This window comes from Anas platyrhynchos, chromosome 16 (assembly GCF_047663525.1).
Source record: "Anas platyrhynchos isolate ZD024472 breed Pekin duck chromosome 16, IASCAAS_PekinDuck_T2T, whole genome shotgun sequence".
Taxonomy (NCBI): Eukaryota; Metazoa; Chordata; class Aves; order Anseriformes; family Anatidae; genus Anas; species Anas platyrhynchos.
Genome location: NC_092602.1, coordinates 4,604,710 through 4,748,888, shown reverse-complemented (window position 1 = coordinate 4,748,888; position 144,179 = coordinate 4,604,710). Strand labels below are relative to the sequence as shown.

Here is a 144,179-nt window from a genome sequence, read left to right as displayed (position 1 = left end):
GGTCAGTTGCCCAAATAGTGCCAAGATAAACTAGGCAATGAGTACGAAGAGATTCATCACAAAAAGAAGATTAAATATATTTTACAGGGGAACAAACATTTCCTATCCTTTTTCTCTTCTGCAGAATATGCAGACTTGTTTGACAGTTGGGCTGTGCTGGTTGTGACTCTGATGAAAGTTGACACATTTCACCCCCCACATTAGGGATGTAGTCAGGAACACGCACCAGGCAAGGCTGGAGTCATCCAAACTGTGATTGTGCAGGAGGCTTCACCCAAGGGTATGGCAGGATGAGACTGAAGTGTCTAGAACAGTGAGTGTGAAGGAACAGTGCAGCCTATGGTGCAGGAGAGTGGACAGTGCAGGACTTCTTAACCTTAATGGGGTAAGCACCCCATTTCCTTAAAGTTTAATTATTAAAATGGTATCAGAGGTCTAGCTGCTCAGAGAGGAAGCTGATGAAAACAAAGCAGAGCACTCTCCATAGCACCTGCGTAGTTTAGGACCATACAACTTTTTTTTTTTTTTTTTTTTTTTTTTTTTCCAGAAGGGACTTAATATCCAATTTTTAATGGTACTAGGACCTACAGAGTTTCAGTGAGTGTGTAAACACTTTTTGAAAAAGACTCACTCACCTGCATCAGAGAATCAGAGAAAACAGAGCTATCGCACATCTGAAGAAATCACCTCTTCCAGCTACCTGGCCCAAGAAAAGCTCTGTGGCATTCAGGAAAGCTGTCTGTAGAGATGAACCTGTCCTAGAAGCCTCCAGCATCGGAATCTTCACAAGAAACCCAGGAAAAATATATAGCAGTGCTTAACTCTCCTTATGTTAAAAGATTTTTCTTAATAACTAACCTGAATTTCCCTAACTGTGATTTAATTACCTGATCTCCTAACCAGAATGAACATGTAGAACAAATTATTCTCTTCCTCTTTGCAGAAAACTTTTATGTAACTACAGACTATTATGTTTCTCCTAAGCATTCTCTAGACTAAATAACTTCAATTACTTCAGCCTTTCTTTGCAGGTTACCTCTAATAATTCTCATTCTCACTGCTCAGCTTCCTCATTCATCCTTCTTGAACTGCAACACTCTAGAACAGATGCCATATGCCTCTGGAGGCTCTGCTGTCAACACAGCCAGAACAGTATTCACATCTTTTTGCATTAGCATGTTCAGCTCGTGACACTCAAGTCCTTTTCCGCAGTACTGTGTAGCCAGACATTCCCTATTCTGGCATGGTGCAGTTGTGCATCTAAATGCAACCTCTTTATTTGTCTTTATTGAATTGTGTGTAGTGTTTTCCAGATAATGCCTCTGATTTTTCAGGATCCTCCAGAATTTCAGCTCTGTCCTCCAAAGAGCCGTTGGTCCTTTCCTATATGAGGTGTGATCTAAGCTCGTACACCCTAAGGTATGTGGGAAGTCTCTGGTATCAAGTCAGTTCATGCTGCTGCTTCTGGGGAAGAGGTAGAAGAAGATGAATGGTCAGGAAGAGGTTTTCAGTTTGTTTTTATTTCTCACTGCTCCAGTCTATTATCAATAAGCAATGAATAACATTAATCTCCCTTAGTCTATGTCCATTTTGCCTATGATGGTAATTGTTGAGTGATCTCCCCATTCTTTTCTCAAATCGTGAAGTTTCCTTCCGTCTTACTTCTCCCCCAGTTTTGTTGAGAAGGGAGAGTGAGAGAGTAGCATGGTGGTGCTGAGCTGCCCATCAGTGTTAAACTATCACAATCAGTTTGCTCATAGCCCTGTTCAACCATATCCTCTAAGAGGAAAAAAACTGGAGAAATCCTTGCAAATCCTGAAGCAGTCCAGAAAATAAGAGGTGAGGAAATTAGATAGAACCAACAGACCCCACTGTGGAAAGATGCACCAGCCAATACAGTCTCCAGAGCCAGACATAGCAAGTTCCCATCTCCATGCAGAAAAACAGTAGGATTGTCCTGTGGCGATATCATACTACAGGGTCTAAAGAGGCTGGGAAGATTCACAACTCAGGTATGAAAAAGCTGAGGTTTCCAGACTTCTGGGTTTTCAGTGCACATGCAAGGCATTTTATACCAGAGTTAGGGACCCATGAAACACTTTGCACTTAGTCATTCAAACAAACATTCATGGAGTTTCACAATACACAACTCAAGATACTGCAGCACAGCACTGCCATGGAGCAGGTAACCTGAAAACCTTAGGCTATCAGCTCTCTCTGCATACTGGAAAGATACACTTGCTGAGCTGGCACTGAGGGTATATCTTATTTTGAAAGGGATTTTTTTTTTTCTTTTTAAAACATTTTCACAATACTTCTGACTCATAGGAATTGAAAAACAAACAAACAAACAACATTGCTTGTTTCATTGCTTTGTTTCACAAAGTCCACTTTCAAAACAGAAATATTAAGCTAACAATTCTGGCAAACTGGAAACCCTGCTTGCCAAAGATTGCAGGAGTAAATATGTTTTTTTCAGAAGTCATGTAAACTATTCAAAACATTTTTTTCTTCTTCTGCAATAATGAATTCCAAGAACACAATAATTGAGAAAGAAACCCAAGTATTCTTCAGTTTGTGACATTTTAGGAATGAGCTGAAGACTTTTTTATATTCCCCACATCCTTTGTCGTGATAGAAAGAGAAGGTTTAATTCCAGAATAGCAGTTGGAAAGGGCAGGGAAAGGGAAGGTCTTGGGATCTTATTTCTAAAAGCAGCAATGGCTTAGTGATGACAAAAAAAGGATTCTGACTTGCTAATTAGTTTTGCATAATGATGACTAAACTTGATAACAGCATGAACCAGTCAAATGTCTTTGTAGCACATAGGCTTATTGTGCACTCCAATTAAAAGGGTTAGATTTGTATATGGCTCACAAGGTGTTTCCTGGAGACTAAATAACTCAAAAAAGGGTGCTCCAAGCTTTGTTGTTTCAATTGGCTGCTGCAGCAAATTAACTTCTGAGAAGGAATTTGATAGCATCTATTTTATCATACATCCAAAAGCACGTCACTGATTCTCTATGAGCTTTTGCTCATTTTTTCCTTCCTAAAAAGCTAAACAAATGGAGAATAAAGCCTTCATTATCTGTTCATCAGTTGCCACCTCTGCCAGCAACTGCAGATGCTCTCTACCTGCTATTTTTCTCTATTAAGAAGAGCTGAGAGAAAATCTGGCCATAAAGCATCCCTTACTCTATGTGTGGAGGAGGAAAACAGCCACACAGAACACAATCCTGAAATGCCTGCTGCTCACTGCTCCCCCAAGTGAAGGATGCTGTCGCAGTGTGTCACCCATTTCTTCCTGTAGCTTGAAATCAACATGCAGGGATGTTCTGCAGGACTGGCATTTCTGTTCCAAAATAACCTGGGGACAATGACAGTGAATTAAAGCTAGTAAGCAATGGTTCTTTTAGCACGAAGTTAGTTGAACTATCAATGCTGATAGCAGATGCTGCTTGCTTCTCATCGCTCTCCTGTTTGCAAAATGCTGGAGAGTTCAGCATTGCCGATGCACAGCTTCAACCTGCAACATGAACAGAAAATGCCACTAGGCTGGGAGGCTTTACAGTTACTTTTTATAGGCAATTCCTCAGCTTCCCAAGGGCATACAGTCTAGCACAATGCTCCTGAACCATGTCTCTGGTAGAGGAGGAGAATCTTGGATCCCAATTGTTCCTGTTCCTAAATGAGGATTCCTGCAGCTAGCTAGCATGCACAAAATGGGCTCTGCATCTTTCTTCTTTTGGAATGTAGCAGAGAGCAAGGTCACCCAGCTACTTAAGTATCCTATAGACATGTGAGAACAGAAGCTAGTTTCCAGGTTGGAGACAAATGCTGCAGACAGCCCAGCTCATCATTACTCAAGACCCAGGTGAGAAAAAGATTTTTCAAAACTGAGCCCTCACTTAGTGCTCCCTTCTGCCATGGTTATCCCATAGCAGCTGTGAATCCCAGATGCAACTCTTCCCACACATCTACACACCAGTTGTGCATCATAGTGACACGATGACAACTGAGTATCTAGATGAGCCAGGAATTTTTATTTTTGTAATGTAATGTAATACAATGATGTTATGTTATGTTATGTTATGTTATGTTATGTTATGTTATGTTATGTTATGTTATGTTATGTTATGTTACTGATTTTGTCACTGAGCAGTACATAAGTCCCCTGGTTACTTGCCCTTGTCACTAGCAGTGCCCTATGTCTGCTCTAAGCCAAAACCACCTTTTCTTCTGCTACAAGAATGGGTTACAACACTTCTACCATTCATACATCATGAAACAGAAATGGACACTATTTTTCCCAACACACAGGGGAATTTCCTATAACCTACAAGTCTCTTCTGTCAGATTTGGCAAGAGGAAGAGATGGAAAACTACAGACTAGTCAGCTTGACTTTGATGTCCCAAAAATACTGGAAGAAATTATTAAACAATCAATTTATAAGCACTTAGAGGATAAAAGACAGTAAGAAACAGTCAACATGGACTTGTCAAGAACAAATCATGTCAAACTAATCTAATCTCTTTCTTTAATGGGGTCATTGGCCTATGGACACAAAAAAAGTGATAGATATGATATACCTTGACTTTCATAAGGCTTTTGACACAGTCTGACATGAGTCTCCTACAAGCAGGGAAATAGGACTGAAAGCAAATCGCAGAGGGGACCATTTAAAAAAATATATATACTTTGAATTTAATATCAGGAATCTGTTCTGAGACAGAATAAATGATTTAAGTCTCTCAGGCATCTGTCCTGGTCTCCGTACATTCCAAAAAATTCTGACAATTCAGGCAAGTTAAAACAGAAAGTCAGACCACAACCCACACAGAGAATATACAAGAATTTTGTGGAACTGATGCCAAGACTGCTTTACAGATAGCAAATATACAAAAATCCATACCAAGAAAGAATCACATTCTCTGTCTCATTCAAATATATACCTATATTTGCATATATAAGATACCATTTTATTTTTAATGAATAATAAAATTAATCATTGCTATTGTAAAAATGAGGACACAACTTTATTGTCTGGTAAATATCTGTTCTCATAATTGAAGGACAAATGCAGTATTTCCTGACACTATTCAAACTTTTACTTCTCTTCCAGATCTCTGACTTCACAAAGGATTATTCCAACTGTACAATTTACAACATTTTGTAGTGCCATATTTTTACAGGTATTAAAAACACAGCAAATTTTTTCAATCCTTTTATTAACAGCTTAGATGATGAAATGGATCAGACACAGCTAAATGCCTAAATCTGGACATCTGTTCAATTTTAGACAACCCAGAGTATCCCATCTGGCCTCCAGCTGCCAGTGTGGCAGGGTGCTGCTCTCCTGTGAGCCCCACATTGTGTTTATCAGATGCTCCAGGTTCTCTTAAATATCCAGCACATCTGAAGTGGCACCACACAACCACTTTGAGGCAACTGAGTAGATATACTATCAGCTTTGTGGATAAACCTGAGGGTGAGGAGTGATTCAATTGGAAAGGGCTTGCAAAACCAGCCAGATGAAATGCCATAAAGGCAAGTGAGAAATCAACACTTCGCAGAAGGATAAAACAAAAGCGAAAACTGAAGTGTGGTTAAATGAGTGGTGATACCATTACAGAGACTGGTCTCAGCATTAGCAGGTGTCCCACAAAGGGGATGGGTAGGCTTTGTCACTGACCTCTCTTAGCTGTAGGAGCCAAGTGGATCCTCAGGCTTCATCAGGGAGATGATGCCCACCTGGAGCACTGCACTTTAAGAGAGGGAGGCAAAAATGAGCTTAAACAGAAAAAGGGAAAAAGAAAAAAATAGGTTATATGAAAGAAGACTGAAGAAATTCTGTTGGTCTGTAGAAGAATAAAACTGCTCAAATAAGGATGTGTTAAATATGCACTGTGTTGTTCTGAAGCACGGAGTGAGTAACTGCTCTCCATCTCCTCTTGTGGTAATTGTCTTGCTTTACAGCAGAGGAGTTTTAATCTGGAAATTAGAAAATTACCCAGCTACTAGGACAGTTTTGCACAGGAGCAGGCTACCCTATGAGCAAATCCCTTTTCCATGATCTTAAGGAGCAGATCAAACACTATGGGCCTCCAAGACCTGGATCCAGCACTTTGACCTTTTGAGTCTTCTGCTTTAATAAAGTGGAAGGAAAAGAACCATCTGCGCAGCTGGCTGCCCATGCACTCATTTCAGGCCTGAAAATGGCCAATTGTTCATAGTTAAAGCCATCAGAGCCTTACACTTGGGCTGCCAATTCTTAAACAGGAAGATACAAACAACAGAAGTACAGAGGACAGCAGCACAACAGTGGTGTATGCCCTGCTCATGGCATTGGAGTAGATACTGCCTCAAAGGAGTTCCTCACTCTGTGTTGGTAGCAGGACTTACGTTGGACAGAAAGACTGAGACAATGGAGGTGTTGGTGGAGAAAGAATTCATATTCAGTGGAGCAAGGACTGCCTTTCCATACATCTGTGTGAGCTAGGATAGCAAGGTAAAGTAGTCCTCATCTTCTGGAGCAAATGGCAAGAGGGGTACAAGATGTGAGCAACAACCTCACTATTGCTATTGATCTCCTCCATGCAGGAACATCTCCAGCAGTCTGTCCAGTCCTCTGTTCCTGTCCACAAAGCAAAAGAAGAAGACAAATCTGGTCCTCCATCTTTTATAGAACACTGTCACAGACCTGGCTTGGGTGAGGATGCATGCACTGCTGGTCTACTGTTGTTAAGTACCCTTATATTCTCCACTGAGATGAAGGGAAACAACAGGAATTCATGAAGCTTTACAGAATATAGGATCAGAACTCTGAGCAGCAGTAGGTGGAGCTGGCTGAAAATCTTTGAACAAAAAAAGCTTAATTTTATTATTACAATAAATGTGGTTTTATTGGGATAAAAAAAAATGTGGAAGAAACTATTGATCTAGAGCAAATGTTTTAATCTGAGAAAATGACAGCTTAAAATTACTTCGAATGTTAATTTTTAAACTCTTATTTCAGTGCATTCCTTAGTGCTGGCAGAGATCCTCGAGGCACTGAGAACCCACCCATATCTGCTGCTTCTATAAACCATCTTTTTTTTGGCATTATGATTTAGAGAGAGATTTTATGGAGTTGTGAGCTGCAGTTTTGAGCAGTGTCTAATAAATTGCTCATTGGGACTTGAACTGAAAATTAATAGCTTCTTCCCAATCCCACTTGATTTGGGCAAAGAACCTCTAGAAGGACATGGCAAACCAGTACTTTCTGACTTTTCCAGAAACAAAATCAGTACAGTCTGGAGTCCCGAGAAAGAAGTGATCTTTTGTCATGTTCTTCTTCCCCAGTCTAGAAGGGCAGGGCCCCTGTAACCAACCACTTAACCAGCCCTTTGTGTGTTATCTTTTCCCTTGATGTGACCCATCAGATCCCATGCTTTTTGGCAGCTCAGACTTCATTTCATTGCATTGACTTCTTTCACAGGTTCTGATTGCACACTAATGGGGACAAATTGTTGTTCCCCTTGCAGAGACACTGACAGTCAGTTGGGTAATTACTATCATTTGTACCGATAAACTGGGGCACTAAGATACCATTTTTGTTAGTGGTAGATGTTTTTCTGAAAAAGCCCCAGCCATCTCTTAATGTCAGGAAGGAGTCAGTGTTCCTAGAGGTCTGATCCTGAGAGACATTCAGCAAGAATTTTCTTTCAGCACGGGGTGGTAGAGATTCATAGTTTAGCACATAGTTTAATTGATTACATCATATTAAAAACAGTACTCAGATAAGGTCTTACACAGTGTGAATCCTTCCACTGACTATTGTGGGTGTCAATATGAACCTACTGTGGCTTGCAGGTTTATAATGCACTTATTGCACATATTTTGCATTCAGTGGTCCTCAGTATGAACACACACAAACACACAAACAAATAAATCCAAGAAAAGAGGCTAAACCACAGGTCTGTACAGCCTGGTTGGACTTCCACTTAGCAAGCTAACAGTACTCAGCAGTACTGCCTGAGCAGCATCTCCTTCTAAGTCATGTCACTCAAATTGACACTTCATTTAAAGCTGGACACCTGAATTCTGAAGGACCTAGGTTTCGGTCCTGAAAACTTTCCTCAATAGAAGAAAGTTTTTATAACCTAGGCTGGAAAGACTGCTTCAATGAGGTAGAGACCAAGTTGAAAATATTACTTAGCCACTGCACACTAAGTGCTAGTGGCTAGTTTGGCACTTCCTTAAAAAAAATGCCTCTGTAAGAAATATAATCATCAGACTTTAAGCATATTCAGTCATGCCTCCAATGCTTGGACTACCCATTCAGCTTAAAGCTAACTGATGCCTGCCCAAAAGGCATGAGTTCTGCATCCTCAAACACCATTTCTTATACTTGCTCAGAAAAATTTGCCAGTGATAGGCAGGATCCTGTCTCCTAGAGAGTTTGAGAGCTCTTCACACAGTTCTGCATACTAGCAAACCATTCAATATTTAATTGCTCTTTCTTGACTGCATGGACATTTTCTTAGTATATTGTTTCAGCAAAGCAGTAGGAATCTCTCAGCTTAGTGCCTGCAACGTAGCTGTTTGAATAACACTGCTCACTACGTACTGTGTGCTCAGCTTCTCAAAGCAGTGCAGGGGGCCCACCTGGAACCTCTCTCTGGTGCAGAGCACCAGGATCTGGTTCCCATGCAAAGTTCCCAGAAAGACTAAATTCCCAAAAAGCAGGTCAGTGGAAAATCAGTGCTCACCATGATATTAATTCAAACTTGTAACTGCAAATGCACATGCAGTGTACAAAGAGGACACCAAGTCTGGGGCTCCAGGGTCCACAGGATGAGTTTTTCCATAGTACATAACCTTTACTCAGGGCAGAAAGCTTCTGAACTTGGAAGTTTAAGAGGTGTTTTTCCATTTGGACAGTACTTTATCTGCACTATACTGCTCTTTGCTCCAGATGCACCCTTCTCACTCTTTTTGCCTCTCCCACCTATTCTTTTCTATACATTTCCTTTGATGAAACAGCCTTCAGAACAGTGTTCAGAACTACTGAAGTAATCTTGCCATTGCCTGGAAGATGTGATGATTGCTATCTATCACAAAAATTGATATCACTTTTCCTATCAGAGATTATTAAGGAAAACACAACATTGATTTCAATACAATGCACAGCCAGAGAACAAACTTCTAGATTTGGAGAGAGGTGTTAAAAAATAAGCACAATGATACACCTCAGTTACTACTTGACAAGGCTATTCTATTCTAATTCGAGTGTTTTCTGATTCATCTGGGAGCATTTTCACAGCTTGAGAGAGTTATATGTGAGACAAACCATCTTCCCTGAGAATTGTCTCCCCCATTAGATGACTTTACCTAGGGCAAAAAACAGCATGTTATAGCTGTAGTCTCAGGCATCCCAGAGTATGTGCATATATACTTATATATGTGTGTAAATATATATATATATATATATGTATACATCCCTTTTATTTTCTCAAAAATTTGGACCTCAGTAGTTAATCAAGATGATCTAGCAGCCCTGGTAATGAAGTGCAGCATTCTCTGCAAAGATGCTTTAGAAACACATTTGCTTGCTGGACGGTCCCAGATAGATTAGCACCTTCTTCATCAGCAAAGAAGCCCTTCACTACAGTGCAAGTGACAATTCTCATGAAGAACAGGCTTTCAAGTGAGATTTTAAGCACCTTTCAGCTTATAAATATTTCATCTTTCTTTAACAGGTACCTCCAGAAGCATTCATTGTATAAATATGCTAATAGCTGGAGGGAATATGTCTAACTGCTACCTCTACATATGCAAGAAGAAAAACTAGAGGTCTTAACATCCCACTGCAGACAAAGGGCTCAGAACTTGCAAAACAAAACAAAACAAAACAAAACAAAACAAAACAAAACAAAACAAAACAAAACAAAACAAAAACACTTTTTTTTTGAAGTCTAAGAGCCACCAAATGCTACAGTTTCAGGGAGCCCAGTTGACAGGGCAAACTCAAAGAGCAGGGCCTGAGAGGTGTGGGTCAGGAATAAACTCAGGACACTGAAGGCAAAATTAATTGTCACGCAGCAGGAGGAAGTGATAGGAACCTGTTAGTTAACTGCCCATATATTCGTGTTATGAGAATATCAGTCCAAGACAAAGCGCAGCAAGTAAAGGTTTGGTAAAAGCAAGGAAAAAGAAAGAGGCTAACTTGAGAAAGAGTAGTTAATCTGTACTTCTCCATGAATATTTAGAACCAGTTCCTCAACTCATGTTATGGAGTAGTACAGAAGGAAAATAGGTTTTTTATTATTATTATTATTTTTTGTCTTATTTACCGATTTATTTTAAATAGCTTTGCCCAGATTGCACAGATGCACATAGCCTGTATAATATTGCGTTTGCTACTGGAGTTATACAATCCTCCACAGATGAGCTCTTTCTGAAAACAATGAAATCTTCTTGCTGATCACCTACAGGATAAATAGAGCATCCCCCTACTAACATCCCTAGTGCAGGGAAGAACTATTTAGAAAGGTGCACTCAGGAAAGCATGCAGAAAGACTTGAATCTATTTAGAAAGCCTGAAAGGAAAACTGATCATAGACTCTAAGTCCCTACAGATGAATAAGATTTCTGATAGCTGGGGGCTTTTGGTCTACCTAACAAATACAGTCTTAAGTTTCAGTTACTAAATGCTGGAAGCAGACAGAATCAAACCAGAAATAAGGTGCTAGCAAGGAACTGTAAGGGAGATCAGGTTTTGAAGTGAGAAGTAGTTTCTTGATTGCCTGGAGCCTTTGAAACAGGATTCCAATTCTTTGTAAAATTTGTGCACTCTACCTTATCACACATTGGATGAAATTCTGGAACTGTGAAGTGGATATGGTGGCCGAGCCAAATTCACCCTCCATGATCACCATGATTCCTTGAGGCTTACGCATCCAGGACATCTTCTGCAGGCTATTCATGGATTTCTCCTTATCTAGCCTGGGACTCCCTGGACAGGGGGAATTCATCTCTGCCTTTAAATATCTCTGCCACAAATTCCTTCTTGTTCATTCCTCAGATGTGTCAGTCTAAGCCTAGGCCCTGGCGACTCATTAACTGTTTTAACCTGAACAACCCCAAGGCAGTGCTTGGAAGATTGATCATACAGTTGGGGTAATCCGCATGTGTCTATACTGGACTGGTCTAGTTTGTCACCAGGGAACAGCCTAGCCTGGATTAAATATCTATCACCTCTTTTGCCTGCATTTTCTTCCTTGGCAATCTGGTGACTGACAGTGTTGGCAGAGCTCCAGTAATGTCTCCCACTGTCACACAGCCAGTACTGGTGTTCTGCAGGCTGGTGGGATAGCTGTCTGTCTCAAAGAGCTCTTAAAGCTAGCCTGAACTTGAATTATAGCCACCTCTGAACTGTTCAATAAATACCAGAATGTGGTGGTGGTTGTTTGACGAAGATAAGTAATCCCAGTCTGATAGATCTCTCCCAAACAGCTGGACAATAAAGGAGGAGGAGCACTCGTACTGCAGACAGGCCAGCTGATGCCCTATCAGTGATGGAAAGAAGCAGCTCTGCCTCCAGTCTGTCACCATATGCTAAGTACCAGCACATTTGGCAATGCCAGTTGCAAGTTCTGCATCCTCTGTAGAGCTCTGCTAGGTGTCTGAGCTGGTTTCTGCCCTGGGGGCATAGAGACTTGACCATTCAGGCACTGCAAGCTGCTTTTGCATGTGTTTCTGTGTGCTGGGGAGCTCAGAGCAGCACACAGGAGTGGATCCTTCCCAGAGCATCACCACGGGGTTTTGCCATGGCAAAACTGATGGGAAACAAGGTGATGGGGTAGTTTCTTCCTCTGCTCCCCTGAGGTAAGAGCAGCTGTGCAGACTGTGCAAAGTGGGGCCAGTACGAAACAAATCTTCTGCAATTGCTTTACAACTGAACTGAAATTTTCATTCCAGTCATCTTTATTTCTTCCCTGTACTTTAAAAGGCCATTTTAAAGGTTCAGGTGAAGGCTGAGCCTTCAAGTTCTGGAAAGATACATTGCTATTATTCAGAAATAATACCTATCAGAACAGACCAAACAAATGTGACCCTCATTGTCTGCAGCCCTCAGCTAAGCCAGCTGCCCTGTCTCATCTTTGTCTTTCTCCCTCTCAGCTGAATCATTTAACATCACGCAGAACTCATCCTTCCCACTGCATCAATCTATTTTCTCTTGGCAAATGCAAAATTTCAGTCAGCCAGCCTGTGACTGACTCAGCATCTTGTAGGCAACAACGGGGTTCCCAGAGGAGTCCCCAAAGATGGACACGCATCATGGGGAAAAAAATATACACCAAAGGCTACAAATGTTACAGCAGTTGATGAAGAGATCAGAGCCATTACATTTTCCCTTCATTCTGGTGTTGTTTTTCTCTTTGACCTTGGAGAAATCATCTACATTTTTGGTGTTTGGCTTTTGGTTGGAAAAATAATCATGTGCAGCAAGGGACAAGGAAGGAGGGAGATGCTCAACTTCCCACTGGTTCTGGGAATATTAATTCCAGGGTTGTTACCTGAATATGATCTTGGGCTCAGATCTCAATCGTATGGAATCTGAGAAATCAATATTACTGTATGCTGGAGGAAGAAAAGGAGAACTGAGGTCAGGAGGACACACAAAATAGAGCATGCAAGCAGGAGCTCGACGTTCTTAGGAAGAAAGTGGATTAGTCCCATGCACATGCAAGTCCCATGGAACATGCAAGCACACTCAATACCTGGACATGGCTCTGTGACTAAACATGGGGTGGTAGACCAAGCAGACATAACACTAGAAGGGTGATGTTTTTTCCCATTTACCCAGGGCTGAGCTTCTTTTTGAGAGCTTCTTAATGACTTTTTCTCCCCATTAATCTAGAAGAAGTTAGGTAACTTTAAAATCCCTTTTGTCTTTATATCACTGATACATGCTTCCTTCCATTACACTTGTGTACATATGAATCTAAATCCCCTGTCTCTCTACTGGCCCAGCAGTCTCCAAGTTTCTCCTCAGAGATCTCTGTGTGAGCTTTAAACTTTGGTAGCCAGCCCCTGCTCCTGTTCCACATGGCTTGTTTTTTCAGCAATATAATTCACAGTTTCAGACACATTAAGTACCAGCTGGGCAGCTCATCTTGTTAGTAGGATTATAGCTGTAATAACACTAGAACCCATAGTTATGATAAATTTAGTATTGAAATTAATAACAGAAAATTAGCACCTATCATGAACCTGATTTTTTCAAGGTCTAGCTCATGAACTGAGAGGTCTTGCCCTGCATTTGTCACTGGCACTAATTCCTCTCAGATGCAGATGTGAAAAGCTGAATTAACTATTTCCTGATGAAGGGGTCAAGGTCCAGCTTGCCACAGTCCCAGTGGTGTGCGCAGAGGAGCCCTGATTTGCCCTTCCAGCCTCCTGCAAGCAGAGATAGGAAATGTCCCAGTGGCATTTCAGAAGGGAATGGTGCACCACCAGCCTTTGGACATCAACTGGAAAAGAGTGAAGATGTAGATGAATGACCCAGTGGAGGAGGAGAAGGATAAAATGTGTTCCTTCAGATCCAAATTTGATTGAAAACCTACTACTGTGGATAAGACAAAGCTGTTCTTCTTGTGCAACAGACAGCTCCTGTTGCTTGGAGCCTGAGCCTGTGTTTCGCTGTGTCAGAAATGAATGGAAGCACCAGGATGAGCTGTGCAATGTCAAACATGGAGCAGCTCTTCCTCCTGCACTCAACAGTCCAAATGCGATTTTGGAGATGTCCATATCAGATACCCCTTGGACAGCACTCTTGAAGGTGGGGATGAGGATACACAAGGTCAGGGTAAAAGATAGGTACAAATTAGCCTGGGTAAAGTCTTGTGCCCCAGCATTTTTATTCAAAACTTTGCTTCAGCTTGGTAACGGCCAAGCCCTTGCTGAGGGTCAGTCATTCAATGCAAACCCCTTTCCTGTCAGCAGCCTCACTTCCAAACTGCCCTGATGCTCTCAGGGCATGGATCACACGATCTAGTGGGCTATTGCCAGCTGCTGTGTATGGGATCACATGAATTGAACAGAAATTGCCATGTGACACATCCTAGGCTTGATTAGAAACAAATCAATATTCATTGGGCTGGCTGGGTTGTTAGTTTTCCACTGTTCCACTAATATAATAATCTGACTGGGCTGTGCATCTCTCTTTCCGTTGTAGGCAGGCATCACAGTCAGTTAAAATATGCTTATTGGAGAAATATCATCCACCTTAAATCTCACAAGAGTACTAGAATGAACTTAGCCAGAGTGCCCCCATCTGCACAATCGTGTCCATGCAGGGAGGGATGGATTTGAGGTCTGCTTCTTATAACACATGCAAAATCCCTGCATTCCTTCAAGGACAGCAAGAATCGATCCATCTGTCCCAATTCCCATTTCTAATTTAATATTTTTTTAAGATAAGCAGAACTTAAAGGGGATATAGGAATTGTTTACTCATACCCAGGAAAAATATCTTTAGGAGAGTGAAACATCAGCTGAGAACTACCATATTTCCTCTCAGCAAAACTGTTCTTCTTATTTATTTATTTATTGCTATTGATTTACATGAGTGGAGGGCAATTTTTTTTTGTTTGTTTGTTTTTTCCTACCTTACAAAAAAAGGTCTGCTCCAATGTAGCAGGGCCATCTCACACTTCACTTTTGAAGTTACCCTGTGTGGCCCTGGATGGTGATGAAAAATGAGGACCTTCTGCAGAACTGCTGATGCACTGGTCTCAAAAATATATTAATTATAATTCTGGATGGTAGAAAATTCTACATGACACACGTTCAGTCAACCCGTAATTGCGCCTGCTACACCTTACACCCAGAAGAAAGGAATGAGCAGGGTGTTTTGGAGATTTTCAAAAACACACTGCCTGATATCCATGGAAGCAGAATAAAGTTATTCCTGCTTTCACTGTTGGCATTATCATAAATAATGTTCTGAACCTAAATCCATTACTGAGTTAGAGAGGGACTCATAGACCTTTGGAGACAATTAGGATCAGCTGCAAACGACGTGTTCTTTTTTTTTAACATGCACCTGTACAGTATTGTTATGGTATCTAGAAAGAAATGCTTGGGAAACGCTGTTTCTTTCCATGAAAACCTCCAATTAAAATAATAGAAGATTTTAAATTTACCAGCTAATTTTCTAAAGCTTCTGAGTCTTTCTTCAAAAAAAAAAAAAAAGTTCCTAGAACCTCCAAACTTAACATCCTGGCATTTGAAGAAATACTGCAAATAATAATGATAATAAAGTCACAGAATTTGGAGATCTGGGAGAACAAAATTATCTTTCTGTGAAAATGTTAGTTGAATATCTGTCTCGAAGGAAAATTCTGTCTCAGCTGCTGAGTTTGTTTCCCAGGGTGGATCTGCCGGAGCTTCTTCCAGGTCAGAGACAACAAAGATTTCCATTCAAGGTGGAGCTGGTTGCTGCTGCTGGGCCTTGAACCCTTCTGGCAAGGTCTGTGTCCTCCATAAAGACAAGTGACCCTGCAGGAAGGTTCTTGTGCTGGTGGGGTGGGCTGATAACCCTCATGGTATGAAATCCAAATTTACAGTAATTTTCTAATACTTTTTTTTTTTTTTTTTAAATCGTTCTCTCCTATTATAGCCAAGATATGTCGTAGTTCAGAAGTGCCAGCTTGGACCGCTTTTTGATCTTGCTGTTCAGTTCATTTAGCGTACTCCCATCTGACTCTACCTGTTGGTCTCTGGAACCTGCTGTCTGCACCCTCTGCCTCCACCTGCAAGTCTGAAAGGAGAAATTTTTCATACCCTTGTGAAATCTTGCCTGCAACACCCAGACCAGAGCTAATTATGTAAAAAACAGTAATTAGGACAAATACAGCTATTTTCTTAAGCTCTCAGAAAAGAAGATTTACCCAATTTGATGTATTTTTTTTTTCCACTGAGTACTGCTTCTGCCCTGATTATAGAAATGGAGTGGGTGGCAAGACACACAATCCACAGGCAGGAGAGCTGAGAAATCTGAGGAAAGATGGAAAAATAATAATTCAACAAGCCTGACAAGCTCCAAACATGGAATCTGCCTATCCCCCTGTAGGAACACTGCCTGTGCAGGACCAGAGCCAGCCTTGCCCACACAGAACAAGGGAGAGCTGGTTGAGAAATTGTAGCCTTGTTGGAGTACAAAGGGGCTTGAACATGAAATTCTGTGTGGTCAGGGTTTTAACTAGAGTCTAAAAGTAATCTCAGTGGTAGCCCATGCAGTGCTGCTAAATTAACATACAGAATATTCACTAAGCATGCCTTCACTGCAGAGGTCAGGTCCCATCAGGAAGAATGTGATAGATTTTGCTGATGGAACTTTTTGAGGAAATAATCTCCAGTTTCATAGCTGGGAATGAGAAGTGAGAAAAAATACAAACACTGAGTTTGGGAGATGATTTCAGGTCTTGATCACCTCATATTTTATTTTTATAATTCCTTTTTATTTAGTATTGTTACTCACAGTTTTGTTACAGTTCTCAAGAACAATTCCACTGGTAGAGAATTTTGATCTGAAAATGTTTAATGTCTTTTTTAATGTCCAAGAAGAAAACACTGAATCACTGCAGGTGAAGCTTGCATAAGACACAGAAACTCCATGAAGTAGTAAGTAGCAGAGAGGACACAAATTCTGCACATTGCAATGAATTGCCAGATAGGCTAGTCATAACCTTATACAACTGAATGCAAGTCCTTAAATCCTTGCATAGACTGAAGTTCACTTAAAAGTCGAGAGAGTAAAGGCAATTCAGGAGGAAAAAAATCAGAACTTAATGGGAGACTTTTTTTATGTTCATGTGAAGATAGATGTTGCAATGAGATAAGGCATATAAACTAATTTTTAGACAGTCTAAACAGGAATTTCTTGAGGCAAATGCTCAGAGATCCCATCAGAAAAGAAGAAATTATTTATTTAATCCTCAGTATTGAAAAGGTATTGTTCCAGATGTTCACTTCCCAAAAACTGACTTTGTAATGATGATAATTATATACTTGTATTTGTACAGCTTTGTAGAAGGGAGAAAGCCATAGGTGAAAATCCCATTTAATGAAGACTTACTTTTAAAGGACATGGAGAAGAGATAACATAAAAATGAGAAATCTTTCTAAAATAAAGTCAAAGAAACGGCAGAAAGGGTAAAATATCTTTGGGTGCCATAAACCTATTCAGAGATTCAGTATCAGAAGTATGTAGGAAGGTCATGGCACCCACTGAAAAAGATATAAACAACCCTTTAGTAGGGAAGACCAGTTAAACAACGGTATAGGAAGCTGTTTGAGTCAAACAGAAATCGTTTAAAAAGCGTAAGTCATTTTTTAAAAAATATGAAGATAGAAGATAACTCTTGTGACTTAAATATGGAACCATAACATAGGAATTCAAACTAGCTACTGAGAAACTACCTGTGGAAGAAATAAAGTTTGAAATAAGAGCTTTATTTTAAAATGCATTATAAGGAGGCCTATGAGAAAATTGCTAGATGATGGAGGTTTAAAACTACATCTCCAGGATGTTAAGGATCCCAGAAGAGAGGAAGGGTTATTTCTTTGCTTTGGTGCCTATTATGGAGAGCTTAGGGAAGTCTTTCTTTACAGAGGGTGGGTCTGACCAGCCATGAGAACTTAAGGAACAGGCCTTTAAAGAAATGATAAAATGAACAGTAGGAAATGAACAGGAACAGATGGCATTCACCCAAGAGCTTTAAAGGAATTCAATATGAAATTGCTGATCTACTCGTTGTGTTGTGCAAAGCATCGCTTAAATCAATCCCAATATTACAGCAATGAAAGAGAACAAATGAGGAACCAGCTTTTAAAGGAAGCTCTGCAGCATCTGGAGAAATACAGACATGACTGTGGACTGTTAAAACCTGTCAAGAAGAGTATTTAAACAAAAATAAAGTGAAGTCTTGCCTCAAAAATTAGAGAGTTCTTTGAAGGAGTTAATATGTGCAGAGGTGATAAATCCAGCCATTGCATTTGTATTTCGAAAAAACATTTGATAGTGTCCATTAACTAACAACTCTTGAGGAAATTAAGCTGTCCTGAAGAAAGTGAAAGGCCTCTTGACAATCAGTGAATGGTTGAGACAGAATATAAAAATGAATTATGAACTTTAATGATGAAGAGAAAGTGCCTTTAGAGTTTCCTAAGGATCTTGGAGTTTTGGCCCTGTGCCTTTTGTCTTTTTGTAAGGGAATCTTTTCCTTTTTCATGAGGACTGGTTATCAAACTCACAAAATTTGCTGTGTATCAACAAGAACCAGCCTTTATGACAGTCAAATCTGAATCTGCCTGTGAAAAAATAAGGGAAGATCTCACAATTCTGAATGATTAGGTGATAAAACAGCAGAATAAGTTCATGGTCAATGAACGCTGAGTCATAAACATAGATGAAAACAGCCCTGACTAAACACACATAATCACAAGGTGTGAATGAAATACATCTCAGTAGTGGAAAAAATGCTATGAAAATGCCTGCTCAAACCCTCAGCAATGCCAAAGCCAGCAGAGAGACTTTCAGAGTTATTAAGAGACAGAAAACACAACAGAGAACTGTGCAATGCCACTCTGTAACTCCACAGCACATCCTACATTTTACATCCTCTTACATTTTGTGGCTGTGCTCCCCTTGCCTCCAAGATGACAGAGAAGAAGTGGAAGAGGCTCAGAGCAGGACAAGAAGCTTGTTCAGAGGCAGGACACAGCTTCCATGTGGGAGATCACAAGCACACAGCAAGGGCTAGCTTGCATCATCATCTCTGCTATTATTGCTGTATGATAGGATGAAAAGTCATATAGAGAAGTTCCTGCTGAAGACTTTTTGCTAGGAGCTAACCAGAAAGATCTGTATGTAACTCTTAGGTCAAGAACTCCCTAGTCAGTGGTTTACAAAAAGCTCAGAGGATATGCTATAGGAAATATTACTTTGTGCTTGCTTGGAGCAGGGCAGATCAGCCAAGATGATCATAACAGTTTCTCCTAGTCACTTATCAACATATTTATGATCGCTTGTACTCATGACTTGTGATGCTCTGTTCACCATCACTAAATGAATGTCATTGGAAACGTGAGGAGTATTGATTTGTTTTCCGTTTACACAAGGTCACATTTGTGTTTTTAATCCTTTTAGGCTCTCTTGAAGCAAGGCTTGCTGTCATGAAAGTGGAATCAGCTGTTGGGACTTGCCTCTATCTTCACCCTCAAAGATTTGTTCTGCAGGTATTCCTGTCTGCAACCCAGGTACTGGAGTCCCAGTGAATGCTCTTGTGGTTGAAGTTAGTGCTGTTTATATGAACATTACTCTGCAAGGAAGTTATTTTAGGGTACAGCAAGACATGAAAGTCATCCAAACACCATTCCTTTTATGAAGGAAAATAACTAGAAGCTGGATAAACAATTCATATTGTTCCTCATTAGTTCACACTAATCAGCAGAGTGTCTCAAATAAGCATTTAATTAAGAATTAATGTGGTGGCTGTTATAAAACGAAATATTAATTGAAAAAGGAAAGTTTCAGGTTTGTTTAGGTGAAAGAAATCTGCCCGCCTCACGCTTAACTTGATTACACAAGTGCTTTCCAATTCCTGAATTGTTTAATGTATACAAGTCATAAGGACCTGACATTTAATAAGGGAACACAGGCAAATTAATTCCATTCAGTGCTAAAAATGCATCTTGACATTTGGTTCTTGGTATGTTAACCAGTACCTCCTCATCAGAATTGCATGTTTTGTTATGTGCTAATTAACTACCTTGTTATCCCATTTCAAAAGAATTAAGAAACAATTGGGATTTAATGTGCTACTAATAAGTGGACTGATGTCAGCTGCAAGACGTGGGCTTGGTTCCAAGCAGAGGGCAGGACTGTCTGCCCTCTTAACTGGGCAGAGAGGGCTGCTGCTGCTTTGGGACTCTGTAAGGTATCTCTGATGCTAACAGGGGCACTCACACCTCCATCCGACTTCTCCTTCTCAAGTTATGATCTAAAGACTCACATGCACTTCAGCATAAGGGACAGAAGGGGATCTACCAAGGAGGTGCAGAGCTAGGTATTTCAACAGATGAGCACCCTTCTGCTGCTTCAAGAAGTTTTTTGTGCTGCTTCAGGAAGTTGCAAGTTTTAGAGCTGCCCAAGCTGAGCCACCTTCTGTGATGGACTCAGTTATCTATAAGCAAAAAGTTTCATGGACTGAAACTTTTATGCATTGATGCTGACTGAGTGTGCCAAATGCTTTCAGCCAAGAAGGTAGTAAAAGAGAATTTTTTTGAACATGTCAAAACACCTCATTTTCACATTTTCTAGATGGAAATGTTTTGGTTTGGAAATGAGAAAATGCTTCAATTTTATATTCCCCATGTGACAGTGTTCAGACTTCTTTCTTTCTAAATGACAGGTTCTTTGTTGTTTAAAATTGACCAACATTTTCCTGTTAGTCAAACCTTTTATTTTAAAGACCCTAGGGAAACAAAAAAAAAAAAAGATTTTTTTTTCTTGATTGAATGAAACTGGGTGAGCCAAACACAGTTTTTCCTTTGCCAGTAACCCCTGCAATATTCTGTTTTGTTTGATCAGAAATAGTTTCCCTCCTTTGTAATAGCTCTTGACCAATGTCATCTGAGCATCAGGAGGCAGAGGGAATAACACTCATGCCCTCAGGTCTTTAGGAAAAGTGTTTTTTTAGGGCCATTTATAGTATGTGGTTTTGGAGGAGAGGGATGCCAAAGATATCAAACTCTCCACCTTTTGAACTGATGAGATAATTGCATTTACAAGAGGGAAATTGCAATGCCTTTGCTGTGGGCTATGTGCATTGCACGGAGGAGTAGCTGCAGGCAGCCAGGGGAGGAGGTAGTAATGGCAAAATATATATATATATATATATATGTATTACTGCTGAAGGCCTCTAACAGTGTTTCAGTTCTTATCCTGTCTCCTCTAATGTAAGTCCTTACCTTTCGCAGTTCCATCTCTTCTGGCTCTATCCTGACCTTCCAGATGTCACTTTCTCCAGTTCATACTTGCTTGTCTCTGCATTTCCTGATTTTACTGAAACAATGGGCCAACCTGTCCCTTTTAAAAGTGGTTGCACTTCATTTTGCTCCCAGCCAAGCTACGAGAACCAGCATTTCCCTTTGGCTCATCAGCAAGGCTGTCTCAGCCCCTTATGGCACTACCTGACCTCTTCCATGCTGGCTTGATTGAAAACTTGAACAGAGCTGGTGTTGGTTCCATGAAGAACTAAGCCACTATGAGAGTGGGGCAGAGAAGCACCTAGCTCCAGGGAAGCAGTGCTTGGGTAGTGCTGCGTATTCACGCTAAAACACTTTTCTCCATAGATTCTCAGACAAGATCTGCAGGTCTGTGATGCTTCTATAGACCAGATAAACAGCCAAATACCTCAAGAAAAAGGGCCAAATATCACAATTTTGTGGGTAAAATGCAGCAAACCCGGAACTGGGAGCTCTGATATTGTAGCCACCTGCACATCCCCTGCCTGGAAGTTCCTGTGCTTCTACTGAGACTGGAGGTAGGGCTCAAATTACTTCCAGTGGAACTTGTCAGCTAGTGTCTTTTCCCCCTGTGGCACTCTCATCCAGCCTGTGCAGCTCCAGGCACATCTCACTGGGGTGCTGAAGGTGGGAGTAGAGTAGGAGGTCTACTTGGATCACAAAGTCATGAAGTTCAACATCAGGATACACATGCATCAGGATGCATCCAGAGCAAGGGTCTGTCCTCCTGTGTGGTGCTGGGAATCCAAGACTGTCCCTGTGGTATTTTGTATGGCTTCGTTGTGCCAAAAGAGTATGGGACAAGGTCCTTGATGGATGACTCTTGGTTAGGACTGGACCATAGGCATGATATTAGTCTAAAAGAAATGCTTCTTAGGAATATTTGTGTGGGAAACACACTCAGGAAGAAGCACAGAGCATAAGGGAGCAACAGCACGTTCTCCACCCGTTCCCTGGCATGGCAGGGAGCTGCCTTTGGCACCCTGGCAGGGCACAGGGAGCAGCTTCCAAAAGAGACCACAGGGAAGCACATGGACTGGAAAAGCTGTATTTCCTAAAAGAGAGGTATTCCAGGCAGGACCTGACCTTCAGTGGGAGTTTATTTTGAAACTGGGGTGTTCATTCAAGCAACTGGCAAAAATCCACATGCTTACACCACAGCAAAAACACCTTTTCTCTCTGTCACTTGCCTCCATGGTGCTGGTACTTTAGGAACAAATTGCTCATCCTCTCTTTTTAACTTAGCCTGCCAACAGCAAGAGGAAAGTCAGACAATCACCTTGTCACCTCCCACATAGTTATATTTTATAAGAGGGAAGAACCAATCACTTGCTCCCATCTTCATTTTTGTGATGCTCCCTGTAAGCATAGATCCTGGCTTGATGGATTTTTCACCTTATGTTCATGAAAACACCTTCTCCAGAGGAAAAGCTTTACCCGTAGGTAAAGACTCTGAGGGCAAAAATTGTGCACATAATCTCGTTTGCAACAGGAAGAAATGCACTAAATATAAGCTGCTGTCCTACACTTCTGTGGGAAATACCAGCACATTCAACTACTGTAAAAATGTACTGATCCAGTAAAGAATACATAAGAAAATGTTATTTCAAATAAATAAAAAGTTATAGAAGTTACAATCACCTTGTGATCTTTGCAAATTTTAATATGGCTCTACTAGTTAGTATCATGGTCACACTGAAGCTGGTTTGACATGGAACATTACTTACAAACATCATTAACAATTCTCACCAAAACACTCATAAAAGTTTAGTGGAAACATTAAGAAGCAGATGATGATTACTCTCATAATCTCTTATTTCAGATATGAAAGTAGTTACACTGAGTCTGAACAAGGAGAAGAATATTCAAACTGCTGTCAATAAATACCGCTTTCTCTACAGCTTTTTCATAGCTAGTAATTGGAGTAGGTGACATTATTTGTCAAGAATAACACATTGGCTTAATTCTGACCTTCTCCCTGTTTGTGAGTAATTCTTAGGCAGACGGCAAGGATGTCCCAAGGGTTTATAGCAATCTTCACCCACCTGAGAAAGCCTGTTTGTGCTTTTCTGAAGATGAAACCAGAGATATTCAAGGTAGGCTGGAGATAGGAACACCGTAGTGGCATGTTGGCTATGCCATGCTTGGGTCCACAGATGTAGAAGCTCATGCATGTGTCAGTGGCTGTCACAAAACTCAGCTGCCTCTTTGGTCAGGGTGATTTAAATCCTCTGGTTTTGTGCTGATCCTTACCCTGGGCCAAGAGTCACCTCTTCTTATTCAAGTCAACAAAGCCAACTTTATTATGCCAAGAATTCATTAAAATCAGCACTGGTTGTGTAAAGCTTTTTTCAGTCAGCTCTTACAGCCTCATGATGTAGGTGGCCTGAGTATCCAGGTTTAAATGCATCGCTTTCAACTGCTGCTGTTTAACGTCATCCTTAGCTGCTGTGGGACACAGAAGCTTGGACTCTGTGCAGTGTGGCAGCCTCTTCTATCACCTCTCCAAACTCAGAACCAATTTAATCCTTTTGCTTGTATTACTTCATCATTGCTGGTTTCATCACTGCTGTCTACTAAAGGAACTGGTTGACTGCCAGACCTACTTTTGGTCCTGATACATTTTTTAATATTCCTTGTTTTTCTGTTAGCCTGGTAGCTACTGCTATATTATAACTATCTTTAGCTTTCTTATGCAATTGCCAAAGTCTGAGTATTTATTCATCATTGTTAACATCTGTTCCCTTCTTTCTATCTGATCATGAAGTGTTAGTAATAGTAGTAATATCACTTATCAGTTTTACATATTGCTTCTTATCCCCTGGCCTTAGCTAAAGGTTTTTGCAATGTTCAGGCTAGTGCACGGGGCATTGTCCTGTGACTCACAGTGTACATTTAAACAAGGGGCCATGGATGAAGTCTACAAATTTTCTGACTTTCAAATATCAGAGAGTATTTTGAAATAATGTCAAACCTTACTTCCGCTGTTCTGAGTGACTGGAGGCTTTCTGAGGTCTCAATTTTGCCTTAGTCAATGTCTTATTTGGGAATACCACTTTCCTGTGTTGTTTTCTTTTCCTTATAAACCTAAAATTTACAAAATTATTATTTTAGTTACTCCTGGTAGCATTTTACATCGTTAATTTTTCTTGGAGAAATGCAAACAAACAAACAAAACCTTGTTTAAATAATGATAAAATCCTTATTAACCTACATAGAGAGGAACCAGCCAATTCAGGGATAAAACAACTGTCCTAGTTTAGGTGTAAACATCAGAGCAAAAATTAAACCACACAAGCTTTTACATATGCATAGGTGCTGGAATGCAGGACAGAAGCTGGGCTGGGGATGAAAATGAGGGCCTCTTTCTGGCATGCACTGGAGGCAAGAAGTGCTTCAGCCCTTGGACTGGAGCCTGTGGTACATCGGGAGAAGCATCCATGCACGTCACAGCCTCTGTCTCCACAGGGCCATGGACCCCAAGGGTCAGAGGCAGTCAGTGTGGGTAAATTCTAGGACACAGATTTGGAAAGAATCTGATGTTTTCTTGGATACGATCCGCTCCACCAAATTTCTGTGTTTACTCTTAAAAGGTTTATCACAAGAAGGATCCTCTAACTGCAGAGTGTGCTCAGTACATCCCAGCTCCAATGCAACTATCATAAAGATCATAATAGCACACTAGTATTCTGATAAATCCTCGGCGATCCCAAGTCTCCATGAAGATACCCTCAGTAAGGAAGTCCCAGTCCTGTTATCTGCATGCAGAACATTTTGCAGGATCTGGGCCAGAGCTTGTCGTTTCCATAGTGAGATTGCTTGAATCACAGTGTTCACAAGGAAAGATAAAATTGTTACAAACAGCAGCTACATTGATCTCTGTGCCCCTAAATGTTACCCATACTGTGCCTGTTTACTATCAGGCTTCCCAGACAATGCCCTTCTCAGAGAAGGATATCACAAAACACCTTTCAAATGGATATACTCAGCCAGGAAGCTAGAGTGCATGGTCATAATAGTTTTTCTGGCATTTTTTCCCATCCCTTGGCCAGTTTGTCAGAGAACCTCACTTACACCATGTGGAGCTGTACCACATGATGCACACACGATGGAGCTGTACCATGAAGACTTTCTGATACATATTCATAGCAGATTCTTGGCTTATCTCTGAGCAACATTCACACATGCTGCTTACTTGAGCTGTTGTTGGTTTTCTTTTTTGGTTATTTTTTTTTTTTAATGTTTAACATATGAAAGTTTAATCACAAAGTTGCCTAATGTTTGTTTCTTACAAAAAGAATTGTTAGTGCTCAACAAAATTCTCTAAAGATTTTTCATAAATACCATGCTGCTTGATATGTATTGAATTTAGATCAAGTGTACTGAAACGCAGCACTGCCACTCATCAGGTCTTCCCAAGGTCAAATATTAGGTTAAAAGCTATTGATAGGACAACAACATGGCATGAGGCAGGGGAACTTGGTGCGTGTACAGGCAGAATACTGGGAAATGTTGCCTTCTCAGTGATAATGGCTAGGACATGGGGTTAAATACGAGCGGGCAGTACGTCCTCTTCTGGAAGCCCAAAGAACAAATAAACCAAGCTACAAGCTCTTGAGTAGCTGGGAAGGGGAAGATAACAGCAGCAAGGGTCTGTCTGCTGGGCAGTTTCAGATTGGAGTCTGCCTTGAGTCCGTGCAGGTTCAGGCAGCAAAGCACTGCTCGGCACACTGGGCAGAGGGAAATATTTGCTTCCACAAACATTCACCAGCGCCCTGCCTCCTAGAAACCAGGCAGGCTCTTACATATGCAGACCTTTTCTTGTATTTCCAGGGAAATACAGCAGCCTGGTGGCTGCTGCTAGAACTGCTGCGGTGGTCTGAGGGCAGGTGTGAGCATCAGGAGGAGGCTGCCGGGAGGAGAAGGGGATTTAGGCAGTGGATGCAACTTCAGCACGGAGGAAGGTGCAAGGGATGCAGCAGCCTCCGGGATCTGGGAAATACAAGAAAGAATCATATCCTAGGGATGCTTAATGTGGGTAGGGGATTTATAGCTGCATTACAGAAAAGCCAGATCATACAGGGTGTCTAGCTACCCAGCGCTGCTAAGTGCAGCTGCATCCCCTGTAGGTGCCTAAAATTGCCTTGAACCTTCAGAGGGAGAGGTGGTTGATGTGGATTGCTGGGAAAGCCTGACAAAACAGGCTTTCACCTCGCCTAAGCCAGCAGGGATGTGATTAGATAGAGGCAAAACTCAGTCAGACCTATCCTGACAGAGGAAACAAAGGCAGGAGAGGATAATGCATGCTGCAGTGTGGTCCAGGATGGAAGCACCCCACTGTGGTTTGAATAAAAAAAGATTCCAGAGAGGGAAAAAAAACTCTTGCAACAACACTAACACTTGCCCATGCCTCTGCCTGAAGCAATGTTGAGATAGAGAAGCACCAAAGCACTCCAGACAGGTGGGGGAATTGTCCTTGGGCTCAGCTAGACACAGAAGCAGCAGCCTGCTGGTGACAGTCCTCCTATGGGCTCCAGACATCCCTTCCAGTGCAGACTTCTAAAATAATGTGATCCCAGACCAGTTCCTAAGGATAAGAGGTTTGGTGTCAGGGAAGGTGGTACTCAGGAGATAAAAACCTCATCAGAGGTGTGATGCATGTTTCATAATCTCCTCCTAACTCCAGTAATTGAATCCTAATGACAATGATGGCTCCTCCACTGGCCTGGCACCTTAGCTGCCTGGATGAGGAAGGTTCGGATGTTGTGGAGAAACAGCACTTGCTTTGTGTAACATCCTGGAAGAAAAGAAGGACAAACAATCTGCAGAGCAATCTCCTTTTTGGTGCTCCACTAGCCCAGTATGATGCCATGTGCCTAAACACAGTGCACAGGGTGCCCTGCTGTGCTGGAAACACATAATCTGATGGGTGTTCACATTCTGATTTCCCTTCCAATTTTCTTCCCACCAGGCACAAGCTGGAAGTGTCTCTGCCCCATACCTACCAGGGAACAGGCACTCTCTGCTCCCCAAGGGCCCCATGTGCCCCTTGCATGTAGCAGCCAGCCCATGGCACCCAGCCCCTTCTTTCAGCTTGCCCAGTCACTGCCTTTGAAATTCGTATGACATGCAGATATATATATATAAAGCTGAATAATATTGTCATATTACAGACACGCACTGAGATCTTGAGAAAGAAGGTGGAAGACCAAGTTTTAATAATAAAGCAAGAGATATAAATAATTAAGCAGCAATCTAGCTGTTTCTTGACATCTTGTTGGGTGGTGCTACGTTGCTGTCTGCTGCAGAAGTCTAGAGTGGGACTCCACAGTATGTTCAGCTGCCTGATCCTAGCATCTCAGCCACAGCACAGCTTTAATGAAAATGCCCTTTCAAAGTGAACGTGCAAATTGAACCAAGTTTCTGAGAGGAGCCAGGCCAAAGGCATTGCTCCACAGCACAAGATGCATCGCATAATTCCTGTCAAGTCATTGCCCTCCTCCTCCCCATCTGCTTCCCCACTCCCTCCTCCCCTGTCCTCTGCACATCCTGTCCTCTCACAGCAGCAGAGTCCCCAGCACATCCCAGCCTTCCTCCCTGAGGGCTTCTGTATGCAATGCTCATTTGATTATTATGTATGTGACCTCTCATGTCCTCAAGCTATTCATGTGCTTTGGCTGAAGGGTAGGCTCAAGAGGGAGTTCCTGCCAGACATCTGTGACCTTTCCTGTGGCCTGAGCTTTCAGGCATTAAAAAGCAAAGCATCCTTTGCTAATGAGCTGGTCCTGGGCTGGAAGAACAAGCCATCTCTATTCCTGCCTGCTCCCTTCCTCAGCCTTCACCAACAGCAGCTGGAGCTGTGCCGAGTGGGTAGGTGTTAACACAGTGCCACAGAGCAAGGGCTGGTGATCCCAGACCAGATTGCCACTCAGAAAGGCTTTTTTTCTTCTCCTGTCGTAGCTAATGTCTCTTGGCCCTTCCAAAACAGAACGTCTGGGATGTCAAGGCACCTCTGTGTAGCTTTGAGACACAGGAGGCAAGAGAATGGGGCTGGAAACAGGAGGTTTGTCCTGCGGAAGGACTAAAGTACTTCATCTTCGTGACTCTTCTTGAGGGTTTTACACTAATGTAAACAACTTCAGCTCTTCCAGAAGTGAATGCAAGTAACGGAGACCTTTGAGGATGCTGAAAGTCATTTATGAAGGAGAATGAGTCACTCTGTGCTTTGTGGCATCCCAAACTCTTTATGTTGTAGTCCCATGTGCCCATAAATCTCCCAGTCCAGCACTGCAGGCATATTTGCTGATGTCCTTTGTAGAGCTGAAGTAAACAATAGCCATTCACCCCAAAGATCTTCCAAAACAAGAAATTAAGTAACTTACTCCTCAAACATAGCAGCTGTCATGCAAGACCCGTGTAATAATTGCACTAGGATGCCAATGTCAAGGACAGCAAGAGCTACACAGAGTGTGATGGTGAAAGGATCCAAATGTAATACACAGCATGGGTCTTTACTGACACACACAATCCCACCACACATCCCTGACCTCTCCTGTTTGTCCAAGATTGTTTTTCAGCCTCCTGTAAAAATGCATCTTCTTAGAGGACGGCATCTTCAGTGGTCAGAACGTGGTGTGGACCAGAAGGACAATCATACTTATATTTTCTCTCCTGACAGCAGTAGGTGCCAGCCACATAACCTATCTAGCCCTAGGATTTAAGAGGAACAGATGGGACCCAAGGCATATCTGCAGATGTACATCAAGACAGTAAGAGAGGTCTCAAGGGAGAGGGCAGTTCTCAATCAGTCTGTAGAAGGAGCAGTTACATCCCAAAGAGGTATTAGCATTCCATGGCCTTTTTGGAAACTGCAACTCAGCCCATCACCCTGATCAGCATACCACTTGCACCCCCCATGCAGCACTGTGACCAGAAAACAGTGAGGGGGATGCTTCAGCACTTCTTGCAGTGCAGGAAGATACTGTATTTGAATTTTCCAGCTGCTGAGAGCCTCCTTCCTCCTCTTTGCTGTCAACACCTAGGAAATGCCTTGATTTAAGTCATTACTGGAATGTCTGTTTTATCTTTGACATGCTCTTCCAAGCTGATAACTCTGAAGTGTAAATTCAAACTGTAACTGCTCAGTAATGGCAATTCATGACCAAGGAATGATCCAGATGGAGGGCAAGAAGGCCTCGTTCCAGAACAGGTCAAACTGTCTGAGGGCAAAAATGCCAGAAACTTCTGGTGGTAGGATGCTGTTCAATGCGTTTTTCATTTTATCTTTTCATACTTAAGCCTAAACTTGTATTTAATTCAAGGGGTAAAGTAAAAAATTACTTTATTTACTGGGGACTGAGATTTTTGGGTTCCCCAGTATTGAAGACAAAACTTAGCAGTTCTAGAAAAGAGTGTACACTGTTGAACAAGCTGCCCTGAAATTTCTTTGTGGTACAAGGGTGTTAGAGTGCACTGGTAGATGTGGCAAAGGCATTTTGCAAAGACATGCGCAGAAAACAAAGCATACTGTAGTACTACTGAGTCAATGACTGCAGTGCTCTGTGCTGAGTGCATGGTTAAGGTGCCTGATCCTCTGTCCCAGCTGTAGTATCTGTCAGCTTTGATTCTTCAACAGTGCTTCAGTTTTTCTTTAGGAGACATCAGTCCATGTGATGGAGAACTGTTTCAAGAATGGTTGCAAATTTGTTCCCCAGAGATCATCTGCCAAGTAAAAGGTGCCTTAGGGACTAGAGATCTTGAATGTTTGATGGAGGCTTAATCCAAATTCTTTAGGTCAAGCCCCTCTCAGCACATCTGCAGCATAAGCTCTTTGCTCATGTGCAAAATCCAACAGCCTGGTCTTGAAATTCTGGCTGCTGAAAAATCCCAAGCCACGTTCGTGGTGAAAGTGTAGGGAAAAGCCTATGGTTGCCAGGAAATGCCCCTTCTGCCTCCTCCCATCCTTTTTTTTTCCCACTTCAGTTTTCTTTTGCTGCTGGGTGAATCCATTTTATTAACAGCTCTTCATAAAACCTGGCAGCATTTGAAAGACTGCAATGTTTGCCTCTGAATATCAATAAGCAGACGCCTCTCCAGCCTAGGGAAGATATGAAGGAAGAAAGAGAGAAGCTCTGAGGATCAGCGATCAATGCCAGCCCCACAGGGAGCCCAAGTTTAGGAGATTTGTTATTGAAATATTAACTGTATTCCCGCCCAGAGTGGGCTGAGAGGGAGTGGAGCTGCCTGGCAGCTGAAGGATTGTGTGGTCATGATGGCTGGTGGCACCCCCTGGACATCTCCTCCCACCCACCCACCCCTGATACCAGCACCAGTATTCATGGCCAGCTGGGTGTGCGATGGAAAGGAACTGTGCTTTTCTTCCTATCCAGTCTGTTTTTGCAGGCAAAATGTTGGCAGAATTAGGACTGAAATGGCCCTTTATCTACACTGGAATGGAAGAATAGGTCAGGGCATGAATCTAGACAGTGGCCAGGCTGTTCAGGCTCCTATTGTTTGGGCTTAGCTCCAAGAGCTTAGCAAGATTCAGGAGGGCAATGATGGTATGGCAGAAGTGGAGACAGGCAGGAATTCTTTACTGAATCAGTTTTGATGCAGTTTAATGTTTGTTTGTTTTGTAAAGAATACCATTCCATCAAAATCCTTCACAAGAGCACATTGGTTCAATGAAATATTCATGGGAAAGAAGTTTCTTTGTTCCAGGAGCAAACTTTCAAAGAGTGAGTGGCAGACCAAAATATCTTGTTGTCCAGTGCTTGGGGCATTGACATAAGTCTCAAGAGACCTAATTTTTAATCCTCCAGAAAGGCAAGTCCCTCCACATGGCAAATTCCCTGTACAAGATACTTGCTTTTTTGACTGGCTCACCAGCACATTGTTTTTGACCTGAGATCCCATCCTAGACATTGGCATTCTTCCCAGTTCAGGTCTGATGGAGACATTCCAGCAAGACATTTCACTTTTGACAAAAATAAACAAACAAGGCTGGCAAAAATATTTTATTTAGTGAATTCCCTGATCAGCCTCTTGGCTTTCTCTATCCCATCCAAAATCTGCTTCTGTTCCTGCAAATAAAGCCTGCAGGCACCCTCCTTTGGCTAACCACAGAGCTGCTTGTGTCTGTGCTTCCAAATGGATAGAGCCACAGCAATTAGGCATCTGGTTCTTCAGAGTTGCTGGTACCCCTGGGCTCCTGGGTGTAGGGATGCCCAGATAAACCTCTCTGCAGAGGAATGATATGAGTGTAATCCTGAACTGCAGAGTGTACTTGAACAACAGGGAACAACAGCTTGGAGGTGGTGGAGAAGATCCACACGGGGCAATCCCTTACCTGGGGGATATCCCAGGGAGCAGCAAAGAGAATGTCTGTGCTTACCTCTCTGTGAATACTCACTGGCTTGCAGCTGCTCTGATGGTTTGAAGGGCTCTGGCAACAGAGTTAGGAGGTGCTGATGACACACGCAGCACTGCTACATTGGGATGGGTAGCCAGAGGTGCCAGGCTAGTCCCCAGTGCCACAAACACTTCTGCAGGGCTATTCCAGGTCATTTAATCTCAAACCAGTGTCTGCTCTCCCTGTGACCAAGAGGAAGGCTTGCAAAGCGAATTTTTGTCCCGGCTGTCCTTGTATCACCTGGAACGATCCCAGTGTCCCACTTAGAGCAGCTCCAAGGCCACTTGTCTCTGCTGGAACATGACTCTGGTGGGGCACCATGGGGATGCGGAGCTTCTGGCTTCGCCTGTGTAACAAACACCACACTGCAGAAATGCTGTCAGTCCAATGCTTCCTCTTTTCCAGATATTTATTATCTCTGTTTGCATTTTCCTCATGTCCGACAATGAAAATCAATACAGTCAGGTTTGCTCTTGCTGGGAGCTGCTGCTTCTTTCAGTCCCTTCTATCTCCAAAGCATGGTTTCATATACAGGTGGAAAGATTTACTTCTCTGTGGACAGCTGCCCACACTGTGATTTCACCTGAACATTGCAGAGACCTTTCTTGACATCCAAGGAGGAAAAATAAAGATACTGAGAGCAATTTGGTGACACCAAAATGAACTGAGTTGGAAAGGGTGACTGTGCCAAAACACTGTAATTTACAATGGCAAGATGTATCAGGGATGATCATGAAATGAAGAAGATAGATGTGGAAATACCTACTTGGCAACACAGAGAACACAGAAAGAAGAGAAAGTAGTAAATACTGTGAGAAGAATACCTCAAGCACTGTTAGCAAGGACTGGAACATGAGCAGGACTGCAGACACGCTTGGCTTTACAACCCTCAGTGATGGGCATAAGTCCTCTGCTTCCAGCTGTATTCAACACCTAGTGGAAGAGCTTCATCACTTCTTTCTCCCACCTTCTGCTGCTCCTGGGTCACCCAAGTATGACAGTACAGCTGATGACAATATTTGGAGGGTCATTGCTTTGAGGAACTAGACCAGACTTCCCTAAAATGGTCTCAAGTTATTATCTGTCTCCCCACCTGCACCAAAAAAAAAGGAGAGTATTAGCAGAGCTTAGACTATGTTTGGTTGAGGAGAGGCAGCAGTAGTGTTCTGCCTTTCTGTTCCCTCTCAAGTTTAGTCCTGCTCCTCATCCACAGCATGCAAAGCTCAGAAACGCCGACCACTCCAGCTGAGTCTGCTTTCCCACCAACAAAGCAGCCAGATCAATGCCTCGCACACTCAGGTGAGGGCTCTCCCTGCACAACATGGCTTCCCCCAATTTTTGGAATGGCTGAAGCATCCATGGCTGCAGATTTGCTGTGCTTTCCCCATTTCAAAGAGCAGCCAGCGTGAAGAAACATCAAAGGGGACTTTCCAGTCTGCACTTCCTAAAACACAGCACTAGGCAACAGCAGATGGGAGCTGGCATTATTAAATATGCATAACCTCATGGATCACAAGGTAGCACTTAGCTATCCTCTAATTAAAAGGCAGCTGCTTCCTAATACAGTAGAAAAAGCCTGCTAGAAGACACTAGATTTTTCCCTGCATGTTGGCTGATGGATCAGGAGCCAGGTGGCCCTTTCCTGCCCAGCTCAGAGAGGCCATCAGTGCCTTTAAACCTCCTGCAGTCTCTTTCCAGAAATGCTGAGGATCTCATATCAATACGCAGCAACCAGGCAGACAGTTGTGATCTCACTTGATTTGCTCACCCAGCACTGAAAAGGTTAATGCTGAGAATAGATGGAAGCACTTCTGGCCATCCATGCTAGCTACAGAGCAGCTTTCTGCACAGAAGAGCTTGGAATGAATAAAAGAAATATTGTTGCACTGAGTCAGTCCCTCTAGCAGTGAGTTCTGTCTTCCCACTGGTTATTTTCATTAATTTATTACATTTGTATTCACAGAACATGCAAGCATCCCAGTCATGGTCCAAGATCTCACTATGCTGGGGTCTGAACAAATGAAACAGAAGACAGCTCCTTCCCCAAAGACCTTCGAGTACAGAAATAAGAGATGAGATGGTTGCAGCCAGCAAGCCACAGGGTGCAGGGAGATTGTCCTGGCCAGGATGGGGCTGCAGGTGGAATACATTTTGGTGAACTACTGTCAGATTGCATGCCAGTGTGATGCCAAAGGTGTCTTTTGCATCATGCCCTTGTGCATGGGATATGCAAACCCCAAGCAGGTCTTCAAAATGATCTTCCTCTAGAGGACAAGTTCTGATCTGTGGGCTCAGCTGGGATGGATGAGCCTTCCCCCAGCCCCAGCACCCCCTTTTTCCTCAGTGAAGGAAGCAGATGATGAAGGAGCTATTGCAGAAATTTCTGGGACATTAGCACCTGATTGCTGACCAGAGCCTGGGGGTGCTGCCCAGAGCATCTCCCCTTGTCCCCCACCAGAGAGTGTCCTGCTAAGGACAAGAGCAGGTATAAGAGCCTACAGGAGGGAACTGCACGCAGGTTCTCATGCTCGGCGCTATCCTCTATGGCACTGTGGGATCAAAGAGACACTGACTCACAGTCAGCAAGATGCAGATTGCATGTTAAGTGGCTGCATACAGCTCCCAAATGAAGCTTCCTCTTAACAAGAACGGAGTCATTAGGGATAAGCCAGTTATTTATGCTACAGAAGAACAGAGATGATGCTGAGATAATATTCAAAGGTGCTTCCCATTCGAGCCATAATGAATCACAGCATTGTCCTGAGAGGGAGCGAAGAGCACTGTTTTGCCCCAGCTCTCAACCCCCAGCTGAGAGCCTTTCCTGGTGCCTTGTGAAACTAACATGCCCCCCCCTGCCCTCTTCCACCAGCTGTGAAAATGCCTAAAGACCAGGCGTGGGAAGGATAGGGAGAGGGAAAGGGAGGGAAAAAGAAAAAGAAAAAAACCCACACTTGGATCTTATATATTTTTAATGCAAAAAAATTAAAAAGCAAACAAACCCTGGATCTATTTCAAAGCCAATGGGATGAAAAGAATTTGCAGTATAAATATAGTAGGCCTTTTTCCTTGCCTTTCTATTTATACCATTTCAGCTAAATCAAGGGATAAATTCTGCCCGGTATCTCCCAGCGTTATAGAGGCTTCACGGGTAATCACAGGCACCCAGGAGCGTGTGCGGTACTTAAGGTAAAGCAAAGCTAAAAGCTTTGCACGAGCAAGGCCTGAGCTTGTTAGCAGATCTCAGATACGAACACTGCAGAGAGGGCTACAGTGATTTCTGCATAATCCCTCCCAAGGATGTGAGCTACTAAATCTTCAAATATTTGTCAAAAGTAAACAAGGAAAAAAGGGTTAGTTAAGATGAAATAATGCACAGAAATGAGCCATCCTGGAATGAACGTAAGGAAGAGGAAACATAAGCTGAAACGTGGAGTAGAGTCTGCTGAAGGGATCAACTCCAGGGAGCAAGGCTGGGATCTCAGCACACAGCAGTCAGCCCTGATGGGGATCCCACATGGAATACGTTATGTTTCTCTGGTAGCTCCTGTGAGGACCACTGGAGTCCCCTCCCTGTGCACATGGGGGTGATGTTAGCCTGGGCAGAAGATGTAAGATGAGAAGCCTCCCTGTTCACAGCTCCACAGTTCGGAGGGGTTGGACAGATAAGCAAAAAAAGGATTAAGCTGTGTAGGCGTAGAGCAAGGCACAGGGAGATGAAGCCCTTGGGACATCATGTCATCACCTTCAGGCTAGAGGGAACAGTGCCAAATTCCCACATCAAAGCATCTTTCTGACTGACAACATCCTGATGCACACCCCCATTGCTGTGCACACGTAGGTGAGCTTGCACATCTCCCTCTCCACCAGGTTCCCCTACCCCCAACCAGAAAGCTAGATTTCAAGCACTGCTCTCCCAGCAGTAATCCAGGATGCATCCTATGTGTCCTGACCAGCTTCCCCGCACCCAGAGATAGGAGAAAAGATGTGGAATTTATGAGTAACCTTTTTGTTTTTCTCCTGTGAACTGTTTTCAACATTTAGAAATCATTTGAATATTATGCAAATTGAAGTGACTTGGCTTCCAAATATCATGAAAAATGCCCACTCCGGCAGTCTGTGCCATATGGAAATTACCTCTGCTGAGATGTTGTGAAATAAATCACCATTAAGGGAAGGATGGATTGGCCAAAAGTGAACAGCTGACATGCAGGAAACTAAGTTTGTGTTAACGTGTTTGGTCTGCAGGTTGCCAGGTCCACCAGGAGAGATCCTGCCCTGGGGGGAGGATGGGTGCTGACACCAGGCAGGGGCAGCAGGCTGCCTCTGGGCTTCCTAAACTGCCAGTTTGAAGGCAGGTCAGGGGAAGCTGCTGGTTCACTTCCATTTTAGCAAATCATACACTTCTGCATATGATACTTAGGAAATAATTTGTTTGGAACTGCTACATGAGTTGATGCTGCTGGGCACCAAGTCAGTCTCCTCTGATAGCAGGGATGGTGATGGTTTCACTGGAGTCCAACGCCACAAGCACAGACAATGATTGTTGTCAGCTGTGCACCATCCATCCATCCACAATGGCAAACAGGCAGGGAGATGTTGTCCATGCACATTGCATGGGCAAGATAAATGAGACCTAGGAAGGAGGATACGGATATAAATGATAATAGCTGTGGGGAAACTGGGAGAGAGATGCATTGTGCCCCTGCAAGCGTGAATCAAGGCAGGAGCAGGAGAAATGTGCCTGCTCTTGGTGTAGCTGCTTCCTAATACAATGGGAAAAGAAATGGTAGAAGACACTAGATTTTCCCTACATGAGGCCTGACAGAAGAAGAGCCCAGTGGTCCTTTCTCATGGAAAGGGATGGGGGATTGCCCCACAGAGCTCACTGGACACTGGGCAGGGCCTGGAGTGGGGTGTGGTGAAGTACAGAGCTTCTGAGACCCCTCATCCGCTCGTTTTTATCAGAGGAAATAAATTTATTCCTGTAGCTCCTCTGCATTCAAAGTAAATATTCTAGGTATAATTTACCACAGAACTAACTAACTCCCTCTGCTCCATAGATTCATTAAGGAGATTTTTCTCTGAATCATAACTATTTGAGTTTTTTAGGTACAGGTAAAAACTTTGTTATTTATACACGTGGGACAGAATCACCAGCTTGGTCTGCACGTGGCAAATGAACTGTTCAGGAAAATGTGCCCAATGGGATGAAGTTTTCTCAGCAGGTATGGTAGAGACACTGAATCCAGGTGAGAGGAAGGAGTTCTGGGACTAGTGCTGCTTTCAAAGAGAAGAGAGATTTGGGTGGACAGATCCTCTTCAGGGGTTACCTATCCCTTGGAAGAACCTCTAGTAAAAATAGCTCCTGGTAGCAGAAAACTGGGAACTCATCAGACAAGTGATGGATGGGAAGGTTTGTTGGCATCCCAACCCAAACCTAGAAGCCGTGCAATGCTGTCACCAATTCCAGTGCCCCAAAAGAAACTGGATGTATGAAAATAGAGGTGGAGCAGTGAGCAGGGCTCAAAGACTCAGGAGGCTGATTAGCAGCAGTGGGTGAGCCAGGGAGCCCCACAGCTGCTGTCCCTGGCCTCAGTGCCCCCACTGAGGCCCAAGCGCACTGGGAATTCCTCATGGCTCCACAGCACCGCAAGACTTTTCTCTTGGGCAGCAAAGCTGTTTGAAGTTGTTAAGTGCTCAGTAAGGGCTGAGGATTATCAGGCAGGTATTTCTGTGCTCATTTGGTAATGAAAAGCTTTGCATTCCCCTGTAACTGGAAGCCCCTTTGATGCAGAGGACAACACCAACTCTCTGCTTCATTAAATCCCATTATTAACATCCCCCTGCTCTGTTTAGCAGCTGATTTGGATTGAAATTCAGCCTGCCCAAACCATCGGAGGAACCAAACTCACTCCCCTTGCTCCCCCTCCCCAACGCCTCCACATTGTGAGCTGGGTTTTCTGCAGTCTGCAGTCCGAGGCAGGGCAGAAGCCTCCCTGGAGAGCACACCTAGACAGATGCCTTTTTATTTTTTTTCCTCTAACAAGCAGCAGGACGCTAAGTTGACTGCAGGCAGTGAATCAGAAATTGTAATTCTGTTGCTCTTCGTCCTGTGGGAATTCTCCCTCCTGACACCGGCTGGGTGAAAACAGCCCTTCCCAACACCACCATGAGCCAGGAGCCATGGCAAAATAAAGGGTTGGGGAAATGCAAGGGGAGAGGGGCTCTGGAGTCCATTTTCTCTCCTTTTTATGTTCCCACAATACCCAGCAAGCAATACTGCCTTTAAGGCAGAGTTTCTGATGCACTGGGAAGAGGAAAGGTTTATTTTGAGGTTTCCAGCCATTGTGTAAAATTCAAATCTCATTCAATAGCAGCTGGCTGGCTCAAGTATTAATGGATTTTGCTGTGAGGCTCTCTCGTGCCCCTCACTGCTTTTCCCTCTGCACAGTGTGTGGGACCACAGTATTTTGCCATAATTTCTGAGCAGACCCTCAGACTCTCGTGCTCTCCTATGCCCTGCTCCTCTCACCAGCCAGTTCCTCTCTTGTACTCTCTTTCTCACTTTTGCAATGAATACCAGCCTACAGTACTGTACCTTCTCTGTCCTTTCCTGTTGCCCATCCAATGTGGCATCTCCATATAGCATTTCCCATTTTATCTGAAAAGAAAAGTCTCAATTTTTCCTCTGTATGTCAACTTCTCACATTGCTCCTAGCCTGTCAGACAGGGCCTTCAAACCTATTTTGCTACAATGCTCACCAGTATGGAGCCTGACCTGACTGCCAAGTCAAAGACCAAGCAAACCAGAAAAAGCAATAAAACAAGTCATTTTCCAATAACTCATGAAACCGTCGATGGAGCTTACACCGCAGCTGTATCATCTTCACCTGCCTCACTCACTTCCTCCCCTTGCTCACTGACTTGTGCATGACAGCTCCTTGGGGATGGAGCTCAAGAGCTGCTGGAGCACCAGGTGAGGCCCTATGGCTGTCCACGAATGACTGAGCGTGTGCCAAACACGTAGCTGTATGCTCACACGGCTCTTTTGGGTTCTCAGGCAGTATCAACTTTAAAGAAAAATGCAGTCTGAAGAGGGAAATAAAACTGGGGAAATCTTGCTTTTAGGGCTGGCTGAGTGATGAGTTTCCTTTGAATGAAAATGTCAGTGGAAAGTGATTTTAATGTTTCCCTTAGCATTTTCTTTTCTTCATTAAAAAAAAATAAAAACGGGGGTTTATCTGAAATGCCTTTGTTAAAAGTTCAACGTAGTCTGCACAAGGAGAAACTTTTCAAAAATAAAAAGTAGTTTAGTAAAAATATTCAATTCTCCATCAAAATATAGCTTAAATGGAGAAATATTAACCAGCTGTAACAATATTGGATCAGTAGGGAAATAGCTGCAGATAGAATCTTATTTCTCAGGGCTGACTTTTCATCAAAACTCTCAAGTTTTCCTGCCTAAAAATTTCAATTGAAAATGTGATTTTTTATCCCCACAGGAATTGGGTACTTTCTGAAATCAATTTGGTTTAGTCAAGAATCAAACTTTCCATCCAGAAACAGGCTGGGCATAAAATGCTTGCCTTTCTCTCCCCATTGCAAGTGATACCCTCCTCCCTTCCCCCCCATATTCCTCTTCTGCACATCACAGAAATTGCTGTTGAATTTGTTCTGAAATACTCATAGTCCCTGAAGAGGTCATTAAGTACTTCTTGGTCTTTATCCCCTCCTAGCTGTTTTTTTTTTTTTTTTTTTTTTCCCCATCTCTCTCTCCTTTTCTGAGCATGATAAAAGTCTTACATGGGTAGACTGCAGTTGGTGCATAGACTTTCCACATTTACTGGGACTTGGAGCTACAATCAGTATAATGGTCTCCCTCAAATATTAATTGTTATCAAATTTGTTGCATATTAATGGAACAGGCCTGAAGGAACAGTTTTTGCTATAAATCTTTGGGCAGTGTTCTGCGTACGGAATAATTGATGGCATGTTATAAATGTTTGATTTGCATGATGTTGTAGTGGTGCATTACAACAAATGAGCTATTCTGGTTATTCCAAGGGAATGCCTGTTGAGCACCAGACCTCTTTTATACCATCCCGTTTCCTATGGGCCCTGTCACGAGAGCTATATAAATAGGTTTATGTCTTTTCAGAGATTTTCTCTCTCCTTGCAACTGTGTCTATCCCAATTCTCATAATACCCAGGATGAGTTCCCAAGACACCAAAGCAATGGACAAAGATGTCCTTACTGGGCCCTAGGAAGAATTCACATGGATGCTCCACGTGCACCCTTTCAGGTTTCCTTATCATCAAAGGAACTGCTTGCTCATTTCTTAATGTGGCTTTTTTTTTTTCTTTCTTTTTTCTTTCTTTTTTTTTTTTTTTATTTTTTTATTTATTTTTTCTTTTTTTTTCTTTTTTTTTTTCTTTTTTTTTCTTTCTTTTTTTCCGAGAGCAAAATCATCCCCACTCCCACTTTGTGGTGAAATGGAAGTGGAGGAGGCTGAGGAAAGTGCTGACACTGCTGTGCTGTCACCGATGTTTTTATACAAAGCCTTGTCAAAGACAAACATCTGGCCAGCTGGGAGCCCCTTGCCCTTTGCTGAGTGCTATGACCTCAGGCTTTGTATATGGGTACTCCAATACAAACTTATAATCAGAGAATTAAGTGTCGCATGAGCAAAAAGCAAATAGCAAATGCTCATTTCATGAGATCTTAGAAGCACTGGAGAGGTGGATTCATATAAAAGATAATGAACCATAGTATATTTGTTACAAAGCTAAGCAGCTAATCTGACATCCCCACGAAGCGACTGCTGTGTTTGCTACTGCAGCTGCCTGGGTAATGTGCTGTGTTTGCTAATGAGGTTCTGTATCAGGGTATTTACCAGGAGTCCATTCAGCACAAGCTCAATTTGCAATGAGTGTCAGACCCTGCAAGACCCTGACTACACTTACAAGTAAGTAGCAGTAGTGTCACTGTGCGGTGCCGTGTGCCCCAGCCAGGCACCTGTTCTGCAGTGCTATGCAGCACACAGAGACAACAGCAGTTGAACATCTTGGCACCTTAGTGCTGGGCTTTGCCCATGCCCTCTGGGTCTGATTGCACTGATTTCTCTGAGCTGGGGCACTGTCCTTTGGGAAATCACCATTTCCATGTGACCATCACCTCCCACCCCAGTTGCGATACACTGGGGCTATAAGACAGTTATGTCTGTATCTCTGGTCTGTGGTGGTGGAGCTGAAGAGGGAACATGCCTAGTACCTGGATTTTGCTTGCTCTGCCTTTAAACTACACTGCCAAATTCAGGCAGTCAAATCACAGACAGGGTATTTCCAGTCTTCATGAGCTATTATCGGCAATTTGTACCAATCCTGCCCCAAGAACTCCCCTATTCCACAGACTGACATCAAACCCCTTCATTGTGAAGCTGCAGAAATCTCCTCCCTCAGTGACAGCTGATCTGTATCTCTGTTCATTCTGGCTGTGCTTTCCTAAACATTTTTTTTTATTTTATTTTACTATAGTCTTCTTGAAATGAGACAACCAGAAAAGCACACAGCATTCAGCATTCAGAGTATGAATGCCCCTGGGTGTTTATGTTGTTCTGGTGCTTATTCCTTGTGCTCACCATGTGCTCTTCTCCTTGTGCTGATCGGTGTGCTAATGCCTTCAGGGTGATGTCAAGATCTTTTCCTTGACCAGCAAGAGTTTATTTAGAGCCCACCACTGTCCTAATGCAGAAAGGATTAATTTTTCCATGTTCTTTCTTTTGCCTTTTCAACACTGGTATATGCTATGTAGCTCACAGCCCTTCTGTATGGCCAAATACTACTTCATTTCTTCACAGCCAGTTTCAGACTTTACAGAGTAATAGTACATTTTATGCAAATGCTGTCTCCTCTTGATTTGCTTCCTTTTCAGGTAGTTTAGGGACAGCGCAGACCTTTGGGGAACTCTACTGGCAAACCATTTTCATTTAATCCTGCTCTTTATTCCTCTCCTTTAACCTATCATATGCTCCCACTTATGCCAAGCAACCAGTTCTCAAGGAACTTCTGATGAGAGAGCATGTAAAATGCATTTGGGAAATACATGTGCAATACATCAAACTGGATCACCCTTCTCTACATGCTTGTCGGTTCCTTCAAAGAGCTCTGATGAATGTCTGAAACATTTCTTCCCCCTGTACATCCATGACTACTAATTTATTCTTCACTACAGCTTTAGCCAACTTTCCCAGTGCAGAAGTCAAACTTACTACTCTGTGCTTCCCCACATTCCCTGGAGTTTGTGTTAAAATTTGGCATCTCATTTGCCATCTCCTATTCCTTTGGCACTGAGGCTAAATTTAAGTGATAGGTTACAAGCCACGGTGAGCAGTTCAGCAATTTCATATCTGAGCTCCTTTACAGTGCTTGTGTGAATACACTGGTGGTTTGTCATTATTCACTTAATCAATTTGTTCTAAAATCCCCTTCACTGACACTTCTGTCTGAGGTTGTTCTTCTGACTTGTCTCTCCCACTACCCAAATGCCCCTGTGGATGAATGTCTCCATATTCTAGTGCAAAGAACTAGGAGAGATTTTTACTGGCTCTAGCTTCCAGAGCACTTCTTCACACTTCAGTCACCCATTGGTTCCTCCACGTCTTCATCAGGTTTCCTCATGGCGTTTCCTTATCAGGAATATTAACTACTGAAGGACTGAGCAGTACTGAAGAGGATCCAAGAAGTCTTTGCCTTTTTCTACTCCTTTTTTTTTTTTTTTTTCCATGTGAGGCCAAGCAGTAGGATGTCCCAATGAGGAGCCATATGATAATAATTCCTTCAAGCTGGCCTTTGCAGTCAGATGGGACAGCCTCAATCAGCCATGCATGAAAGAAGCAGGCTATATCATCTGCCTAGACTTTCTACCAGTCCCTGGTGACCAGGCTTGGAAATGAAGCATATGGCAGACAGGAGCTTTTTAAAAAGTTTAAGGAGCCCTGTGTAGTTGCTTTTCAGTTTCGTTGTTGGTTTAGTTTGGTTCATTGTTTTTTGTTTGCTAGTTTGTTTCATAAATTCATAAAAACCTTGGAGGGAAAATATAATTCTTCCTCTTGTGTGACCCATTCCCTATGGCATCTCTCCTGTGACTAGTCCCTTCCATCAGAGGGAAGGAAAATGTCTGTCCAACAGACATTTTCCTGGCCTCAGAATAATATGTATGTCACATTCAGATCCAGCTCAGTTGAGGGACAATGAGGGAAAGAGTGAAAAGGGAGTGCAGTTTCTAAGCACTGTTTGTGCAACCTAATCTCCCTGATGCCACAACACACTTGGCCCTTTTCTCCTTCATCATTATTTCCAAAAAGGACCAAAATCCTTCTTCAAAGGCTTGGAAAACTTCTCCCTTTATCAGACTACATTTAAAACTCTGAGTTCCTTTTCCATTTAGGGCCATGCCTTTCTGGTGTGTGAAAGCCTGTAACCCACCAATAAATAGTATTAGAGGAGCTTTCTGCACCTGATTATGAGCACTAAGGGTAAATGAGCACTGATCATTGCTTGCTGATGGCAATGTCATGCTCTATTCCACGTGAGCCCCAAAGACCTGGGTGCTGAGCACAATGCACAGACTCATGGCTTGCACTGGCAGGGGCAGGGAACTGCAAGAGCCACAGCGCACTGGCATCACACAGATAGCTGTTACTCAGGCTCCTCATTAACATTTGATGAAAAGAAACGCTTACTGAATTGTAACTGAAAAGAAACCACCTGGACTGTTAAAGCTGCTGTCCTGAGCCTTCAGACTTCTGGATTTCCAAGGATGCCAGGCTGAGAAGGCTGCAGCAGCAGAGATACGGGAGGGGAGAATGTCCCCCTTGCAATCACAAGGAAGTGCAAGCGCACACACATACATACACACTAACACACTTCTGGATATGCCTGTTCCAAAAAGCTAGGAGCCTGTGGAAATCCCTGCAGAACAATGGCAGCACCATGCAGAAACCTGTCTTCGCACTGATGCACAGCTACCAGGATGCTGTTGGTGGAAATTGCAGTCTGAAGCCTAACCATAAAAGCTGTATCTAAACCTTTCCCTGGCAGAGCTGCAAAACAAGGACATGTTTTACGGTGCTCACTAAAGGATGCTGCTTTCACCCAAAATATCAATCGGTTGTGCACACAGGTCACAGAGCCGGAACACAAAGTCCTAACACTGGGGGGTCAAGGTGTGATACAGCCCCAGCTGCAGGTATCAGAGCATTTGCTGCTCTGCACAGCTTTTTGGCTTTGCTGGTTTTGGCTCAGAAGGGTAAAAAGTGCCCTTTTCCAGGGGACAAGGGACACCTTTGCAGAACAGTGCATAGGAACACATGCAGTGGTGGTTGGTGTCCTCCACTCCTGGGCTTTCAGATTGGTGACTTTTTCTATCATGTCAAGTTATTTACAGGGATAAGCTCCCCTTTCCGAGTTAACCCCCCACCCAGCCTTTGTCCAAATTTGACATCCCCAGCTTAATAAAAGAAATAGTCAGAGCTTTAAATGATGCCCTGGCAGTGTGAGAACCTCCACACAAATTCCAAAATGTCATTTTGTAAGTTAGCACTTCTTCTTTTTTAGCTGTGAAGGGTAAAGATCCTCCTCAATGCAAATTAGCGCTGCAGCAAAGATGCCAAACCTTCCTTTCCTCCCCCAGTCATGGTAAGATTCAAGATTGCTGCATGATTAAGCCCTGGCAGGTTTCCCTTCCCTCCTTTTTCTAAAACAAACATTAAATTATGAAAATAAATGTAAAAAAATCCCTTATGCTACTGAAATCTGGATGTTATGGATCAAATGGACTGAAATCAGAATACAGAAAATCAAAAGGTTACAGAGAAATATCAGCTCTTCATCCTTCATTTCACAGACTATAAATCAGTATTAAATGGTTGCATTAAGAAGGCAGAATATTAGAGAGGAAATTGGCTGAAATTTTATAGGAATACTTTTATTCAGTGAAAATGTAAATGCATCAACAACAAAATGCTTTTCAAATCCACATTTGTTTTACAGCTTGTGCATTTATTAAAGACACTTGGGCAATGTTATATTCTTTGGTTTCCAATAAAAGTGTTTATATATATATATATATATATATATATATTTGGGTTAATTAAAAAAAAAAATAGAATGTTTCATTTTAAAATCAAAATGTTTGGATGTTTTGGGGTTGTCAAACAAATTTTGACTTTACCCAAAACAAATTTATATATGAGTTTCTGTTTTTCCAAAATTCCCAGTTTCAGTTCTCTGTAGCCTTGAAGAAAATTCTCTGTGATTCTGTGAAAAAATGGGTTTATACATAAGCTAGGAGAGAGTTAAAGTTTCTAATAGAACCACCCCCGTTGCATTTTCTAGTTCTTGAATTTACATCCTAAATCTGGGGAGCTTTTAACTTTTATTGCTACATTCTATTTTGGTAAATATTTAGTCAGCAAATAAATCAGAATTCATTTTTCTTCCTTCTCAGGTGTGAAGGGAATTTCCAGTAGAAAATGGGAGAAATCACGTCTGTAAGGATGAAGGCAAATTCCTTTAGTGCTGAAGGACATGGAAGGGGATGGACACACTGCTAGCCAGAAGTACGTGCAAACACCGTGCTGTGCATGGTGATGAAGAACTCTGCAGCCATTGAGTCCTGCAGGGAGATGTTTCCAAACAAGGATGCTGGAATTATGAGAAGATGCAGGTATAGAGCTATTGTGAGTGGAACATTGACACTGGAGCTGCAGAAGATGGGGTCTGTGGTCAGGAGTAGAGCACCCAGGCACATGTGTGTGTAAATCATATCCCCTTGCACCTACACCCAGGGGCAGGGCACCAACCAGTGCTGTTCCAGTCCTTTGCCCAGTGTCTCAGTGGTGTTTCAGTAAATTTACACAAAGAGTAAAGCTGGAAACTAGGGAAGGAGCAAGGGAAGGAGGGATTTATCAGCCCAAATTTATACTTTTGCAGTCTAGACTCATGCAGTCAAGCTAGAGAAAAAAATACAGGTTTTAGCATGCAAGTCACTGCTTTTGCCTACTTAGATATCTCCCTGAAAGCAAGACTGATGGCTTTCTGGCAGACATGATTTCTCACTGTTGACCATAATGGGGCTCTAGGTGATTACTCAGATAGAGACATCTCTGCTCTGCGTCACTGCTCAGGCAGATGAAACCTGCTAGGGTCCCCATCACATTGACACCTGCTGCACACCAGAAGGGAGCTCTGCCTCACATGACTGATGGCTTAGCATACTAGTTGAGTTCATCAGTATGAGGTCCTGTCCATTCTGCCCCACAGCACAGTATAGGTTGTGTCTGTCCAGCCTGTAGCTCTCTCTAGAGCCACAGGTACACTGAGTTTACATCCCAGCTCCAATACAAGGAAGGTGAGCAGCTAAACAGTAAAATTCTCCCCACATCCCACCCTCAAGTTAGATTAAAAACCACTCCCCTGAGATAAAACCATTCACCTCTTGTCAGAGGAAGTGTTTCATTTGGTATTTTAACCCAATATGTTCTGTTTCACTTCACCAAAAGTTCTGTAATGTTGTGGTTTTGGGTCAACCTCAAACAATTATTTTTTTTCTTGATCACTGGCCAAAGCAAGAAAACAATTACTTGCATATCTCTGCTCATGACAATCAGACAAGGCAATCTTGCCCTCCATTTACAAAAACAGCAGAAGGAGGCAAAAGATCTGAGCCATCACTAACACATATGCAACGTTGCCAGCTCCTGCCTTCCAGGGCCCAGAAAAACAAGTGATTTTACAGGAAGTGGTAAAGTTAATTATTTCTTCAGCTCCTTTCCCTGGAGCAGTGCAGGAGGGATGGAGCTGTGATTCAGAGAATGTACGTGGCTTGGAGATTCACAGAAGCATGCGCTCTGGTGCAGAAATTAACAAAGAAAAACAAAATGCATCCCTAGCACAAGGCACTGTCGTCATTGATGTTTCCAGGAAAATGAATGCAAGTGTAACCCTCAGAGTAGGCATGAGCTGAATGAGTGTCCTGCACCTCTCTCAAGGGCTGTTCCCAATTAGTTTCGTTACAGCATGATCTAATCAGGTCTGATTCTGGCCAGAAGCTGTTGATGATTGAATAGTTATCACTTCTTAGAGATGTCCTGCTGCTTTTTTTCTTAGTGCATGAACTGGAGGACAGCTGTACTCTTGTTGCTGACATTTCTTTTAGTAAAAGTGCATGTAAATCAGAGAAATTCAGAAAACAGGAAGGAAATATGTTGCGGGTTCACCATTGTAAATAAAATATTTCCAAACCTGTTAGCTGCAGGTTCAAATCTTCTTTCCTTCCAGCCCTTCATTTAAAGGCAAACACAACTGCAGACTGCACAGATGATGCACTGCATCTGTTAGAGCCACCTATCACCTGCAAAGCAATGACCAAGGACATATAGGCCAGGCAAGATGCTAGGGAACTGTATTTTCTTGTTGGCTGGCTGTTCTTGGGGTGATTTTTGTTGTGGTTTCCATTATGTCCCTTTGGTGCAATTTAGTTCTCCAGGGACAGAGACAACCTGTGGAAGCAAATTACCTCTCATTGGAGGCGAATTGCACAGCTGTCTGCAGTGGAGCTGCAAGGCTGAGACAACATTTCTGACTTCCTTTTGTCCTTGCTTTTATACCTGGGATCTGTAGCTAATTCCTCATGACCTGTGGAGTGATGGTACTTCACAGCAGGCTGCACCCTGGGAGCAGGGAATAATGGGATTTGGAGCAAGAGAAGCATATCTGCACAGTGTGTGACCTCCCACACCACAAGGTCTCCCAGTCTTGCTATTTCTGCCTGAAATGTGAACTTTGGGATTAGCATTTCCTTCTTCTTAGAACCAACTAAAGAATTAGGGTCCCCCGAGGTAACAACCAAGGAAACATGGGGGTTGGACATGCCTCTGGGTGTAATGCAGGTGCACACATCCTAAATTTCAGTCCTAGAATGCCATCACAGGATGCTAACAACGCTGCTGTTTTGGACACCGTGGAACCACCAAAGCCTTGGTCCACAGGGCTCTGGATTTCTGTGCAATATCCAATTTTTTTGATGTTTACACCACAAAGCACAGCTGCAATGTACCTGATTCTTTCGTGGTTCTAACCACAAGTCCAGCACTTCTAAAATCTCTGATGTAATCATCAATTGCAGTTTGTACAGCATTTTCAGGGTCATGCTTCCATGCTTCAAGGCAGTGGTGGGGAGCTCAGTCTGATGGGTGGGCAGCCTTGGTGGAGCTTTGCTACCTGTCATGGACACAACCTCATCATTCATGAGCTATCTGGGATGTCACCAAACTATGGGGGAAGCAAGTGACTGCTTTACCAGCTTCCTCATCAAGATGAGAGGAAGACTTTAAGTGATTCCTGTGTGCTTTGAGAAAGGAGCTTCTGGTTACTACATAATAATGTTTTCCTCTGCTGCCCTTATGCTTTTTGTTCTCAGTGAAGTGTGGGTTTTGTTCTTGATTCTTTGCTCTTGATTCTTCCCTTGTTAAGTCACAAAGAACCCAGCCAGTTTACTTGCTGCTTCCCAGGCATCTGGAAGACAACAGCACCGCAGTATTATTGACAGCTAAGAATTTACACCCAGCCCTTGGTGCTGCAATCTGGTGCCTGAGGTGCTCATAGGGCACTCCTTTCTTTCTATAATAAAGCCATCAGAGCCTCCATGTAGGCTTCCTCTGTTCTTCACCCAAACCAGGGTGGACAGGTCTGTTGTGTTTACCACCCTGCTGTGCAGGTGTGAGATTTGGATGCTGTACAGAAAACATCCACCAGCTGGAGAAAAATGCACCAAAGGAATTTCTAGTTTTGCTCTGAATGCAATAGCAGGACTGGCTGCCCAGCAACAACATTTTGTAGTTTGCTGAGTGCATCGCCGCTGAGGAATGATTAATGAAGGCCCAGCCGCAATGGGACAGACACATGGCTTAGGTGGACAGAAAAACACCCCAGCAATTCCAAGAACTCTCTAAAAAAGTGCATGTCAGCCAGGTCTTTTGAATTACCATCTGCAAAAAGGGAACAATACAGGAACTACCTGGCTTGTGCAAAAACACCAGTCCTGGGAAAGATACAAGCACCTACCTCAAAAGGTGCAGCAGCAGGGCAGCACTGCTCTTTTCAGCTGCACGGGATCCACCTCAGCAACACCACTGCTAAATCAATCTCTTGGGGTTAGTACTGCACTTGAATAGTATTTTAAACAAAACTCAATCCCATCAAGAAAGAAATAGGCTTTTCAGAAGAATACTTCCTGCAGAGGGAAGCAGAGGCTAATTGGTTTGTAGAAGGCCCCATAGCCAAGGCCAAGCACAACTTGCCCCTGATAGGTGAACCACAGGTCAAGCAGCAGCTATATGAACAATCACACAGGTTTATTACCCACCTTACGGGCTCCTCCTGCCTGGGGTTTGCCAGTGGAGACCATTGAATGAAGCAGTTGTACTTCCCAGTTACAAACTCATAACCAGAGGGGACTGTTATGTTGATCTGTTCCCGTTCCCTGCTGATCGCAGAGCATTAGCCTTCTGGCCCTTGTTTTATGTCTACAGAAGAACAGATACTCCAGTAAGATGTTAAATCTTCACCTAAATACTGCATCTGCACAGCATCCTCCAAGTTCAAAGGCTGTGAGAAGAACTTTGTACTTTGTTAGGGGAGGTGGGAAACATCCTCTTTATCCTGGGAAGCAGGCCTTACTGCCCAGAGAAGAGATGGCACGCTCTGCACGCGAAACGTTTACACTCTGGCCAGACCTCAGTTTCTAAATCTTCTCATTACATGTGAACATAAAAGAAAGGCAGAAGGAAGGAAGAAAGATTAGAAGGTTCAGGGCATGAAACAAGATGTTTTTGTTGGAAAAAGAAAAGAAAAGAAAAGAAAAGAAAAGAAAAGAAAAGAAAAGAAAAGAAAAGAAAAGAAAAGAAAAGAAAAGAAAAGAAAAGAAAAGAAAAGAAAAGAAAAGAAAAGAAAAGAAAAGAAAAGAAAAGAAAAGAAAAGAAAAGAAAAGAAAAAACAACTAAGTATTAATTCCCACAGAAGTTGAGAGGACTAAGGAAAGATTCTGCTGCTCATCAGGGTGAGAAGCTGAGGATTTTGTTAGGTGTGAGTTTTGACTGGAAAGGACTGCCACTGTGGGCAGGTTGGTTTCCCTAGTAAATGCTTGGATTCCTGGTTGGATCATGGAAATAATAGGTTGGCAAACAGTCAGATAAGCTGGCTAATGTTCAGTTCCATTGATAGTGATGCATTTTAGCCTTCAAGATCCAAGTGAAACCATCTCACAATCAGCAATAGTTCTCTGTGATACTGAGGTGTGTAGGTGGAATATTGACAGAGAGGGGAATATTGAAGATAGCATTATAAAATATGAAATAAATATTAGATCCAGGCTACCAGAGCTGTCCATCTTAATTTTAATCCCTGGGGAAAAAAAGAAAAAAAAAAGGGGTGGGAGTGGGGGGGAGGTGAATAAGCCAAGAAAATACCTGTAATCACATAGAAGATGATAAGTTGAAGAGTAGTTAATAGTTTTTTTGAGAATGAATTGGGTGAAACCAAGGTATATACAACCCATTGTAAGTTAAAAGCAGTTCTGGCTGGGGAAGTGGCATGCGCTGTATTTTTGACATGAACAAGACATTTGCCATTGCCAAACATGACAATACCATGACTCAGTCAGGTAAACTACTCTGAGAGAGTAAAAAAAATACTGGAAAGCCATTCTTCCCTGCATGGTTGTGGCTGTGACACTTTGAGGGCCCTTGCTGTGCCACCACAGAGAACCATGGAGGTCCATCAAGTCCAGCACAGGGAGGCTCTATACTCTTGTTGTTTTTATAGCCAGGAGCAATTTGTGGTATGCAGGGTGCACAGAGTGATGATATTAGTGCTGGGATTTTCTCATGCCTCATGATTTCCAATCGCTTTCTCAGAAAAAAAAAAAAAAAAAAAAAAAAAGCATTTTGGTGGCTTCCTTCTACACATCTCTCCAAACACAAATAATGTGAGTATCACAAGCATGTTTAATTCACATGAATAATTTATGCAAAATAATAAGTTCCTAATACCAATAAACAGAATAAATACAACTCCCAGAGACCACATTACAAACATGAATTCATTTTTACACGGATATAAAACTGTTATGATCAAGTAAAGGGAGAAATAATCTCTATCAATAACATTTCCGTATTTCTTCATTGTTTTATTTGCACACTGCTAGATCTCTGTGTCGTGTACAATCCATCCAGCTGTCCTGGGGATGCCTACAAAGCTATTCCAGCAGGTATTATATTAATCATTTCTCATCACCAGACAGACATTGTTGGAGGCTTTTCTTGTTTCACTTACAACATTAGATCACTTTTAGCAACAAGCAGAACCATCTAAACGTATTTTTCCCTAAGGATGCTGAGACACAGTCATATTTGTAAAATAAGTATTTCCACCCTTAATTTCATACTAGCATTCACTGCACAAAGCATAAAATGCCATTATTGGACAACAATAGCATTTCTGAATTCAGGAGTTAAAAATCGGGGAAAATACATTGTGTCATTGGGAGTTTGTTTTGATTTTTGCAGATATTCTTTTTCCATCCAGGTCCAGATAATCTTTTCCCATTTTTTCCCAGCTTCTACCATTTCATCATTCACTAAAAGATTTGAGAGTTCAACAGAAGCATTTTAATGTACTATCTACTTAGTATTGTTACATCTATGGCTGTATTCTGTGGACAACCCTAATATCCCTACCTTTCAGCTAACAATCCTTACCTTAAAAAATCCTTTACTAGGTAACTACTGTCCTTCCCCATTGTTTACCTGATTTTCTGAACCACTTAGGAGCTCTGAAAAGTAGAGACAGTGCTCCAATCACCTAAAATTCACACCTGACAGGAATTTGGGATGTCAGTAAGTAGGTAAACATGCTGACTTTTTAATGTTGTGCAACTTTTTAGACTTCTACCCAAATATAGCTAGCTAGATTACAACAAGGACAATATTCAGCTGCATTGATTTAGCAGCACAAATTAGCTCCCTCAGTGGGAATCTCTCTCATGTTCAGCATGGAAAACATCAGGTCCCTTTGGAGGGGAAACACCTACCTCTGCAACTCTTAATTGCAGCCGTTAATTGTCAGGCTGGAAGTGCTGGCTGGCTACAAATGAGAACTGTAAATGATGAAGAGAAGATGAAAGGAGAACAAAGCCAGTAGCCAAATGCAAAGCCAAGCGCTTTGAGGGACAAGACCTTGGGGATGGGCAGCCTGGGGACATAGGAGGTCCTGGCAGAAAGGCCAGTTGGAGGAGAATTGAGAAATGCATCAGATTGCATGTGGAAGAGCTGAGTATGGAGAGAAGAGAGAGTGTCAGCTTGGGGTGAGTACAGAGCATCCCTGACGCCGTGCTCCTTGGGCTTCCTGCACTTACACGCCTCCTTCTCTTCTCACACCTTCAAACCACAACATGCATCCAATATTGGATTTGGTACACATAGGGCGTTCTGGAAAGATGAGGAAGGAGAAGTTGGTGGTTCAGCTCAGCTGGCTCTGATACTGGAGGACCCACGTGGTGAATGTATGGAGCTGCACATGGCTGGCTTTGCTGCACAGGGGGAGTGAAATGTATTTTCGTGATGAAAGCTACTGTGCTACAGCAGGCTTGTACTAAAAAGAAAGAGTGCCATAGCAATTAGGGAATGTACAGATCTTTGCCATGTTGTACAGGTACTGGGAATAGATTTAACTTGGTTCGTCTCCATTACCCATCTGCGAAAATCTTCCAAAATACCTCAGCAAAATAATTACATTAAAACTGCTAAGAAAACTAAGTGATTGTTTTCTCAATTACTGGATTTTCAGGAAAAAATAAAAATAAAAAGAAATCTCTTTAGAATTACTATCATGGGAAGATTCTGGTTCTCCACACAGAGTTTGTGATTTTTCCTCTCATTACATCTTTCTCCAGCTCAGAAAGAGAAAGAAAACCTTGGGCAGGTAGAAGAGATCTTCTTATTTTAAAAACGCAAAGATTTTGGTTTTGATTTTGTATTTGTTTCTTGTTCTTCTTGTTCTTCTAGTTCTTCTTGTTCTTCTTGTTCTTGTTCTCCTTTTTCTTTTCTTCATCTAATTCTTTGTGTTTTTGGAGAGAAAGCCATCTTGGAAAAAAATCAAATTTTTTCAACTACCATGAACTTGAAGCCAATATCCACTGGGGAGAAGCTAAGTTTTCTCCATTCTCACTGGCATTTCAGTGACTGAAGAGAGGAAAAATCCACACACTCAACCTGGTGCACGTCCAAAATCTTGTAAAGAATTTCTGCTTCTCAAATATTTTGCTTTATAAAAGTGGAAAATGAATTAATAATTGAAAATTAGTGCCAGTCCTTGAAGAGCAATTTCCTTGATAGCAAAACTCTTTCTTGATATACATATATATCAAAAGAAAAACAGCAACAAAAATGTACATATTTTTGGAAATTTTCATGCTATTCCAGTTATTACCATCTAAACAAACACTCCTGCTTCTGAGTGTATGCCAAACCTAGTCAAATCCCCACATATTGTTCTTACCACATTGCTATGGCTCTGGATATAGATCTTTCCTGTCCTCTAACAAATCAAATGTCATTATTTAAACATTTCAATGGCATTTTTCTTGGGAGAAGCATATTTAATGACACACTTCAATGCAGAAAATACTTTCTTCTTAGGCATTTGCTGATCTCACTACTTTTCTTGACATGGTCAGTAGATATAGGTTTAACAGCTCCTGCCATGGATTTGTCCCACACCAAACTGAGGACTTTATCTGGACAATGGTTTTGCTGTAGAGCCCTAGAAGCAAAATTGGAGGAAGCCTTGGTTCTTACAACACCAGATGGTATTTGCAGTTTGACCTTGACTTCCTTTATGCTGACTTTGAGACACTGCCTGCAAGCAGTACTTTTATCTTAAAATAGGTACTAAGAAGGTCCATACACCATGTCCTCTGGAAGCTCCTGATTCTCTGGGTTCCTCTGCAGAGGCCAGTTCAGGTTTGGGTAGCTGCCTTTAATTCCTCAGATTGCCAGCAGGATAACTGTGAGGCAGCAGTGCTCCATTGCTCATGCACAGATATTTCAGCTGTGGAATGTGAGAGGGTATAGTTACCGTCTCTGGACAGGTAAATAATCTCCATTTTCTGAACAGGGGCCTCTACACCAGTGTGAACACTGCACGCACTCCCTCCTGGGATTTGGTTTCTGCCAGAATTCAAAGCTGCTTTTCTTGCTCCACAAAAGCAGGATCAAAGCTTCCTTTCCTCCCTCCTTGAGCTGACTCCAGCAATATTCCTCATCAAAAAGCAAGAGAAAAAAAAAAAAGCATATTTGCCTGTGGTCGTCTTCTAAATAAATCCCCCTATCTCAGGAGGCTTGGGGCTGCTGTCTCACCTCCAATCAGCTTCAATTCTGTTGTTAAGATTTGTTTCTCTTCATCACCTTCAGAAAAAAAAAATCCTGCTATTGTAGGCATTTGAGATGTTTACATCTGTTTATCTTTCTTCAGATCTCAGGAGCAATAAAACGTTTCATCTCCCTCTTTAGCTGTATCATTAGTTCTGCACAGATCACTGAGAAAATCCTTCTTGCAAAGCTTTGCCTCTGAAACCATCCCAGTGCCAATACCCCAGTGAGAACATTTCCATCTTCTTCTCCTCTGGCCTCAGAATCCTTTTTTTTTTTTTTTTTTTTTTTTTTTTTTTTAATCTCAGTAGCTTGCAAAAGATGTCACGTTCTCATTTTACTAAGCTACCTCCATTGCAGTGGTTGTAGCCAAGACCCCTTTCCTCCTGCACCTCCATACATGAGGTTATGTCCTCTGAGCCCTGCATGCACAGATCCTGTAAAACAGAAAATTTCTACTGAGGGTTCTCTTTCAGAGGAACCTGCACTATCTCCTTTCCATGTAGTCATCTGCCCCACCTGTGCTGAAGACCTAAGTCTGCAGCACTAAAACTGTTTCTTTTGATTCATGTGCTAATCAGAGAGCATGATAATCCAGCTCCAGCCTCACAGCTAAGCAAGTTGTGCCTGGTGGCACATAAAGTCCCTCATGGGACATTTATACATGTAACTCCCATGGAGTAGAAGCAGGTTAAAATACCCACACAATATTGCAGGGAGGCCAGGTGCCCTGTTGCACACCTTTGGCCAGGAAGTTCTTGCTCAGGTGCAAAATCAAAAGACCTAAATGTAAGAGAGCTGAGACAAAACAGACTGCACAAAAGCCTCCAAGGCTAATTCTGTAACAGCCACGATGGGTGTCAGTGAGATGATGCTGAAGCACTGACTCCAGAGGATGTTATAGTCCTTGAGCCCACCCCAAACAAAGTAACATCAAGCTTGGGTGTGTTGGGTACTGGCCTGCTCCCACGGAGTTGGGTCATTGTCCTGTTATTCCCCGTCATGGGAAAACAAACAAACAAATTAACAAGAAAACAAACAAACAAACAAACAAACAAAAAACCTTTATGTTAGGGGTCTGGATACAAAGCCATATTTTTATTGGCAAAGCTACCCATGGCATAATTGTTCCCTTGTGTACTTATAGGACCACAGACTCCTCCTTCTTCACTGACCTTGGCGCCTGCAAGACTTTCTCACTCCTCTCTCTCTCCCAGCTGTTGTTTCCCAGCAGGTTTGTTTTTTTTCCCTGTCTTAAATCTGCTCTCACAGAGGCACAAACAATACTGCTCATTGGCCTGGATCTGGATGAGAGCAAGGCCCTTATCTAACATGGAGCAGCTTCTGGATTCTCCTCATAGAAACCACTCCTATGGCCCCCCTGCTACCAAAGCCACTACAAGCTTACCCAAATTTGCCACCCTGGGAATGACAGCCAGCCTGCTTGCTTTCAACATGTCCCTGTCAGAGCTGGTGCCTTTGACAGCTCATGTCTGCCCTGCACCAAACCAGCAAACACTCATCTGCCTGCGTGAAAACACATTTTAATTGAGTGGTCCTGCTCACCCAGGAATTTAGCTAAGTCTGTAAAGCTGCTTGCTCTTGTCTCTATATGCAACTCTGCCAGTTGATGCCATCTGCAAATTTTAGATTTATTTTTAGATAATTGATAGAAATGTTGAAAAGCACCAAGGCTTCACTGCTTCCTTGAGATCCCAACAGAATGTTCCCATTCAGTGACAGATTTGTGTTTTGTAGCTTGTGGTCATTTCCCAACCCATTTAATATGGATTAGGTAATGCCCAATACTAACATTTAAAAACAGAATATGATGTCAGATCACTTGCAAAACCCTTCTTTGGGCTATATCTGTCAGCTGCATGCTGAGGGGGACTTCACTGCCATAAAGCCTGAGTATTTCGTCAGTGTGTCCTGTTTTAATCAGGCTGTATACAATGATCCTTGAACCTGGTGCCATTTCAGCACAGAATGAAAATTCAGACTTCAAGGTTCCAGGAACATCAGTCCAAAGAGGAATTAGCTCTGCCATGAGGACTGTCCCTGCTGAAGAGTTCCCATATTCCCTGTCGCTGCTCCTCTGAAGGAAGTCTCAGCAAACTCCAGCAATAACCCAACCTGCCTGCAAGATGCAGACCTAATTCGGCTGCTTTTCTCAGCACACCCCAGTGATGCTATGGGCACCCACCAGGAGATGGGAAAGCAGCTTTTCAGATCAGCAGGCTCATTGTTGTCCTGCATCCTTATCATCCTGGCTCTGACCTGAGAGCAATGCACCATCAAGTGAGGCTTGAGGTGATGCCTCCAGCCCTGTAGTGCCCTGCCTGGTCCCTTCCCTCTGCACAGCTCCACTTGAGAGGGAGTCCACCAGCTCTTACCATCCTTGCCCGCCCATCAGGATGGAGGGGAGCAGCAGCTCTGCAGGTTGGTCTCATAATTAATTCTTCCTCCTGTCCACTGACTCTTTAAAGGTGTAAACACTGGGCTGTGCGAGTGCTTGGCAGCAGCCCAGGAGCAGCTCTGTTTGTCAGAATGCAATAGGCACTTGCAGCGGGGATTTTTGTTTACTTTTTTTTTTTTTAATTTTATTTTATCATCAAGCTCAGCTACAAACAAACCTTTAATTAATTCCTCTACAAAGTTCTGCTGAGCTTGTGGCCTCCAATTCTTTTGGGAGGCTAATTAACCTGATCCTCTCCCTCCATGCTCCTTTCTCAAGACTGTCAGTTTTCACTTGTTGAATCCTAATGTCTTCTACTGGTGTAACAATCTGCTCTTCTTTACCAGATGCCTCTCGCCCCCGGTGCACAGGCTACATTTCTATTTTGCCTATATGAGCTCATGCTACAGCTGCTTGCAAAATAGCACAGCTCACACTTCTTTGCTGGAAAAAATCAACTCTTCACAAAATTTCCCCTTAGCACTGGAAAAGGAAACCACCCAGTAATTTCACTTTTCCACTAAAATTTACAGTTTTTAAAAACCGTTGGCTTGTGTGTGTCTGTGTGTCTGTGTGTCTGTGTGTGTGAAAGCTAGCATGCTATGGAACATGTTCCTGTTTCAGTGTTTTCAGTGAAAACTTAAGGAAAAGGAAAGCAAACTGATATCTGCACAGATACAGACATACACAGGCATTTTGGGCAAAAAGCCATTTTTCGGGGGAGACTATTTGACTCAGCTCCATCTTGATCAAAAAGCCATTGATTTCAGGCATGAGGCACCCAGGCTGTTTTTGATATACATCTCCAGCCTTGAAAAATCCATACTCTTAAGCTGAAAAAATAGAAGCTTGTAAAAGTCATTGAGATGTTTTGGTAATCATTGAGTTTAGACTTCTTGTGACTCAATTCCTCAAGACTGATGTTGGAGTGCCAAGCTTTCCAATCTGCCCCAAGGGGTGACATTGCGGGGGAAAAAGTTTGCTCAGCTTCAAGGAACAGGCATGCATCAGAAAATGGTGGCTCTGAAAATGCTGAAGGTAGAGGTGTGGTGTCCAAGTGCAGAAAAATAAAACAGCACCTCAGAACCAGGGAGTCAGTGTGGCATATGGCATCACTATGGGATATGGGTGCCAGATCCATGCTTGCACCCTGTGGAAGGACTGCAGCCACCTACTCACTTATAAAAGGAATAGTGGGGCAAGGTGCTACAGCACTTCCAAGTCTCCCAGAGACCACCGTCTGCAGCAAAATGTATCAGCACATTTTCATGGGGAAATATGTTTTGGTGCTGTAGCTTAGGGACAGCAAGATCCATCTGGGAGGGCTTTCAGCACAGCAAACACAACAAAACAGCACAGCAGGAGAAGGAAAAATGGGCACTTAATGGTACCTTTCTTCCTCTTCCCTGGTTGGCCACTGGTGAGACTGCTCTACCGAGGGGCAATTGCACAAACCTCTATCGAGGAGGGAGTCAGACCTGCATTCCTCATCCTTGGCAGAGCTCCCAGGAATGAGCTGATGGGAGGAGATAGCTACTGCCTGACTTGCTCAGGGACCAGTGCCTAAATTCAGGTTGCTATTTTCCAAGCTTTTGTTTCCACTGTAGAAACCTGAAATAGAAAAATAGGATCAGTTTAACAGATTTTTTGTTGAACACACCACACAGTTTTCTTCTTTTCAGTCTGACTGAAGTTGTTTGGTTTTTTTATTTGTTTAAGGAAAAACACTGACATTTGTCTTGGGTCCAAAGTTTTCCTTCTTTTGACCTCTTAATCCCTCACGGATTTACATTTATACCTTTCCCAGTAAAGGTGTATGGGCAATTCTGGGCAAGGAAAACTAAATAGAAAGGAAAAGTAACATTTAAAGAAAATATTTTTAACCTGTGAGGTACCCTCAAAGCAGCCAAAACAAAGAAATTCTGTTTGTTAAAGGGGAGCAACTTTCTGGCAGCTTTTGGTTTTGATAAGCCAAATCCCATGTGTGTTTTGACCTGATGAGAAGGAAGCAGCACCACATTCTGCTCTCCAAATGCCCCGCTCTGCAAGCACCTGGAGAGCACTGCCTACGACAGTGTTAAAACAATTTCCCTATTTTACAAAGGTCCTGGAAATGTTTAGAACCAGTGGGGAAGCACTCAGGTACCATAGCAATAAGCACCAGGCCATTTATAGTGCTATATTCAGAGCAAGGTAAAACAGGCCACACATTAAACAATGCCTGCAGAAAAAAGACAGCAGTCACTGCACCCCAGGCTGAGCAAGGTGAAACCTTGTGAGAAAACCATGAGATCATTTTGTTCATCATCCAAAGGACTGCAGGGATCGTGCTCACAATGATTTCATGGCAAGACTGCATGGAGACGCAGCCCTGGTGTTCCCAACTTCATAGCATCGCTTTACTGCAATGTCAGGCTAGTGAGCTACAGCTGCCCATACTGTGTATGGGGATAGGACCAATGCCAAAATTGACTCTGACCTGCCAAAGTTCACTGTTGCTGAAACATGAGACTAAATGCAAAAGAGCAACAATATATAAGTGAATAACAGTTTTCAGCCTTATTTAGGGATGATGCTGATTGTTGCTCAGGTATGAATTTAAATTCTCTTCATATTTCTTCATTAAGCCCTGACAGTCCAAAGCGCACTCCTACCATCACCTGTTAAGGCCACCTGGGACATTTTCCCCTCTCAGAGCTTCCATTTCTCCCATCAGTAATAATAGGCTGAGCCCTTCCTAGAGAAAGTGAGGCCTGTGAAAGAGAAATACTTCATAGGTGCTCTATTATTCTCCATAATTCTTGTGACACAGGGGACTAGTGACTCCGCTGACCTCTATGCTTTGCTTATCTTCCCCATTGCAGGCCAGGGCAAAGGATGGGAAAGGTCCCTGAAGTCCTAAAGTAACAGCCTGCCTGCACAGCAGCATGGTCCTGGGCCTCAGGATGCAAGCACTCTTCCTGGGACTGGCCCCTTCCCTGCTGAACCTTCTATAGCCATCAAAGCAGTAGGACGCTGCTTCTGCAGGTACTTGGTCCCAGGGCAGGAGCAGCCCGGTGTGCATGTCCCTGCAGCCCCCCCCAGGCAGGAGCCATCACCTCCAAGTGCGGACCCAAGTGGGCTAACACAAGGCAAAACAGACCTGGAGGAGGGAAGAGGGGGAGGACGGACTTAAAATAAGATTGTTGGGGAAAGCAAAAAAAAAAAAAAAAGAAAGACACACACGCCCTCTCAAACTCACATGCTTTTGAAATGTGTGAGTTTCCCTGAGGCTGCAGAGATGACAAACAAGGAGTTCCAGGGAAAAAGGAGCTCTAGGAAGAGTTCTCAATTGAAAGGAGAAAGCCCCACAGAGCAGCACTGCTTTGCAAAGGCCCTGCAGGGTGGGGAGGAATGCCAGTTATCGCATCACAGCATATTAGTGCATTTTGTTTCTATATTATTATTATTATTATCCTCCTGTTGCTACAGCCGTTAAAAACTGTCTCTAAATAGCTCAGCATGGTGATTTACTGATTGAGTTAACTTGGCTGCAGTGGCTCTGGTGCTGAAGGATGTGGTTTGTGATTAGATAAGACCATTGCCCCTTTCAAAATGAACAACACATTAAGAGGTTTTTCTAGGTCATCTAGACTGCTCAGCACAGCACTCTGCCAAGCAGTGCAAAGCCCAGAGCCTGTGGCCCTGACTCAAAACAGACAGTCATTACAGCTGACGAAGGGCTATGCTCTCCTTCCTATGGAGGAGGCACGGAGCTTGAGAAAACCCCAGGAGAATCTTCAGACTGGAATCAGCACCTTCTGCCTTAAAGTCCAGGTAAGACTTTAAAGACCAGCTCACGACACTTAGAATTTCCAGTTCCTGGTGCACAGGGGGTGACTGGAGGGTCCCCATGCTCTCCAGTGACACTTGTGCTCAGATCTTCACATGAGCTGAGACCATACTTGTAGACCAGAGCACACAACACTGTGTCATGACGGTTTTTCAGGGTGAAAATATACCTGGTTCCTCCAGGGCTGTGGACAGACCATGAGGACAGGCTACTGCAGTAGGGGTCCTGGAGCTACCCTGCCTGTTCTGCACATTTTCTTGCTGCTAAAGTGCCTTCAGCAGAAGAGATGCAGTCAAGAAAACCTCCCACTGGTGAGCAGCTCCTGTGTCACACCTGCCTACACCTGCATTGCTTCACGGTGGTGGCACAGCTGCGGAAACTGCCCAATTTAAAGAACAAGGGGATTTGCAAGGCATCAGAAGAGACAAAGCTGGCCTCCTCACAGCTCAAGCACTGGCCAGGCAGGGGGACTGGAACATGAAATAAAACCCCATTTAACAAGAAGCCAGAAACTTTTTTTAAAAGTGAAATTGTCTCGCATTGAGCCTAGTTCCCCTCTGTCAGCTGAGAGCTTCAATTGGCAGCCAGACGAGCACCTGTCAGGGCTGGGCTGAAGTCATTAGCAAGATCAGAGTCCTGGCAGAACAGCAGGAGGGTGGACTAGATGACCTAATTTGCGTCCCTTCTAGCTCAAAAAAGTCTGTGATGTATTTTTAATGAAGCACACACAATAAACTGCTAACATAATATTAGAGGCTCACTTCAAAGCTCGAATAGACAGGGAAATCAAGGTGAAAGTTTCTGAATTCATCATTATTATGTGTCACTCAGCTTTGCTATGACAACCCCTACGTACAGCAGATGCTTTCTTTCCAGTTTTTGATACATGGTTTGGGACCCACCCTTCTTTTTTTTTTTTTTTTTTTTTTTTTCCAAGCAAACCATAAAGGGCCTGGAAAGTATAAAGCTCGAATGGACACCCCTTATACATCTATGCATTGTTCCAGCCCCACAAAGGTTTTGCAAGCAACAAAATGAAGTGACTCTGGAGGAGGCTGGGGTCATACCTTAAAAAAGCTTCAGGCCACCTGGGTTCCCTTTTGTCCTGCTGGTCCTTGTCACACAGGTTGGAGTCTGTAAAGTTTATGATTTGCTGAGATGTGTCAGAGAGCAGCAAGAGCAGGGCTGCTCCCTCAGTGAAGGCAAGACAGGGGCTGAGGGAGATCCACTGGTTTTCAGGGAACCCACCAGCCACAGCCTGTACTAAGCAAGGAAAAGACCATGCGATGGTGTCAGGTGTCCAGCCACGAGTCCACATCATAAGGCAATTCCATAGCAATGAGACAACGCCAAGCTCAAGCCAGGAATTCATCCACTGGGCAGGACCAGGATGAGTGATCACCAGGCAGGTCCATAATGATGAGGTAGATCCAAGGTCAAGCCAGGAAATCTGCCTGCTGTTGAGCTCCAGAGGAGCAGGGCTACATAGCCAGGCTGAGACATGATTATGGCTGAGCTGGAGACCAGCCCTCCTCCAGCATATCTCAGGTAGGGACTGAAAGCACCAGGCTGAGCTGAAACAGGATTTCTGGGCCCATGGTTTGAGTGAAGACCCCGAGTAAGGCTGGTCAGGGCCATTCAGCCTATTAGCCGACTCAGGGCTCTAGCAAAACATATGAGCTGCACCAGTAATATAAAAGCACACAAAGAAAAATGGGATTGCCACGTGTTACAGTATTCTCCTTTCCAGAACTGTTAGACTATTCTGGTAGGGGAAAGCAATTGTTTTTTCCCACAAAACTCCATTTCTTCTGGGACATCCTCTGGTTCATGTTGTGCTTTGGAAATGATCTATTCAGGTTGTTTAAAACCCACAGGTGTCATAGGAATAAGTAATAGACTCCAAGGGCAGAAGCAAATCAGAAGTCAAATGATCCTCTGACTACACATAAATATTCCTGACCCCTCCAGTTTCCAAAAGTTGTTTATACAAAGAGCTCCCCAAGTCCAACCAAATTAATCCTGACACAAGAACTTACCCACTGAGTCCAGAGGACCTTAGTACTTCAACCCCTACAGTGAGCTGCAGCTGTTGGAAACACTCCTAAAACCAACCTCAAACATGCAAAGTTAAATTAAACACCCCAGACTACTTTCCATCCCTATCTCCTAGAAATTATGCGATCATTCTCAGATCTCCTTGATGGGGTGATTTCAAGCAAACTAGAAAGGACCTGGAAATTATAAATCTTGAATGGACACCCCTTATACATATATGCATTGTTCCAGCCCATGAGGTGATTTCCCTTTGCTTTCCCTTCAACAACCCTCATCCCCAGCAGACCCATCCCAGTGAAGACAACTGGACTGCAAGGGAGATACAGTGAGGAACAAAACAGCATTTAGCAAAATGCAGTATTTAATAGTCTCACTTGGAAGCCTTGATAAAGTTTCAGCTTTTTCTGCACAGAGTGGATTGAAACATTTAGTCCCAGCATCCTGAAGTCTGACACAGCCAGGTGATGAGCATGCCTGTTATCCATTGCTGTTGCATCTTATTTGAGCTTGGTCTCTAATTGTCATGCAGAAAGGGATTGAGCCTTGCAGGTAACCTGGTGTTAATTGCACTGCGGGATGGAGGGGAGGATAGTGACAACTAATGAACTAGCAAAAGTGATTGATTCCTGTCTCAGTGTCAGGACACTGCACGGCTGTTTGTCAAGAAACAAGAAAATGTCACTGGGATTTGTAAGCACTTGTAACTATTACATAAAGCACTTTGACTAAGAATCACATAAGATAACTTTCCAAGACTGCTGCTCTGAGAGTGTGTTAATACAACCACTGGCTCTTCTTGACATTTCTGCAAACAACTTATAAATATTCCATGGGAGCGGCTGCTCCTGCTGCCGCTGTTGTTGTGGTCTGAATGGAAATACCAGGGGAAGAAAAGAGCAGCTCTGCCCTTATTTAGGAAGCGTGCAGCTAAATAAGAGTCCTCAGTCAGCCCACTCTAGGGTTTGCTCCAAGCAAAAACAAAACATGGTTGAGCATTGTGTCCTTCTCTTGCTGATGGAGAAGCTCGGATGCAAGGGAACGGTCCCCTACCACCAGCCCCTCTGCACCCAGATGGCACTGGGCAGGGTGTTAAATGGCTTGCCCGAGGCCACATACTCAACGAATGACACTCAACCACATGGTACATGTACCAGTGACACTTCTGAAGGAGCTGTCTCCACTGCTTTACCCCAAGGCTCAGATGCTGAACGCAGGGCTCCTCAACCTGTGTAAGACAGTGATGGGGATGCTGATGTCTGAGAAGCTGGGGGGCAGCTCCGTTGTATCTGGGGACTTTCTATGTTTTTTTCTTTAAAAGAAAGACGTCCTGTCACTCGTCCCAGACGTGGACACACCGGTGACTAAGGCAGTTTGCAGCAGGCAGCAGGGAGGATCCCTGGCCTGTTGGGGTGTTGGAAAGGATCACGCAGAAGACCTGGTGACAGATGTCACAGTACGGCTGGCAGCTGACTGTGGGGACAGGCAGGTCCACGTCAGTTGTGCACACTGTGGAGCTCATTATCTTTCTCTAGAGGTATTGCACCAGACAAGTTTGCGCAGAAAGCAGAGCAGATCTTACTGCTCGTGTTGCAGGAGACACACACGCAGTGAGCTGCGGGAGTGTCAGATTAAATCCCACTGGCCATAACCAGCCAGTAGGTGCAGCTTCACTGTTTTAAAATGTTATCTGTCCTCTCACATGGCACACCCTTCCTGTAATAGATTTTGCAGTCTTTTCTGTTTTAAACCCAAGCTATAATGCTCAAAACCAGCCACTGACCAACAAATGCGAGTGGGAGCCAGCCCCAACCACAGCACCACGAAGGAGCTGAGCCATGAGCAAACCACCGCCAACAGACCTGGCCCACAAATAAACCACTGCAGATGGACCCTGACACAAGTAAACCACTGCAGATGGAGCCACCCACAACTGAAATACTGCAAAGAAACCCAGCCCTGTGACTCATCTGAGCTAGCACGCCTGTGTCGGTGCCATGTAGAGAGCAGCAGCCTATCAAATCTATGATTTCATCCCCAAAGATGCGCTGTTTTTATCCTTGATGACAGCTGGGCCTTTTTGGTACCTGCTGACCTAGAACAAGTCTCCCAGGCTGTACCGAAGGTGGGTCATTTGCAGTGCCTCATTGTTTAGTGAGTGGGCAGTGCATACTTTATATTCTGTCATGCCTCTCCTTTGCCAAGTCCCAGTTTTCCCTATTTATAGATGCCCTGGGAAGCAAATCTGTTAAGTCTCACCTGCATCAGCATCTCGCCGTGAGGTGCTCTAGTTAGGGTTCAAATCAGAGATTCTCTAGTTAGTGTTTCTGTCCCTACCCAGACTCAAATTTTGGGCCTGGCTTTATAAGGAGTGTCTCTGCATAATTTCATACTCCTTGTCCTTCCTGTGGCTATACCCAGAGTCTGTGCTGGCTCCCACCTGCAATCATGACACAGTGATCTGCTATCAGCCCTAAGAATCTTCCTCCTCTTTTGCCTGTCCTCCCTCTTCTCATGCCCACCCTTATCTTGCAATGACTCTGCTTTTTGTATTCTCTTCTGATTTGGAGCAGGAGGCAGAAGGTAATAGCCCTTCTCCCTCACAGCCTAATGACAGGGAACTAATCCAGAAACACAGATTGGATTTAGAAAACCTTCCACCCTTTATTATTTCTATGCACCAAGTTTGCATCTAGAAAAATAATCAATTCAGAGCAGAGAGATGAGGAAACCCCAGCTGCTAGAGACAGTTAGCAGATCCTGTCTAACAGTGGTGCCATCAGCCCTTCAGTCACAGGCAATGGGGCAACTGGCCCCAAGATCTTCTGTGATCTACTGGAGAAGAATGGGGCAGTAATGCTCAGCATTTTCTGTATCTGCCTGCAACCCACGGCCAGGGTTACAAGCAGGTGCTTGCAGACTCTCAGTCCTTGCAGCCTGTTAGTAACCAGGGGCTAGTGCCAGGAGCAGGTTCCAGTCCCTGGCCCAACATTGCCAGCCCTCACAGCACTGTCGTGAGTATTGTGAGATTTGGTGTTTCCCTGATGATCGCCAGAGACAGAGGAGTTGCATGGGGACTTCAGTATCAGCTGAGAAAAGCTTTGAAACATGATCTTTAAAACCAGTATGTGGTAAAGGAGAACCCAGAGGCACTTCATTAAGAAGCCCTAGGAATTTATGCTGACTTCAGTCCAGGGACCTATGCAGTGTGCTGCTCTCTGGAGGTCCAGCTTGAAAATGGGAGTCTTCTTGTTCAGTGGAAGGGCAGGAAAGGTGATTTTTTTGTCCTTGCACATCCAGCGATGTCCTGGGCAAGAGATGAGGGAAGCAGCTGCCATGAACCCACCAGCTGTAGACTCATAAAATCTGAAGCCAGGAGTGACCACAAGCTCAGCCTGAGCCTGCCTACCTCAGGGCACTGCTCGAACAGATCCCTGCATGCAGCAGAATGACCATTTCTGAAACACTGCTGGGAAAAGCAATCTGCTGTGTGCAGCAGGCGGAGAACAAACTATCCAAGATCCAATGCCTGGCCATGGTCCCAGCCTCTCCTGGTTATCTGATGGTGTGCTTCCAGCAAGCTCGCTGCAGCAGCTATAGCACTGAGGATCAGACTCAGCCCTAGGAGGGGGATTGCACAGACCCAACAAGATCATCTTTTGAGGGCTTGAGGCACATTGGACAGGGAAAGTGAGGAATCCTCAGGATACCCCAGCTTACAATAGAACCACTTGAGTTCCATGGATCAGAGCATCTGAGCCCTTTCCAATCAACACCTAGTATTTCTTATGAACCAGACCATTGGTGGGTTTCTTTGACACCACATTACACCTCTCTTCTCTATAGCTTTGATCAAAAAAGTCTTGCAGATGGAAATGATGTCAAACCACAGAAGCCCTGTATAAAGTTTTGATCTTGGTGAATCACAGTTATCCAGAAATAAAAAGAAAAATGAAAGCTTTCCAAAACAGTTTGATGAAATCACTTTTACATGAAATGTGTCCATGTCAGATGCTGCAACTTGGCAGGATGGGAAAGAGAGATGGGGGCCTCTGGAGTGTGGCTCACCTTACCTGCACTAGGCTGGGACAAATTACCACCTAAAGACGTGTTATTGGACTCCACTTCCCTATCCATAGGCAAAGTTACACTCTCATCTTCCTGCCCTCCACATAAGGATGGGAGGGCAGGGGCAGAAAATAAAAGCACTTCTCTTGTTACCATGAGAAGGGGAAGAAGAAGCATGTCTCTGACTGGCTTGGAGCCCAGTGTTGCTTGCAGATGGACCTGAAAATCTGGAAAAGGGAGTTTTCTTCTAGTACTGCTTGTTGCAAGGAGAAATGTGGAGCAAGCAGCAAAGGATGAGTGTGGAGCTGTGTCGTCAAATGCTGTCAGAGAAGCGAGCATGAACACAATGTCTTTCCACCACTGTGTTTTTACAGTGGGCTCTGCATTATCAAGGGTCTGCAATGGTAAGGCATAGAGGACACTGTGTGCAGAGCTGTGTGACTCTATGATGAGGAGTCCACTCTTTCCAGGACAGCCTAGACTTCATCCCTTATGCACTCAGAGCCTGCCTGGCTTCTCTCTGTTCAAATGTGACATTGTCGATTTGATTTCACCCCTGGCATTCAAGGACTTGAGCACAAAATTGACTGTGACTTGAACAGCAAGAAAGGAAGAGAGAGAAGGCATCATGATATGGGGAACAGTCAACAAGTTCCCGAGCCCTGATGGGTAAATTCCACTTAAGTCAGTGACATCTAAGTATAAAATAGATCTAGGGTAAATTCCACTTAAGTCAGTGACATCTAAGTATAAAATAGATCTAGGCACATCTGGAAGTCTTGTGCCAGCCCCAGCAAAGCACAAAAAAAGAAAAAAAAAGGGAGACTGCCCTCTTCACACACACCCCACCCTCACCTAAGTCAGAGCTCACCCTCTCATTCTTCAAACCTCCTAGAGGTATTCCTGCTGCCCACTGCACCCCCTTCTTCGATAAAATGTCTTTCAAATGGCCTTCTGATGTCTGTAAACAGAGAAATTGGCATCTGGACAGTAGGAAATCTAGGAAATGAGCACAAGGGATCCTTCTGGGCTTATGGCCAATGTATAGTCCTATGAGCCACTGAAAGCACGGCAGAGTCAGGCTCTAGAAAGCAGGAAGAGTGTCACTGGGTTGGCATAAAGGAACTCCCAGTCCATGCAGGGTAAGCAATAGTAATGTGCTTGTCTGTTTTGTGTTAACCACAGGGAGCATTAAAACTGAAGTACTCATTATACTGATTTGGGCACAGACAAACCCAAATCTCAGTTCTGTTCAGGGCCCATTTATTTATCATGGGGAAACGCCACTACATGCAGCCATTGTCCTTTCTAGCTCAGGTTCATTCTGGCTTTTGCCACTTCATCTGGTTTCGCCATGCCCATAGATCTGTAGGTATCCATCCAAGCATTTTGACCACTAGACTCAACAGTTTACAAACTATTTCAAAAAGAACTGTGGTGGAACCTGAGGCTGTGACCAAAATGGAAGTTTCTACAATAACCTGTCACAGCATCTGGCAGTTCTTCTGGCTTTTGGGCTTTGAAGTGCTGCTGATCCTGTGGCCAAGCCAGGCTGAGCTGCTCTCTGCTACTGTGCTTCCACTTCAGCTGTAAATTTGAACCCCTCAGTACTCTGAAAGATGCTTTGGATGCATAGGAGAGGACAGAAACTGCTTTGGGCATGCAGGACCCCCAGAAAACATCCAGTACTGGTGTGAAGGGGAGAAATCCAACCTAGTTTGGCAGAGTGAAGTTGGCGATGTAATGATCACTCACCTGTGTGTATGAACACTGGACAAGCATGCAGGCACAGGGATTGTCAAGGCCATATCTAGATTATCAAGGCACTGGGGGATCCCAGCACAAGGCATTGACTTCTTGCTTCATCCTTTGGGTTGAACAATGCATTTGAACAAAAAAACACTTGGCTTATCTGCAGAAATAAGGTCATGGAGCTGGGATGGCAGCAGATCTGCTGTGATCCCAGGGCCATGCTCCACAGCAGCTCTTGCCCAGTGATACACCTGGTACTGGCAGATCAGTCCCCGTCTCAGTGCCAAGAGTGAGCTGCTGACCAACATGGGTCTCTGCCACATCTTTTTGGCAGGCCCAGTGATGGATTTGGAAGAGACAGATCACAACTGCAACTGTTTGGGCATTGATCTTCCTGTCACTCACAGGGGTGGAAAGTGGCTGTGGCAGACAGTGAGGGTACCCAGCAACACCCTGTGAAGTTGTTGCAGGTGGGTCTCAGACACTGTCACGCCAGCTTAACAGCATGCACCATCACAGCCACCCTTGCTCCTTCCCATGGTTGATCTCCCCTCCTCGTGACTACTCATGACTAGAGCAGGGCTTGGACTAAGTGCTGGCTGTACTGTTGTCCCTCTCTCCTGGCTTGTGATGGTCCCTCCCTCTTCCACATGCAGTTGTTCTAGGAAACTGAGCATCAGTCCCTGTGCTGCAAACCTCAGTGGTGCACAGGCAGCTTGGAGACCCTCATCTTCACTTACACACAGAGTCCTCTAGCACATGTTTCTAGGACCTTGACACACCTCTTGCTCTTATCTGGTTAACATGTGAGCACGAAATCTTCTTGTTTAGCATAGCATGTGCATGACAGATTGGTCTTGCATGTATAGAGAACAATACCACAACACTCTTCCAGAAGAGAGGAGCACAGAAGAAAATCTGCAGTTTAATAAGGAAAGCGAACTTCTGGCAAACTCTCTGCACAACCCTGCCATAAGCTTGCGTACCTACGGAGTGCACAGTGGGCTGTCTGCTGTGCATGGAGCATACAGCTAGACCTAAACAGGTACTTCACTGCCCAGGATGTGGTATGGGGACACCCAGACATCAGCTGATTTATTTTCATAACATGCTGAGGTCAAAGATGGGGGTCGTTAGAAGATGAAGTCACTTGCGCAGAGATCACATGAAGCACCACTGTGGGCACCGCCACGAACGGATGCCAGCTCTCTGGCTGAGCTGCCAGGCCAGGAGCTGCATGTCTGGAGTCACACCTCATTTCATAAATCCATGCCCGAGCGCTGTTGTGCTCTGCAACCACCTTCTGATTCATTACTCACAGAGCTTAGTCTAATCATCTGTGCAGGCAGAAGAAAAATGTCCCTGTCTGACTTCTTCGGACAGTTTACCTCTACCTGCAACCTGGAGTCCTCAGCTTCGAGGGGCTGGACTAACATTTCCTGCTATTCCTAGCATCTTGAAATATGAATGGTGTTGGGGGAGCATGTTGGACAGTTCAAAGGGAAGCAGGAGCATCAGCAGAGCATGTTTTGTGCAAAGAAACCCTTTGTTGGCACCAATTAAAGCTTGCATAACTGTGCTGGGTATATCTTATTTATTACTGTGATGTTAAATGCTCTGCCTACCTTCAGATCAGGGATTACTCAACACCCTTTTAATTTTTCAGCTTTTTAGTCAGTTAGCATACTTCATCCCTTGCAGAAGACAACCACTTAGGAAAAAGAAATCTTTATTTTATATTTTTTGTATACTTGTACACAAGTAAAATAAAATGCATATCTATATATACTGCAATCTTGTGAAGGAAAAGGTAGCATTCTTTAACAAATGCTGCCCGTAAACATGGTGTGATGGAATGAATACGGAAAAACTGCAATATTCATAAACATAGGATTAAAACAGCATCAAATTCATTACCTCTGCAAATGGGAACCTGCAATATTGTTCAGTGTGATGTCAAGTTACAAACAAATTTTAGACATTCTTTTCAGAGCATTTCTTACACATTTTTTTTTTCCTGTAAATAAACCATATTTCTTTATCATCTGCTGTAGCAAAAGCTGCTTTGTGGGCAAGTGCAGTTCCGAAGATCAAAGGTATAATTCACAGGTTTCAGGACAAATAAATTATGTACATCTCGGTGTCTGTCTTTTGTGTTTTTTTTTTTTTTGTCTTGTTTTTTGTTTGTTTGTTTGTTTTTTATAAAGGCATCCAGTTAACTTTTGTGTAACAAAGCTTTCTCAGGGTGGATGGTAGTTTGCTTTTGTTTGTAACATTTATGGAGGTCAGCAAAAGTCTTGTATTAAAGTGTCATCAACCCAGGAAAAGAGTTAATTTTAGCAGAATAACAGTAAGCTCCACACCAAGGGAGGGATCAAAAGGCTTAGGCTGAGCTGTAACGTGGAGCTGTTTCCTTGCTGGGTGAGGCGGCACTGGGCCTTTGATTTGTTCTTTTTAGAGCAGCCCTGCCTCTTTTTGGTTGGGACTGTGGAAGGTTCAATAGGCTCTAGAAACTCCGGTTTCAACTTGGTCATTGGAGGGTCTACAATGCTGGGGAAGGTCCCAAAAGGGGAATCATTTATCTGCTTGTTGCTGCTGTTTTTGGACCGGTCTGTCTCAATGTACTTGGTTTTGGACATATTCTCCTTATCCTTGAGAGGGTTGTTGGAGGATGGTCGGCTGCTGTGGGAAGGACCTGACTTGCCTTTAGCTTCATATATAAAAGATTTATCCATTTCTGGCTGGCAGCACTTCACAGAGCCATCATGGGAGCTGAGAGGGGGGTTCCCAGTGGGCAGTTTACCAGACCTGGTCTTAGTGCTAAAAACACTTGTTCGAATCTGGTTGTAAGAGTCGACGCATCCATCCAAATCAGAGCTCTGCAGCCTTTTGAGGTCTCTCCCTGCCAGATGGGGGGGAAGGTGGCACTCTAGCTCCGAGGATGATCCTTTAAACTGCCTAAACCAATTCCAGAGGGATCGAGCCTGGCAGTCGCAGATCCACTGGTTGCCATTTAAGCGCAGGTACTGGAGGGACACCAGAGGAGCCATGGTTTCCCCTGTGAGCACGGTCAGGTTGTTGTTAAATAGATATAAGGTCAACACTTTCCCAAGGTCATGGAAAGACCGGCGGTGAACCAGGCTGACTCTGTTCTGGTGCAGAAGCAGACGGTCAAGGTTGATTAGCCCACGAAAGACGTTCTCTGACAAGCTCTTGATTTTGTTACCATGCAAAAACAGGTAGGTGAGGTTTGCGAGATCTATGAAAGTGTCATCCAGCAGGTTCTGTAGATTATTATCCTGAAGGTAGAGATATTGCAAGGAAAACAATCCCCGAAAAAGCCCTGTGGAGAGCTCCAGGAGCCCACATCGATCCAGATGTAAGGTGTGGAGGTGAACAAGACCACGGAATGTGACAGGATTGATAGACTTCAGGTTTGTGTTGTCACTGAGATCTAACTCCTCCAGTTTGCTGAGTCCATAGAAAGCTCCAGGCTCAATGAGGCTGATGTTGTTGGAGTGGATCCAAAGAATCGTCATGTTGCGACAGGAGGTGAAGCTGGTGGACCTCACAAGGGTTATCTTGTTGTTGTGCAAGAAGATGCGCTGGCTCTGGATGGGTATCTCTGTGGGGATTGCTGTCAGTCCTTGCTGCTGACAACTTATTGTAATCTTCGGTTCGCTGTAGCATACACACGCCCCAGGGCAAGACTCCACTTCTGACTGGATGTTCAAGCAAAGCACCAAAATCAGCAGTTTGCTTCCTAAAGGACAACAAAAATAGTATGCAAATTAGCCAGGGTCATGGGAGAGCACTTTTCTCTGCAACTAATAGATGAGCATGAATATCACCCTTCTAAATGCATTGACATTAACCACAAACAACATATGCCAGGGGAGCCAAACAGTTAAAATGAAGAATTAAAAATGTTCTACCGCTTAGCACAATAGTTAAAAGCAATACACACTCAGAGAGAGAAATCCTGAGCACTTCCTCAGCCTTTTGCACTTGGGAGACCTCTGACTTTGGTCACAAAAGTAAGTGATAGTCATTATGTATTTGCATCATAGGTCTTGAATGCATGTCTAAAATAAGCCTGGTTCTAAGGAGCTTACCTCTGAGCAAAGGGGCTGTCTCCTCAGGGGCCATTTGTCTCTGTCACTGGCACCTTTAGCACAGTCCAGGCTGTGAGAAAGCACCTGCAGTGGCAGAGCTGTGCTAGGCAACTCTGCGTCCCATCCAGTGCGACCAGCTCCTTGCCTGCCTGCACTCAAAATGTAAGATAAGGCTTCTGTGACTTTCCACGAACAATTTCTGATTGATGCAGTCTTTCTGCAAGAAATAACTGCAAGGGATTCTCAGAATAACTTACAGGTCAGACCTGCCTGCAAAGGCCTTGGAGCCAAGAGCATCCTTCAGTAGTCAGACCTTTACACCACACATTTGGGCTTCCCTTCCTCTCTCCTCTTCTGCCCTCTGAATCTGTGCCACTGAGGAAGAGGAGAAAAGAGAGAGTTTTCCAGAGGGCAGTGCTGTTCTTGGAGGAAATCGTGTACAAGCCTTAATTCAGAGATTCCTCAAAGCTTACAAGGCAGAAGCAGGTTTTGTGCATCCCAGGAGCGCAGGCAACCCAGTGGGGTTAAAGAGCCCCCGAGAGGAACATTTTTTCATGGTGATAACCACCTGCTTTCCCAGGAGCTGGACTGCAAGGGACCATGGAGCCTCGAATCACAGTGAAGTATTTGGATTCCTCACATCTGAGGCATGTTTGGGAGGGACCTGCAAGATGGGCAGAGGTAGGGCAGAGGCGTGCAGCCAACACCAGCTTCTGAAAGGGGACCTGGGAAAGAGTTGGTGTGAATGAGGCCAGTTTCAACAATGCTTTACCAGCAATTAGCAGCAAGTAATTAAATCACTTCCTCTAAACCACACACTGAAGCTAAAACAAATGGGCAGCAGCCGTAGCAGCAGCGGGATGCTCCATTTGTGTAACACCACGTGTGACCAGGGATGTGTGTGTCTCCTTCCCAGCTCATTACAGCACCTCTGGCAAAGGGATACAGTCCTCCCAGTCACTGGGGAGCCCCAGCCCAAGCACAAACAGCAGCTGTGGGAGGTTTTCTCTTCCTTGAAAGACTGAAAATGTTTGTTTAGGCATTTTGATGCCTCATTACACTTTAAGGTAGAATAGCAGAGTTCAGAAATCCAGGAAAAAGAAGAGAAGACAAGATAGTAAAGTCACTTTTCTGTCATGAAAGGCTGGGATCTAGGCCTGAGATTCCTTCTAGTAAAAATAATTCATCAAGCGCAGCTAATAAATCTGTGGAGATCCAACAGTCCAATATAGACAGGAGACTCCTATACATCATCGTTCACATGGGAGAAAAAATAACAGCTCAGCATGCTGAGATAATTTGAGCCTGATATTATTAGCTGCTGAGCATCCCTGGAAGGCAGTGTGTTGAGAGCAGTATTATGACACATTCTGGCTGTCATGTTTTGACATATCATGTCCCATTGTATGGAGTAAAGTAACACGAGACAACTGAAATCCCCCGCTGGAGACATGCCACACCAAGAGGAGTTTCCTGGGAAATTAAAACAATGTCAGCATCCCCCTGACCAGCACAATTCCTCTCCAGCTGATAATGAAAAACTGCAGACAGAGAAACACACCTTTCTGGAGCCTCTTCCATGACACAGATGATGGGGACCCAGGTGGTACTGCAGCTATGTGACACGCTCCAGCAGAACCACTTTTGGCCTATGGACACCACTGAAGACTCCGTGGCTCTTCCCAGCTGCTCCTGGTAATACCACAGGAGCTGCAGCCTACTCAGGGAATATCCAACCACAACCCAGATGCATCCACACACCTTAAACATGTGACATGTTCACAGCAGAATGGATGCAAAGCACCATTCCTATGGGAGAGGAATCACAGTGACTGTACTCCTGGTCTAGTTCCAGACAAGGGAGGCAAGTGCATAATAAATATATGTATACATGGGGAGAGAAAGAGAGAACATGAAGCAGCCAGCAGAGAACAAGGGATGCATGTGAATACCACCCTGCCCTGTGCTAGCCCTTCCAGACAACCACGCTCCCCTCTTCCTCCACCCTCTGCATCACTTGATGGTTGTACGCAGAGTGTGCCCCTTTCTTACAGGCTGAGCTTCCAGGGCTAAGTAGCCAAGTTTCGTCTCAGCTTTTGGGTGTGTGCAGAGCTCAAGACATGCTACAGCTTCTCCCCAGCACAAAGGAACAGAAGGAAAGGAGCAAATCCTTCTCCCTTTTTTTTCTCCCATTGCTGCTGCTGCCTCTGCAGCTGTCGGGAGCTGTGAGTCAGTGGCACTGATAGCTGGCTGCCAGCGGAGCAGCACAGGGAAATTAATTACAGTCAGGGCTAGCCTGTGTGCTTTAATTAGGGACCCGGTGTTCATGAGCTGCTCGGATGAGCTCTTTCCACCAGAGACAGTTGCTGTCAATCACCCCCTAAAGCTTTTTTCCAGTTTCCCTCCTGCTGTGCAGCTCAGCTGTGTCCTGGCTGAGCCGCGCTGAAGCTCAGTGCCCAGCAGGCACCAGAGTGTCCAGCCAGTGCAAGGCTTGAAGCAAGCACAGGTGTGGGTGCAGACCACAGGCAGGGAAGTGAAGGCGATGCTGCAGCCCCTTTATTCCCAGTCCTGTAGCAGAGACTGGAGAGACTGTGCCTTGGCCTGTCCCTGCTATTCCAAGGAGCTTCTCCATCACTGGCGTTTCAAGGTCCAAACGGGTAACTTCCTCATGCTCAGCGTGCCCCATCTGCAGAACGCACCAAGTGCTGTGAGGCATGCAGACTTTGCATCAGGATAATTTCATCTGTCCAATTCCAAGCAAATATTACCCGGGTCTGACGGCCCAGCTGCTAAGTGAGTGAGTACTTTAGGACTGGGATGAGCACAAGGCAGGGTCTTGGGACAGGAAGATTGCTAAAACTTGACATCAGGACATGTTCATTAAACCACACAGATTTAGAATGGCCTGGAGCACAGCAGAGCTTTTTACTGTCTGCCTGGACTACACCCCTGTATTTTCAGGTAATCTCTTGCTTTAGATCAAGTCTTGAAAGACTGATTTACACCAACTGGCACTGTTGGGGCTGGAGCCTATCAGCCTGAAACATGCCCCTGTTTTGGGGCACAATGTCATAATGCAGATCACAGACCCAAGCCCCTTCCTGTTGAGAAATATTCCCCAAAGACCCTCTGGAAGGGACACAGCCTGACAGTGCCCAGAGCCTGAACACTGTCCTGCATATCACACTGCACTGTTTCCCTTGGCAAAAAATGGAGGGGAAGGATGAAGCTCTTCAGAGGGTGGTCAAGCAAAGACCACATAGACGCAGTTTAAAACTTGCCAGGAGTAGAGTGAATGTCGTGGGCTCCTGCTCTTCCTGAGACAGACCAAGGATTTGTGATGCTGAGGGGTTCCAGTGGGTGCTACCCTGAGTATGAAGGTCACCAGACAGGCAGAGCCCTGGCTGAGGACATAAGAAAACAGGAATCCAGGGGGCTGTGGCAGGAAAACCCCCACTATGCCTCAGCCTGGCTGGCATGGGCAAACACCACCATTCATTTTCCTGGAACGTTGGGTTCAGCTCTGCTTGTCCCTGAGGAAAAGAATCTTGGAGTAACATGCCTCTTAGATGAAAAGCCATTCCTACCCCTTCCAGATTATGATTAAAACTTAACTGGATAGTTCCAGTCAAAAGCAGAAGATGAAAGAAAATCCAGTACCTGGAACCTTCAGTCCCTCCAAGAGTTTGGCTTTGAGCTTAGCATTTGTTCCTCCAGAGCTTTCTTAAAAGCCAGAAACCTCCTTCAGTCAAACTGCTGTACTTCCCCTTTGCCATCTCAGAAGTGTTATGACTCATGGAACTGGGAAGCAATTAAAGTGGGTCCATTATCTGTCTTTCCGCTGGTCCCCTGTGCGATCGCATTGTCAAACATGGCAATTAGAAAGAAAAGGCTCCGGGGGCCTGTAATAGATGCTTTGCAAACTTTTTAAGAGGCCAAAGCAAAATGCAATTTTCTGCAGTTTGCAGAGCCGTGGCCTTTCTCTGCCGCTCTGCACTTGTCTCTATTGATTTGGAGATATTATAATGCGGCTTTCCTACAGTGGAGGGTCAATAATCATTTGAATTCTCTCCTGGTTGGGCATAAAGGGAGTGCTTTACAATACAAAGCCTTTTGCTGATGCACACAGCATTTTGCCTTTGTTTATAGTACAGAAACACCTTGGCTGCTTAATTCCCTGTTCTCAACTGGTATTGTTTGAAATTCAGCGCATGGCTTTGAAAGACACTCTCTAAAGCAGCTTCAGTGTCTTCTGCTTTGCCCTGTAGCCAAAGGTGGGTCTGCGTGTGCGTGAGTGAGTGTGAGTGCATGTGCGCCAAAAGGAAGAGGGCAGCACTTTTATTCATTTCAAGTTGAAGTTGAGTTAAGAAGTGAAAGAGGTAGGAGAATTGATTTAGATGAGTCTCACCCCAGGCTGGATTTTCCCTCCCATTTGCTGCCTCCTCACTCTGCTGCAGACAGGATCACAAACTTTGTGACGGCGCAGCTGGAGTGGCTGCAAGGTGAGGAGGGGGGGATAGGAGAAGGGCTGTGCCACCACTCCCACCTGGGAGAAGTAAGCAGTGTTACAGCTCTGGGGAACCAAGGACTTGAAGCTGGCAAGCGCCCGCGGGCAGCCACCTGGCAGCAGGACATTGTGGGGTTGCTGCAGGTCCCATGGCATATCTGCAGCTTTGTGGGGATGTTGGGGTGTCGGGCACCCCTGTGGAGGGGAACAGTCCATGGGTCACCGAAGCTCTATTTCTAATCCAGTATGCTCAATTGCTCTCCAGGCTGAGGTGACTGAGTTTGATCTCCTTGGGATGATGCTGGAGCTCAATGTCCCTGCTCACACCACTACTGGCATAGGCTGCCCTGAAAAGCTGCGGATGCCCCACCCCTGGAATTGCTCAAAGCCAGGTTAAATGGGGCTTTCAGCAACCTGACCTGCTGGAAGGTCTCCCTGCCCATGGCAGGGCGTTAGAACTAGGTGGTCTTTAAGGTCCCTTCCAACCCAAACCATTCTATGATTCTATGAAAATGCATACACCTTGTTCCAGTACTGAATCACAGCTGTCTAAAAATAGGAGGCTAATTCCCTCTTAGGCACACCTGAGGGTATGATATGCCAACAGGAGAGCTGGAAGATTGGGCACAGCTCCTCTGGGAGACCCATGCTCAGCAGCTGCAGCCAGCTGTGACATAAGTGGCACCAGGCAGCAGTATTTAGGCACCAGAATCTTCTACAGGTACAGTCTCTGATCCCACACACTCTGGAATTGCGTCTTGATCCATGAACCTTTGGGACTGTGGTACTCTTTATTCTCTTTGTCAGTGCAACTTCAGTTCTGCTCATTGGTATATCCAGTCTCTACCCTGAATAAGACAGAATTTCAGTGGAAAAAAATACAATATGCGGTCAGGAATGAAAGGTCATTTCCGTAATGCATCCAGGCAATAGATGTGCCATTTCCTAACTTCTAGGTGTTCATCTTTTCCACCTAAATCATACTCCCTTAATGTGATTTTCAGACTTAATATCGCAGGGACATTTTTAAGGGAAAACGGTAAAAGTGAGCTATATCATGTGCAATTCTTAGATTCCCTCCTCACCAATCTCCAGAGGGGTTTGAATACTGATTCTTCAGCACTGCTTAGGGCTGAACTGTGAGACTTGTTACGTGAGCTGCGTGCAGCACAAATTCCAACCAGGGCAGCTCCATCCATTCACAGGCAGGTGCCAAAGCAGCTCCTGGCTGCTGGTGCTCCCCATCCCTGCCAGGGGCTCTCCAGTGCTCCCAGCATTTTGGCAGCAGCATTGGCTCAAGCTGACATTTGGGCAGGGTTATTCTTTTGGTGGTTTGCCAGTGTTTCTCTCAGCAACATCAGGGAAGGAAGGAAAAGGTGATACTTAACAGTTTATATTTCAGCCAATCTGAACATGAATTTCATGAGGAGGAAAAAGAAAAAAAAAAAAAAAAAAAGTCTCCTATAGCCAGAGGGGTTTCCTCCTGCTGAATTTCAAAGATTTGCTGCAAGCCATGGAGGTGTGAGAGATTCACAAAGAAAAGGTCATGAGAATCCTTTATAGGGGAAAATATCAAGGGATTTAAATACAGGAGTCATTAGGTCCCAGTATAACAATAACACTTGTACCAATTATTATAGCCTAGTAATTCCCTGTGAGTCCAGGAAATGAGAAGGAGAAAAGCCCTGTTCATTATAACACAGTAACATGAGAAAAGCTGCACTGACTCAGACAAAGGCATTTGGGTTGGTCTGAGACAGTGGTCAGGAGTAGATGGAGATGGAAAGGCTCACAAAATGGTATGAGCATTGCCTTGGCATCTTTTCATTGAAAAACAGTGGCCCGGGACCTGCTTGAGCCACTTTCACTTCTCTTTAGCAGACCTGGAAAGCTTTCTATTCTTTCAGGTTTTCACTAAGCCGTATGTCATTGCATCAATGCTGCTCCAGACATTTTTGCCTCACTTCTCTGCATCTTCTCTAGGTTTTCTTCACTGTTGGGGTAGGAGGACAGGACTCAGGATGCAACTGCAGCATGGACTTAGTACAGAGCTTTAGATGTCCTTTTCCATCCCTTGCAGTTCCTGCACTCTGTTGGCTATTAACTATCATTCAGCATTAGGCTGAAGTTTTCAGAGAGCCCTCCACAAAGTCCCCAAGATCACTCTGCTGAGTGGCAATAGCTCATTTAGAACCCATATTTGTGTTTGTTTAGGTAAGGATCTGGGCTGTTTGCCAGTGTACATTACTTTGTATTTATAAATGCTGAATTGCATCTGCCATCTAGTCTGTGGTTATGTATTTTACCATGTAACTCCCTGCTGCAACAAATCATGTACCCAAAATATCCACTTTCCTTCGAGCAGAAATATTATCATTGTTCACAGTTGTGCCCAAATCTTAAAATGCAAGCTGGTTGTAAGCAGTGACATCTTCCATCATCTTCCATGATCCAGAAGCCAATCTGCAGCACTGGTCCACAAAAATAAGGAGCCAGTAACCCCTACCTATCAACACAGGCTAAAGATGTTTCTCAGAAATGGTTTACTTAAAAAGAATAAACTTTCCTCATACTTTTAATATGGGGTTTCTCTTTTAGGCATTAAAAAGCTGATCTAATTACCACATTTTTTTTTTCCTATGGATAGGCATAGGAACATCCCATAGATATTCTAGGCCATGATTCAGTGAGGACTCCTTACACCCCTGTGCTCTGCCACCTCACCTCGTGGGACTAAGTCTGCAGAAACAGAATTTTCACCTGTTCTCACATGGGATGTAATAAACCTGTGTTTTTTCCACCTGTCCTGTTTCCAGCTCTATTTTCCCCTTCTGTCCCGTATCTAGAGGCAAAACCTCTAGATAGTTGAAGTGAGCATGTCTCACTTCAACAGTCTCCAAACACTGTCAGTGCATGCAGGGATCAGTTTGGGCCAGGATTATATATTAAAAAAAAAAAAAAAAAAAAGCCATATTCCACTCTCCTGAAGACTTATCACAAAGCCTTGGCCCTGTCTTGCTCTTGGCCCTTTCTAGTGCCTCCACCAGTGTGAGGTCCCTGTAAAGGTCCCTGCATCACAGCTTCCCCTGGGGCCAGTCACAACACCAGCATCAGTACTCAGCAGAACACATATGATCTGTAGAGATATGGCTCTGAGCAGGTTACTTTGACTACCTGCTGGATACCATGCTGAATATTAGATTCTATGTTAATAGCTGGAGGAAAGGCAAAAATCTCCAGATATCCAGCGAAGGGGACAGTCTGTGACAAAGGAGAAGTCCAAGGCAAATACGTGATGTTGAAGACAGATGAGAGGCAAGAGGTTGGGGCTGGAAAAGCCCAGCTACAAGTGTCCAAAGGCAAGGTGAAAGCACATGGACTGCAAAGGGCATTTGGAGCAGACATGATGACTATGGCACCCCCAGGAAAAAACAAGCATGCAGGAGGAAAGAGGAAGAGGATCAGAAGGAAGGCTCACTGAGCAACTGTAGACAGATGCTAGCACCCATGAAAATCTGTGGGAACAACCTGAACTCTCCAAATCCACCTGATCATATGTCATGAATGCATCTTGGATGCTGAGTAACTGCTGCGGTCCTGAACCACCAAACAAAACCACAATGGCGCATTTATTGCAAAGCTTGGCCAGACTGAGCACAGCAAGTAGGAGAGGAAGTGGGCTCCTTCCTCACGGCCTGGGAGAAACGTCATGTGTTTTTTGCTAAGTGTCTTATGACCAAATCCATACCCAGCCCAGTAAATCCTAGCAAACCCCAGGTTGGCTGAGGGCTTTAAAAATGGCCAAGATCCTCATTCCAGTCCTATATGGAAGGAATGCACTGAGCATACTTCATGACCAGGACCATCTATGACATCCCCACCATGCAATCCTCACACTGTGAGGAATGAAGTGAGAAAACAAGCACCGTGAATCACAACAGGGCCTACAGAAGTTGGTGTTATCTGTGTCATATTTGTCAGAAATCAGGGACAAACGGGTGTCCAAAAGAAGTATACTCCTGTTCTTGAGATGACTTAGATCTCTCACGGAACTCAAAGTATATCAGAAATGCTTCAAAATATTGTTACTAAAGAAGCAGAATTTCCTGCACATCAACCCAGCACTAGTGGAAGCACTGTGTGTGAGTGACTCAGAACAGGAGAGGTAAAGCTGCAGATGGCATTTACACCTGCTCCCCCCAGCCATCTGGGACTACTCCCCACCTGGCAGCTGCAACTCCCACCCCCACATCTTCAGCACTGGAAGTGCCCCATTGCACTAGGCAGTATTTTTCTCAGTTTTCTCCTAAAATAACAGCTATGTCAACTTTTGCTACAGACCCAGCATCTGCAGATAATGTGGAAGGAAAGAAGGAAGTTTTGGAAAGACTGGAAGGAAATGTAGCTCCAGATAATCTAAAAATTGCCCATAACCTCAGTTTTATTGTCTGCAGGGACACAGACAACCTTTGCAGCTGAAGAAAGTGCTCAGAAGCAAATGTGGGATGGAGAGAACACTTTAATTTCAACTTTCAACACAAACACTTTTTTGAGCAACAGCTAGAAATGAAAACATGTGAGCGGTAGTTGTGGGTGGCTGAGGATCATATTTCTATATCCTTTTCCTTTCTGAGCCTGGAAGACCAGACTTTTGCATCCCATCCCATGAGTCATCACCTCGAATGGTAGAGTATCAGAGGCATGCAATCAAATACGAGCTGTCTTAAAGAAGACTCTGTGATGCAAACACAGGACTTTTCTCAGCATCCCCTGGTCACCTGGACCCTCCACTGGTGCACAGGAAAACCAGCCCAGGCTAGCCATCAACTGCCTCCTTTATCTTGTCTCTCTTGGCATCCCTTCCTGCTGCTCTCCCCAGCTCCCTGGCACACATTCCCACACAGTAATATAGCTCATTCTTTCATTCGCAAATAAAAGCCAGGACTGATTTTTAATAAGTGTGCAAATTCAACTGCCGCTGTCTTTATCAGGAGTTGGCTTTGTTTCCTTTGCAGTTTCGGTATTAGACATGCTTGCCTGCCCTCATGCAGCTCTCTCATTCACTCTCGCCAGATAAGAAACACGACACCCACAACTCTATAAACATATTTCCCTGAGATGTGCAGAGTCTGTGAAGCCAAGCTAAACAAGAGTACAATAGGATGCTAATGATACACCTTCCTGTTTGCATGGAAATCAGGAAGCAAACAATGGGGAAACAATCCCAGCCTGCAGCCTTCAGTCTCAAGAGAGGCAGCGGATCCTGCCACCAGCCCTTGGAGCTTGGCTGAGTTACCCACTTCTCCTACAACAGATATCCACACTGAGTTCAAAGACCTCGTATATAACATTAGGAATTTGCACTAGATTTCCTTGCCAAAAGCCCTCAATTCAGCCATTAGGTTTCATTACAGCTACAGTAGATGACAACATCCTCCAGTTTTTTAATCAAGGTGGATAAAAACTCCCTGTTCTGTCTTCAGCTTCCCCTCTTCATCCAGCAATCATGTTCATCCATTTTGCCACTACAGGGCATTAAATGTTCATAATCACCTGTTATCCAATATAGCCCTTAAATCAATTTTAGAGTCACTGCTCTGGAGCAGGCAGTCTCCCAGCCTGACGGAGTGCCCTACATTCTGCTCTCAGAGATGGATGACCAAGCATTTAGCTGTATTAAAATTCATGTTGTTTCACTGTTGCCAGTCTACCAAGCAATTGCAATTGCTCTGCATTAGAGACTTGCCTTCATCATTATTTATCATGGCAAAATTTGAGTCAGCTACAAACTTTACGGGCAACTAATTTATATATATTTTCTAGATCATTCATAAAAATAGTGAAATACACTGGGGGGAAAGCAGAAGCCTGCAAAGATACTGTGCAAGCTGCTTATTTGTCAATGATCCTCCTACAACAATTGCATTTTGAGAGCTTTTAGCTGCCTGTTTCTTAATCCATTTAATAACTGTCCATTGATTCAATAGTGAGTGCATTTTTGACCAAGTAAATCAAGTGCCTGACATAAGTCTAAATATATAATGAAAATACAGATAGATGAGCAAATAATATTTTTCTTGTCCACATCTAAAACACCAGGACATTAGTCCATGCAATAGCAATATCCCTAGAAACAATCCCAGGAAATGAGAAAAAGGGGGGAAAAAAAGGAAAGAAAAAAAAAAAAAGAAAGAAAAAAAGAAAGCTCAGGTTTAAGAATATTTTCTGGGAAATCTGCAGGTTAAAACTGACGGCATTTCTATGCCTTTGATCTCTACCTATGTTAGCATTTCCTTTTTCTCACACAGCACTGAGATCGACCTGCCCAGCCTTTCCTTTCCTCCTGGGTTTTCCAGCTTGCTGGCTTTTACCAGCAGTGTGGGACTGGCCTTTCCTGCCTTTGAGGCTTCCCTGGTTTTCTGATATTCATGAGAAATTAGAAATGGGGCCTTGTCAGCTAATTTTGACAGTGCTCTTACACTGTCCTTAGGAGGACGCTCACACATCAATCCATGGCTGGATTACTGTCACTCTCCACCAACCACTCCTAATGGATGATGGATGTCTCACCTCAGCTGGGCATCCCTCTCCAGAGGTGCTACTTCACAGCAATTTGCTTAATCATTTAGCATAATTTTAGAGAAAATAGAAGATTTCCTTAGCGCTGACTCTGTAAGAGTCAATTTTTCTCCAGGAACGGGTATTCCTGCCACTCTACCACCACTCTGCCACCCCTCTGTCAAAGCACTAAACTTTGCCTTCCACAGCGGGCAGGGAAGGCATTTCTTTCCCATGCTAGGCTAGGAAGACATTGCTTTCCCACTGCCAGATTTGTCTTAGAAAGGGAGGTTGTAGAAGCACATTTTGCTTCAGGCCCCGAAGCATATTACTTAATTAAAAGAACCAAACCATGAAGCTTATTGAAGACAACCTTCATCCTATAGCTGGGACCTGGAAATCTCCATGGGGACACAAACTTTACACCCTGCAGTTCAGTCACTCCATGCAGAGCAGTTTTAGTGCAGCAGGACTAATTTCCCCTAATATTAAGTGGCTATTAATATTTCATGATACTGAGTGAACTTTTTTTTCTATTTCATTTGCCATCTTTATTTGTTTAATTCATTTCCTCAGCACTAGGATGGAGACCAAGGACCAAGTGCTATTTTAGGGGAAAAAGGAATCATGACATCAAAGGAATTAACTGAAGTGGAAACAAATGAAAAAAAAAAAAAAAAAAAAAGAAAGAAAAAAAAGAGATTAAGTTGGTCAAATTAGGAATAGACATAATAGAGATTATATCAGAATAAAAAAAAAAAATGCACCTGGAAAATAAAACCTACAGGATATATCTGATGTTAAAAGCAATAACATCAGGCACCAAAATGGCATCTGATAAGAAATATATACATTTACAAGCAAAATATCTCAAATCTTACAACCTAGAGGGAAAAAAAAAAATGAGAGAAAGAGGAGAAAAAAGAGTCAGAAAAGGTTCTGACACTTTTGCCTTCTTTGGGATTTCTTAAACCTGATGCAATTCAAGGCAGAAGAGTAAATCAGACAAGTGCCTGCTCTCTGGTACACCAGCAACAGCCATGACCCTGTCTTGGGAGCTGATGTAACTACATTTACACCCCCGGATTCCCAGATCAAGTTCATTTGGAGCTGGCTTGGCTATTGTTTGAAGGGATTCACTGATCAAAGAGACATCTAGTAGGAGTTCTGACACTTTCAGAACCTTTCTTGGACTTGCAATTAAACAAAACAGACTAATGAGGTTTCAACCACCACTTTTCTGCACTAAAACCCATGTGCGTATGAACAGTCACAGTGGCAGAGGTTGAGATTCATATTTGGAGGATTTGAAGACAGAAAAAGATATCTTCTCATCTTTCCCTGCTTTCTTATCCCACGCCAAAGTGGAAGCAAGCTCTTCTTTCTTTGGAGAAATAGCTTGTGCAGCTTCTGACAGCAGTAAGGACAAGGAGAGCAAACCCTAACAGTTCCAGAGGGCACTATCCAGCCAACATGCTTCAAAAAGTGCTCTTTGCACCAACCTCAGCATATAAACCTTTCAAAGTACCACCATCTCCCAGTAGCAATGCTCCAAAAAAGCTGCTCAGCTCAGCAAATCCCTTGCAGCCTTGTGTGGGGAATCTGGGCACGGATCCCACACAGGGAAAACATGAATTCTTCTGAGAAAATGTAGGAATTTTAGAATTTCTGGCACCTCTGTCTTTGCCCTCCTTTCCCTAGGGACTTTGTCAGAGAGGTAAACTGATTCAAACACTGCTTGATTAGAGTCAGAAAGGCTTCTGCAGCTCCATGGAAGCCTCTTTCCACTCACAATTCAGATGCTGCCATTTCTCCTCACTACACTTGGCATCTGACTTACTGTTTTCCTTTTCAGTTATTATCTGGGGTGACACCCTCTCACCCCCACCTTTCACTGAGAAAACAGTCTAAGATGGTTTCCTGTGCTGGATAGCTTGGTCAAAAGAGGACCATGCAATAGCATTGCATAAAAAGCTGCAGCAACCTGACAAACAAAGCACCTGGGGAAAGCATACAGAGCAGACTGAAAAGCCATGGCTCACTCGGGTTCAGAATAGAGTAAATTGTGGGCAAATTCTTAACTTATATCACCTCAAGGAAAGGTGTCTTCCCAGCTCTTCAAGAACCTTTCCAAAGGAGGGCAATCTCCTCTTGACTCTGTAACAGCCTTGTCCTCATCTCTGCTGTTGTCTATACGCAGCAAATGTCTCCTGCCTGCATCCCTCTCCTAGTCATCAACCTTTCTTCTTCACACTGCCACAAATGTAAGTCTTCCTCTGCCTTGAGAAAAGCCTTGCACTTCTCTTTGCTCACTGTTTGTTGTCTGCAGGGTCCATCTGTGAGGAAGGTCTGTGTCCTGCCCCAGAAAAGTCCATGGTCCCTGTGTCAGCTGCTGAGTGCACTGCTAGGTTCTGCTGGTGGCAGAACTGTACATGGCTTCTACATTAATATAAAATCTTCTGGATCCCTATTCTTCCCAGGATGGATGGTGCCTGGGGTCCTGCTGGCTTCCTTTAGTGAAGCCATCATGTGTTCTCCACCCTCAAGATAATACTTTCCAAATCCCTAAATCCACTTCATTATCAAAATACTCCAGCTCCTTTCCCAGCAGTCTAGAGGTCAACTTAAGTTTTTTCCATTCCCAAATGTATGGCTTGACATTTGCTAATGTTAAAATCCAGTAGCTATTTCTTTCTTCTCCCCTCATATGTGTTTAAATCCTGCTGAAGGTGACACATGTCTCTTTACCCTCATGTTAGCTGCTGGTGCCCAGAGGTTATTATCAGGGAACAGGCTAATCCTAGATTTGGAAGGTCCTTCTGGGCTTTCCTGTGATGGGATTGGGGGTGGGGGAGCCTGATGATTCGGTTTGTTCAAAACCATGACCTGAAGTGAAATCAAACATGTTCAGTGTCCTCCTCTTCACCTTCCCTAGGACTCTGTCCTGTTTCCACAGCGCAGCATCCCCTCCTCTCCAGCTGGACAGAGAGCAGCAATGTGTGTGAAACAGCAGCAGTGGACAGTCTCTGAAACATGGGTAGCTGGCATAGGAACAAACGTCCCCAAGAGCTGTCGTCACCTAAAATGTAACGGCCACACTAGTTCTCAAAATTCCTCTCACCTGCCTGCAAAGCTGATGGCACATACATTTTCTTACCTCCTACCAGTGTGAGAGCGCATGCATCTATCTGCAGGTGTTAATGGACTTCAGCAACCAGGGGATCTCCTGGCCAAATGAACATGGAGAGGTTTGGAAGGGGGCCTGCTGGTGTACCCCTATTTCACCCACAAAGCCAGTGTGGTGAGGGAGCTGGTTGTCACAGCTCCACGATGACTGACCTGAGGCAGAGACCTGTGCCTTCATCCTCAGTTAGCTGGGCACAGCAGGCAGAGGGACGACGCATTACAGGATCAACTGACTCACTCCTTACATATCATATGAAATAGGCATTAATACTAGGTTGAAGGAATGACTACTACTGCCTGAATGATCCTAACTGAAGCTTAATGTTAACTGGTTGATGTATCCAGAGGAGGATGTGTGCTGTGCTAGGCAATCGGGGCCACCATTAGACCCAGATTCACTAGGCACTTTCATGAATGATCTAGATGTGGGAGGGAGAAAATAGTGGGTTAATTAAATTTGCCCCTGCTAAGCTGGAGAGACTTTCAGCTTTAGTGGGGATAGAAAAATGATAGGACATTTGTGGAAGAAGTGGAATATTGATATAGGCTAGAAAAATGCAGCTACTTTTGTGGAAATGATCAGCCTTCCAACTAATCAGAGTGAAGGGGGAAAGGCTGTAGATAAAAAAAGAGCCATATCTGAAGAACTGACAGAGTTGCAAGATGATGGCTGATAATGACTGAAGGGAAGATGGTTTACTTGGGACTGAATTTGTGCTCTGTGCTTGCGTTGCCTAGTGTTAGTTCTTGCCTGGGGCTCACAGAGACTATCAGAAAGAATATGTTTGTTGTTATTGATCGCAGTTACAACAGGTGTGATGTTTTTGCTTAACCAAAACAACATGAAAGTTATAGAAGTGGCAAAAGAAGGAGAATCCGTATCCACAGGTGAACTTGGAGGACCAGTTATGTCCATAGGCTGAAATGTCTTAATTGTGTGTCCTTAGGGTTGCAGAATCCTGGAAAAACACAGGAAGAAGCAGTGTAGCATGGTAAATTAACTGAGCAGAAGGAAGAAGGACTGTCCCACCAGTCACTACAGCAAGGCTAACCAACAAGCAGACATGGGAAGACCACAGAGACAAATATAATGTTCCTCCTCTCTAGTTCAAATTTGGACCCCGAAAATGAGCTGTGCAATGGCAGGCTACCCAATGCAGTCAATCTGGTACCCACATCAAGACAGAGCTGAAATTAGGAAGTAAACCAAAACCCTAGATCAACCCTAGGCAGGTTGTTTGCAAAGAGCTGGACGAAATAAAACGAGAAACTTTTGGACATAATACTCCCAGCTCAATTTCTGCCTCAAATTGGAACAGAGCATCTGGATTTGAAGCCATCACTCAGACCAGCACAGTACCAGAGGTGAATTTTCTTGTGCCTCCTTTTTGTCATCCTTATTCAAGGGAAGGGAAGGATGTGGTGTTCCACAAAAAGAGATTTTCCAGAGATCAAAGAAATGTTTGGAAAAAAGGGACATCAAAACATTACCTTTTAGAGGTAAAAATAATCTCATGCCATGACAGATTGTAATAAAGGTCCCCCCCAGCTCTGCTCCACACGAGTTAGAACTTCATTGAAATTTGCCAATGCAAACCAGCTGCAGTCCGAGAAGTCTGTGAAATAACAACAATGAAAGTCAGGTCCCATGACGCACTGAAAATTTCTCTCCAGAGGAGAAGCAAGTGTGAGACAAAACTCTGAGAAAGAGAGAGACTAAGTGCACTTAAAATCATTTCTAAAGTGAGCACCTTCAAAAAACAGGGAGAAGATAATTCAAGGCAAATGTGGAAGCCTGACTACTTAAAACAGCAACTGGAAACAGACAAGGCAACATTGCAACCTCTGGAAAAAAAGAAAAAGGATTAAAAAAAATAAAAGAAGTCAATGTTTGATAGCAGAATTATTGCACAAAAAAAAAAAAAAAGCAATTTTTCTAATGCTGGCAAAATAATTTCTGCAATATCAGGAGGAACAGACCTACAGCTTTCAGAACCACACAAATCCCACATGCCTAGAAGGAAGTTCAGCCATTCCCAACAGTCACAAGGGAAGTCCATGGCTGAAAGACACTGTGGGGGGGGAGGAGGGGGAGGAATCTAAATGAGAAAGAAATCAAAAAACACTTGCAACTAAGCCTTCTGCTAAGATGTTTGTAAGCTTTGGCGCATCTGAGATTTTCACAGCCTTGCAAGTTGTCCATAGAAATTAATAAATTAATATACAACACTGATTTAAGAATTAAACACATATATAAATAAATAGATATCAGCTACCATGAGACATGAAACCATTCATTTAAATTTATATTCTACAGCCATTGATCAGATCATATCTAGAAACAAAAAACCTAGCAATGGAAACAAATGACATACAATAGCTGCAAAATCAGCATTTTAATGTCTGAGTTACTATAAACTACCTAATCCAAGAGAAGAATCTCCCAGAGGATAAAACAAAAGGCTTTGATGGTTACAGAAGATTCTGAAAATGTGTGGTACTTCAAAGAACATACTGAATTGGCTTTGATGGAATGGAAGATTCCATGCCATCTTCCACACCTGTGACATATCCTCTAAAGGAGTACATCGTCACCTCTGCCTCTTCTGTATCTGCTTCACCCACCCTTCTCTTGATCGGTCAGTGGGGCCCTGGTGTAACACTACCATCCATCACCCTTTCTCTGTGGACTGTCTGAAATAATATGCAAAGTAAAGCAAAGGTATCGCAGATTTGTCTAAGATCAGTATGAACATTTCAAATCATATTTGCATGAAATTTGAAATAATGAATGCACCATCATGGCACTGAGAAGGACCAACCTTTAAGAGAAATGGTCTGAGCTGAACACCTGATGAAGTCACTGACCCGTTATCCCCAAAAGAAAGTACAAATACTTTGACATTTTAGAACATGGCCTCTCCAGTGACTCTGACATTAGAAACAGAAAAAGCTTTAGACTACAGGAAGAGTTTACACCAGCTCCAGAAATCCAGGCTGACCAGAAACAACAAGTCAATGCTATCAGTGCCATGCTAGTCACGATCACAGCATTGGTATACCAGGAGGACTCTGGAAGAAATGAGTTAGAGAAGGTGGTGAAACATGGCACTCTCCAAAAAAAGTAGATGCTGATGGATTGACTGCTCTTGCAGAAATGAAGAAGTGAACTGAAGTATTCTTGTATTTAAGTAGTACAAAATATTTTTAGATACATTTAATACAAACTGTGGACAGAGCATAAGGGAGAGCCTAGGAAAAGAGAAAAACTATTTAAAAAGCAGAAAGCAAAGCCCTTGCATAAAAAATGTGATCTCTCAACAGCCAAGAAGACCAGTCTTTAGATTACCAGCTGAAGCTCTCATCATGGGATCACACAAAAATGCTTTTCACACAACCTGCCTACATTCAGCATGCTCTGAAAACTGGTGAGATCCCAGAGCAAAATGGTGGTCTCACGCATCTGCCACAAGTGAGGAGCCATTCCTCAGGACTGGTCCAAGGCACAAGTATCTTGGGCAGAGCCATGAGATCCCACGTACAGATTTAAAATCATCAAATTCTGGCAAAAAACACCACTGCTGTCCATTGATAATGATGATGTAGGAGCATCACAGTATGTCACCTCATAGACCTGGTGCCCTGCATAACTCGAACATGTCTAACTGCACCTCACTGTCAAATTCACAAGCTTAAAGCTATACTTGTGTGCTGCTAAATGGTGTCTTCATGGTTTGGGGAAGACTCCAAAGAAACTGGGGCAGTTTCAGGCACCTGAACCCTCAAGATGAGAACTTCATCCAAGCGGAGTCAAGAAGAACTTGTGACCAGCAGGGATAGCTTGTCTACCCTATTTATCACATTTCATATGGCTCTGAGCGTTGCAGGTGGGAGGACTTGGTGCTGCTGGAGTGACTGAGGCTGGAGAAATATCGTCAAAGTCCGCCACCAAATATGGCTGACTTCATGTTGCAGAAAAATTAATAAATGCTTTGTTGAAAAGATGTCAGAGACAGAGGAAGGTGAGGGCTGCGGAGGAAACTCCTGACATCCTTTTCTCCCAAGACATTGTTTTCCAAGCAGCTGTCATAACACTGTGTGCTACCACTGCTACTGCAGCCTCTCTCCCATACTAAACTCCAGCCTTTGCTCCACTTTTATTCACCCTAAAACTGCCCCAGTCTTGTTCAGAAACTAAGCTGCTCTCTCACTTGCAGGAAAAATATTTTGGGGAGGGATGACATTTTATCACGACTCTCTTGACATTAACATTGCATACAAAATAAGGGAGAACTCTGACATGCTTTTAAACTAGGGAAATTCAAATAAGGAAGTCAAAACATTACCTGTGGTTTCCTTGACAGAATATGACCCATAACAATGACTTTCTAAAGTGAGATTACAGAGCTGTCACTGCCACCACACAACATGGAAATGAGCAGATCAGGCTGATGATGAATGTGTTGCCTTCGTGTTACACTTAGACTGCTCTGATCCTATCGCCCCCCTCACTTGTACAGCTCAGGGAAGGCAAATGGAGGGAGGGGAAGGGGAAGGTGTGCCCCCCCAAGCCTCTGCCTAGACATCAAGACAGGGAGATCTCTGCGAACTCTTGCTAATTTTCAGGTTTTATCACTGATCTTAAGATCACAGAATCACAGAAACACAGAATGGGCAGGTTTGGAAGGAACCTCTGAAGACCATCTAGTCTGACTGCCCCACAGAGCGGGATCACCCAGAGCACCTTGGGCAGGATGGCATCCAAGTTTTGAATATCTGTGGAAAAGGAGACTGCACATCCTCTCTGGGCTATCTCTTCCAATGCTCTGTCACCCTTACAGTAAAGAAGTGCCCCCTCACATTGAGCTGGAACCTCCTGTGCTTCATTTTGTGCCCCTTGCCTCTTGTCCTGTTGCTGGGCACAACTGAAAAGAGACCAATTCCATTCTTTTAACACCCTCCCCTCAGATATTTATATACATTAATGAGGATTCCCCTCAGTCTCCTCTTTTCCAGGCTAAACAGACCCAGTTCCTTCAGCCTGTCATTGTACGATGGGTGCTCCAGTCATTTAATAATCTTTGTAGCCCTCCTCTAAACTCACTCCAGTATGTCCCTGGTGTACTGGGGAGCCCAGAAGTACTGGAGACAATAGTCCAGATATTTAGCTTTTTTTTTTTTTTTTTTAGGTCAATTTCTGTGTTCAGGAGTTCAGTGGAGTTTTTTTTCTGAAGGCTTTTTTTTTCTTTTCTTTTCTTCCTTTCTTTTCCTTTTTTTTTTTTTTTTTTCTTTCTGGCAAAGAAGATGAAAAAATTAACTCACTTATCTATCTCCCATAACCTCATAGAGAAGGGGGCAAATGAAAAGGTCCCAAACAGTCTGTTTTCTGAGAATTTAGGTCCATCTCCAAGCTGAGATTTGTAGCTGTTGTTTGCAAGTGTAGTGGATGAGGAAAGGCTCAATGCCAGGCTACTGAACTGCAGCACCCCTGAAGCAAACAGCACCACTTCGTCCAGCAACAGGGCACTATTTTCCAGACTTTCCTAGCTGTAGCTGGCCTCACTGTGGCTCCAAACGGGGCAAAGTGTAAAGCCCTTCAGAAGGTCTCTGTAAATGAGACAAAGCCAGAGTAGCTTCAGACTAAAAATCAGCTAATAAAAGCACATTTGATAAATGGAAGAGGAACACACAGGAATCATATTGAAGAGGATGGTTTGAAAGGACAGAGGCGAAGAAGGAAAATGCTGACAACCCACTGAGGCAACCTCTGCTTAAGGAAGCACAGAAAGAGGCATTGCTTTGTCTGACCTGCAAGTTTTGATTTAAAGGACTGTGCCTTCTGCAGTCCAGATGACCAATAAGTGCTCATTGCTTTTAAGAAAGCCCTTGTGCCTCACAATAATTCATTGCTGATTGCCTACATTTTCTTAAAAGAGCTCATTTAGGGTTGATTTAAGTACTCTTAGGGAGGCCAGGCAGGCAGGAGGGGGTGCTGTGATTTACAGACCTGGTGCCAGCTGCAGAAGCAGCAGAGGTTCTCCCATCTGCAGCAGCAATGCTGGGGGCTGGCTGGGGGTTACTATGGAGAGTGTGAAGGCCTGGGATCCCACAAATAGTCCTGGAGACAATCGGTAGCAGTTATAAATCTTAGGAGGTTCTGTTTCCCTTTCTTTATAGCCCAGTTGTGATCTGGACATGGTTTTGCTGTGCACCACAGATCCTAGAGATTAGATGATGTTTGCAGCTGCATTTCATTATTTCTAATTTGGGGGAGGGGAGCTGATCAGTTTGGGTAACAGACTCTGGGACACAATTTAGTTTAGCAGGTGCAAGCATTTAGAAGGAGAAACATCACTCTGGGGAGTAAAGATGGCTTGATTAGACATAGACACCCATGTTTGGTCAAATATATGTCACTAGAGCACCAGCTTAGATGTACACATCCATACTCCTCTGATCCATCTTTTTTGAAGTGACACCTCCTTCAGAAAGAACTTGTGTGGGCCCTACACTTTGTAGGTCTTGCCCCACAGGACATTGTGCTGCTTTGCAGCCCTTCCTCTCTGATGTCTCCTGACCTTGCAGACAGCTGCTTTGGCTATGGGCAGCCTCGAAAGCAGAGGCAGAGTTGAGTCATGTGTGCAGACAGGTTGCATTAATCCTCTGTGCAATAAGAAGGAGCATCCTCTGCTCCTTCTTATTGCACAGCATCTGTGCTGAGCATCATGCCTATGAGAGATGTCTGAGAACATGAGGCAAATGCCCTCCAGGACTTTCCTGCTCTTCGTTTGCACCTATATCCAGCTGCTGAGCACAGTCATCCCCAGAAGTCTGCTGGCAGGTCTCTGCAAAATGCTACTGCCTGACAAGAAGTAGAAAAGCAGGAATAAACCAAGAGAGCTCCTCCTCCAGAGCAGGTGGGAGCAGAGAAGACACCACAGCTATGAGTTTCTCTACAGCATCAGTTCCTGCAGCACAGCTGCTCAAGCAGGCTAAGCCAGATCTGGAAGCCTCAGAAGATGCTTGGGATGTGGCCTTGGCTTGTAGGTACTTGTACCCAGTGAAGACTTGTCTGACTAAGGGCATCCTGCTGTTTACAGATTGAGCATAAACTTCAGAACAAAGCACTGAGGGAGCATCTTGATGGCTGGGTTAGAGGCACAGAATCCAAGCATACGAGTCTGTGCGTCAGCACAGAAATTGCCTTTGAGAGGTTTTGCAAGGGGTGTGGTGCAAGCAGAAGAAGCTGGAGGTTGAGGTCATGGTCCTTCTTTTCCAGATGCAGCTGGTAAAAACTTAAGAAGAAATCAGCCAGCCGCCATGGGCTGTGTTTTCTAGCATCACAGTGTGGATGGAGCCCTTCCTGGACCACAGGGTTCCTGTTCCATGGCACTGCCAACTGTGAGGACCTTGGACACAGAGCACCAAGGGAGATGGTTCTTACCCATCTGGGCACACCAGAAAGTTCTGCTGCTCCCAGTTTCCCCTCCCGACACCTATCACGTGCTTGCCCATGTGGCTCATGCAAGACTCGGTGCTTAAACCTGTACCTAGCTAATTTCTGCCTGGAAGTCTTTTCAAACAAAACTTGGCACCCCCAGCAGCTGGGAGAAGGAGATAATTAAACCCACATATGCTGACACCAAACTGGTTAGTAGTCCAAAGAGCTGAATGCAACCAATCCATGTCATCATCTCCTCACCACATTGCACAAGAGATGTCCTGCCCACCAGATACGTTTTGGTTGGCTTCTGTTTTGTCCTTTTGGTGGTTTAACACCAATGGGCTGGTCAGCACTACCACATAGCTCTGTCACTCTCTCTCCTCAACAGAACAGGTGGAGAAAGTGCAATGAAAAAGAAAAAAAAAGCTTGTGGGCTGAGAAAAGGACAGGGAGATCACTCACCAATTACCATCATGGACAAAACAGACATAGAGTAAGGGAGATTAATGTAATTCATTGCTTATTGATAACAGACTAGAGCAGTGAGAAATAAAAGCAAACTAAAAACTCCTTCCCGACCATCCATCTTCTTTTACCTCCTCCACAACAAGCAGCCAAGGGGTATAGGGAAGAGGTGCTGAGGTCAGTCCCTAATGTTTCATCTCTGCTGCTCCTTCTCGGTCACTCTCTGCCCCTGCTCCATGTCAGAGAAGCGAGCCACTGGTCACCATGGTGTTATTTGTAAGGCTTTGGGGACAGGGAAGAACTGGAAGGTGGTGGGAGCACCACCGTCTGCACAAGGACCCATGCTCCCAAGGGCACACAGTACTTGATCTTGTACTGGATGGATCCTTGGCATGCACTACTGAAGAGCTTTTCTAAGCATTGCTATTTCAGACTCAGATTTGCTGACAAAACTATCTACTGGAAGTATTGTGGCCAAGCAGATGCATTGAAGTCTGTCTGCTAGCAGGGCTTGAACAATCTCTGCAAGCCTCTTCCCCAGCGTGCATCCAGCTGGGGCCTTACATGCCAATGCCACCTGCGACCAGCACCCCAGGGACAAAGTCATCACCCATCCAGCTCTGACGCAGAGCAGGGACGGTGGTCGCCCTTAGTGGCAGTCCTGTCCTCAGGGTCTTTTGGCAGGATTGTTCAAGCACTGCACAGAGTGATGCAGCCCTGTCCTCCAGAATGAGTTATCATGTCTATGCAGAGCAGACAGTGCAGGCGTTTATTCCTCCTCCAGATGGAGAGATCTGCATTTGCAGTGGACATTAAATTCAGAGCAAGGAAAAAAAAAAAAAAAGAAAGAGATAAAAAAAAAAAAAAAGAAAAACTGTGCTGCGGCCATCAACCTCCTTCCCTCAGCAGTGTGCTTCTGGGATGGTTGAAGGGACACTGTCCAGCTTATAAGAAAGAACAAAGGGCTTGTCCTCTGAGAGGTCTCACCTTTCTCATAACAACACTGAAGGGAGCACAACCATTTAGCATCTTTCTGTGCCTTATACCTTGTGCAGGAAAAGCACCAAAGAATTTGTAAATGTGTTGGCAAACATTGCCTCAGCCCATGTTGCTTTTTCCTGGCTAAAAATTGAATTTCTTCAGCAAGAGACCAGTGCTGAGCATTTTGCAGGTAGAAGGGAACATGCTGTCTCCCAGCTTGGTGCCAGCAGCTCATGGTGAAGCCCCATGTCCAGCTGTGTTTTGGGATGGTCTATTTGCTTCTTTTCTCTATTCTGGGACACAACTTGTGCTGTGGGAGATGAGAACAGCCAGTCCTGCAGTTCTCCGACCAAGCCCTCTTCCATGGCCAGGATCACCCCCCCAACACACACACAAGTCCTGGCGCAGGAATAGACTTCCAAACCCATTTAAAAGTACAAGTTGGTTAAGAGAAGGCTGTGAAGGAGGGAAGATGCTCTTTTATGTATTAATTACATGTCAACTCATTTGCTCTAGAATAACACTGGGAGCACAGGAAGAATTACAGAATTAATTAGAGAGTAAACGACCCCTAACTCATAACAGTGGTCTTCCAGCATTGGCAGCCGTTTGTTAATGGTAATGAAAAGCACCAGATTTCATTTCAAAGTGCAACAAAGAGAGACCACACGTTCAGGGCTTCAGTATTCCCCCTCCAGAGCATGAGAAAGTTATTAGTCCCATTGAAATCTGCAAGAGCTTCTTTATATAAAGCTCCTAGGGAGGGAACTCACACGTTTGATTTTGGGACAGAGATCTTTTTTCCTCCAGCTGAAATGTCTGCAGCATGCCGGCGATGCAGCACATCAGAGCAATGACCAGGGGCAGCTTTCACTCCTTTGTGGCTCTTCCCAAGCCAGAGACCCAGCAGCCTGTGCATTCTTAATTGACAGAATTAGGAAGCTTATTTGAAGAATACTTGAGTCCTCAGAGTCTAATTTCCTGCCGTATAAATAATACATCAGCAACAGCAGTCTCCAGGAAAAAAGAAATAAATAAATAAAAATAAAAACTGAGAAGCCCAGATGAATACTTTTAGCTTCCATCACACTGTGAAAATCCTTTGCAGAGTTTTTTTCACAATAGCCCCCAACTGCATTGTACCATTTCTCGCCTCGTCTAATTTAACGAAGGAGATAGGAGCTGAAAATTACACATGTGGGCCTCAGCACTGCAGGTGTGATTGCACCTTCTGATGAGTGCGGTGAGAGCTGGGGCTGTGGGAACTAAATGCTCTGGGTTCCCAGTGCAAAGCCCTCCGCTGTACATCCAGCCAAGCCCACCATCGACACTGCCAGGAGCCCCCATGGTCCTGCTCAAAGGCCACGTCGTTGTCCATGCATATTCATGGATGGAGAGAGAAGGAGTGCTGCACAGGCATCTGCAATTTTGGCAACTTGCAACCTTTTGGAGCTGAATTCGCAACTGCAAACTCCCTCACCAGGTCCTGGTCCAGGACAAAAGGTCAGCCTGGTAAATTGGACAGGGATGAGCATCCCTGGTTTTGCTGAACCACTCCTTGCCCCAAACCTTCCCGTGCTCTATTTTCAGCTTTTTGCACCACTATTAGCAAAGCTGCATGCAGCCTCTGGCACCTGGACTCACTCTGATTAACTGAGCACTGGGACCACTGCATTTTTATTTCATGCTGGCCTCCTAACCTGGCTGCCACAGCCCCACTCTGCTCTGCAGACACATGGAAGATGCAGGGAAAGCAATGGGGACTTTGCTGGGCTCCCGGTGCTGCAGCTGTCATGTCTGTAGGGCTCAAAACCAAACAGACCTCTGAAAGGCTACAGTGAATTGAGAAGGCGAGCTCCAGGACTTCATCAGAAGGGTTTCTGCAGCACAAATATTTGTATTCTTCTGATGTGGGATTTACAAGCACACACTCAACTCTGGCAGGGAATGCCTGCAAATATAAGCGAGGTCTCTGTGTACCTCCCGCTTGCTGCTGCCCTCCTCTGTCTCTCTGTCTCTCTCTTATGTTACCTATTATATTCTGTGTGTCCAAACATGGGACAGGCGGATGGCAGGTGAGCCTGTTCACTAGAGGCAAAGCAATTCTGCTTTGAGAGGAACAGGGTGCCCTTTGTGGTACCCCACCAGCATCCTGCAGGGAGAGCACCCTGCACAAGGAGCTGGGGTGCCCTGAGCTCCTGGGTCCCAGCTCTGTGCTGCGGAAAGCACAGGCTGTGCTGGCCGCATCGTTCCAAGGGAGTTCCCTGGCTTTCGCCTGATGGACAGAGTAAAAGCAAGGGCTGTGGCAAATGGAGTTGTTCCTTTCCCCACACTCCGCCTCAGAGGACCGCAGCATCGTCTCTGCTTTGGAGAAATGAAATCTGGAGCAAACACAGCAGACAAAGGGGCCCATTTGAAACAGCGCTGCCAATAAATAATTCATGGGAGTGAAGTGGTGAGTCTCAGGGGAGCCGGCGCAGGGATCTGTGAATCTGGATGAGTTTGCAGTGCTTTAATTATGCAAATTGACAAATGTCTCTACACTGAGAAATTCTGCTAGTCGTGCAAAAGAGCAAGAGCTGGAAAATGGCAAGAATTTCTCAAGGCCGTGTGCCTAGCCAGCTGCCAGCCACAGCTGGCAGGGGGAATCTCACCAGGGTCTCTCCAGAGCCAGCTCTGCTCTTTTCAAGGGCAGCCAGAAGGATCCCCCATAACACGCCTTGAGAGTTTCAGCCAAGCTACAAACCCCTGGCCTCAGCCCCAGCCCTGCTGTTGCACCAGCACCCTTTGTTCCCAACATCAGCTGATTCAGGGAGGGGGGGGTACTGGGACTGCTGTAGCCGCAAGTGGGCTGACTGTGCTAGTGGTGGTCACAAACATCAGACAACTTCAGCAAGGACAGCTGGGGAGCCCCAGGTGACACATCGCTCTGATTAGCTCAGCTGTGACAAAGGCAGAGTTGTGTGGGGAGAAGTGGTCCCCAAACCCCCAAAACACATGGGGTGCTTTCTTCTTCATCTCTCTGCTTGCTCCTGTGTTGTGTTTCTGTGGCCACAGCCCAGGCACTGGTGGCCACAAGCCCAGAGGACAGAGGACCTGCAGTCACCTGTTGAAAGATGCTCACTTGTGCCAGGGGAAACGTGGCTTGATGAAACAAAGGCTTTGCCTTTGAGAGAGACCTTTGCCACTTGGAGCTTTTGGAAAGCCAAGATTTTCTTGGCCTGTCAGTGGACCAGGCAGAAATAGGGCAGAAAGAAGCTGAATCTGGGATATTAGGGGATGTCATCTTCCCATCAGAAGCCAGCCCACGACATGGAAATCTTCTCCATTGCAGAGCAGGCATCCTTCAGGACCCCAGGCACTGCTTCCTCCTTCCTGTGCCCAACATGCTGTTCGCCACTGGGGTGGATTAACTTTGTGTCCTGTCTGGCCTCATTTGGACCCAAAGTAGGACTGCTTAGAGAATGAGGACCGTCACAGTGAATCCCACTGAGAAGAAGGGTATAAGTAAGGCCTTAAGTAAGAGGAGGGAGGAAGGCCGCTAGCACTGTTGTCTTCACCCCACCCATGGCTCTACAGGGTCAGGGCCATGGAGCTGAGGGACCAGGTGGGGACACAGTGTCCTCCTCTGCAGACATCTGAGCTCTGCCCACAGCACTGGCTCCTCTCCTCGTGGTCCTCAGAGCGAGCAGTTTGTGGGGTGGGAAAGAAAAGCAACAGGACCGGGGAAACTGGGAGAGGTGGGCGCGAAGGAAGGGGGTGGGTAGGAAGGATGAGTCAAAGAATTCAGTGGGGAATAGGTCTGGGGCTGCAGGCTGGCTGGTTTGATGAATTTGGGCTACTGGCATTGGGGATTGAGGACCAAGCTCTCTAATGTCCCCATGGGGCCAGCAAGAGCCCCAGAAGGAGCTTAGCCTTCCAGATGAGCTGTGCTGCAGGCTGGCCATGTAGAGACCACATGTACTCTCCTACAAAGTATTTACCAGATAGCTGTCATTTCTACATTAAGAGTTGTTGGTTTTATTTCTGAAACCTGACTTTTCTTTACTTTTGATATTTGATTTCCTCTAAAAATATGCAGCCCTCTGTTACCCAAACCCAGACACTTTCACTGAAAAATTAACACTGCCTCTGAATTATTTTCGTGCTTGTATCTTTGGAAGAGGGTGGGAGAAGAAAGGAAGGGAACTGTATCATGGAAAAAAAATGGGAAAATGTCAGCCCAAACAATATTTTATGCAGAAATGCCTGGTTTGATCAAAAATCCATTTTCTCACAAAATAAATTTTTCATGAAAACTGTGTCAGAGCCAAATCCAACAACCTGGAGCAGAGAAAAGCCACCTTGTTCCACTGATGCTGATTTATGCCAGGCTGCCTGGGAGCAGGAGCTGGTGGCAGCTGTCTTGAGCTGTCAGGCTCTGGAAAAATTTGTTGAACCTTCTAGTCCCTCCCTTCACTTATAGACTGCCTGATGGTGGGGAAGGATGAAGGCAGTAGGCTAAGGAGAAAAAAGATCTTTTCAGGGTGATGTGGTCTGCTACAACCCAAGCTGAAACGGGTAAAACAGTGGGGCACAGCCCAGCAGCATGAGGTCCCCAGGAGCCCATGGTTCCTCAGGTTCTCCATGCCCAGAAGAGATTGGGGATGTTGCACCCCAGAACTGTTTTCTTTTGCTCTAAGGCTTCAGAACAACTTGTATGAGGTTTGTCCCTGTCCCAGAGCATCCATCCACTCTGTGGATGGAAAAATCTGCTGGTGACTGTCAGCCCTCGGGGCAGAAGCAGCATGTGACATAAGGCAGTCTGCCAAAGCTTGTTCAATCTGAGCAGGACGGGCAAATGGCCCTTCAGGGCACTCGGGATATTATAGCACCAGCTTTGTGCTGGAGGCAGGATCCTGGCAGCTGGATGGAGTGGCCAGAGCCCTCCCTTTCTCACACAGCATTGCATTAAGGGGTTGCTAATTGCTGCTGGGTGTTCACGGCAGTCCCTGGGTCAGAAGTTGCTGTCTTGGAAGTGCAGGGTCCCAGGGCCACAGCATGGGAGACTGTGCCAGGAATAGAGCTGTGCAGGAGCATGCATCTCTCCCAGAATCCCAGGCACATGGGGCTTCTGGTCACATGGAGAATAAGGAAAGAAGGACAAGACATATATATGAGAAATGTGTTTGGGCCACAAAGCCCTTCCTAGAAAATAGCTCCCCTATACTGTGGGTTATCACCTGAACCTCCAAGCTAGGAAAAATCTCTGCGGCAATCCCAAGCACAAATACAGGCTAGTGAGAGAATGGATTGAGAGCAGCTCAGAGGAGAAGGACCTTGGGCTGTTGGTGGATGAGAAGCTCCACATGAGCCAGCAATGTGTGCTTGCAGACCAGAAAGCCAACCGTATCCTGGGCTGCACCAAAAGCAGCGTGGCAGCAGGGTGAGGGAGGGGATTGTCCCCCTCTGCCCATGCTTTTAATACATGCAGCACCGAGGTCCATGCTGGTGGGACCACTGAACCCTTTGCAGGGTAGCACTGCAACATCTGACTCATAGCTGATGAGTCCATTCCTGTCTTCTTGGAGGAGAGACTTCAAAGATCTGTGCCATAGTCTTATTTTGCAGCTCTCTTTTTGGGCATCTTGGCCAAGTGGCAAGAGAAAGCTCTGACCTTGAATGAGGAACAGAGGTTGGTGTAAGCTCGAGGTATTCGGCACAGCCCAACAAGGCGACAGCCCCATTATTTTTTGCCTCAGCACTGAAGACAGACAGCAGCATCTTAAAACAGGAATCTCTCATCAATCATTTATTGGATTTATGCAGCTTCACTTAGGAACCTGATTTATATTTCCTCTCAATTTACTGCATTTGAATTGTTTGCAAATAGGCACGTGAATCATCGGTTGGAGCAGAATAAAAGCTATTTTCAAGCTTCATTTAGGCCATTCGAAGCATTAATTTTTAGTTGCAAAGGCTATTTTTTGCTAAATTAGTTTTTAGATCTTGTCTTCCTTGTGCTGAGTTATAAATTTAGTGCTGCTTGAGCAGAAATGATCAGAACTAGATTTTTCATCCTTCTGAGGCAGGTGCAAGGGCCCCATTCTATGCTGGGTTACACTGCAGCACAAGAGAAGACAATTTGGCTCCTGTTGCTGAGATAGAAGTACTGCCCTCCCTACCCCCTCCCCCAGCACAATTCAGTGCCAGCTCTTGAGGACTGAAGCCATGTGCACACACTCCCCAGTCGCTCTTTGGCATCAGTTTTGCACTTTTCCTTCAAGCACATTCTGAGTCCTTAAGCTACCTTCCAAGGCCATCTTGAAAAATCACCTTTGAATCCGGCACAGAAGCAGCTTTCAACTCAGCTGTTTTAAAGGTGAACTCGTTTCAGGGCCACCGCATCCCAGCAGCATGTGTGGGTGGTTGGTGGATGATGTTTTATTTAAACACAAAGGCATGAGATTCCAGCTCATTTCAAACAAATCCTTCAGTGGGAAAATATGCACATATTTTTAACACAAATCTGTCCGTAGCTCCACTAATTCTCTGCCAAAGTGCTTTACCTGTTGGAGCAGATGATAATTCAGCAATGTAAACAGAGCCTTTTAATTTCATTTTGGGATCACGAATGGAAACAAACTGATTAACAAAAGCAGGGTAAACAATGGTTCTGCCTTCCGCTAGTATTAATATTCTCCTAGTATTGATGCTGTTCTCCCAGGAGCCTGTGTCAACACGGTAAGCTGGGTGCAGCGATGCCAGCATGTTGAGCCGAGCCATTCACACCCAAGGACAAGGTTCAGTGCCAGGAATGGTTGCTCCACAATGAAATACACCAGCAGAGAGGGAAATGCTTCCCCTTGGCTTCTACTGCCTTCCAGGGAGCTCCTGTTGCCCCACTATGCCCAGTGCTAACTGCAAGGGAAGGTTTCTAAGGTGGGACATGGAGCTGCCTGGCAGGTGAGCCTTCAGGCACCCCAAAAGGGTTTTGCTCAAGGGATAAAGTGGTGACATCACAGATTCCCTGAAAGCAGACCAAGGTGGCAACCCTGACCTACTTGCTGATGTGTGTGCTTCGTTATGCTCCGACCAGGCAGAAAGCAAGCTGTGTTGGGGAGGTGACATAGCACGTATAAATGTGTCGGTAATCTATAAATGATTTAAGCGCAAGCATGGGGGAGTGCAAAAATGTCATCCCAGCTTGACTGAGAGCAGAGGGAGACGTTCTGAGCTCTTCGCTGGGACACCTCCACCCACGTTGTAACCCCGGGAGAGCACCTTTCATCCAGAGAAGCACGGTGCGACTGGGGACAGGGTGACGTTGCAGGTGCTCCCTCTCCACACTGCCTGATGGAACAAATGCATGTTCAGACGTTACAAACATAACCAGGACGTGGCTGCTGCCTGGGCAGCCATTCCACCACATGCAGCTACCTGGAATTTAGCCCATGCTGAGATGCACACAGGGGTGACAAATGGCTCGGGGTAAATGTGTCACTGGCTTCTGGGGCCTGCCTGGAGAAGGGGAAGAGCTGCAGGACGAGTTACAGAGACCACCTAATCTTTGTGCTGAGTTAAATCTTGATGTTGTGCTTTGTTGTGTATCATTCTGGGTGGAAGAGAATAGAAACCTGGAAGAAGTAGCAAAGCTTTGGTGCTACAAACATGTCTTTTGCTTTTGTGCTAAGCCAAACAGCTCACGTTTTGCCTTTTATTTTTGGAGAATGTTGGTCTAGACTTATGCCAGGAACTAGCACACACAAACCACTCTTCCTGCAGGGAGACTAGAAATGAATATACTGTTAACACACCTCTCAACCGAGCATGAGGCTTGAGCATCATGATGAAAGAGCTGGTTTGGGGAATGCAAACACTGACACCATAGGATGCCACCACCATTGCTAAGTGGTCCTTCAGGAAGCCTTAAAGGAAATGCTCATGCCCAACCTGGTGTGTTTAGGGTTGGGAAGGAGAACAGAAGGAGAAACCCATAGACATTGCTGCAAGATGGCAGCTGCTAACAAGTCAACAGGGAAGGACAGATGAGAGGAGGGCATGACATCGACATCAGACTTTGCTGGGCCTGGGGTTTAAGAAGGTGGTATTTAGAGGAAGAACTCTTTGAGATTGCTAATACAGATACCCATACACCCATCCCAAGTAAGGCCCGTGTACTTTGAATTCAAATATCAAATTTCACTGGCTGTTGTAGACCAGTTACTTAATCCTGAGGAACTCCAAGATGTTAGAGATGTCAAGCTACTTGCTGACCTGGGTCAGAAACCTGAGAAAGATCAGCATGTCATCCTTCTACTCAAAGTATCAAGTCCAGGACAGGAGGACAACTTGTACTGCTGCTGGAGGGACTAGGGAAAGGGGTGCAAGTAAAGCCAGGGTGAGTGCTGAAGCACAGAGCTGTTAGGCAACATCAGAGTTTTGCAACAAGGGGACCACAGAGCTATGAAAATAAGGGTTCCAGAAAGGTAATTTAGAAATTGTGTAATAGCACAGTAACCACCCTTGTGCTAGTTTGACACAAGTTAATTTGAATTCCAGGGTTGTCATAAACATTGAATAAACAATGATTTCTGAAATACTCTTATTGCAGGTTCCTTGTGGAGCCGTGAAAAGGTTCCTATTGCAAGGCGTGCTGGTAAGGAGAGGGAAAAACCAGTTCAAACTACAAGAGGACACCAAGGACCTCCTATAGCATGTAATTTGCAAACTGTTACAATATGTTCTTATGACTACGGTTCAATTACCTCTTGCACAAAGAGGTAAATGGGTAGAAAATCAGCACTTGAGGGTTCCTTTTTGTTCATCAAAGAGATTTCTTCTCAAATCAGTTTAAGAGCATTCCGTTAACAGACTAGCAGATGCTCAAAGGCTAGCCACAAGACCATGATATAAGCACGCTCCAACAGCAGTAGAATAAAAGGATCCTTGAGATGAAGGATCTCCAGAAGCCCCCTCCAAGATCAGCTATTCTGTGATTTTGTGATTTTCAAGAGGACTCCAGAGCCCTCAGGACATCTTTTGCAACCTGCTTCTGAACTCTGTTTCCCCCCACCAAGGACACATCCAAGCAGTTAGCCAGGCCCCAAACAGGTCCCCGCTCTCTCCAGTCTCCTCTTGCCCAGCAGAGAAAGGCTAGGAGGGATGGTGGGGGCTGAGCAGAAGCCAGAGGGAACAATCCAGACTGAGAGCTGGGAGTGGAGCTGGGCTTGCTGGTTGGCTTTACACATGTGTTAATTTATTGTAACCTGTTTACACAGGCTGTCACTAGGAGGATGACTTTGACTTTAGTGAAATCAGCCAAATTTACTTTTTCTTTTACCTCAGTCAAGAGGTAGATGTGGTCTACAGGCCAATTTGCAACACATGCAGGACAGCAGTCCCATGGTGGCCACATCTTGCTAAAGTTGCCCAGTGGTCCAGCCAGGGTGACTACCCCACCAGCAGGCACCATGAGAGCCTGAGAATCTGGGAGAACCACTTGTCACCAAAGGCTATCTGTGAATTGGTAACATCAAATGTCCTGACTATGAACAGAAACATCCACTCCAGCTTGGAGACATCTTGGGAAGGTGAGTTAACATTCCCGTTGCTCTCACTGCAAAGCTTCAATCTAATTAGATCAGACACCAACAAGATAGGAAAGCCAATACAATTATTATTTGGGAGCTTTTGCTTAAAAATAATTCATACTGTTTCAGAACATCTCCAATGTTTTACGCTACTTATGTTCACTGTGTGATTTAGATAGCTTTTACCAAGCATTTGCATGGTCTGTCTTTGAAAACTAAGCAGTTAGCACCAATGTACTGTGGGTTTTCACACAGACACACACATGCACACACACACAGAATGAATCGACCAAAAAAAAACGTATCTGTGGGATGCTTTCCCATAATTTTAGAAAACTGATAAAAAGGGACAGATATAGAGAAAGAAATCTCAATCTTCTAGAAGTTAAATCCATGTTTCTGCAACACTTAAGCAGCTCTAAATCAGAGTCTTAGCTGCTCCTGCAAACCCTTTTTCTTTTTTTTTTTTATTTTAAATACAAGAACCCGCGTAACCGTAACAAAGATCATCAGAGCATTTCATCTTTCATCTTTGGAGGCCCTTGCCATTAGCTGTGATGTTGCTTCTTCCCCAAGCATGAAAACCTCTGTGTGGGTCCTTCCCTGTCCAAGACCTATTTCATATCTCTGATCATCCTGACTGCCCATCTCACAAGTTTTTCCATTACTACAGCATCCTTTCTGAGGCAGGACAATAAGAAAGATATGGATTATTTGAAACGTGGACACACCATGGACTTATTATATACATATAAAAAAATCTTCTCTCCTAGTGGCATAAAATCTTTGCACATTCAAAACACATTGATTCCTTGTTAACATTAAAAAGGGATTTCAGTTTTCAATGCACGAACAAAGTTGCTGTAAAATTGTTGTACACACGAGTTGACATTTCCAAACAAGCTAGTCTAAAATTAGACTCATACTCCCATCTGCAGGGAATTAGGAGGGTTTTTCTAAAGCATTTGACTTCTTGAGATGCGAAAGTCCCCTTAAATTCAACTGGCAAACTGTGATGGTGGGATATTGTCAAACCAAAAACCCTTGGCTTCCTTAATGGAAAACTCAGCGCATCAGAAAGTAGAATTTTTTGCTTAGCAAATATCTGTACCTCTCCTACAGTAAAGGTTTTCCTTGGGCTTTAGCACCATTTTTTTCAGTACAGATGAGCATTTTAAGAACTAACCTTAAGAAACAGCCTTCTTTAGAAGTAAAAGTCTCTATGGAAAAACTGGGAAACTGCTAAGAAACTAATTAAAGAAACAAGCACAAAACAGCCATTTTAGCAACCCAAGCCTGTAAGTCGAAAAGAAAATGCAGACCCACAACATGAAAAGAAAAAAAGCTGATTTGAATTTTAAAAACTTTTTTTTTTTCTTATTGCTTTGTGCCTACCCTGATTTCCCTGCACATAACAGCCCATGGCCACAGCTCAGCTATCACCATTTCACACATACATTGCCTGCAAAGCTGGGTTTGAAGCAGACCTGTGCTCATCCAGATCTCCAGGTTCTTCTCAAGCCAGGGAGACAACCATGCTTTCTGTCCTCCTGCATTGCAGAGGCACTAAGGCTGCCTGGATTCCACTCTGCTTCAAACTCAGAGCTGATCTAGGGGGAAATGTAAAATTTGTGACCTGAACCTGCAAGTTTCACCAAACCTGCTACCCGCCTGGGCACAGCTCCTGTTCCTGGTAAAGCACATGTGCTTTATCTCCAGCTCCTGACACCAACCCTCATCTATCCTTTGCCCACTAGTCTGGAGAGCCTTTTTCACTCACATCTCTCCTGAACAGGGCCTTAGCAGCTGGGCGCCACTCCAGCAGGCAGCCAGCTCAAGCAGATGTATCTGAGCTGGGGTCGGTGCAGCCACGGTAGGCCTGGGACCCACAGCTCTGTGCAAGAGCCTGCTGACTGCTCCTCTTGCCTTCTGTGAAGGAAGCCTGCCCCATACAGGTCCTACCTCTGGCGCTGTGCTGGTGTCACCTTCTCGTCCAGCATGGAGGCTCACAGGTCTCCCAGGTCTGCTCTTGTGCAGAGCTTGGGTGCCTTTGGCCTCCCCCAGCTCACGCTGCTGGCCCTTCGGGTGCCACTTAGCTCAACTGGCTCCAGACAGAGGAGCTTATAGAGCCAACACTTAAAACAGGAGCATGCTCCAGTTGGCACCGCCACGCTGTGTCCGAGAGCAGGAGCGATGCAGGCACAGCACACGTGGCAGGAACCATGTGCTGAGGCTGTGACCTGACAGCACTCCCAGGGGCATGGCACTTTTCGCTAACACCATCCATGCAAAGGCTGGCCCTGCTCTTCACGAGCTTCAGTCTCTGCCAGGATCAGACTGTGTGGGGCTGGTGCCACTTCACAGCCTGAGCCACACACTCAGAAATTGCAACAAGATGGGAAAGGTCAAGAACTGAGAGTCCTTGATGCGATTCGTTGCAAAGCCACTCTGCAACCTGAAAACACTCATCTTGCTATTTAAAGAGGGTATTTTCCCAGGAGACGAGCTTGACACAGACAGTAGGAAAGGAAGAAGTTATTAGCCTTGCTATTACATTGTCTAGGAAAGCTTTGCTGCTAGCATAGCCCTGGCCTGACTTCACCTGAAACCCATGGAAATGCCTGGAATGGGTGTTACAGAACACACCAAGCAGGGAACTCCTGCAGGAAGCACAGCTGAGCATGGAAAAGGAGGAGAACAGGCAAGGGCTACAGAGCCAGCTTAGAAGCATAGTGCAGAGCCAAGTACAACTTCTTGCTGTCAGCTGTCATTCAACCCAGGAGGGAGGCTTTGTAGGATCTGAGCCCATTCTGCCTAAAATGAAGGACATCTGCCCAGCTCCCCAAGTTTTGTCTCTCCTCAGACACCTGCAAAGTTAGAGTTTCCACACCCTTGTGCCTCTGCTCACCCTCTGCAGCCTCTCTGGGGACCAGAGAGGAGGACAGCAGCAGGCAAAGGGACAGGCAGGGCCTGGATGTCCTGGGAGCCCAAGGCAAAGCCATCCAATTGCTGAAGACATTCACTATGAATATATATATATATATATATAATATATATATATATATATATATATATATATATATATATATATATATATATATATATATAATATATGTATATGTATATGGGAAGCACCTGCAATCTAAGGAAAAAGGTCCTGATATGAAGAAGACGTGCCAACCTCTGTTAGCAAGGATCCTGGGCCACCCTAAGCCCTATTCATTTTTCTCCCCTTCTGAGTGCTGAGAAAATTATGATTTTTCACTCTGCGCATTTTTTTTATTTTTATTTTTTGCAGTGAAAAGGAATATTTCTGCAAAACTCACAGAGCTCAATGTGAACGAAGGAGGAGGAAGTGGAGGAGTTTCCACCACACAGAGTTGCAGGACAGGGAAAGAAGAGGGGAGAAACCTCTGTGCTCCTGTACACCTGCCTTTTCTGCATGCCACAAGTGCCTGTTGTGCACATGCACCTGCAGCTCCCTATGTTCCTCCAACTTAGACACCATCTATTTTTTCTTCAAACCTCAAATTGTCAATTTAAACTGTCACTGACCTGAGGGCAGGACCACTGAAGGACTCCACTGGTTCTAGCTCAGCATCCCAGGTGAACCATATCCAGCAGGCTGCTGGCATCTTCTCCTGGACCCACCACAGCTCCCAGTGCTGGAACAAAACAGGGGGATCTGCTAGCCCATGGGTCTGATCTTGGCTATGGTCCAAATCATAGAATCACAGAATCATTAAGGTTGGAAAAGACCTCCAAGATCATCTGGTCCAACCATCACCCTGGAATGGGCAAAGCCATCTTGCCTCCATTTTAAACTGGGCCCAGGCATTCACCACAGCTTGAAACCTGCAGTGAGAGAGTGGATGCTAGCCCTGAACAGCAGGTAAATGCAGAGGAAGGAGGGAGAGAGGTGGCTGCTTTCCGAGGAGAGGGAAAGGCTGGCATGAGGCCAGCCAGCTTCACACAGAGAGGAATAAAATAAAATGAAACATCATTGCCCATGTCCAAATGCACCACATCCAACCCTGCCTCTTCCCCAGATCTGTGAATCTGCCAGGGCATGTCTGAAAGCAATAACTGCTCATCACAAATGCAGCACCCAGCCGGTGTCATAGCTAAAGTCACAGTGCTCGGATTGCACACCCGCAGTAAATGTAGCACACAGCAGTGGTCTTCTGCAAGTCCAGAAGGGAACTGGCCCATGCTGCAGCACAGGGAAAGCAGGGTGAGAGTATTGCCCCAGCCTAAGACCATCCGAAGTGAGTGGGGAGAAAAGTACAAGACTGCTCACAGCCAGGGGGAGCCCTGGTGTCCCCCTCCCCACTGATGACCAGGAGCAGCTGCAAAGAACCTAAAATGATAGCAACAGCTAGGAAAAAAGGTGTGAGATGGAAGGCACGTGATCTGCCTCTCCCCTAAAGACAAGCTAAAATAGGTGACCTGATAAACGCATCTAAGCATTTTCAGGGAAGAAAACTAGAGGGTAGTCAGAGCCTCTTTAATCCGGGAGAGGATGGCAAAGTAAGACCCAGCAGTTTAAGGTCGCAGACAGAGAAATAAAATCAGAAATGAGTCACAGTGATTAGCCACAATGACGAGCAATAGAGGGAAATAGCAGCTCCTCTGTCTTCCGATGCCTTCAAAGCCAGACTGTCCAAATGCAAGCTGCATTCCCACTCCTAATCTTGCAGGTCCAGCAGGGCCAAAGAGCTGTACCAGCCCATAGTGCATCGCTCGCATCCCTGCTGTAAAATGTTACCGATGGGAAATAAAAGATGTTGCCCTCTTAGAGAGCCCTTGCTATGGCACACTGCCTGCACAGAAGCAAGCAAGGCCCTGGACCTTTGCAAGTGTAATACTTTGGAAGTATTTCCTGTTCTCTCAAAGCATGACAAGGGCAGTCCACTGCTGGTCCCTTGCACCATCCCTCCTCCAATGAAACTCCACAAGAAAAAGCCTGGAAGGAGTGATCTGAGAGATGCAGCAGCCAGTCCCTGCAGTGTGGCAGCCTCAGGCTGTACTTAGCACTCTGACATCTTTGTCCTGGGCCATTTGCTCGTGAGCTGAGCATCACCTTCTTGTGCCAGATTTTCAAGCCTCTCCCCACTGCTTGGCATCACACACAGAGCTGCTGCTTGCAGCACCTCCTGGTTTAACACCATCTGCAACATCCATTCCCATGCTGCCTCTGCCTGCCTCCAGCTCACTAATGAAGCTGTTAAATAAGAAACGCCAATTGCTGTGCATGTCCCTTCTACCCCACGCACAGCCGTAGCACCCCATTCCTGCCTTCTGCCATTACCCATCCCTACCCTCCATTTACAGCCCTCCAGGCAATCTTTGCTCTTTATGACAGTGTTTACAATCCAGGCTGTTAAAACTCAGCCTGAGACAAAGATTTCACGCGAATCTGTACCAAGTATATTAGTAAATATCAGTTTTGCACAGTCTCTTCGTTTTGTAATTCCAGTCTAAAGGACAGAGCCAGCTGAGGTGTTTTGGTGGTTTTTTTTTGGAGCATTTAGAAAATGCAGTGCTTTTAAAGGACCACCCTGAGGTATCACAACTATTTTGGCAGAGCTCCACAGCTCGAACACCCCAACACAATTTGCTTTAATTTCCTTGTTTTCTGAACCCTCAAACCTCTATTCTAAAATGTATCCTGTAGTTTCATTTTTATTGGTGGAAAAAAATAATACTCATAATGCCTGAGAATTGCAGAAAGCAAGATGCTTCCATGTTTGCAAAGCAGCTGGGATTGCATTTCCTATCCATAAGAAAATGGGGGGGCAGTGGTGTTTTCCATAGGAAATACAAATGGGAGATGAGGGGGGCTAATGCTGAAATTTTCCACAGAATACAAATGCAGTTTTCTCAGCATTTCTCCTGAATGATCATCCTGTCTTTTTAGCAGGACTAATTCCTTATAATCCCAGGGTGCAGCTTGCCCTTGTGTCAGCTCTTTTTTCAGCCACAGATCCTGAGCTTTGCAGTGTCAGAGCAGTGTTGCCAGGAGTTGTGCCAGAGCAGAACTGGGTCCCAGTCAGCCAAGAGGCCTTTTTTTCCAGTTGCCCCTTGTCTACTTGCGTTGGCTTTATATAGTGGAAAGACCCCACCTGACTGTCAGGAGATGCATGCTAAGCACCTGCACGGATTTGCTGAGGTCCAGGTGCTGCGTGCCAGTCCCAGTAACCTATGGACACCGTGTTTCCCTCTTTCATATTCAGGGAGGCTTAAGCCATGGAGCTGAACCTGCCGACCACTTCCAAAGGAGTGCACACAACTCCCAAAGGAGAGACACAACCAGAGAGGATCCTTTGGTCTGGAGAGGGAAGGTGAATTCACGGCTCAGCAGAACACAACAAACGTCCAACTGGCTGGAGCACATCTTCTGTTAGTGAAAATAAAATGTAGACCCTTAATTATTAATCAGTTCATATGCAAAATAGGTATCATAGCAGGATGGGGGAGGGGGAACACATTGTTCCTTAAGAATAAATATTTAACATGATACAGAACAGCATGAATTTTTAAAGAGAAGTTTTTGTAACTGCTGAGGCTCTTGAACTGCTAAAGAAGCAGAACATCTTCTAGCAGCAATGCCAGCTTCTGGAGCAGGGAACAGCCATTTCCACACAGCAGACTGCAGAGGAGAAGGAAGGATGCAAGAACCTGGGCCCCAGGAACAGCAGCTTTCCAACTACCACCCTCCCGTGCCCACAGCAAAAGAGCTCTAGCCCAACCCCACAAGTACAGCTGCAGGTTGTGGAGTCAGATGAACTGCAAAAGGGACGGGGAGAGCAAAGGCCCAGGGTGCTGAGGTGCTCTGGATGTTTATGCTTTTTGGGAGGTGTGAGAAGGCTCGTGCTTGCTAGCCTGTGATGATGATGATGGACGCAGCAATTGAACCCAGAGGAGCATTTCTAGCCCCTCTGCTGCTCAGGGCTTGCCCAGCAGCTCCTGTTGGGATGCCACTGCTGTGATCTCCAGACCCCAAACTAACTTCCAGCTGTGAATATCTGGTGTGGGCCTCAGGACCCTGCAACCCCTCTGGGTAAAGGAAACGGAGCTGGAGCAATTCCACACACCAAAATTTAAACCTGAAACTAAGTAGATCAGCTTCCCAATCAGTGAGAATCAGTGAGGCCTCTCGCTCTTCATGCTAGGTTGGATGAGCTTCAGGAAATCTTCTCGAGCTCCCTATTCACTGCCAGAAGCTGAGGGGCTTTGGATACCTCCTCCAGTTCTTTCCTGTCCATGGATTCAAGGTCTGATGCAAGCAGTGCTTGGAGCAGGCTGCAACACCAGTGTGAGGCAGTGGCAGGGTTGTTTCCTCCCTGCTCCTGAAGTGAAAGAGTTAAGGCAGCTACCTTTGTGAATGAGCCAGCAGCTGCTGTCCCTGCTCCCGGTCTTCAGGATGGTCCCCCCCTCTGCCGATGGGCTACACGAAAGCTATTACACTCTTCCTTGATATACACCTCCCATAAATCCAGGGACTATAAATTAGGGTAACCTTCTGCTTTAAGGGCTGTCTGAGCTCTGCAAAGACATCCCAAAGTCAGGCAGATCCTTGCTGAAGACACCAGTACTTTGTCCTCATTTCCCTGGGGGACGGTGGCCCTGGGGCAAGAAGCAAACACGCCCAGCCCAGGGGCACAGCAAAGCCATGGCAACTGCTGTATTTCTGCAGGGACTGACAGGACATCCCACTCCTCCTGCCACTAGGATCTGTCACCCTTCCTTGCTCTCTCCTACCAGGAGACACAGCTGCTCCCTGCCACTGTCCCCTGACTCTGGTTTGGGTGAGCGACTGTCTCGCTCTCCTACACCGAATGCATGGGAATGAGTCTTCAGCATCGCCTCTCAGAGGTCAAAGAAAAGGACTGTAAAACAGATGCAACGCTTCCCTGCTCATCTCTGAAAGCACGCTACCCTGCGATGAGTCTGCACTGCAACTTGGCAGGAGCTGAGACAGCTCTGAACCAGCACCGAGCCTGTTCCTTCCCACCTCCCCTACACATAAGTGGGTCACTGTAGCCTCACACCGTGTGTCTGTGCTCAGGATCTGGCCCCTCCACTGCCTCTCCAAGACTCCCCAAGCTCACTCTGCCTTGTCTAGACCTGCGCCGCTGCCCACATGTGCTCCAGGATGTCCTGGGAGCCCCAGGAATGAAACTGGAATCTATCTCGCTGGGTCCAGCCCCAGGCTGCTGGCAGCACAAATCAGGACCAATGCAGCCCCAGGAGAACAGGACCCACCAATACCCCTGGGGCAGCAGAATTCCCTCAAGGTGTTACATTCCTTCTACAGGAGGCATTCACCTACCTCCTGTTCACTTTGCTCCTTGCTTCTCCTTGTGCCTCTCCTGCCTGCAAGATGCTGAATGAAGCCATGGAGGACACAAGAGTTGGAAGGTGACAAGCAAGAACAAAAAGATATTGCCAAGGGTCTGTTTCACAAGGGACACCACTTTCCAGACATTACCCAGCTTTGTGCCTTGATAAGATCTTGTTTTCACTGAACCAGCATGTGCATACATGATTTAAAAACACACAGGACCACATGCAGGGCACTACAGAGAGGATTTCCACTGCCATGGGCTGTCACAAACTGAGAGGGTTCAACACAAACTTGCCCAGATCCACTTGGGATTGACACCTGGTGAGAGTCTCATTCCCAAGCTAAATCTAAACCTGAAACTAAGCAGATCAGCTTCCCAACAGAAAACACCCCCAAGAACCCAGCCTGCTCATCTGCTTCTGGATGAGAAATCTAATAAAGTCATTGAGGTGAGTTAGGGCTGGGCACCATTATTCTCCCCCAATTTGTGCTGTCAGCCCCTTGTAAAACATGACATATGACTCTGAAAATTCATCTTGGGCCCCAAACAGAATTTATTCTGCTGTAAAAAAGAAATGTGCTGAAAGAGACAGTGAACAGCAGCCCAGGGACCTCCATGCCACTGAAAACACACACGCACTGATCTCAGCAAACAATTGATTTTATTCCCCACTGTCGCCATCCGTCTCTGCTCTATCCATTGCCAGATCTGGCTGGCAGGAGAATATGAGTTTTAAAGGTCACCACTTAATGATGTTAAGGAGCTGTCCTCCTTCCCAGATAAAATACTGATCAATCTGTAATATTTCTGACTGGACTCTGTTCATGGAGAAGATACAGGGGGATTCTGTTCCCCTTTGTGTTCCAAATATACTTAAAGCCCTTTCTGAAATGGAGCTGATAACTCAGACTGGGGACTGATGCTGGTTGGACCTGACACCTCATGCATCCAGCTTGCAGGCAGGAAGCCAGCAGAAGGGGTGATGAAGCGCAGTTTGGATTGCTCTACAACATAAAGTGCTATTATATTCTTACAAAACTTAATGTATAAGATGTTCAGCTATTGCCTCTCCCATCACCTGTGGAGAATTAAAGCAGTTAGAGCGGCCCTGGACCGACTTTTCTCCCTGCATTTCATGCTCCTGGGCTCAGCAGAGGGCTCACATGATGGCTTAGAGGTGGAGGTGCTGGAGCTCTGCTGGCACGCAGCAAACTCTCAGAGCTGGAAGATCACCTTCCCATACAGCTCTGGGAGGTCTGGGACCCTGAGCAAGCAGAGGGACAGCATCACCCTACCATCCTCAGCATACACCTCCATTCCTGAGAGTATCTCATCCTGGGGACTTTGTGTCACTTTTGGAGAGAGTGTCAGGCTGAGAAACATTCTTCTGGTGATGCTGCTTGCGAACCACTCTGCCAAGACCTGCACGATTCTTTGCTGAGCCACTTCCAGCCTCTTCTCAAAGCACAGTGGCCAAGAAGAGTTTGTTGAATGGGTCTCATAAAACCAGAGGAGAAATCCTGATTCCTTATAGCTAAATCCCTGTCCACAAGGCCCAGCACCATTCCTGCTTGCAAGGCAAATCCTGGGGAGCCCTCCCACAGCCCACATGTGGGACAACCCGGCCTGGGCTTTGCTTGCTTGGAAAGGCAGCTTGATTTAAACATTTGCCTCCTGAGCCCTCTGCAAGCATACCCAGCAGGAAAAGGAGCAGCAGGGACCATCTCCCACCCCACCACCCTCCAGCCCACTGCACACTCAGGCTCTCAACCAGAGGCAGCTCCCTCCCATGTAGCTGGAGAAAAAAACAGAAATAATTTGAATATCCAATCTTCAAAATGAACCAAACAGCTCCACTCAAATTTACACCAAAGCACTTAATTTACTATTGGATGTGCAGCCTGAAACAAGCGCTCTACCAGAGGAAACCTATTTATAATTTATTCAGCAGCCAGAACATTTTGCAGTCTTTCAGAAGTCCTCACAAAGAATGCCAGAGACAAGGGGCAAGAGTATTTTATTTATTTTTTTTTTTTTTTAAACAAAGTGAGTGGGGTCAACTCTGAATTTCTAAAGCATCTCAGAGGTACTCAGACTTTTAAAGCTCTCCAGAGATGGCATTCACATCTTTTCTTCCATTCTTGCTCATTTTGCTCTGCAAAGTAGATTCCTCCAACTTTGTCTCACAAACAAAACCACACAAACCTTCCCTGCCATGCCCACAAAGTAACCAGGCTCCAAAACTCTTTGCTTCTTTCAGCGAGGACAAAGACCAAATTAGAAACATCCTAGATCTGTATTTCTGAACAATTCCATGTGAAAATAATCTATATTTTACTAATCTAGGCCACGAGTTTAAAGCAGCCATGAAGCCTGGTTTGTACACATAGGCAAACAAAAACAGGTCAATATATTTCTTTTTCCCTCCAGATGGATTTCATATGAGCTCCCAGAGGCGGCTGCAGTTTCAGCTGAGGCTGAATGAAGCTGCATTGCAGCTGGGAAGACCTTCAGCTCACTGAGGCTTCTGGGTGCTTTCCCAGAAACTCCTAGAAGGGTCACTGAATGATCATTTCAACCCATGCCCTATTTTTGATGGAGCTGAGCAGGGTCAGAACAACCTTAGTCATCAACAGGCGCTCCATGTTTAAGTATCACCAGTATTTTGCAAGCAGACAGAGTCCCAGGCCAAAGTCAGGCCCCCATCATGTTCAGTGCTCCATCTGACACAATCCCTGTCAAAAAGAGCTGGATTTATCCCAGGAAGAGGGGGTGGAGGCAGCCCCAAGGCTCACAGGAGCTGCACTGCAGTGCTGCAATAGCAAAAACTCTGAGGGCAGCTGCTGTGCTGGGTGGCATAGGGGTGAGGTGGCCAGCTTGTCCAGCTCTCAAAGGCATGGGAGGAGCAAGGGATGAGATTTAGCAATAAATATGACCTTTCGTGTTTATTTTACCCTCTTCTGACAAAGTCTCCAGTGTTATAACCAAGACCTCAGCCCTTGGCTTGGCTAGAACAGCCTGCTGCTTTCATCTGTAGTGCATAAAGTGAAGTCAAAGGTGATTTACTGAATGGAGTGCCCGATGACTTCCTGCGAGCAATGCACAAAACTTCACCATCTGCTGTCTCAGACAGATCCGGGCATCTGCAACCCCGAGCAAGACTGAAAGTGTCCATCTGGAGAGCTGGGATGCTCTTGTGGTGGCTAAAGGGAAAAATCCCCCCCTGTTACACACTGACCCAGCAAGCAGTGGGGAGAAAACCTGCAGCAGCCCAAATAAATCCAGGCTGTCCCAAGGGCATCAGCCTGCCAGAGCAGTCTCCTCACCTGACACGCAGCCTGCTGAGCCTGCAGAGCTGCAGGATTCATACATCTGGGCCTTTTACAGCTGCTTGTTGACAAGGAGGTTGTAACTCAGGGCAGGAAAGGTCCCTGTGAAGGTGAGCCACAGCCACAGCCGCTACGCGCACCACGGGAAGCAGAAATCATCCAGATGTTCCCCCAGCTTCCCCCTGGGCTCAGAGGCCCCATCCCACTGGCTGCGTCTCAGGCTTTAAATAACCAAGAATAACCAACAGCTCAGGTTTCTGCAATCAGCTCACGCTCACAGACATAGAGCATCCTCCCGCTCAGGAAGAGAAATATCACTGCCATCCATCTGACCTGGAAAAGCAGCTTAGGGGTAAGCATGCAGATGAGAGTAGCAGGGAAGGAGACAGCATGCCAGAATTAGCTGCCTGATGGAAAGGGGATTACATGCTTTGGCATGTCCTGGGGACAGGCCAGCAGCCAGGGCTGGCAGGCAAGAGCTACTGGGGATGGGAGGAATAAAGAAGTCGGGGAGGTGGAGGCTGGGGATGATGGGGCCCTGTGGCATCATCCCAGCTCAGATGCTGCTGGCAGGCGGCAGCCGCTACTCAGGGATCAGTGCAAAGGCCCAGAGCACAGCCCAGGTAGAAGGCTGCAATCACAAGGGGAGGCAAACACCTTTGCTTACAACACCCAGAGGTTAGCAGGGTGTTGAGGGAGCTCAGAAAGTCACAGGAGGGGTACACGACCTGGAGATGCACACTGATGATATTCTGTCAGGCAGTGGGGCAGCAGAGGTGGCAGGATGTGACCAGATAGGTTTCCCCAGAGATTTCTGTGATATGGGCTCTCCAGCAACTTACCCACCCTCACTTCATCGCCCACCCAGCCGGTGTTCCCCACCAGCACCCCACCAGCATGTGTGGTGCTGCCATGAGGCTGCATCCCCTTTCCCAGGGAGGTCTGAGCTGTCTCTGTGTCCCCATCCCAAAGCACTTAGCCCAGATACACAGCAGAACTGTAATCCAGCAAGGTAGAGGCAGAGATAGGAGGTGTGTTCAGAGGTGATGCTAGGCTCTCCTCCAGAAAATCACCACGCTGAGCACAGGGTCTGAAGACAAGAAGATGCTCGTGTCCACAGCTTATGGGAGGAGAGTACAACAGAACAGGAGGGGCTAGAGGCTGACATGGGAGAGGTGCTTTGCCAGTGATACCCTGACTATGAAGCAGTGTGGATAGGAAAAAAATAGAAGCAAGAAACATGACAGATTAATGGGCTAGGGCTGAAATACGAGATTAGATATTTTAGAATATGCCTGCATATTCCAGGTGCTCTTTAAATTTGTACAGTCTAGTTACTCTATTATGTAAAATTTAATTGCCTAAGAAATCCATACAGCTTCATGCTCTCAGCAGCCAGAGTAGGGTTTCTTTTTTTTCCTATTCTTTTTTTTTTTTTTTCCAGTCTTTATTCAGGTTGGTTTTAAAGATTGAAATATGAGCTCTCCTGGGTAAGGGAGTTTACTAAATCAAGCTCCACCGCTGGGTTGGGAGCACAGGAGGACACACAGCAGTGGGTACCAGCAGGGTCTGCATGGCCAGGTGCCTCTCTTTGCTCCCAGAGCATCCATCACCCTGCGTGGCTCTGGGAGGGATGTGGAGGGTGCAGGGTGCCAAAAGGGCTGCTTCTGCTCTGCTTTGCCCTGTGCTGAGCAAGCGCTTTAGGAGCAGAGCCACCAACCTGCAGACCACCAAGGATGGCCAGCAGCCCCCTCTTCCCTTCCTTACTCTCCCGAGAAGCCTGCACAGAAGGATGGAGAGGGAAGGGCTCAGAGGCAGTATGATTAGAAGAGACCCGCTGACACTCACTTTGAGCTCTGGCAGCAGTTTCTGAGAAAAGTCCATCTCTTTTGCCTGATCTGCAAGGACGAGAGGATCAGGCTTGATCCCATACTGGGCAAAGAGCCCATCTGGCTGGGAGAAAGCTCCTCATCAGGGGCCAAATGCAGAAGGCTGTGAGCCACATCAGTGGACAGCACTTATCCGCTCTGCATCTCACTCAGAATGTCCCTTCTGCCCCGGACTTACCCCATCCTGCTGGTAGTCCTCTTGGACAAGACGGCAATGCAGCCCCGAACCTGTCAGATCCAAGGGCAAGCAACAAGCTTCTGCGACATCCCAGTGGCCGAAGTGAGAGTAATGAGGCACCGGCAGTGGTTTGGGAACCATGGGATCCCAGCACCACCTCTCCAGGCAGAGGTGCAGAGGAGATGCTTGGCCACCTCACCCCACTCCCACTGAGCATTCATGTGGCTGAAGAGTCATCAGTCACTGAAAGCCAAAGCACCAACCTGACTGTGCTGCTCAGGAAATGCTGCCTGCAAAGCCATTCATGGCCCTCTTAGAGCTGTCGGGCAGAACTGGGCATGCTGTAGTGGTAGAAGCAAGTAATCCCTGCAAGAGACACTCAGCCTCGAAGAGGGAAAGCAACCAACAAAGGGATATTTAAGGTTGCTACTGAGCACTTAATATAGTTTATATTTACAGCTTAATGGCTTTTCAGCATCACTAACTTCCATTCCAACAAAAAGACTTCTACTGTATTGCCTCAGCTTAAGTGCTAACTACATCTTCACATTAATAAATATTTTAAAACAGTGGAACTCTAAACTCCTCTGGCACAAAGCCGGCATCTGCTCAGCTGGAGCAAGCTTTTGCACATGAGAGAGAACAGATGGAAAAACACCTTCCGGATCCCCAGGACCACATCAGCAAGGAAACTCTCCAGCCCCACGCTGGAGCTTCTCTGCCAGGGGGGAGAAATTCCCCCTCCTCCACCTCACAAAGCAGTGGCCTCGGAAGCCACCCTGCTGCACCCATTCATCCCACACCCTTTTACACCTGAGCCCTAGGTACTAGGTGCCTGATCACCTGTGTAGGACCCTCATACCCCGAACCCTCACATTCACCCCAAAGCCTCAGATCACAGAGCAGCTGCACGGGTACAGCAAGGAAATCACAAGCTTAGAGAATCAGACAGACAGAATTAGCTCCAGAAAATAGGTTTAGCTCTGTCTTTGCTCAAGCCCGAGGGGGTCACAAAATGAGCAGGAGACAGAGACATCATGAGAGTCTGTGGAACAGACCTTCACTGAGTTAAGGACCATCTCAGGCCTACCAGCTTGTGACCAGTTTTTAGTGCAAGCCTTAAAAACGCTTTCACAAGCACAAACTCACAGTGCGCAAGAAGCACAGCACAGAGAGCCATGCTCACATGAACTATCCAGAGAGGGGCAGACAAATTGGATGAACAGGCTCTAGAAAGACCTGCATGTCATCTTGCACAGACCAAGTTGAACAGTGCACCTGAGCCACAGTCTTTTACAGAGTGTGCATCTCATGAGCTGCTGCCCAGGACCGTGGTCCAGCTGTAACACAGAGACACTGCTCCACAAGTGCAGGGTTTTCTCATGGAAATGTCTCCAGAGTGCAGTTAGCACTAGCTCAGCAGGTGGGCTGCACTGGCTGCATTGGCCCAGCTTGGCACACCACAGGCTGCACTGGCACAGGGAAATGGCTTGGGCCAGGGGAACAGCAGGGCATTGGCAATGACTTGCCACTGTTTAAAGGGAAGGACAAGCAAGACCTGCTAAACCATACCAGACATCAGCCAGGGGACTTCAGAGATGCCCACCAAGGAAGCTAGGTGCAGGTGACTTTCTTCTCTCTGTTTGCTTTTTGTCTACACACAGTCCAGTCTAGGCAGAAAATATGCTGCCAGCCTGGGACCTTCTCCTTGTCCAGCCCAGCTTCACTGTGACCATGCCCAGGAGCTCAGCAGCTTCCAGCACAGCCCTTGAACCACTCCAGGCGGTGGTTCTCCCACAGTGACAAAGCTGCCAAGGAACAGCACCAGCGGGGACAAGCAGGGACTAGGATGGGCTCCTGACACACGTTAACAGTTTCTGCTGCTCCACAGGCATCCTCTCACTCATGGGTTTGAGAAGCTCTGTTCCTCCAGAGATCCTTCATCACGCAAACAAAGACATTTCTAGCAGACCAAGATCCTGCAGACCACAGAGCTAGGTTGCTGAGTTGTCCACCCTCTCCCTGCTGTTAAACACAAATTCCTGCACAGCCTCCTCAGCTAGGAACAATGCTGCCCGTGCTAACTACGTCTGCCTTTTCAGATGTAAAGCTCTTGCTGCAAACTTGTCCTTTGGCTCACGGTGGGGGATCCCTGTTGGCAACAGGAGCAGGCAGCGGCACCACTCTGGTGTGCAGCAATAGGATGTGGTTTTGTGTCCCCTCTCAGGGACCTAATTGCACAGTTGTCACACATGCACGCAGAAATGCTCCTCTGTGTATCCAGCAAGCAAAGCCATAGCTGAGAACAGCAAGTACACATCAAACAAGGAGTGGGTCATCGCTGCTTTTAATTGTCTGCATGGTTTGCTACAGGAGGGAGGGGTAAAAAAAAAAAAAAAAAAAAAAAAAAAAAAAAAGCAACACTTTTCTCTCAAGGATTCGGCTCTGTAAATGGCATTATGCCTCTACTTGTATAGGAAATTTTACAAAGCTCTGTTGAAGGAAAACCTTGACTCGTATGGTGCAAGATAAAAATCCTTAGCGTTCACAAATGAATGTACCCATCTGCTGTGCAACGTATTCTCTCTCTCTCTCTCAAAAAATAGAAAGGATAAAAAAAGAAAAAAGTGAATTGAACTTTGGATGCTTTTCATTTCCCTACAATGTGCAGCAAACTGTGATTCCTATTCATTAAGAGAGAAGATTGACATTCATTATAGTGTGCATTAAATTCCTCATTCTTCTGCTACCCTCAAAATTAGTCTACAGAGGGTAGTAACCAGTAATTTCTATATTGAATTTCTAGTAACTACAGTGGGCTTTTTCTTCCAAATAAGCAAGGCAATTATAATAAGACACTCTTCTTCCTGAAATGGTAAAACAGGCAGTGCCATTTGAAATCTCTGCTGCTTTCCTTTACAGCTGCAGTTAGACGTGTGTACAAGCAGCTCACATGTTAGCTCCTGAAGGCATTTGGGAATAAACCCCCCTAACCCAGAGCACAGGCAGCTCTGCTGTAGTTGCCACTCTCTCCCAAAATGTCTTCCAGCTCCGGCTGTGTGCAGCCTTGATGCACGGATATTGTTAAATATAGGAGATGCATCAGTCCTGCCGTGCACACATGGGCCATGGCAAGGAAGCCGTAAACGTGTCTGTATCCATGCCTCAGGATGCAATGTGTGCTAGAACTTCACAGCTGAGGTCTCCACAGAAGTGCCTCTGTGCAGACAAGCCAGGAGCTGGCTCCCCCATCGTGTCTCCCTCCTCTCCAGGTGAGTGGCAGAAGGATTAGCCCATCCATTCCAGCTGGCCAAGCTCAGCAGCTCACAAGCACAGCAGCAGGCACAGCACACTGTGACCCAGCCCCAGGGCAGGACTTCTGGACTCCCAGTCCCACCCAGCCCCAGCCCACATCTCCTCGGCTGCGCAGGGGTTAACTCACTCTCCCCTGGGACCAGATTGTCTCACGTGTAGGTTAGTCCCCACTGAGATCCCTTATCTCTGGAGATGTTGGTGGGGATTCAGATGAATATGATCTCAGCAGTGCAATAAGTGTAATTAGCTTTTGTGGTTTTAACCAAGCAGCCCCATCTCTCCTCAGACAGCAGGGGACCTGCAGACACTGCACACAGATAAGATATCACAGGGCAGACTGTCTCCAGAACCAAGCAAAGCAGTGTGAGGAAAACAGTAAAGGGGACAGACCCCTTTGTCCCTGCAACCCACAGCTTTTGACACAAGATGCATTTAAGGGAAACCATCTCGGTTTGTACAGGCTGTAGCCGGTGGCAGGACCAACCACTGAGGGCACACAGAGGTCCATCCACCTCCTAGGGAGACTTTGTGGCCCCTCTGGAGAGCAGAATATACAGTATCTTCAGTCAACCAAGAGCACTGGTACGGAGGACCTCTGGCCCTGCACAGGACCTGCATCACCTCCCCATGCTCTGGAGGACAACCAGCCCCCACCAGCCTGAGGCACATCCAGGAGGCAAAGCTCTCCAGCAGGGCCCCATGTTCTCTGCTCCAGCCCATGCATCCTCCTCTGCCCCAGAGGTGACCATGCAGTTGTTGCCCCAGTGCTGGTCAAATTGCTCCTGAGTTGAGCTGGAGCAGGAGCTGTTCCTACATGCCAGGCTGGCCATAGCCTGCGCAAATATCATCTTAGACAGCAGAGAAGACAGTGTAGAAGTGTTACAGAGTGCCAGGATACACGTGCTGGGGTGCTTTAACATGGTCAACCATGAAAGACCCATCAGGATGTGCGTCCTTTATGCAAAGCCTGTTGCCACACCTCTCTAGACCTTCAGTGCTGCCACGGGTACACCAAAGCCACAGCACAGCTCTCCAGCAGAGCAGGGACTCCCTGGGCACCAAGCAATATGAGGACTGGGACTCCAGGGGTGTCCCAGGGCGAAGATATGCAGGAGGAACACAAAGCCTGAAACACAGAGTGGTGCCCTGTCCTACCAGCTCCAACAGGCCCTATTGAGCACCTTCAGAGTCCTCTAGATGTCAGGCAGTTCCTGAAGGTTTGAACTGCCCTCCAGGCTCCCAAGAGGCATGCCCCAAGCAAAGCAGGCATCAAGCAAGAGGTGTGAGCCAAGCTCTGCTGCCTAACCAGGAACAGATGACCACTGACGGTGCCAGAGGTATGGCCTGGTCACAGCCCTGAACCACAGTAACCAGACTTGTCACCCTCCGTGGAAAGGGAGTTACAGTTCAGCAGTGCCTGGAAACCTTTATCCTGAGTTCTCAAGGGGGTGGGCTGGGGTGACCCCCAAGGGTCCCCTTGCTCGGGACAGAGGACACGGCTACTCCACATATTGCAGAGCTGCCTCAGACACAGCTGGAGAGGTCCTTGTGAGAGCCATTACCACATAGAATCATAGAATCATAGAATATCCTGAGTTGGAAGGGACCCTTAAGGATCATCAAGTCCAACTCTTGACACCGCACAGGTCTACCCAAGTTCAGACCATGTGACTAAGTGCACAGTCCAATCTCTTCTTAAATTCAGTCAGGCTCGGTGCAGTGACCACTTCCCTGGGGAGCCTGTTCCAGTGTGCAACCACTCTCTCTGTGAAGAACCCCTTCCTGATGTCCAGCCTAAACTTCCCCTGCCTCAGCTTAACTCCGTTCCCGCAGGTCCTGTCGCTGGTGTTAATGGAGAAAAGGTCTCCTGCCTCTCGACACCCCCTTACGAGGAAGTTGTAGACTGCGATGAGGTCTCCCCTCAGCCTCCTCTTCTCCAGGCTGAACAGGCCCAGTGCCCTCAGCCGTTCCTCGTATGTCTTCCCCTCCAGGCCTTTCACCATCTTCGTAGCCCTCCTCTGCACACTCTCCAACAGTTTCATGTCCTTTTTATACTGTGGTGTCCAGAACTGCACACAGTATTCGAGGTGAGGCCTCACCAGCGCAGAGTAGAGTGGGACAATCACCTCCCTCGACCTACTAGCGATGCCGTGCTTGATGCACCCCAGGACACGGTTGGCCCTCCTGGCTGCCAGGGCACACTGCCAGCTCATATTCAACTTGTTGTCTACCACGACCCCCAGATCCCTCTCTTCTAGGCTGCTCTCCAGCGTCTCATCGCCCAGCCTGTACGTGCAGCCAGGGTTTCCCCGTCCCAGGTGCAGGACCCGGCACTTGCTCTTATTGAACTTCATGCGGTTGGCGATCGCCCAGCTCTCCAACCTATCCAGATCCCTCTGCAAGGCCTTTCCACCCTCATTCGAGTCCACAACTCCTCCAAGTTTGGTGTCATCAGCAAACTTGCTCAAAATGCCTTCTATTCCTACATCCAGATCGTTTATAAAAATATTGAAAAGTACCGGCCCTAAAATGGAGCCTTGAGGGACCCCACTGGTGACCGCCCGCCAGCCTGACGCAGCGCCATTCACCATAACCCTTTGGGCCCTGCCCGTTAGCCAATTGCTCACCCATCGTATGATGTTTTTATTTAGCTGTATGGTGGACATTTTGTCCAGTAGGATCCTATGGGAAACCGTGTCAAAAGCCTTGCTGAAGTCCACATGAACCCTTCTGCTCCTTCCCAAACCACCTGCTGTCTGTCCAGACAGGGCAGCCTGAAAACAAGACTTTCTCACAGAGAGGCAGCAGTTGTACTGCTATTCTGAGGCCAGGCTCCAAGGTCCCAACCTCCAGTGTCCCAAAGGGGCAATCTCGTGGCTGTCTGGAGCTGCCCTGCAAGGCGCTGCAGGGCCAGGAGACCAGGGAGGTCCTCCTCACCCAGGGGGTGAATAACCAGGAGAGGATGCAGGTACCACGAATGGACATCGTGGGTTTAGGAGGGGCTGAACAGTCTGCCAGTGGATGACAGATCAGCATTTCAGCCCCAGGGCAGGTGAGGAATAGAGTCTATTATAGACAGCAGCTGTCTGGAGCCTGTCAGGGCTTGGAGATGCTATATGAGGAATATGTAGATGCTGCATCATTGCATGGTGAGCTCTCCTTTAGCCATGCTGATTTGTGAGTTCAGCACCCAGACAGTTGTCACACACATCACCTCGTCAACCCTCAGCTGGCACACATTGGGAGTACTGCTGGGAGTAAAAGGCACTTTGGGCAAGGCACACTTCACAGTGTGCTCAAACATCATGTTATCAAGGTGGGCCGAGCAATAAACCTTGTGAGGGACATTCAGACTTCTGAACCGACAAAGCAGGGGACTCAGCTGCTTTCTTGCTCCTGAAGAAACTGCACCATCATTGCCAAAGTGCAAACTGAGATAGCTTTAGTAAAAAAAAGGTGACCTCCTCTCACTGGCTTGTTTCCCACGTCAGCTATTGCCCTTGGTCAGAGAGACCAGGAAAGCTCAGCCTGTCTGGTAAAAAGCAAGACAGAGAAGATAGGCAGAGGTGCAGGTCTCTCAATTTGATGCTTCTCCCCAAAGTACCCACGTGCTAACATGAATTGAAATGTCACATTCCCCAGGGCATGCTGATGGGCGACACCAGCACAGCCATCCAGATCCAGCAGAGGAAATACTCAGTGAAATGGAAATATTCTTCATTGAGCTATTGCAAAAGGAGTCAGGGACAGAAGAAACAAAACTGCCCCATCACCCAGAAAGCCTTTGGATCTTCCTGCTGTCTCCTGGAAGACAAGCGGATGATAAAGTCCCTGTTTTCTGAGCCTAAGTTCCTTTACAGGACAACTCATGGGATTTCCCTGAACTGTTCCATCTGGAAGTAGGGCATTTCTGTTCATAGCTTTTCAGGGACATAAACTCACCATAGCTCTGGATGTGAGCTCCCCATCCAGGAATCCACCTCCTTCTTGCATCTGTGTATTAACCACACCTGCAGCTCAAACTCCAGCATCCTTTCTCTTCAGGCAAGTGAGTATTCCCTTTTTGAGAGGCATTTTTCATCAGAAAACATGAATATGGTGGAAGCTCCATCTATTAGGACTGGTTTCAAGAAAACTTGGTCAGGATTAGGCTGTCTCTAGGCCAGGAAGCTACTTCTAGTCAAGGAGCACACAAAGTCCAGAGATGCCCTACTGGTCACAGCAGTACCCCAGGCTTTGGAGCAATAGATCCCAGTTTGCCACTGGGTTAAAAGCATGCTCTAAGCAAACCATTGCTGTGAGGGGATAACAAACTAATCTCCATCTCTTTGGATCTATTCTTCTTTGTGTACATACTTTGGCATTTTTTCAGTCCAGAATGCTTGCAAAGCTTCAAGGCAGGCTGACTTGTGGTTAATCTGGTACAGGGCCCTCTTCTGCCACAGGGGTTTAAACCAGTGTCTCTTGGGTGACACAACTATTAGCCACACACTCTCACATTGCACAGGACAGGTAAACCCAATCCTGCACTGCTCTGATCTTTCCAACCATACCGGGGAGACAAAGACCATGATGCCTTTTCGGTCCCCGAGCAGCCACTGTGAAACATCTGGCCAAACCAAGTTATTTTGTAGTAGCTCGAGTGCTTAATTACCAGATCTGAGACCAGCAGCTTTCCTGTGCAGAAAAGCTTTGCTGTGCTGCCTCGGTACCAGGGAATTAAGACTGCATGGGCAGCATCCTCCCCACCTCACCTCATTGCTCTGCAACTCTGTGTCCATCCCTGTCCCGTGGTCCCTTTCAGTGCTCACAGTCGTTCTCCAGAAGACTGTTGTGTTTATAGTTTATTAATTAAGGAGATTTTAATACACCTGTGATGGATTTGTAATGGCTTTTATCAGAATTTACAGGGAGTTATAGAATACATATCAGAGTTTCAACATTCTCTTAATTAGCACCCAAGCAAATAAGAGTGTGCTAGATCTGGAGATCTTCAGGGCCTCAAGCTTGCTGTCTCAGAGCCACTGGAGATGTGAGTGTAATTTCAAACAGTTAAGGCTGCTTGGAAGGGCACCTCCAAGGTATTTGTCATCACTTTCAAAACCCTTATTTACTCTCCGCTGTTTCCAAAAAACCCTCTGGGAGCTGGGAAATGAATCTATTTTCCTACCAAAGCCCATCACATGGACATCCTGTCTTGCTATTTTTAGGGATGCTTGTGAAGGTAGGCTGCACCCTGCTCTGTTATTTCAGGGTCTGGATAGCTTGGAACTGCCCATGCTGACTGTTACTGGGGGGTCCTGGAGGAGAGCCCAGACGCATGCCTTGTCTCATTCTTTGAGAGCTCCTGCACTGCTGACCCCAAAACATTTGTCTTACACAGAGGCAGATGCACACTGAGAACTGCAATAACTGCAAAAAGCTGCGGGGGACACCCTGCACCAGGGCCACACAATTAGAGCCATCATCAGTGCTCCCCAGGTGTGTTCTGCTTCCCCAAAGCCACCCGTGAAGCTGCCAAGCTCTGCAGGTGGCACAGCCAACACAGGTGTGGTGGGAACGCTGCAGAGAGAGGCACAGCCACACAGGCTGCAGCTCGTGACAGTAACAGATCTGACATGACGGGGAAGGCTGCAGCACGGATGGGCCAGCAACCACAGCAGGGCCCTCCTGGGATGTGGATATGGTCCTTGGTTATTCAGCCATGCTGAAATCCATCTTCTTTGCACTGTCACTCCTGCCCACGCTGTAATCACACCTTTATTTTGCTCTGTAGACACCTCCCAGGGGCAGCCTGTAAACTCAGCCCTTCATCTTAGTCTCTAGCCCGAGCTAGGATGGTCCCATCAGTCACTGACAGCCTCAGCACACAGGATTCCCTTCAGCTCCTCATCTGCTGCACATGCAGCTGGGCAGGGGGCTCCCTCCTGCAGCACCATCTGGATCAGACCCTGCCGAGCTGCTCTCCCCGAGGTACAGGACTGTGCCTGTCCCCAGCACTGCGAGCAGCTCTTGCCACTGAGATGTGTCCCTGCTGACAGGGGCAGATTTGGGGCACGGGGCAGCTTGTGCTGACTGCGAGGCTGAGCACAGGAGCTGCTGCCTGCAGGGAGTATCTCAAGACTCCCCGGAGGATCCAGCTCCTCATCTGTGTTCCCAGAGATGGAGCATACACCACTGATGCCCACTCCCCTCCCAGAGGTCCCAGCTTGATGCCCAGAGTGACATTTCCCAGGAAGAGAACAGCACAGTAAATTCAAAGGTTAAATTTGCATATTTCCTGGTGCTGCTCAAAAGAGCCAGGCAGCTGTTGGAGATGGACTGCTGCCAGACTGCTGCACAGGGAGCGCCAGCACCCTGTGCCCACCAGGGCTGAGGGATCCTTTCAAGTGGCACCGTGCAGCCTCTGCAGGGGCCTCTGGTTCTGAGAGGCACAAAAACAAAGGACCACGAGCAGTGGAGAAGATGAAGTTTTGTCCATGCATCTGTAGAGCATCCCAGGCCATGGAGGAAGATACCTCCTGGGAACAACCAGGACTGGATGTGTCCTAGGAAGAAGCAATGAAGGCAATTCTGTATTAACAAGCACGACATCTGCTTTCAACAGTGTGCCTGGGACTGCATCTCTCCAATAATGCACCCAGGGAGGCCACAAAGAGTCTCTGCAAAAAGCTCCAAGGGCTACAGGCTCAGCAAAACGCTGCACATTAAATACCCTTTATAGTGCATGCAGGAGGACCATTGAAAATTCAAATGAACAAGCCAGGAGTGAATCACACGACAGGGGAGGGTTGGCTTCAGCTGAGCAGGAGCAAAGCAGCAGCCAGGGAGGGCTCTCAGTGGGATAGGGCTCAGGCTCAGCCACAGGCTTCTGAAACACAGTGAGAAACTCCTGCAGCACACATGGTGGGAGAAGCAGAGGGCCTCCCCCAGAGCGTGGGCACAGGACCACCCGGCAGCACCAGTTTCCCAGCTCAGCAAGGCTGAGTGGCTCAGCATCAGCCTTTTGGTAATGCTGAGCAAAGTGTATCCACCACTGATAAATGTGCATTCAATATTCAGCTTTGCCTTCTACCTTTTCTTCCCAAGCCCTGTTTATGCTCCTCTGGACCTTTATGTCAAGCTTAGAAGAATAACACTCACTCTCTCATCTGCTTAGCAAGTTCCTCTAAAGCAAGAAACCAAAGTGGAGATACTGAAGAGGGAGAAGGTCTCAAGGATGCACCTGCACCCACAGCGCTGGGCTGAGGAGAAAGATGGACAGTGCTGAGGCTGGTGGCACCCACTGCTTGTTTCCTGAAGGAGCCACGCGGCTGGCTCTGGTGATGTCCCCTCCTTGCAGGATGCAGGCAGCAGGGCTGTCTCACAGCCTCAGCTCTCTGCCACCTTGGCCAGCAGCAGGAGAGCCTGCAGGCTGGCATTGCTGGATGTTTTCTTGAAAATATAAATACTTGGCCCCTGCTGGGACCTTCCGTGGCCTTTCAGCAGGACCTCGAGGGAGGCAGCTCCGTAGGACTCTCCTGCTAGTGAAACACTCTCCTCCTACGCTTCTCAGCATGTTGCCATCTGGCTGTTGCACTACAGGGAACAGCCGAGCTACCGTCCCCGTGCCACTTGTCACTGTGCTATCGCCTGTGTACTGGAGCCTCCAAAACCACCAGGTCCAAACCACCAGGTCCAAACCACCAGGTCAGGCAGGGCTTTGCCAGCTTGCCCCCACACACACCCTGCCCCTGCAGCAGGCAGCAGTGCAGACCAGGAGCCCAACAGAGCCTGTCATCAGCCTGTATTCAGCATAGCCATAACGATTTCTGTTCTGCATCTCTGATTTTTCTGTCTCTTTAGGGTGCCAAGCAAGCTGCGGACCCTTCCCCCGCACGTGATGAACGGTGGGCTCATCCCAGGAACATTTTCACCCCTGTCCCATGACAGAAATGAAGGCAGCCTTCCCTGCATCACTTTCCAGGACCTGCTCACTTCTCCAAACACACGTGTTCTGTTCACACAGCTCAGTATGCGTGTGCGTATGCATCCAGGCACACACACACTCTCTAATGGACACCTTGGTCTTACAACTATGCATCCAGCCTCACAATCCAGAAGGGCCTGGAGGGCCACTGCAAGGCAGCACAAGGCTGCGCTTGGCACAAACACCCCATCTTGCCCATCACCTCTCCCTTCCCAAGCATGAGAGGTGCGGGGGAATGCAGCAGAGGGAGCTGTGGATCACGCAAACTGCTCAGGCAGGCTGAGCCAAAGCTTGGCCAAGGCCCTCTCACAGGAGCTGTCGGGGTGCACTTGCAAACACTGCTCATCTCCTTTGCCTCCGTGTCAGTTTTGACACTCACAACAAGGCGCAATTTTCCTTACCGTGTCATTTAGCTTCCATCATGTTGAGAGATTCCTGTGCCTTCATCGTCTCCAATTATCACTTCCCACCTCTGCCGGTGCCAAGTGTCAGGCTCCTTCCTTTAATTCACAGGATTCTCAGTTTTACAGAGAGCAGTAAATGCCTGAGCTGCTCCAGCCTGGCACACAGGGAGAGCTCATATGTCTTCTTTAGCAGTCCAGCACTGCGTTCCCCAAGCTCAGGGCAACAGGACTGTCAGAATGTCCCATCTCCTCCCCTGGGGACATTCACCATGCACCTGGTCTCATCTGAACCCTGGGGATGCGGGGACAAGCAGAGGTGACTACTGTCCCCCTCCTCTCCAGATAGCAGGACAGCAACATGCTGACGTGGGTGTATCAGGAGGGGCTCGTGCTGCAGCCACACATCGAGGCAGTGGGGGGCCACTGGCCCATGGCCTCTGTGTGTCATGGGCTAAATGATCCATCTGACAGCAGGTCGCCAGCAGAGCTGGACCTTGTGTCCCCTGCCCCACACTCTGCTCACTGGCCTGTGCCTTGCCTGCATTGCAGCAGACAGCAGCAGGTGCCCAAGCGTATCTACGCCCATCTCCCACCAGCACAACGAGCAGAAAAAAAAAAAAATACCCTCAAAAAAAAAATACCCTCACCACTGCTTTTTGTTTTAGGAGTTCTGGCATCAGTGCTTCCTCCTAACTGAGAATGGGGCTTTACAAGTAGGAAACAGGGCACAAAGGTCTGTGGCGAGGGGGTCATACTCAGATGAACATCCGCAAAGCCTTCATTTTAGGAATACAGGAACAAGATAAAAAGGCTCAGAAACCAAAGCTGACATAGCGCAGACATGTCCATCTCAGCTGCAGCAAGAGGAGGGAAGAAGGTCTGCACAGGGAAATGAGCCCACAACATGCAGAGAGCTGCCTTAGTGGGCACCTGCTCTGTGTTTGCTGGAGAACACGTGCAGAAGGCAGGCACCAAATACATCAGGGGATTGGGATGCCCCTCCAGCACCGAAGGCAGAGAGCAGCAGCACAGGGAGCGCTGAGGAGCCCCAGCTCCTCCCAGGGTTTGCCAGCCCTGCAACCCACCACACAACCCCACAGCCAACATTTCACATCGGTGGCCAGGCTGGAGCTGGCAATATATGCTCTGTGGGATGCACATGACAATAAAAACATGCCAGGTGCACCTGGGTGAGAGAGGTGAGCCCAGCCCTAATACCCGTGCAAACACACCGACCTGCCACCAACTCACACGTGCTGTGACAGCAGCACACCCTGCTCTCACCTCCTCCCAGAAAGAGAAAATCCCCCATGCATGTGATATGAGCGTGCCAAGCAACTTGTTCACCCCCTTCCCACAAAGGCCAGAGGTACAGGTTCCTCTTCTCCATCAGTCCAAGGTGGGCATGGGTCAGGAACTCCTGCACTCCCCGTATTTATGGGAGGTCCTCAGAAAAATTTATCCAAGGTCCTCAGGAAATGACCAAGTGAACTGCTTTGAGGAAGACTGTGTTCCCTGAAGCCCAGCTGGCCACCCAGAAGCTTAGGATTAATTGTAAGCCTAGCAAAACACTAGGAAAGCCAAAAATAAATACAGAGAAAGAAAAGCATTTCACACTGGAAAGCCATGGCCAAGTAAAGTCAGTCTCTTCTGGGCTGATTCCCAGGAGGCAGCTCAGATTCATTTATTCTGCCACTCATATAAATGTCTCTCTTTGGCTGAGCTGCTCCCTTGGTGCTTTCTTCCAACCTAGGAGAACAAGGGCCCGTTATTCAGACCCAGAGCCGCTTGTCGAGGAGGAAAGCAGAGCCCCAGCAGCACCCCCAGCCCCAGCCTCTTCCTGTTTGCACACCGGAGAGGATGCAGCCTCAGTAAAGCCAGATAGTGACTGCTGACCTGGGGCTGCCGTTTAAATAGCCACTGCCCAATTTCCAGGCACTGCATTTCAGTCAGAGCACAGTGAGCTCTAGGCAACAAACAGCATGCCACACGAGGAAAGGTTCATGTTATAATGACCAGAAGAGATGGTTCATCCTGTGGGTAACACTGCACCCAAAGATATTACCCCTTCCAGTGTTAGGTGCAAGCCACAGGGCTTTGGCCAGGCTCTGAAGGCTCACTTCATTACACAATGTCAGAAACTGAGGCTTGAAAATGACACCTCAAAGCCTGTGAGAGCTGACACCACCCCGACAGGCTTGACTGACAGAATCCCTTTGCTCTTTACTAATGTTGTTTCACCCAGTGGCCCTAAAATTCATTTAAATGGAACTAGCCAAGCAAGGGATTCAGTCTCCATGGGTGGGGAAGAGTGGTGTGGCCCCAGTGCCTTGCCAGAGCTCTGGGTGCTTGGGCAGGGAACGTCCCACACCACGGGCAGGCTGCCTTCCCCACAGCAAAATGGGCTACTTTGCAGACCTTTATGTGTCCCAGGACCAGGTCTGCAGGGGAATGTTAGCCAAAGGAGCAAAAGAAAACCAAGAGGCAAGGCAGATGTTCAACATCAGAAGTCAGGCGATGCCCTCCTGCCTGCTGGCAGCTCCCATCTCCTGCAGCAGGTGACACACAGGCAGCCAACGGGTGTCAAAATCCTGCATGCCCAGCCCAGGAGCAGCCCTGTCCCAGGCTGAGGTGATGGCAAAGCTCAGCCTGTTCCCGATCCTCCTTCTGGCACCCCCCCACCGTGGGGTGGTGGTAGTGGAGAGCAGGTCCCAGCAGGCAGCACCCAGCTCCCCCGTGGCACAGCGCTCTGCCACCATCCATCGCCAGCACTCGGGACCGTGAGCTGCTGTAATTACCATTATTAATTCTCCCCTCCCTTCAGGATGTATTAGCTGCAAATTGAGAAACGGGGGAGGGAGGAAGGGAGGGAGCGACAGGAGTCCCTGGACTTGATAAATCAGCTGCTGGCGGAGAAGCGATGCCTGCACCTTGGTGCGCGCACGGCGCAGCCCCAGCCCGCAGCCCAGTGCCTCCCCCCAGCTGGCTCCCACCCCACCCAGGGCCCCAGCTCCAGCCCTGCTCGCTGAAGCAGACCCTCATTAGACAGGGCAGAGGGATTTGGCTGCTCTCAATTAACACCACGTTTGCCCTGAGCGAGCCGAACGTTGCCTGCAGAGGCATGCAGGAACAGAAACAAAGGTGTCGAAGGCAGTCGGTACGACGCGCTCAGAAGGCACTGAGGGGCTTGTGTTTGCGTCACACCACTCTGTGGAAAAGTCCTGAATTCAAACCGGATCTGTTAAGCTATCCCAAACCTCATGTGGTTTCACCTTCGCCCAAATTAAAGCCAGGTTGGATGAAGATGACTGGGAACAGAATTAAACAAATTAATGATACGAGTGCCTGCACGGACCTGAAGCAATTGCCCTTGGTGGTGGCCAAGGTCTAGTGGTTCCACAGAGGTCCCAGCCCCACTGCCAGCAGTCAGAGGAAGCTGTCCCACCTGAGGTTATGGAAAGAAGGCTGCCAAACCTCTCTCAGACTGAGGGGCCCTGAAGACCCTTGCCAGCCCCCAGGACAGCCATTTCCAAAGCATCTCAAACCTGGTGCACCCCACAACTTGCAGAGTGCATCTGGTGACGTCCAGGGCTTCAGCCCCTCACAAGCACAAGGCAGCCATAGGATATGACTGGAAGAGCAGAGTGAGCCCCTGTGCTGACATTTGGAGACCTCACTGCTGAGAGTAGAAATGGCCTGAAAGAACAAAGGGGAAAGTCCCCACCTGTCTGAAGCCTGCTGGTTCTGCAGCGAGGCTGCTGACCTGTGGCTGCACTCGCTCGGTGGAGGAGGCGAGAGTGCCTTGCAATATAACCAGAGAGGTTTCATGTCACTCCAGACAAACAGCTCCACAGCACGCTCCAGACCAGGACTTGAATGTTCTTATGCAGCACAAAGGGAGGCGGGGAGCAGTAAGTAAAAGCCCGCTTCACATTACCCTCCTGACAAAACAGGCCGCTGTCAAATTGTTTGGAGACTGTGAACGACAAGAGCATTCACAGCGCACAGACTAATGCCTTTCCTCTGAAGGGAAAGGGACAGACAGCCCTCTAGTGTAAAGCCAATGCTAACCATGTTTGTACAAGCATGGGAAACGTCAAGCATCAATCACGGCCAGCCCCGTGCCGGACACGCACGCTTGGGAAGGAACCTGTGCCAGGGAGGGGGCTTTGCTCCCCATCACTGCTTCTTCCATCACCCCTAAAAGCAGGATGCTGCCATGGAGATGTGCTGCTGGCTTTCAAGCGATCATTTTGCTCTGCAGACAATGTTAACAAACTATGCATTTGTTATTATGATTTCAAAAGACACCTTCTGACAGAGGAGCCTTCATAGCCTGACACCAGCACTTGCAAAAGGCTTCTGAAATCCTGGCTTGCGTGGCAGCCGATGGCATGTCTCTGACAAAGCCCCCTGTGGTGCCTGGAAGCAAAGAAAACTGGATCTTGGGCCTCCAAAGATTTTTCCTTTCCTCCCCCTCCTCCCATCTATTTAAGAGTCAGGCTGGGTTCGCATCTTTACTGCGCACGTTGCTGTGTTATGCGCGCGGTGTATTGTACGTGGCTCTGATCATCACTCACGGCCTTAAGAAAGACGCACAATTAAAATCAATATTTAAAGTCATCAAACAAGCACACACAAATTTTAACAGCCACACAATTCACTCTGACATAACGACGCAGGGTGCAGAGTCGAGAGCTGTGCTGGAGTGCCGAGAGCACAGTTCTGCCCACAGTCTTCAAAATTTAATGAAAACACACCATTTTTAAGCACTTTCCCAAATCCAGCTCACAAAATCTGTCACTTTGATGTGAATGGTCCCAGTCTTAGCCTAATCAGTCACTTTTACTTTCTCTTTAGTAGCTAAAGACGCAAATGAACTCCCAGCAAACTGCACAGCTCCAGGAGAAGAATTTAGCAGCCAGATGGTTCCTGCAAAAGATTTGTTCTTAACAACAACAAAAAAAAAAGTTAACTAGTTTCCCCAATGAGCAGCACACGGGAGAGGATCTGACACATCAGTAAGCAATTCTGAGCTGCTATCTCAGAGCATCACTTCTACTGTATTAGTGCCCTGTCTTCCTAGACCATCATGTAAATTATAATTATTACTAATAACCGATCAGTTAGTACACATCCATGCTAGGCACTATAATTATCCTGTGCACTCAGGAAAGGAAAGAAAGCATCAAATTTGAATGCAAACATTCCTTAGTTTCCAAAGGAAGGTGTAACACAAAGAGATGAAAGAAACCACAATTGTTAAAAAGGCATCAAAATTCAAAGAGCCATCCGAGGGAAGGTCGAATTCCACCGAGATGGAGCAAAGCTGTGACTGGCTGGAAACTGCCATTCAGGCGGTGAACCTCACTACACTGGTGTGATGTGTTTGCTTTCTCTTTTTTTTTATCTCCATGTGGAATGATAGCTGTAGATGGGTATCAAAACATAGCTAACAATAAAGATACTCCAGACTTTCGTGGAGACCTCTGTAGATAACGTACAGAAACACGCAGTGCAAGGCAGTTTTTCTGCAAGGAAGCAAACAGCAAAACAAGGATCATTTAGCAAAAGGACTCTGACCATCTAAGGATGGTGGTGGTGGAAGGAAGAAGGGATCCCATGTCAAGGGTTGGTTTCTTCTTAGCTGTCTGTGCTGGAATTTGGGCAGAAGCAAGGGGAACCAACCAGCAGAGGGGAGGCCTGGGGGCTGTGGTGCTTCCCAAGATGAATATGAGCAAATGGTGGCTCTAATGGTGAATACAGCAACTACATCCCGGGCTGTGTCAATGGGTGTGTGGACAGCAGAGTGAGGGCAGTTATTGTCCCACTCTGTTCAGGATTGGGGAGCTGCAGCTTGAACCCTGTGTCCAGCTGTGGGCTGCTGAGCCCAAACAGACATGGAGAAACCAAAGTGATCCAGTGGAGAGTTACGTAGGTGGTCAGGAGCCTACAGCACACATCCTGCAAGGTCAGGTAGAGGGAGTCAAGGTGGCTGAGTCAGGCAAAGAGGATGTGAAGGGATAATCATAAAGTGGCCTACAACTACTGAGGAAGCAGTAATGTTGGAGCTGAACACTCCCTTGTGAGGCCAGGTGACACAGCAAGGAGCCGTAGCCAAGAACTGCAGTTTGGGAGATTCAGTTTGGACATCAGGAAAAGCTTCTTAATCCACTCCTGCACTGGGAAAGGCCAGAAAGCCTCTGTTGTTGGAGATTTCAAAGACTCAGGTAGGGAAAGACCCCGCTGACTGAAGCTGCCACTGGTGACAGCCGTGCTCAGAAGGGGAGGCTGTGCTACAAGTGCCAGAGAGCCCTTCCCACCAGCACCTCCAGGGCTGTGGGGTTTGTCCTCAGAGAGGTTACTGCCACTGCACAACATCCAGGAAAGGTTTCCAGCAAACACTGGGTTTGAGGTCTATAGGGAGGACTGGCAGCAGACATGGTGCTATCTAGTCCCCATTGCTAGACAAGATCAACAACGTGTGCCTACACGAGGTGAGAAAATACCATTTTTGCTTTATACCAGAAAACAGTGCAGCAGCCTGGAGGACTTGAGTGCTGCCCAGTCTGAGAGGGAGGCACTGCCAGCTCCAGAAAATGGGAAATTGCACTATTTTTTTTTTTCTTTTGTTCTCTACTGCATAAAACCGGATGGAGTAACAGAGGGTATTGTTGCATTTTTGAGGCTTTTAGCAAATGAAATCTGAGAAATTGCTTTAACTAACATTGGTGTGGGAGACCATGCTGGGAGAGCTGTAAATAGTTCATAAAAAATACCTCCGAGTGCTCCACCTCCAAAATGCAGCCAGAAAAGTGGACACATCTGAGACCAAAATGTCAGGAAATGCCTTCTGTCTTGCCCAGACTGTGACCCCACTCTCAGCTCCTTCTTGGTATCAATTTAGAGGACTTATAAAAAAAGATGGAGAGCAACTCTTTGCTCAATCAGATAACAACAGGACAAGGGGAATGGTTTTAAACTCAAAACAGGAAGATTTAGATTAGAGGTTAGGAGGAAGTTCTTCCCTCAGAGGGTGGTGAGGCACTGGAACAGGTTGCCCAGAGAGATTGTGGATGCCCCATCCCTGGAGGTGTTCAAGACCAGGTTAGATGAGGTCCTGGGCAACCTGATCTAGTGGGTGGCATCCCTGCCTATGGCAAGGGGTTGGAACTGGGTGATCTTTGCGTTCCCTTCTAACCTGAGCCATTCTGTTATTCTGTGATCAAGCTCCATGCCTTCTCCTGACACCACAAGGACAACCACTCACTCCCATCAAGCATAGTCCCAGGCACTACATGCACCATCACTCCTGCTCTGACAGCTCCAGCACTGCCGTATCCAGTGACAAAGAAGTACCTTGACCATGCCAAAGGGACATGGGACATAGTCCTGATGCAGGCCGGGTGGAGAAGGGTTTGAGCAGCCTTAGCCCAAAAGATGAACAAGTCTGAGCTATGGGTGAGGAGAGGACAGCTCCATCCTTGGTGGTACTCAGAAGTTGACAGGACAAGCCCTTGAGCAACCTGATCAAGCTTTGACATTAGCTGTTGTAGGAGCAGGCTAATTAGAGACCTTCAGACACCTCTCCCAAAGTGTTCAACAAATTTTTTGAAAGAAAATCTCCTGTAAGCCCTGCCCTGCCTGACCCATGTAGAAAAGACCCTATCGCTGCTGGGGGGAAAGGCTGCAGCCGCTGCTTGCCAGTTTTCAGGCTGATGTCAGCCCCATACTGTTGAGCTCCCAAGAAACTATACTAAAAATCACAAGATGTAAGTATTTCCCTGCCTTCAAAATTCTCAATGTTTTGCACGTGCTTGTGTAATGATTTGGCTTTTCTTGACAAGCAGGAAGGCTGCAAAATAAAACTGAAGTACTTTTCTAATCCCTTGATTCCAGGAGCAGAGACCTAAGAGAGAGAGTAAATACCATAAAATCTGCTGGCGCTATTGTTCAGCTCCAAGCTGCAATGCAAAGGTTGTGGGGAAGGCAGCCCAGACCAGAGAGACAAACCTGCTGTTGATGCAGCAACACCCCTAAGGAGAACATCATCAGTCTTGTTGCCTGCCACTGTGTCACTGCTGAAGAAGCGACTGGCAACAGCACAGACCTGCACGTTTTAGCTCTGGGCTGACCTTTACGCACATTCTGGGTCCACTGGGAGATAACTCAGCATCACTCTCCCAGTGTTAGAGCTGGAAAAACAGAAACTAAATCACAGGAAAGCTGGCTGACCTGCTCAAGGATACAGGGAAGTCAAAAGCAGACTCCAGAAGCCCGGATTTCCAGGAGCTTTCTAAAGGTAAAATGAATAGGGACAAAACCCATGTACACCACATGCCGACGCTTTGTGCCTTAAACCCAGGTGGGACGTTTCTATGCATGCTGTGCACACACCAAATGAAATATCTGTCACTTTGATGCCACCCTGCTCTGAGTCCATGTATCATCCCTGTACACCCCCATCATGGATAATCAGCCACACAAAACCCATGCTGCTGCATGTCCCTGTCACCATAAGAAGACACCAGCGCAAGCTGAGGTGAGTTCGCACATTTTAGCAAAGTCAGTATGAATTGGCTTGGCATCTCTGTGCAAACATGGGAGGATCCACCCTTTGCTTCTTTTTGCTGACTGTGACTTTTCAGCACAATTGCCTCTCTTTTCCTTCAGTCTCTGGAAACCTCCAGGAGTTGCAACCATAAGCATGAAAGGGAAGGAGAGGTTGGGCTCTGCACATCGCAAGCTCCCTCCTCCCTCCCACACTTGTGTGTGTCTGTAACGTGTTTGCCCTGAAGCCCAGTTACTCACAAATCCCAGACAGATCCAAGTGACTCCAGGACACAGCACGGAGCTTTCATGTGGACAGGAAGGAGAAGCCTGAGTGCAATTCCCAGCCCTTGCAGGCACCATACTGTGATGCTGCCTCTTACGGCTCCTCTTTGCAGTGGCACAGGATACTCCTGCTCCACTGTACACGTCTCTTGGATAAATAAACCCCTTTACAAACATCAAAAGAAGCACTTGGCACTCAGAGATATGTCTTAATGAAGGTGACAGCAGCAGAAAGCATTGCAAATCCAAGGGGAAGAGAACGCACACCTAATTAGAGCATCTCCTTTCTTCTCCCTTCAGTTCCGCCTCCGGCTGGTTGTGCAGGGTGAATCCTGCACTCGGGCTGCAGCTTCAGCCTCTCCTCCAGGATGCACCACATGGCACAGCAGGGCTGAGGTACACAAGCAATGGGCACAGCAGCCACAGGAAGGCTCAGCACGGAGATTAGAGCTCAGCTCTTTGCAATCTTCCTTGTCCTGCTTTGTGCTCAGGCTCTGGCTCAACTGATTTTCCCTTTCCCTCCTCCTCTCCTTCAAGGCTCAGGGTGGAAAGGGGAGGAGGATGCTGTGCTGTTCAGGGCTCCCACAGCAGTATTACCATGCCTGCAGGGCGCGTGGCAGCAAGCCTGAGAGCTGGGCTCAGGAACATCCTTCCCCTTCCCTGCCCCTATTTTATTATCCCGTGCTGCTTCTGAGCCAGAAAAGGCGGAAAATTCACAGAGGTGCTGCTGGATTCACAGATTTTGCTTATTGTTTTCAAAGGCTAAATGGCTGAAATTATCATTGGTGTCAGTAGATGCTTACAGAGGAATGAGACCATCGTCGCTAGTGCACTGAAGTGTTATGGGAGACGTCTGTGGGGATGTGAATTGTGGACCCACACAGACCTCCAACCAGCTTCCAGCTCAATCGTGAGCCACCAGGCTGAGCATCTGGACACACAACCATTCCCATTGCCCCTTCTGAGCAGGTAGTAGGGCAGGTAGCAGACCAAAACAGAGGGAGGCACCTCGGTGGTGCAGCAAATTGCTCCCTTCTTCCCCATGCTCCTTCCCACTGCTGTCACCTTTGCACTTTATAAACAGTCTCCTGCACAGGTTCCCAGCAGGATTTTGCTCTGGTTATGCTCAAAGAATCTGAGCACAGGATGCAGGTCATTAATGAAGGACGTGGCTTGTAAGGACAGAACTGCCCTATTCCCTACGTTGGTGGTCAGCAGCTTGGGCACCTGCTGCCCACAAGTCACAGCAGTGGAGATGGCAGCCTAATTTACTTATTTTCTGGATCAGCTTTCTCTGGTGCTCTTAGAGGTCACAGAAAAACATCTTAGACATCACAAAAACAGTAGGGACACAACCACATCTGCACTGATACAACCCTGCCGCATGGAGCAACACAATGGCACCTCAGCCTTTTTGCCCCGATACTTCTCTTTAAAAAGCCTCTCCAAACTTGGATGGTCCCACAGAATATAGGACTCAGGTATTGTTCTGTCCAGTGGGGAATGGGGGACAAAGCTCCTTAAATAATCAGTATCCTTGATATGAATGAATATTGTACAGAAAGGAAACATGAAATAATACCCTGATGAATGGTGTCTTCTCTCAATAAAAAGAAAGCTGTTCTCACATCAGTGAATAGGTATTCTCTGAGTTTGGTGTAGGTTCTCATATTATAGGCTTTTATTTTTATAAGAAATTGTATAAAGAATAAGCATGGAAAAACCTCTTTCAATATAAATAAATTGTGTTAATAAAGCAGTAAGTGCTGAGAACACCAGGTGAAAGCTCTGCCTCTAACTGCCCCTGGTGGCTATTTCTGGCTTACAATGCACTTGAAGCATCCAGGCAGCCCACGGTGGGAAATGTAGTCCAGATGCCATAGGATGGTCATTCACCTAAACATAATCTTCCAAGGTTCACAAGGACTTTACAGTCACAACTCTCAGAAATCCAGGCAACCCAAGCAACTCAAAAACAACAGAGGGAAAAAAAAACTCAAACTCAAACCCAAACCCTCAAAGCCTTGTTCTATAAATAAAACCATTGTAACACAGTTTCTGTATTTCATTATCTTCAGTGTTTTTTTCACATTATGCTGGTAGCAGCCGGAAGCACAGGGAAAGTCACAGCGCAGAGGAAGGGCTGTGCTGCAGCAGGATCACAAACGGTGCGAGGCAGGAGGCTGTCCTGGGCACCCGTACCACACCCATCACCTGGGTACCGCTCTGCATGGCTGACAGCCTCCCTACAGCATCACGGCAGGCAATCAGCCCACACCCCCAGCTTGGTACTTCGTGCACGCTCACAAAACCACTGCGTGCAAATCTAACGGGTAACCCATACACCTATGGCACAGCGCATAGCAAATGGATGCTGAAATACCAGTATCCGCTAAGGGCCCACAGGAGAAGCCATCACTGCAGCCTGCCCCCAGGGTGTTTTCCAAACAGAAATAAATTGACAGTTTCAGAACTAAAAATGATTCCAATTATCCGAAAGAGATAGGGTGCCATTTGGATCAGCGCTTGGGGATATCCCTTGATCATCACAAATATATTAGCCAGACAGCCCTCAAAAAAAAATAAAAAAATCTATTTGTGTCAGTGATGGAAAAAGGAAGCAAGCTGAAGATGGCACACACGGGAAGAGACTCCACACAGCAAGAGGCTCTGCATGTCAAACACTCCCTTGTCCAGCAGCTTGGACAGCAGTGGAGCTCCTATGCGAGGCTGATCGCTCTAGTTAAAAAATTGCAACCCCTGGAGGACTGGCTTTCCAAAAGCACACCTGGCTGGCACACGCTTCTCCAAGCGGCCCGAGCCTGCAGAGTGAGAGCGTGTGCTCCTCCAGACATAGGTCTTTATTTCGGGTTCCGCCCGGAGAGACTGCGAATGGGCAAAGCCACGAGTGCACAGCGGGGCACCCCCAAGAGCAGCCGCAGCCCCCGGCTGCTGCTGCCGGCAGAGCTCCAGCCCCATCCGTCCACACCAGGAGGTGGAAGGGAAAAGCTGTCTCCAGGGCTGCCCGAGCAGATGAAAAAGGGCGATTTTCTGCGGGAGGAGGAGGTTCTGCCAGGTCTCTCCCCCCACCCCCCCGACGTGGGGTCCCCCCGCTGCACCCCGAGCTCCTCTCGCTAGTGGGCACCGAGCTGAGACGGAGCGGGGCGGGGGGGCCCTGAGGGAGGGGCCCTGCGCGCATCCCCGCCGAGCCCCGGTAATCGCCGTCCTCCGCCGCGGTGCCGGTGCTCCCGGAGCCTCCGCGAACTTCCCCGGCCGGAGGCACCCGCAGGAGGCCGGGGCCGGGGCTCAGCCTCCGCTGGAGGCTCGGGAGCGGAGCCTCGATCCTCACCGGCCGGGAGGGGAGCGGAGGGAAAGCCGGGCTGCCCCCGCCCTCCTCGCAGGCGCCGCGGTTCCGGCCACCTCCCCCAGCACGGGCTGTGCCCCTCTGGGAGGCAGCCTTGAGAGCGCAGGTCGCCGCTTCCCCCGGCCCGGCCTCCTTAACACTTTGCCTACCCCAACCTCGGGGGGAGCCTGGCCACCCCAGGGCCGGGCCGAGGCGGGGGGAGGAGGGGGGAGTCCGGAGCAGGGGGGACCTCAGCCCGTAGCCCCGCTCCGGGGATGGAGCCATCCCCCATCCAGCCCCGGTGTCCCCCATCCAGCCCCGGTCTCTCCTCCGCTCCCCCCGCCGCCTCTCCCCGGCCGGGCTCGGGCAGCGCTGCTAGGGGTAGAAGCGTCGCCGGGCCCCCGGGGTCCGGCCCCTCTCCCCCGCGGCGGGACCTGAACGCTCCGCCGAAGAAAGTTGCAAGGAGGGAAGTTCCCGGTGCGGTGCGAAGTTGGGGACGCGCCCGCCTCGCCCTTCACTGCCCTGCCACCCCCCCGGGGAACGGGGGAGCCCCGGCGGCGGGAGGGGAAGGGGAGGGGGGGGGGGGAGAGAAGGGAGGGGGACGAGGGGACGCACCTACCTTCAGCTATCGCCCTCTTCATCTTAGGGGTCGGGGAAGGCACGTCTGGAGGCGCAAAGTCGAGCGGCAGCCGGTACAATCCTTGCGAGAGCGGGGCAGATCCTCGTGCAAAAACTTCAGCCCGAGCGCGGAGCGGCGGCGCGCGGGGAGGGGGCTCTCCCTGTGCCGCTGCCCTCGCTCATCGGGGGAATGAGCAGCCCCCGAGCTGGAGTCAGCATCCAGGCGAGGCTCCCCCCTCCCTCCCTCCCTGCCTGCCTGCCTGCCTGCCTGCCTCCTCCCTCCGTCCTCCCTCCCGCCCGCCGCACGCACGGGGCCGGGGCTGCGGCGGATCCCGGGGAGGCAGAGCCGGCGGCGGCGGCGGTGGGGAGCGCGGAGCCTGCTGCACTGTATCCCGGGAGCGAGCGAGCGAGCGGGGCGCGGGGCTGGAGAGGCGATGAATGTTTTATGGGATCATGTGGTTTGACGTGAGAGGAATCAGCCTAGATCGGATTTACTGGCTGGAGGAGTGAGAGGGAGGACGGGGGAGACGGGCACGGGATGGAGGGAGGGGCCGCGCCGGGGGCAGCCGGAGCGCGCAGGGCCCCGCTCCGACGGCGGCGGCGGCGGCTCCGCCACGGGTGCCCGCGATGCGCGGCCGCGGACCGGGCAGGGCGACCGGCGGCTCATTCCTGGAGGAGAGGTGCCCCCTAAAGGAGGCCGCGGATAGGGCCGGTCGGGAGGATAGGGCCGGCCCGCTGCCCCCCTTCCCGGAGCTTCCCCCCCTCGCCGCCCGCAGGCAGCCTCCGGAGCGGCGCTGGGAGCCGCCCGCAGCCGGCTCGGCTCGGCTCGGCTCGGTTCGCACTGAAGGCTCGTGGCAGGAGGAGCCCCGGCTGCTGGAAGCCCCGGCGGGGGCTTTTTTCCGCAGCTTGGCTTCGCTCTGGGGAGGCTCCAAGAGACGGCGAAAACCGCAGCGCCCGCACCCGCTGCGCTGCAGGGCC

At 46.2% G+C, this 144,179-nt stretch overlaps 1 protein-coding gene across 4 annotated transcripts; it reads right to left on the bottom strand.

Moving 5' to 3' along the window:
* Nucleotides 1-69,854: 69,854 nt before the first annotated feature.
* On the bottom strand, nt 69,855-143,859 carry RTN4R (reticulon 4 receptor). Of its 4 annotated transcripts, none has more exons than XM_072024385.1 (4): nt 143,203-143,859; nt 72,515-72,632; nt 72,258-72,411; nt 69,855-71,905 (listed from the first exon to the last, which is right to left on the bottom strand). In XM_072024385.1, exons 3-4 carry the CDS (start codon nt 72,289-72,291, stop codon nt 70,479-70,481), a joined length of 1,461 nt encoding a protein of 486 aa, XP_071880486.1. In that variant the 5' UTR covers nt 72,292-72,411; nt 72,515-72,632; nt 143,203-143,859; the 3' UTR covers nt 69,855-70,478. The 4 variants fall into 4 exon arrangements, with proteins under 4 accessions (XP_071880486.1, XP_005016307.1, XP_071880488.1 ...); XM_005016250.6 differs by having other exon boundaries at nt 72,258-72,406; XM_072024387.1 differs by lacking the exons at nt 72,258-72,411; nt 72,515-72,632 and adding an exon at nt 108,526-108,635 and having other exon boundaries at nt 143,203-143,856.
* Between the last annotated feature and the right edge of the window lie 320 nt (nt 143,860-144,179).

Bases quoted from the DNA above. Each gene is read 5' to 3' on its own strand.
- RTN4R (XM_072024385.1), bottom strand. From the start codon at position 72,291: ATGGCCCCTGAGGAGACAGCCCCTTTGCTCAGAG. The intron at 71,906-72,257 runs GTAAGCTCCTTA...GTTGTCCTTTAG, and splicing joins GACAGCCCCTTTGCTCAGAG to GAAGCAAACTGCTGATTTTG.